At 46.6% G+C, this 144179-nt stretch overlaps 1 long non-coding RNA gene across 1 annotated transcript; it reads left to right on the top strand.

Moving 5' to 3' along the window:
• The first annotated feature begins 31951 nt into the window (after window positions 1–31951).
• LOC144153644 (uncharacterized) lies at window positions 31952–107958 on the top strand. Its single transcript, XR_013319345.1, has 5 exons — window positions 31952–32086; window positions 42435–42586; window positions 75838–75917; window positions 94833–94916; window positions 107767–107958. It is a non-coding gene; the product is annotated as an uncharacterized LOC144153644 (long non-coding RNA).
• The last annotated feature ends 36221 nt before the right edge of the window (window positions 107959–144179 follow it).

Genomic DNA, 144179 nt, shown 5'->3' with positions numbered 1-144179 from the left:
ATAAGTGGTGCAAGGACGGCTTCAAAAATGTGTCACGGGGTGGCATGCTCTATCGCTTGTTGCGACCAGTGATGAAAATTTGATGGTGCAAAGAGACGAAATACTGCCAAATTGAAAGAACAAGGAGGCGAGAACCGATAACGTTATTCTAGTACTTAATTAGTGTCCCAGACGCCTGTTGAAAGATGCCGAACTCTATCCAACGAGCCAGTCCAACATGTTTGAGCAAACGCTCGTGACGTCTAGACTCTTTGCTTCTCTTTGAGCGTATCCGCAAAGCCAACAGACACGCGTACATTGCACATATTTAAATGACTTAGTGTTCCGTGCTCTTATGTCTAACGATGACCCCACGCAGAAAACTTGACCGAGTCTCGAAGAAATACCACGCAGAAAACTCAGCCTATTCTTCTGGCATACGCACGCATACACTTTGCCGTACCCAGAATAAGGTATGTGGGGCCACCGCTTAGGTGTTTGTCTAGTGTTCGTGCCACCGGTGGAAAGCAGTCCAAATCTATTTTGGCCGCATGTCCTTGTCGCGATTAATGAAGGAGTACAAGAACAGCAACAATGTGGCTATCGAATGCGTTCTTTGTTGAAACTCAAGGAAAGTCGGCTGGCCAAGGAAAGCGTGCAAAGTGCAAAAGATTTTTCCTTCGGAATATACTGTTTAACGCAAAGGGGAATCGACATGGCGGGGGAGTGTTTCTCATAATATCAAGTACACTAAACAGCCAGCCACTTTTTTCAGACGATGATGCGGAGTCCGTATAGTGACGAGTTGTTTTTCTAAAGGAAAAACTTTAGTAATTGGTACATTTCACTGCCAACCAAAAAGTAGTGAAGCACCAATTGGCAAACTTGCTGACGTGCTATTAGGGATACCTGCTGCCAGCTGTCTTTGTGTCAGCTGTATTTGTGTCTGAGCTGAATACACCAAGGGCTATCCGACGCACATTGACTGCTCAGAAGAAGCTCCAGGGAGCATGACTGTAGAGAGGCATGCGCGACATGAAAAGAATGTTGAGCAGCTGAACGTTAGTGATCGGACATCGAAAGCAACACCTACTGCATTCACTTGCCCGGTTTAAACAGAACAGTGCCCGACCGTGAGAACTGCCGTGAAAAAATCAATCGGACATTTGAACAGAAATTGGGAAAAGGAAGCAAGCTTCTGGATTTGCGGCACATGTTGAAGTTCCCTGAAATATTCTGCCAGAATATATTGGTAAATGCCGCCGGCAAGGCAGAGGAAGAACAATCACGCCAAACGAGAAGAACTTCCCGACAGGTTTCTTTCGCAAAGCAACAAATTCAAGATGCAAGCGACAACACTGGATAGGGACTCGTTAGTTAAAGCGGAAAGACAGAGTCGCGAAGAGCGTGCAGGAAATGGAGAAAAAAAACCTTAAGAAACGACGAAGGAGAATTGCGTCTATAATTATAACTCTAACTATTTTAGCTATGCAGTGGCACCGCTCTTGTCTAGATAAGCTCAGCCATGCTCACCGACGCGAGCTCACTTTGGCGCACAGAAGTAAAAATTGCGCATGCCAGAATATTTCCAACATCGGGCATATGTCTCGACATTGTCCTTCGCCAGCAGTTTGTCGCAATTGTGGGAAAATGCATCCCGACACTACAGACTGTGGACCCACCATTTACTGCGTCGTTTGCGATGAGTTGGGCCACATTGCACTGAACCCCACCTGCCCTGGAAGAGTTCCTACGCCACCCAACAAACCCCCTGCCAAGGACCGCCCCAATGGCGTCTCTTGGGCGGATCTTGTGCAGCAAAAAGACATTTCGTTCCCCCCCCAAAAATACTCCTCAATTGAAAAACTCTGAGAGCAATATGGCCCATATCCTCGCTGAACTGAATGCCCTTCGTGCGGAAAACCAGCAACTCAAGGCTGAAATCATGGAACTTAAACGAGCCCAACAACCTAGACCCCCGCCCTCCCAACCACCCTCCTCCCAACCGCCCACTTCGACGCCCACTTCGACGCCCCCTTCATACACAAGGCGCACTAGAAGCCCTAGTACAAAACGAACTCCTACCTCCAAATCTAAAATGGACGCCCAACTCACCCAAGTACTACAAACTATACGTACTGACATCCATCAAGAACGAGTCGCCCGACAGGAAGATTGCAAAAACACGCATGCCTACATCGACACGCATGTGAATCAACTTCGCCAACTTATACAGCAAGTCATTACTCGCCTTCCGCCCATTGACCCATCCAAAGAGCCCCCGAGAAAGATCCCACCTCCGCGTCCGCAGATTGTCTCATGACTGCTCCAATAACTGCACTGCAATGGAACTGCCGCAGCTTCCAGCCCCAACGCACTACTTTACTGATGAAGATTAAACGAACCCAGCCTTCATTTATTCTCCTCCAAGAAACACATAAAACTCCAAGCATCCCCGGTTACGTTGCACACACAAACCCATCAATCACTCAACTAACACGCGGTCGCTGCAAAGTAAAATCAGCTATCACCCCAGGGTAGGCCGCCATTCTTGTACAGTCTCATATCGCGACCTCACCGATCGTCCTCCCTGAGTTCTCTTCCTGTAATCACGAAGTCGTTGCAGTTCTCACATGCCTTCCTACTGGCCGCAAAATTATTCTGGTTTCAGCCTACTATAAACCTATCGAGAGTAGCTCACGCTTCTCCGAGTTTCCCTGGATCCCGGCTCTCATCACCCATCACCCAAATATTCCAATACTAGTTGGTGGTGACTTCAACGCGCCTCACCCTCAATGGGGTTACAGCCGCACCTCTGCTCGAGGAAGCTCTCTCGCCGACACCATGGATATACACAATTTCATTCTTATCAATGAACCATTCCAAAAGACAAGAATTGGCCTTCATAAAGCTCAGGAAGACACAACACCGGACCTCACTTGGGCAACGCCCGGTCTCATCAAGGGCTGGTCCCCATACTCTACAACCTGGGGTAGCGATCACTTCCCTCTCCTTATAACGTTTCATGGAAAGAAAACGCGTACGAAGCAAACCCTATCACGACTTGACTGGGACATTTTCGGCGAACATATAGATAAAAAAGACCCTCCCACCTCATTCGATGATTTTACGAATCTCATTCGAACTGGTACCCAAGCAGCCACCGAAGAAATCGAGTGCTCTTCAGACACACCGGCCCTCGATGCCCACCTCACAAACCTCTGGAAAAAAGTACACTTTCTCACACAATTGTACCGAACTACCGGCAAACGCCATTCAATCCTTGTCCGCATCCGCCACCAGTATAAACTCATCACGTCATATCAACGTCACCTTTCCCATAACCACTGGAATAACCTCTGTGCAACGCTCGGTCATGGGAAAGGTCTTCGGGCTCTATGAAAGATCCACCAAAGTCTTGGCCCTAAGAAAAAACAGCGACTTCCCCTCTTTTCTACTCTCACTCTCACGAAAGACCCTGTCACCGTTGAGCATGATATTGTTATGGCTTTCTTCCCCCACGCCCAACTCAATCCCCCTCCCCCTCTTCCATACATAGCTATTTCCTCACCGCAGGATGACCTCGACCTTCCCTTCACCTTCAATGAACTTCACACGGCCATTCATCAAGGTAAACCCAAATCTGCCCCTGGACATGACGATGTAACTTGGAAACACCTCCGCAACTTGCCCAAGACTTCCCTTGTTGTCTTACTTGACCATGTTAACCGCTGCTGGCAAACTGGTGAAGTTCCTGAACCTCTTAAGTTAACTCTCATCTTCCCTATTCCTAAACCCAAGAAGCCTGGTACTGGCCCAACTGACCTCACAAACCTCCGCCCCATCTCGCTCACTCCTGTGTTCTGTAAACTCATAGAACGGCTCATAAATAACCGTATGACCCATTACCTGGAATATGTACGGCCATACTTTCATCCTGCGCAGACTGGCTTCCGCCCAAACCTGAGCACTCACGATAGCCTCTGGCTATTACGCCGAGTGATAAATCGCTCCCATCATAACCACTCTCCTCCCGACCTGATACTAGCAGTGGACATACGTAAGGCTTTTGATCGCGTCAGCCAATCCGCCATATTAGAAGAACTGGCACACGCCTACCCAAGCGCCCGGGCTCAAATCTGGATCCGCAACTTCCTGAACGCTCGTCCAATACGAATTCAAGGATCGCACCCAGGCTGGAGTCCTCGCACATACTACCTTGACCGCGGGGTACCTCAGGGATCCATACTTTCTCCGATCCTATTTAACCTCGCCATGGCGAGGGTAGCTCGAAATCTCGAGCGTGACTCTGCTGCCCGCTTCACAATATATGCTGATGACGTAACCATATGGGCTGAATCAGCCGACTTTTTATGCCCGGAAGACATGCAAACCGAACTTCAAGCCGCAGTAAATAGCCTTGAATGCTCCTTGGCCACTCTTGGTCTCGAATTGGCCCCTGAAAAAACCGAATTCTTACCCGTATTTGGCCACAAACCCCCTCCGCACTATAATCCTCTAACTCTTCTTCTCGCCGGTACCCCTATAACCGCTAGTTTCCAACCCATGCGATTACTCGGAATCCCAATCGGACACAAAAATAGCCCGTCAATATGGCTACAACAACTCAAACCTAAATGGAAAACAATTCAACATGCCATACGTCGCCTGTCGAACAAATTTGGTGGAGCAAGCCAGTGGGCGACCCAAACATTAGCACAAGCTGTCGCCATTGGTACTATAACTTACGCAGCCCAATCCTACGACCTTAACAAAACGCACATGAGAATACTTCAAAATCTGCACAGAGCCACCCTTCGCACCATCAGTGGACTACCCAAACATACTCGTCTTGAGAACCTGCAAGCTGCAGTTGCTCTTCCCCCTTTGGAAAATATCATTCAGGAGCAAGTACATCAATCCCTCCATAAACGCTCATTAACTCATCAAGGTGTCTCCATCATTGCCTGGGACAATCTGAAGCCGTTACAACCCAACGACATCCCACCGCCTTTGGCTCCCTGGAACCGCCCTTCTGTCAAGGACTCTACTGCCACCCATCCCGTCCCGCGTAACGCCCACCCCGTCCGCGCAGCCCGCATCAACGCCCTCCGGAACAGTAAACGCCCCCAAGAAATTGACATTTACACCGACGCAAGCATAGCTAATCCACTAGTTGGCATCGCATGGACATCACCTGATCTCCCCTCCATCCAAGGCAAACGAACCCTTAATATTCCATGTGCTACCATTCTGGAAGCGGAACTCCATGCCATCATTCAAGCCATCGACTTCCTCATGTTCGACTTTCACTCCTCCGTCCCTTCACAAATACGCATCCTGACGGACTCATTCGAAGCCCTAAAGACACTACAAAGTCCCACATCCACCAATCCCATTGCCAACAAAATCCTGCATCAGATCTCCATCCTAAAATCTAGCGGCATCCATCTTCGCATCGACTGGTCGCCTGGACACGAGGAGTCTTCACCGGGGAACCAGGCAGCTCACTCGGCTGCACGGGAGTGCATAACCTCCAGTCCTCCGCTGCTACCCGACTTGGCTCCTCCGCCTCCTGAGTCATTACCGCCAGCCATACAGATTCTACGGTACAAAAAAGACCGCCTCAAGACCCTCACTCCAACCGGCTTTTTATCTGCTCTACCCCCGCTCCCAAGATCAGCCGAAAGTTTTATGAACAAATATTTTGCAAATGCTAGCTTAACCCCAGAGACATTCCGTAAATGGTACACCCCATCCCTGCCGCCTCGATGTCCCTTCTGCGCCTCCCTCACACCCGCCAATCTCCAGCACCTAATTTGGCACTGCACAAAATTTACGCGTTACAGAAACTTCAAGCCTCCTCCAAATGCTTCCTCCTCATACATCGACCCTCAAACACTGGAACCCTCCACGCTGACTTTAATTGCGCACTACTCTCTAGAAAGCGGTCTAGCGCGAGCAGTTTAGAGCCGTGAGCCTGCTCTCCTCACCCCACGTGGCCTCTTCCGCCTTAAGGAGCCAACCAGCTTCAACTTGAACGGTTTATTTTCAAGATGTCCCAAGCCTCGAATATCCCACCGTCTACTCCCACTTCCCCCACTTGACCTAGCGTCTTCCTAATGTAATAAAGGCTATCTCCTCCTCCTCCTTTTTCCTGGGGCAAAACCGCTAATGGGTTCGGGCTGTGCGCGTGCCAGTCATCGTCGTCGTCATTCGCCGTCTCATTTAATCACGGTACTAAAACACCGGAGCACTCATTTACGCCTCGCGGAAGACCATAACGCTAACTGAAAGAACACACCGGGACACTCGTCTTCCAAAGCCTCCCGCTAGAACGGTTCGTGCTTCAAGCAAAGCTGTATCAACGATTACATCTCAGTGGGCAAAAACGCCAACGCGCCAAGAATACACTTTTACACTGCATGTTTCGCCTCTCCTTAGGTTTCACGTTAGTGGACATGTCCCGGGATTTCCTTGGCGTCCACTGTAGCACAGAATATGCCACATAGTGAGCTCAATGACGCCTTGTCCTGTTCTTCTTACGTCGCTAACCGTACAATATCCCACTTAGTATCGGATAGCTCTTCTAGTAGCACGGCTAAGCTTCCCTCACCAGACTGGGTACAAGTGTCAACGATGCCAGGGTTAAGTTCCGATGGAGGCCTGTCCGGACCCAGAGATTCGTAGCGCCTTCTGCTGTATCGCTATTGTGACCGCCGCAGTTTGCAGGTGCTCTACAGCTGCTGGGGACTGAGGGCTGATAGTTGAGTTTGTCGGTCATGGGAGATGGCGGACAACTACTACGCCAGGGTGGCCGGATCATTCACTGGAGGGAGTGCTGTTTGTGTCCCTGAGAACCTTGCTAGCCGACTTAAGAAGTAAACTGAGGGTGGCTAGTTGGTGAATGATGCTACTTAAAAAAACCATGCTAAAAACGATACGAAAGGACGAAAAGACAAAGGCTGCGGTTTACTGCCTACTCACTTTGGTTAGGTGAACAACAAGTAAATACTAGAATCGAAACAAAGTAACACCATAACAAAACAGCCGAAAAGGGGAAGTTTAATGTTCTGTTCTTAACCTTCCACTGGAGAGCATCGGGGTAATTGTTGTTCCATTTTTCCAATGTGCCTTGTTCATTCGGTGGTTAGTGCACGTACCTGCTGCTCTGTTTTATGTTGTGACAGCCATTTTGTTGATATTCACTCGTAACACGATGGTGACTATGGTCACTTTCCGTGTTTAGTGGGACCCCTAGGGCTTTTTTCTCAATAAGTAAAATGCGACTTTTCATGCAACAAACCTTCTTGATTGTTATTTATTTTTATTTATTTATTTATTCATACTGTAAGCCTAATTAAAGGCTCATACAGGAGTGGTACAGTGCAAAAATATGACACTTTAACAAATCTCTTCAAAGGTATTAGCGTACAAGGGCTAATAATGGCGATGCATGTTTATATTTCACAGGTTAACGCACTTTCATTGATATTCAGAGTTATACAATATTTCAACTTTAGCAACACACATGTCCACAGAACGCGCTTCAACAACTTCACTAGGTAGTTTATTCCATGTTTCTAGGGTTAGTGGAAAATAGGAAAATTTGAAAGTGTTACTACGAGGAATAAAAGGCATGATATTACAGCTATGGCTGGTTCTACGTGAATGATAAAAAGGAGGCCGGATATACGAGTCTTTGTCTATGTTTAGGTCGCCGTGATAAAGAAGATAAAGGAACTTTAAGGATCACACCTGTCTGCGGAATTTTAATGTTGGTAGGCAAGCTTGGTCGCGGAGTGCGGTTATGCGATCGTACCGTGAGTATTTCGAGTAAATAAAGCGGAGGGCCATATTTTGTATGTGTTCTATCTTATCAATGAGGTATGCCTGGTGAGGGTTACATACTACGCTCGCGTATTCAAGAATGGGACGTACTAGCGTTGAATACGCTGCTCGTTTTGCTTTAGGAGAGGCCGCTGATAGTTTTCGTCGCAAAAATCCTAGTTGTCTCAATGCTTTAGCGCACATATTGTTTATATGTATATTCCACTTTACGTTTTTAGCAATTGTTACACCTAGGTATTTCACACTGTCCTTCTGAGTTAAAATATGACCTGCTAAATCGTAATTAAAACATATAGGCTGTTTTTTCTGGGTTATAGTGATACTTGTTGTTTTGGTTGCGTTAATCTGCATCCCCCATTTGGCGCATCAGGCAGAAATGTTAGCAAGTGAAGTGTTTAGTTTCATTTGATCGCCAATGGTCCGCACAGCCGTATAGATTATGCAGTCGTCTGCGAATAACCGCAGTGTTACGTCCGGATCAATGCAGGTATGTATATCATTCACGTAGACCAGGAAAAGAATGGGCCCTAAAATGGATCGTTGGGGTACTTCTGAGTACACGTCAAGTTGGTCCGATATGATGTTATTAATTTCTACATATTGGATACGATTACGGAGGTAGGCTGATATCCATGAGATAACTTGTGAATGAATGCCTATTGCTTGAAGTTTACCGAGTAGTTTGCAGTGGGGGACGCGGTCGAAGGCCTTTGACAGGTCTATTAGGATTGCATCGGTTTGTTCATTGGAATTAATTGTCGACGAGAAGTCATTGTTGTTAAAACAATCAAGCCTCTGTCTTATTTCCATTACTACGCCAGCTAATTTTTTTTCCTTTCTCCCCGACATCATGTAGACGAGGAATAAAAAGAGGTAAAAGAAGTAGATGGCGATGAAGGGAAGCAAAGAGTTCATTAGCATCTGTTTATCGGCTGCTAGACACCTGCTTTTAAGGCCACCATTGAGCATTTGGGGTGAACTCTATATGTTTCACATGTATTATTTATTGCGGCAACAACTTTGTTACATTAAGTCATGATTATATATATATATATATATATATATATATATATATATATATATATATATATATATATATATATATATATATATATATATATATATATATATATATATATATATATATATATATATATATGTTGTAGCGTACAGCGAATGCGTGCTGTAGAGTTTTTTAATGAGGCACAAAAGACCAAACAGCGACAGCCAGGGGTCTAGCCTAACGCTCGAGAGCCGATGGACCGGGCCCAGCGCGCGCGATCCGAAGACGAAGATCCTGTTTCTTCTGCCTCGTCGTCGACCGTTGCGTGTGCCCTTTCTTATACAACACGTGACATTTACCTCCCCCCCCCCCCTTCAGGGAAAGCATCGTCCCGATGCTCGGGTGAAAGTGTGGTGAAACAGCGATCCAGTATGGGCGTGTCACGTTCTTGCGAAGTAAGGCTCCATGCGGACGATGTGGACCACTTCCGACCGGCGTTGGTGACGCCGGGATGGAACACCGTCTTCCGGAATGACTGCGTACGGGACGTCGCTCAGTTGTTTCAGAACTGTGTAGGGTCCAAAAGAGCGTTTCAGAAGTTTTTCGCTTAGCCCTCGACGTCGGATGGGGGTCCACACCCATACATACTCGCCAGGCTCGAAGGAAGCGTGCCTGTGACGAGCGTTGTAAAGAGAGGAAACCTGCACCTGCTGTTCTCTGATGCCATACCGAGCGAGCGGCCGCGCCTCTTCGGCGCGCTGTGCGATCGCTTGCGCAGTCTCGTCGGCATTTCCGTGGTCGTGTGGGAGCATGGCATCCAGCATCGTTGTTGCCTCGCGTCCGTAAAGGAGAGCGAATGGCGTCATGCGCGTAGTTTCTTGCCGGGCCGTGCTGTAGGCAAACGTCACGTATGCGAGAATTGCGTCCCAATTTTTGTGTTCCAAGTCGACGTAGATGCTTAGCATGTCTGCAATGGTTTTGTTCAAGCGTTCAGTCAGGCCGTTCATCTGTGGGTGGTAGGCCGTAGATTTTCGGTGTGAAGTACCGGTGAGATCCATGATGGCGCGTACCAACGCCGAGTTGAATACGGTTCCCCTGTCCGTGTTCAAAATTTCTGGTGCTCCATGGCACAGAACAATGTTGTCCATGTAGAATTGAGCCACGTCGAGCGCAGTGCAACACTGAAGAGCTTTTGTTTCGGCGTATCTGGTAAGGTAATCGGTCGCGACGATTATCCACTTATTTCCCGAAGAGGAGGTTGGGAAGGGGCCCAAAAAGTCTATGCCGATCTGTTGGAAAGGTGTTTTCGGTATTTGTACAGGTTGCAGTAAACCAGCTGGGCGTCCAGGCGGTGTTTTCCGTCGCTGACATTTGCGGCAGGAGCGAAGGTAGTGTTTCACTGTCGCAGGAAGCTTCGGCCAGTAGTAGTTCTGCTTGATTCGGGAAGTTGTACGCACATAACCAAGGTGACCCGCAGTCGGCTCGTCATGACAGGCCTGTAGTATGTCGCGGCGAAGACACGCAGGGACAACTAAAAGGTAGGCTCTGCCATTTGGACCAAAGTTGCGTTTGTAAAGGATGTTGTTCCGTAAACAAAAGAACTTTAGCCCGCGTGCGAAGAGCTTGGGCTTCCGTGTAGAGCGGCCTTCCAAAAAGTCCACAAGTGGTTCAGCTCGGTGTCTTGCCTCTGTTGTTTACACAACGTTGGGGCGTCGATTGCTCCCAGAAAAGCCGTGTCGTCTTCATCTTCAGGGCCGGGGCGCTCCACCGGGGCTGGGGACAGGCAGTCTGCATCAGAATGATGTTTTCCTGACTTATAGACTACCGTCAGGTCAAACTCCTGAAGTCGCAGGCTCCAGCGGGCTAGGCGACTAGTGGGGTTTTTTAAATTGGCCAACCAACCAAGTGAGTGGTGGTCGCTCACTACCTTGAAGGGGCGGCCGTAAACGTACGGGCGGAATTTCAAGACCACCCTTACAACAGCCAGACATTCCTTCTCAGTGGTCGAGTAGTTGGTCTCCGCGCGGGACAATGTCCTGCTTGCATAAGCAACAACTCTTTCAGCGCCGTCCTGCCATTGTCTAAGAACGGCGCCTAGACCTACGTTGCTGGCATCAGTATGAATGGTGGTCACAGAGTCTTCATCAAAATGGGCGAGTACAGGTGGCTCTTGCAAACGCCGGCGCAGGTCCTTGAAAGAATCGCGCTGCTCATTGTTTCATATGAAGGCGACGTCGTTACGGGTAAGGCAGGTTAGTGGAGCCGCGATGTGTGCGAAATTTTCTATGAAGCGCCGGTAATAAGAACACAGGCCTAGAAATCGCCGCAGTGCCCTTTTGTACTTGGGCATCGGGAAATGGGAGATAGCGGCTACCTTTTCAGGGTCGGGTGTGACGCCGGCGTTGCTGACAACGTGGCCGAGGAAACGGAGCTTTTCGTAACCAAAATGGCACTTTTCTGCTTTCAAGGTAACACCGGCGGCTCGTATGGCACGAAGGACTGAAGATAGTCGTTTCACGTGTTCTTCAAATGTTGACGAGAAAACGATAACATCATCCAGGTACACGAGGCATGTCTGCCACTTGAGGGCGGACAAGACAGTGTCCCTCATTCTCTGGAATGTTGCCGGCGCCGAACACAAACCAAAGGGCAGGACCTTAAACTCGAAAAGACCATCCGGTGTTATGAAGGCGGTTTTCTCGCGGTCACGCTCATCTACCTTGATCTGCCAATACCCGCTCTTTAAATCAATGGAGAAAAAGTAACGGGCGTGGCGAAGCCGGTCTAGAGAGTGCTCGATTCGGGGCAACGGATAGACGTCTTTTTTTGGTCACATGGCTTAGCTTCCTGTAATCTACGCAAAACCGTAAAGTGCCATCCTTCTTTTTAACCAAAATGACGGGCGACGCCCACGGACTTCGAGATGGTTGAATGACATCGTCTTGCAACATTTGTTCCACTTGGCTACGAATTGCTTCACGTTCTTTCGTAGACACACGATAAGGTTTTTTGGCGAAGAGGTCTTACTGCGTCATCGGTGATGATACGATGCTTCGTGAGTGGCGTCTGTCGGACCGCATATGTCGAAGAGAAGCAATCCATGAACTTCATGAGCAGTTCGCGGAGTTCTTGGTGCTGCGTGAACGGCAAGCTGGGGTTGACATAAATCGCGGGAACGGGACTGCTCTCGCCTGGCGGGGCGCCTTGTAAGGCGAAGCAGTCTTCGTCGCCGCCAGGAGTGTCCTCGAAAAAGGCGACTGCAGTATGTTTGGTGACGTGTTGACGCTCATTACTATTTGTCAGCAATAATTCCGCTTTGCCATCGACTAAGTGCACGACACCTCGGGCAACTGCAATGCCGCGACTGAATAATAGCGCATCGACACGTTCTGCGATGCCGCCTACAGTGCTTCGCACGTCGCAGTTGACAGAAACGAGCATGCAGGAGCGCGGCGGTATGTTGACGTCGTCGTCGATGACCCGCAACGATGAGCGTAATTCTTGGCTTTCCGGCAGGTGGGGGCTTGGCGATAAGGTGATTAGGCGCTCACCCACATCGATGACAGCGTTATAGGCTCTTAAAAAGTTCATTCCTAAAATGAGCTCCCGGCAGCAGTCTGCTAGGACCACGAAAGTACCGACGAAAGTAGCGTCTCCTATGCTGATCCTGCCAGTGCACTTCCCCACTGGCGTCATTAAGTGGCCCCCAGCAGTGCGAATTTGAATCTTAGGCCATGGCGTCTTACCTTTTTTCAACCGATCAGCGAGGGTAAGGCTATTGATCGAGTAATCCGCTCCGGTATCAACAAGGGAAACAACTAAATGTCCATCCAAAGATACGAAGAGATCGGCGCTTCCACCATCGGCGATAGTCACTCTCGTCGTTGCGTTTTCCTTCGGCGGCTTCGCATGATTTCGAAGGTCTTGCGGGGTTATGCTATCAGCAACCCTGCCTCCCAGAGTTGCGGCTTCTAGTTTCTCCGCCTAGGGCTTGGGGATCTTCCCCGCGGCATATCTGTAGCGTCGCGGCGGCTAAGTGGACCGTCGTTCCCTGGGGACGGTGATCGATATCGGCGGGACGGCGAGGGCGAGGCATTTCGGCGAGCAGCGAGGAAGTCTTCGATTGCAGCAGGTCTTTGCCCGAAGCGAGGCCGGGAAGCAGCGGGAGAAAATCCGGGAAGGCCAACCTCGCGGTACGGGCAACGGCGGTAAACATGGCCTACTTCGCCACAGTGGTAGCATAGGGGTCGGTTGTCACTGGTACGCCAGAGGTCAGTCTTCCGCACTTGTCCTCGGAATGAATTTCCCGACGGCTAGGGGCGTGTACCGGCGTCCGCTGCCTGGGGACAGACGTCGGCTTGAGGCATACAGCTGGGCGCTGGGGCGCTCGCAGGAGGCGGTTGGCGACGCACTGCCGACACATAGCCTGCTTGGAGCGGCTGTGCCTGTTGTTCCGGGGAAGCCTGATTTCTTGGCGCACGATGTAGACGACTGATGAAGACGCCGGCCCGGGCGGAACGAAATCGTGCAGCTGCAACTGCTCCCGAACGATAGACCGGACGAGCTGCCGCAGTGATCCACCGGTGGACGCAGCAGTCACCACAGTGCCAGTGGTGCTGGAGGATCTGCCGGCCCCACGGTCGTACTGTCGGCACCGCTCCTGCAGGGCTCCCTCGATGGCTGTCGCCTCTTTGATGAAATCCTTTACAGTAAGAGGAGGATTTCGCTCGAGGCCAGAGAACAGCTGCTCTTTTACACCGTGCATTAGGTGTCGCAGCTTTTTCGGCTCGCACATGTCGGGGTCGGCTCTCCGAAATAGGCGAGCCATGTCCTCCGCGAACATTGCGACCGTTTCGTTGGGCTTTTGAATTCGAGATTCCAGAAGTCGCTGGGCGAGCTCTCGGCGGTCTGTGCAGGAAAACGACTCCAGAAGCTCCCGCCGAAATTATCCCACGTCGACAATTCACCCCTCGCCTCTCGGTTTTCGTATCAGGTCCTGGCGCCGTCGTTCAGTGAGTAGTACACATGCCCAAGTTTTTGTTGAGGGTTCCACTGGTGGAACGACGCGACACGCTCAAACTGCTCCAGCCAGTTCTCGACGTCTTCGAACGCTTGACCACGGAAGACGGCAGGAGTGCGCGGCTGGGTAAGCGTTACCTGAGAGGAAATTGGTTGCGTCATTACTTGCGGTTGAAGCACTTGGCGTCTCGGCGCGTCGCTGGAAAGGAGGCCGTACTCAGGAGACAGTCCGAGTTGGCGGCGGCTAATCCGATGAACCGGGGTGTCAACAAAGCGTCGCCGTACCGGGCTGCCCGGAGGGGTCCTGGACATCAGGTGGTTGTACCCAGCCCCTCCACCAGTGTAGCGTACAGCGAATGCGTGCTCCGGGTGGTAGGGGTTTTTAATGAGGCAGAAAAGACCAAACAGCGACAGCCAGGGGTCTAACCTAAAGCTCGAGAGCCGAGGGACCGCGCCCAGCGCGCGCGATCCGAAGACGAAGATCCTGTTTCTTCTGCCTCGTCGTCGACTGTTGCGTGTGCCCTTTCTTATACAACACGTGACAATATATATATATATATATACATATGTCAAGAAAACATCGTAAAGCAAAGGGGAGGATGTGGTAGGTCATTCACCCAGGCAGCACTGGACTGTTCGGTCTAAAAGAAGCCGGTGTACTTAGGCCGGTGATGTTCTGTCCGGCCGTTTTCCGACAGCCATTTTCGGCCCGCGTACATATGTGGGCCTTTTGGTGGTATGCGGCCGTACTCCCATGGCTGTCCAACAGCCAGTGTCCGTCGACCAGTCGACCGGCTTACGTTCATACGGCCAGATTCCAGCCGTAGGACTCCGGCCATTCCAACGCCACCCGTGTACGACCGAAGTACAGCCACCGGAGGACAGCGAGATACGATCGTCGGACCCCAGCCGGACTAAAGCTGCCGGAAACACGGGCGTGCTACGGGCGTTGGAAATCAGCCACAGTACTTTAACTGTACTGAGGCCGGTCACTGCATGTCGCGCAAGCAGACGACTCAGTCCCGCTGCGCAGCAGCACAAACCCAGCATTTTGTGTCCAATGCAGCCACATCAAAGTGAGCTAGGGCGCAACCTCCAGCGTCCAGCCTTAAGCGCAGCCTTTCTTAATTACCAGCCTCAGGTGACAGCAAAATTCATTTATTAAACAGTGATCACAAATTATCAATCCTTTTTTGCTTGCCTCTGTTACTGTCGAACACAGAAAATATTCAGTTCTTTGTAGAGTTTGAATAGATGTATTTTCCTGGTCCTGATATCCTCTGTGGGTCGGCTTACCTGTAATAAAAGGGGAAAGAGGGGGGGGGGGAGAAGAAGGCTGTTGAATTTCACAAAGATGAAGTGCGCTTCTAGCCAATTTCATTTAGGACAATCTTCCGAGCACTTTCATGCTTTGACTAAATTAAAGATTTTTACAACAGTTGCTTGAGCAGTTTTGTTGTATATAAAACCGGCGCGAATGCCTTTACAAAGCGTTTTGGTACTCCACAAGAATTGAGGAGCATTGAATTTCCTTCTCACAAAAAGTATGTCCAGTATTCGCCCAGTTTTCTTGCAAATACATTTTCTACTCGAACAACTTTTCTGATGATCTTTCACATGGCTGATCCTAGGAGAGATCGAAGAAGTACTTTTATTTAAAATCGATTTTTCATGTTGTTTTATGAGTTGCGTGCACTTAATAGTCCAAAGGAACTTAATTTTCCTCTACAGTCATACTACGTTAAAAAAATGCTCTAGGTGTAGCGAATGACACCTTGCTTGAGGTGGCTGCAGTTGTATCCCTCTGTGTTCACGCAAGGAAAGGAGTAAGACTAGAGTTACATAATTTGTTTAAACCCAATAACATAGCACTGGTAGTATTCATACAGCAAACCTTTCATACTGCAACGAATAAAACAGTAAATATTTCACTGGTCAAGTTTGAATGGGTAAGGCTCTCAACCCTTCGCAGGCGAGCTTGCGGATCCGCAAGTTGGTTTATTTATTTATTTATTTATTTATTTATTTATTTATTACCTGATTTCCTTTGAATGCATTACAGCATGGAGATACATAAGAGTAAGCATGAAATATGAGACCAAATAACAAAAAAATTCCACAAAGCGCGGTAAAAGTCTTCATTATAAACAGTTGGAACAATCTTCCTTGAAAGATAACTAATCAATTGTATTGATCTAAGATAAAATGAATCGCGCAAGGCGTCACCTTAAAAGTAAAGTTAATAATTTGCTTTAAGATAGCTTTCCCACTTTGCGATATGTAGAGTGGGGCTTGGATATACTTCTCCCCTCCTATTTCAGTTTTCGAATGATAGATATTACGAAAAAATTTCTACCTGAGGTTTGGTCTCTGATCTTTCCCGTCTTAGCATTCAAGTTTGCTTTTCTTTCCCTTATGCTAAGTTCACAGTGCCAATTACCTAATACTAATCGCACTGCCCTATTCTGTATGTTTTTGTGCGTATCAACGTAGGGATCCAGAAAACACATACGTGTTTTCTTTAATGTAGGGATACAGAAAACACATACGTAGTCTAACATTGAGCGCACATGAGTAAAATACGGTTGTTCTTTTAAGGTAGATGGAGGTTCGGTGAAATTTTATCTCAGAAAGCCAAAAAGACGAGCAGCCGTAACTTCTGTGTTGTGAAAGTCCCTACTTTACCTCGAACCACTCGATAAATAAACTCCTAGTTATTTATATTACCCGGCTGTTCTTAAAGGAGTGCAATTTAGGGTATACGTATGCAATTGGAACGTAGGTCTTTTTGTAAAGGTGTCGTTAACACACTTCTGAATCAGCACACCAGTATGTTATTAAATTATAATGATGCAGCTGGTATTCAGAATCAGGTTCATTCGCTATAGTCCTGTAAACTACACATCATTCCCGAACATTTTGAACAAAGATTTGAGGCCAATAGTAGTAACTTTTTATACAGGGTGATCAAAGTTAGGTCGACATGTTGTTTAAAAAATAGGCACATAGATTTACGCGAAGACCTCCTCTACAGTATGGTTATGCGCCCAGGGGGACACATAATTAGGAGGTATTTATTGATATAGGTGGCTTACTTCAATAAAATTGTTTAATAAACTTTTTAGTGGCTGCCGTAACCAGACATGTTTGTATTGAAAAGTTAGGCGCCGTCGTGTTTCTACGCAGTTTCAATTGGCAGAATTCATCTACCGCATCCGTAGTCCGAGATATCAAACGGCGAAGTTTAATTGCCGTTGGCATGATTACGCATGCTAGAAGTCAAGACCGGCGCATAGCTCCTCCCTTTTGTGCTGTGTTTAGATAGTGGTTCTGAGTACTGCAGATTGCGATAACGCCAGCCAAAAATGAATGGGTGCCAGTTATCACTTTTTCTGTGCTTCCACCCCTTTGTCGAATTAAACACCGTACAGAGCAGGCACGTCACAGAAGGGAGGAGCTTCGCGCCGGTGCAGACTGTCTTGGATGCGTAATCATGCGAACGGCAATTAAACTTCGCCGTTTGATACCTCGGACTACAGATGCGCTAGAAGAATTCTGCCAATTGAAACTGCGTAGAAACATGATTGCGCCTAACTTTCCAATACAGACAGGCCTGGTTACTGCAGCCATTACAAGTTAATTAATCACTTCTAGTTAATTAAGCCACCTACAACAATAAAACATCCTAATTATGTGTCCCTCAGGGCGCATCACCTCACTGTAGAGGTGGTATTCGCGTAAATCTAAGCGCCTAGTTTTTATAAACCTGTCGACATAACATTGATCACCCTGTATAACAGAAACAAAATTGGGCCCGCAACTAATCCTTGGGGAATTCCTGAGGTCACGGGAACATATCCGGACGAACAATCATTGATAGCAACCGACTGCGGTCTTCGAGAGATATACTCCGCTATCCATGCAATAACCCACTCATTCAGTTTATAGCCCATAATGTACTAACAAAAAGCTGATATGGAACACCTCGAAATGCTTGTTTTCGCAGTACAAGAAAATAGAGTAAACCACTTTAAGCTTATCTATTGGTAGAGCGAAATCGTGCGTGAACTGAACAAGCTGCGTTGAGAATGAAAAACTCGACGAATTCCGTGCTTGCTAGGATGCTGGCGATCACGTTTAAACAAGTGAGTCATTTCCGAAGTGTAGCTAAGCTCACCTTCAAACACCGAAACGAAATTAACATCCAATCTTTGTCACTCGCAAGGCTCTGTTGTTATGGCAAATTTAAAATAACACATGTTTCTAAATAGACAATCATAAAATCCCACGAAGCATGGCAAGAAGTTGAGCCTACCAATGCACGAGCTTAGTGAGCACAGTCCGAAAAATCTTCGCACGGCCTTTTTGCCTTTCAGTCTGGGGAAGTTCACTATGGCTGATGTTTTCGCCGGGTCAGACAGGACTCCTGCGGCGTTGACGACGTGTCCCACAAACTTGAGTTCGTCGTAAGCGAAGCGGCACTTTTCCGGCTTCAGCATTAACCTCGACATGCGAATAGCCTCGAGTACAGACTCCAATTTTGCGAGGTCTTCTTCGAAATTTCGGGCGAATACCACAAGGTCGTGGAAGTATACGACACAGGTGTGCCACTTCAGGCCAGCGAACACAGTGTCATGACTCTTTGAAACGTTGCTGGCGCCGTGCACAGCCTAACGGCATCACCTTGAACTTGTATACACCATCCGAGGTTATAAATGCAGTCTTCTTTCGGTCTCTCTTGTCCACTTCAATTTGCCAGTAGCCAGTCTTCAGATCCATCGATGGCAGTGGTGGTCGAGGGCGTCGTCGATTCGTGGCAGGGGGTACACGTCCTTTTTGGTGATTTTGTTTAGCCGCCGGTAGTCAACGCAGAACCTTAAAGTGCCGTCTTTGTTCTTCACGACTATGACCGGCGCAGCCCACGGACTTTTCGATGGCTGTTTAATGTACAATGATAAAGAATGTATATCTTTGGTTTGCAACAATGCCGAGTTCACATGTGTTTGTGTAACGTATCCACGAAGCTGACTTTGGGTAAGTAGTAGAAAGTGGTATTCTTCTGTGACACTATATAAAATGTCGTGGCTCAAAACAAGGAGACATGTAAGGTGCTTGTACAAAAATATTCTTTAGTCATTTGCTGTTCAGGGCACATTTCTGCTGTTGACAGCACGGACATTCCTAAGAAATATTGACAAAGGTGGACGGTACTGAGGTGTAATTACCATTCTGTTTACTACAAACAGTATATTTCTAACCCCCCCCCCCCCTAGTTTTCACTCCGGTAAAGCTGATTTACTCGCTGCCGTCTGGGGCTCCTCCTCGCCAGCGTGACCGCTCTTTAACAACTATTGTCCCGTCGTTTCCACGGATGCCTTTTTGACACGTCGCATAGTCGTTTGATAACGGCGGTAGTGACAATATCCTTTGATTGCTAAGAATAAACAGATGCGCGGATATGCCTAAGAAGGTCTTACACCCGCAGCCGTCCCTGAACCTGTAGCCACAGCAGTTTCAGCTCAAATTCTACCTCGTCCAGCAGCTGCAACACTTTTCCGGTCGAAGAGCGACTTCCCCAGTTGGAATGCCGGCGTGAGCCCATAACTCCTCTTCAGTTGGGAAGGCCTTCCGATTGACATTTTCGCCGGTGTCTTTTTCGCCTGAGTATACACCACCACGGGATACAGTTTACGTTTTCACGGTTCGGGAGTGTCAGAAGGGAGCGCGCACGCACAGCTATCAAGCCGCTACCGATGGAATGCCGGTTGGGGTCGTGGGTGATGTAAATGTGTACGTCTCACGGCTCAATGGGACGTGTCCGCGGTCCTTGTTAATCGAGTGGTACGGGTCTGGGTTTATGTGTTACATAAACAGTTAGGATGCCTGCGAAGGGAAAGGGAAACGAACAGCCGCATGGCTGTACGCGAGAAAATAGCTCAAGGGCTTCCAGTGTTGAAATCGTTATGGAACGGACGCATTTCGTTCGCTTGGAAGAAGTACACCGGCAGTTCAAGAAGGGTCGGCCCGAAGGGAAGCGCGAATGGGCGCAAGAACAACGGAAAGCTGCTGCCACGCCATTACCGCTTTAAGGGCCAGCTCGCCAAGTAGCGGAGAATCCGTTCCGGATGAACACCAACTTGTCAGTTTAAAAAACACCGGTGGAATCCAATATCACATGTTCAAATTAAGGGCCTTCAGAAGGGTATTTTCCACCGCTTTTGTAACTTTTAAGCACGCGCACATTACCGGTTGCCGGTATAGGGGTGTATATGCGGTATATGCGGTTTTTAGTGGAAAATGGGGGAGCGGGAGGGGGCGTGCATGCGCAGCTATTGGTTTCACGCCCGTGGTAATGGATGATATGTCCGTTGTGCAGCCAGGACGTATAAACGCGGACGTCAAATGGCCCAACGATACTTTTATAGTGACCTCGGTGGCTGAGAGTATTGGGATGGTGTGTTGCGCTAACAGTAACATGTTTAAGACGCGGGAGCGACACAGACGGATGCATTTTAGTCCACGAGAAGGAAACTTGGGTCCGTCGAAGGTTCATTCAGCTAATTAGCTAGGCAGTGTGCTTCTTCAGAAATCACAAACAAGCGTGGTTTCTTTCGTGCACTCCTTGGAGTGCGTCCAGCTTCGCGGGTCATTCTTGCATGGTAGGAAACTTAATGGTTGGCAAAAACACAAAATTCCTTCTTGAAATTACTTTTTCTTTTCTGCGCCCCTCATGTTATTCTGGCGCCTTGGACACACGCAATCCAGCGGTGACAAATTCGCCCCTCACATGTTCTCCTTGCGCAGGGCTGCCCGGATGAAGTTAAAGCTGTGCCGATCGTAAGCTTCGCAATCGGCCGGCTGGATCCGCGCCATTGAACGCTCTGCGGCGTAGCGCAGCAGTGAGCGCGTGTGCTGTTGTTTGGTTTGTCCATGGGGAGTTGACAACATGGCGTCCCGCTGACAACCCAGAAAGCGCAACACTGAAGCCAAATATTGAAGCGTTTTCTCGAGCTGACGATCACTGAAGAGTCACCGCCTGAAAATGGAAACTCTCGGGCTATTTTATGCTTCGAAGTGTGAGCTTTTCGTTACACAAAGCGGAAGAGAAGATTTTTTTTTTTTGTTTAGTGTAACAATCACCGCTAGCGTCCCTGGTAGCGCGCAGAAGTACCCTCGCTGTGTGGTGTTGCGCTTTCTGGGTCGCCTGCCCGCCTGTGCTGTGCGTGACCGGTCATCGTCTAGGGTTCTTAGCTGCATCATTTGAGGACCAAACTAACGTGATCATGGAACAAAGCTCTGCAACTGTGAGTGCGCCGGACTGACAAAAAAAGCGGGGACCCCCACTTCGGCCTGTTAGCGCGCCACCATCCAAAAGAGCAACTGTCTCCGACGTAGACCGGGCCCGTATTGTAGATGCCGCTCGGCGAGGTGGAGATCTAAAGAAGATAGCCCAGGCCCTCGGAATTAACCTCAAGACTGCCAGATCGGTTGCGGCGACCGACCGAGAAACGCCAAAGAAGAAAGGTGGCTCTACCCCGAAGTTTGGAAGTGACGTTGTGGCGGTGGTAAGGACATTGTGAATAGAAACCCTACCTACACACTCAATCAAATTCAAGAAGCCGTACAAGAGGCCTTGACTGGGTTGAGAATTAGCACCAGCAGCATCGACCGACTTCTCGATGCACATAACTACACCATCAAAATGGTGACGCCGCAACCTATGGACTGCAACCGCATAGGCGTCAAGGAGGACCGGAAAAAATATCCCAGTGGCTGCGAACCGATGGGCAGCAAGTAAGACGGTATTACCTGGACGAGACGAACTACAACATATGGTGCTGTCGCAACTTTGGACGCGCGAGAAAGGGAGCCCCAGCAGTTCACACTACGACTGCAAGTAAAGGGGCAAGTCTGAACATTATGGGGTGCATGCCGGATCGTGGTGTCCTCCACTGGAACACGGCGGACAAAGTGCACTGGGTCGTGTTCAACGACTTTCTCTCCCAAGTCTCGACCCGTGTGTAGGATACGGAGGCAGACCGCGAGCCTGTCTTCGTGTTTGAGAACGCCCCAGCCCACAGCCGAGCTGAGCAGGCCACACTCGCCAGCTCCAGGCATTCTCTGAAGCGACTGCCCCCTTACAGCCCCTTTTTTAATCCAATCGAGGAAGTATTTTCTAGGTTCAAACTGGGCGTCAGATCACTTATCAGCGAGCAGCGGGACGCCATGTTGTCAACGCCCCATGGACAAACCAAACAACAGCACACGCGCTCACTGCTGCGCTACGCCGCAGAGCGTTCAATGGCGCGGATCCAGCCGGCCGATTGCGAAGCTTACGATCGGCACAGCTTTAACTTCATCCGGGCAGCCCTGCGCAAGGAGAACATGTGAGGGGCGAGTTTGTCACCGCTGGATTGCGTGTGTCCAAGGCGCCAGAATAACATGAGGGGCGCAGAAAAGAAAAAGTAATTTCAAGAAGGAATTTTGTGTTTTTGCCAACCATTAAGTTTCCTACCATGCAAGAATGACCCGCGAAGCTGGACGCACTCCAAGGAGTGCACGAAAGAAACCACGCTTGTTTGTGATTTCTGAAGAAGCACACTGCCTAGCTAATTAGCTGAATGAACCTTCGAAGGACCCAAGTTTCCGTCTCGTGGACTAAAATGCATCCGTCTGTGTCGCTCCCGCGTCTTAAACATGTTACTGTTAGCGCAACACACCATCCCAATACTCTCAGCCACCGAGGTCACTATAAAAGTATCGTTGGGCCATTTGACGTCCGCGTTTATACGTCCTGGCTGCACAACGGACATATCATCCATTACCACGGGCGTGAAACCAATAGCTGCGCATGCACGCCCCCTCCCGCTCCCCCATTTTCCACTAAAAACCGCATATACCGCATATACACCCCTATACCGGCAACCGGTAATGTGCGCGTGCTTAAAAGTTACAAAAGCGGTGGAAAATACCCTTCTGAAGGCCCTTAATTTGAACATGTGATATTGGATTCCACCGGTGTTTTTTAAACTGACAAGTTGGTGTTCATCCGGAACGGATTCTCCGCTACTTGGCGAGCTGGCCCTTAAAGCGGTAATGGCGTGGCAGCAGCTTTCCGTTGTTCTTGCGCCCATTCGCGCTTCCCTTCGGGCCGACCCTTCTTGAACTGCCGGTGTACTTCTTCCAAGCGAACGAAATGCGTCCGTTCCATAACGATTTCAACACTGGAAGCCCTTGAGCTATTTTCTCGCGTACAGCCATGCGGCTGTTCGTTTCCCTTTCCCTTCGCAGGCATCCTAACTGTTTATGTAACACATAAACCCAGACCCGTACCACTCGATTAACAAGGACCGCGGACACGTCCCATTGAGCCGTGAGACGTACACATTTACATCACCCACGACCCCAACCGGCATTCCATCGGTAGCGGCTTGATAGCTGTGCGTGCGCGCTCCCTTCTGACACTCCCGAACCGTGAAAACGTAAACTGTATCCCGTGGTGGTGTATACTCAGGCGAAAAAGACACCGGCGAAAATGTCAATCGGAAGGCCTTCCCAACTGAAGAGGAGTTATGGGCTCACGCCGGCATTCCAACTGGGGAAGTCGCTCTTCGACCGGAAAAGTGTTGCAGCTGCTGGACGAGGTAGAATTTGAGCTGAAACTGCTGTGGCTACAGGTTCAGGGACGGCTGCGGGTGTAAGACCTTCTTAGGCATATCCGCGCATCTGTTTATTCTTAGCAATCAAAGGATATTGTCACTACCGCCGTTATCAAACGACTATGCGACGTGTCAAAAAGGCATCCGTGGAAACGACGGGACAATAGTTGTTAAAGAGCGGTCACGCTGGCGAGGAGGAGCCCCAGACGGCAGCGTATAAATCAGCTTTACCGGAGTGAAAACTAGGGGGGGGGGTTAGAAATATACTGTTTGTAGTAAACAGAATGGTAATTACACCTCAGTACCGTCCACCTTTGTCAATATTTCTTAGGAATGTCCGTGCTGTCAACAGCAGAAATGTGCTCTGAACAGCAAATGACTAAAGAATACTTTTGTCCAAGCACCTTACATGTCTCCTTGTTTTGAGCCACGACATTTTATATAGTGTCACAGAAGAATACCACTTTCTACTACTTACCCAAAGTCAGCTTCGTGGATACGTTACACAAACACATGTGAACTCGGCATTGTTGCAAACCAAAGATATCCATTCTTTATCATTGTACATAGAGATAGCCAGACGTAGACAGAGGTACATAGCGGTGTTGCAGTTAAAGGCACATCATGTTTGGCAAGAAAACAGCAGAAATCCTACTCATCCCCACCAACCACCGGGAGGCTCCGGGCCAAGATCCCTTCCAGGAAAGCAGAGCCACTGCGGCGAAGCTCGTTCCTGCCGTCCTCCCCCTAACTCCAAAGTGCCATATCTCGATTCTGTTACATAAATCATTGGAGCAGCATCGGAGTTGCCGCTACTTTTTTACTTGAAATTTTATTGTAGCGAAAAGCTTATCGAAGTAATCTTAGTGCGAATGTCAACGGCTTTTATTCACGTATTACATTTACATGTGACCCGAGCAAACCGGAGCCGTACATTCGACATTAGTGCTTGCGTAAACCGTAATTCTCAACTCAATCCGTATTTTCTCAACATTTGACTGCGACCGCTCTGTAGGCCTACTCACAAAATACATATAAAGACACATACAGGAATAACCATTTCATAATTATAGAGAAGAACGCAGGTTTTTTTTTGCGAATAGCCTACGCGCGGCCAACGAATCTATTGGTGTATGTTCTCCTCCATTTTAGATTTATTTGCGCGTTTTCTTCAGACAGAAGAAAAGTAGCAGTCTTTGGTGAAACCCTTGGCGTGGTTTTATCGCAGGCTTTTCAAATGCTAGTGGTCTGCGTATAACTATTGCTACTTTGCAAAATAAGCAATCTTGACAACTCAACGAAGAATAACCTGATCTAATAGTTTACATTTGAAACAGGTTGAAACAGCGTCGCTTGCATACAGATGGCATCAATAAAAATATCACGCAGTAAACAAAATCTCTTCCAACCAATGGTCAACCATAGCAAAGGGGAAATGTGGTACATGATTTATTAGCTTCGCATAGATGCAACTTTCGTGCTCAAAGAAAGTAGAAAAATACATGCCAGCCGGGCGGTACACGAACCCAGGACCTACACAATATGCGCCTTGTGCGATGAATGCTACGCTACCGTCGGGGCGGTTCTCCCCTCCACTTTCTCGGGTATTTTTGCTAAGGTATTAGTTTCCTGTGATTGGGGGTGGTAGCCAGCGCCACACAAACTACTCGGGGTGAAAGGCCCCATCCTTGTAATCTCCGGGCCGCGGCTCGAGCGTCTACGACAGGTGAAAATTTGATGACCAGCGTTGAACCCTGTTAAGCTACCATGGTGTGTATATATGTATATATATATATATATATATATATATATATATATATATATATATATATATATAGCCTAGTAATCATGACGGAACTGTCATGAAGAGTACTACATTTGTGTGTTTTCAGCATTCGCGAAACCAGGCCCTTTTTTGTGCTTTCAAATTGATGTGCCTGAAATGACGCACTATAGCAAAACAGCTTTTATTCACAAATCACTTGAAGAAACGATTCAACAGCGTTATATTGGATATATACTGTGACAGTACGCGTGCCGTCATAAGACTCATGGTATGTCACATTACATATTTATGGTAATTAGGAACCATGTCATATCATCCGTAATCGGAACATTGCTGGCGCTAGGCGGGACAAGCACGTCGAATTACACACAACTGGAGCGCACACTACCAACTGATTTTTTAATCATAACAAACACAACTTATAAAGGAAAAATTCAGATGACGTGAAAGGTGAAGTTAATCAATCTCGCTGAAAATGAATACAATATTTGTCATGCGCATGCGCTTGCCTACGAACTGTCAAGTAGTGGCATCTCAGTTGCCGACAGTGCAATCGATGGCGAACTGATACAGTCTTTTTTTCGGATGGCGTAAGCTTCGCATATCTCGCGGGTGATCGTTTGTCCCGCCTAGCGCCAGATTGTCCCGCCTAGCGCCAACAATGTTCCGAGTAAGAAACCAACTAGCCCCATTTCAAGCTCTGGATAACATCCGTAATCACGTACACAACAAGAAAAAAACTTTTGACATCACGTAAGCAGCAATTGAACAGCATCCATTACATACCTATGCTGTGATTACCCGTGGTATAGAAAAACCTTACAACTTCCCATAAATAACTCATAATCCATAGGTTTGATGCGAGTCCTAGGGTAACATGTTCACAATAACAAACTTTTTCCGCACATCACGAAAACAAGCAATTCAACAGCGTTTATTTGACAACTATTATGGCAGTACTCGTGACGTATTACACCTCATAGTAAGTCACGTGACTAATTCATGATCCATTGCAGTCATGCGTCAGCATAATGAATCATATTCACTATGACAGGATTGTCGTACATAACTCGAATGCAAGTAATTAAGCAGCGTTTAATTGACACCCATGTTTCCAATACTCGCCGTGTATTAAACCGCATAGTAAGTCACGTGATCAACTCATGATTCGTAGGAGTAATGCACAATCAAAAGGGGTCATGTTCACTATGACAAGAAGTTTTTGGGCATCACGTAAACAAGCAATTCAACAGTGTTCTTTTCATACCCTTGATGCCAATGCTCGTGATGCAATTGACCTCATGGTGAGTCACGTGACTAAATCATGACGCATGGAAATCATGCGACATCTTTGGGAATAATGTTTGCAAAGTCAAATTTTTCTGCTCATGCTGCAAACACGCAAGTGAATGGCAATGTTTTTATATCTATGATGCTTTTATTTGTGAAAATAAACATCAAGGTAAGTCACGTGACTGATTAATCATCCGTAGAAGTCACGCGACATCATAAGAAGTCCAATTAACAATTTTTCAACACACCATAAGCCTTTTTCTCGCATATGTAACTTTCTTTTTACATTCGCGCGGGCATCACTTTGACTTTTAATCCAATTTATGACCATGACAAAATCTCATGCCTATAACCAGGAATCAATTTTTAATTTGTCCCACGCGACTCCCCTCATTGAGACCTTTAGTTTGATACCCCACAAGCCCTCGTGGCCTCACATTGACTTTTATGTAATCTATGACTCACGTGACCATCTCATGACTATAACAAGGAATCAATTTTTAAATTGCCCCACGCGATTCTCCTCATCGAGGCCTTTAATTCGAATTTGTCCCACGCGACTCTCCTCATCGAGACCTTTATTTTGATACCCCACAAGCCCTTGTGGCCTCACATTGACTTTTGTGTAATCTATGACTCACGTGACCATCTCATGATTATAACAAGGAATCAATTTTTAAATTGCCCCACGCGATTCTCTTCATCGAGGCCTTTAATTTGATACCTCACAAGCCTTAACGGCATCAAGTTGACTTCAAACCCAATCTATGACTTACGTGACTATCTCGTGACTATAACCAGGAAGCAATTTTTAATTTGTCCCACGTGACTCCCCTCATCGAGACCTTTATTTTGATACCCCAAAAGCCCCAGTGGAATCAAATTGACTTTTAACGTAATCTATGACTCACGTGACTATCTCATGAATATAACGAGGAAGCAATTTTGAATTTTTTCCTCGCGACTCCCCTCATCAAGACCTTTATTTTTATACCCCACAAGCCCTTGTGGCCTCACATTGACTTTTAATGTAATCTGGGACTCACGTGACCATCTCATGATTATAACAAGGAATCAATTTTTAAATAGTCCTACGCGATTCTCCTCATCGAGACCTTTAATTTGATACCTCACAAGCCTTAGTGGCATCAAGTTGACTTTTAACCCAATCTATGACAAACGTGATATCTCGTGTCTATAACCAGGAAACAATTTTTAATTTGTCGACCGTGGCTCCCCTCATAGAGACCTTTATTTTGATACCCCACAAGCCCCAGTGGAATGGAATTGACTTTTAATGTAATCTATGACTCACGTGACTATGTCATGACTTTAACCACACGGGATTTCGAATTTGTCCCACGCGACTCCCCTCATCGAGATCTTTAATTTGATACCTCACAAGCCTTAGCGGCATCAAGTTACCTTTTAACCCAATCTATGACTCACGTGACTATCTCGCGACTATAACCAGGAAGCAATTTTAAATTTTGCCACGCGATTCCCCTCATCAAGACCTTTATTTTGATACCTTTTTAAGCCCTGTGGCATCATACCGACTGTTAACGTTATCTACGACTCACGCGACTATCTCATGACTATAAGCAGGAAGCAATTTTGAATTTGTCCCACGCGACTCCCCTAATCAGGACCTTGATTTTGATACCCCCCAAGCCCTTGTGGCCTCCCATTGACGTTTAACGTAATCTATGACTCACGTGACCGTCTCATGGCCGTCTCATTAACAAGGAAGCAATTTTGAATTTGTCTCACGCGACTCCCCTCATCGAGACCTTTATTTTGATACCCCACAAGCCCTTGTGGCCTCACATTGACTTTTAACGTAATCTATGACTCACGTGATCATCTCGTGACTATAACAAGGAAGCAATTTTTAAATTGTCCCAAGCAATTCTCCTCATCAATACCTATAATATGATACCTCACAAGCCTTAGCGACATCAAGTTGACTTTTAACCCAATCTATCACTCACGTGGCTATCTCGTGACTATGAACAGAACGCGATTTTTCATTTGTCCCACGTGATTCCCCTCATCGAGACCTCTAATTTGATACCACATAAGCCCTAGTGGCGCAACTTTGACTTTTAAGCCATTTTGTGAATCACGGGACTATTATCATGACTGTAAGTAAAAAGAAATTTTTAAATTGTCCCACGTGATTCCCCTCATCGAGACATTTAATTTGGTACCTCACAAGCCCTAGTGACGTCACATTGACTTTTAACCCAATTTGTGAGTCACGTGACTATCTCATGACTAAAACCAGGAAGCAATATTTAGTTTGTGTTACATGATTCCGCTCATCGAGCCCTTTAATTTGATACCTTACAAGCCATAGTGACATATCTTTGGCTTTTAAGCCAATATATGACTCACGTGACTGACTCATGACTTTAATCAGGAAGCAATTTTTAACGTTTGCCAGAGATTTCTCTCATCGAGACCTTTAATTTGATACCTCACAAGCCCTAGTCCCATCACTTTGACTTTTAACCCAATCTAGGGCTTACGTGATTCTCTGATGACTGCAACCGGGAAGTTATTTTTTATTTGTCCCACGTGATACAACTTTTGGAGACCTTTAATTTGATACCTTACAAGCCCGTGTGGCATTTCACCCAATCTATGACTTACGTGACTGTCTCATGGTTATAAGCAGGAAGCAATTTTTAATTTCTCCCACGTGATTCCCCTTATCGAGACGTTTAATTTGGTACATCACAAGTCCTGGTTACATCAATTTGACTTTTGTCCAAATCACTGTCTAACAAATAATGAATTAGTACCTATATGAGGTAATTAATTACACAGAACGCGTGTCGCTCGTGCCTAATTTCTGAGAAAAAAAGTGAGTTTTGTATGACTAACATCGTCAGGGTAACGAGAGGTTGACCCTTTAAACAACATGGAAGCACGCGTTCTCCACACCCACACGCCAGGGCAATTCCCGACCATATTTGCGATTTTCTCCCGCGGGTGGCGCTGTTGAACGGCGCCAGCAGCGCCACCTGTCTGTCCCTGGTTCGTGCCCGTATTGGGTTTCGAGAGTTTCCCTAAAATTTCGATTAAGCGAGCAATTTAAATGCGATAATTCATACCCATGACACCATCCTCGTATTCAGTATAGTAATTAGTCGAGAGTGCTGGATAGTCACGTGACTGATTTATTGCGCAGTTCTTAGGTCGTCTCGTTCAACTGGTCACGTAACCTACTTCATGTAACTTTAATGAGAATGCACTGCGCCCGGGTTTGTAGTAGTTACCAACTAAATTACAAAGCGCTCTCATGTGTTGTGCACTGCGTGGGTCCTGGAATATATTGGTTGGCGCCTGGATTATGTTGGCTGGCGCCTGGATTATATTCACTGGCGCTGGGATTATATTCACTGGCGTTTGGATTATATTGAGCGTGAAATCCTGTAGAACACGTAAGCACTTCTGATGACGTTGTAAATTTATATTTATGTTATGACGTTGTAAAAGTTGGATTTTTATTTAATTTTGGAATAGATATGCGGGTATTTTGTGCGCCGCCAGTATTCACGACTGCTGCAAAATGTAAACGGCTACGATTACATCGATGCATACGGAACATGGGCGGAAGTTGTTTGAACAACAGTCGCTTGAAAGACAACATTTTACTTCTATTGCGCACTAATTACGTGTTGTCCCCAGTGACACGTGTGCAGTGTTGCGCACGTGTCCCCTCAACGTAATCAGCACCTTGCGTTATTTTTCTTTTTTGGCTAATATGACAGAGGTTTGGTCACTCGCCATTGTCAGACCTACATACGCGCTTTTACCGGGATGCGGCTGAGTTGCTGCCATAAGTTTAAATTGTGCAATTACCAGGCTGACATTTCCTCTGTAGCTCGGAAAATATATCTCTAGAACATGTGTTTGAGTTTTATGCCGAGAGATGTGTATTTTAATGAAATTTGGAGAGGCTAAAAAAACAGGTTTTTTACTGGTTTTTTTTCAGAAAAATATGGAAAGTTGTACGTAGCGATTCAACGCACACATAAAAATTTGACATACTTCTTAAGACGAAATCCTTAGAGGCCTCATTAAATTTGAAACGTTGCCGCAGTTGCTGGCGGCTACAAAAACGAAACCAACTAGCCACGGAGGTAAAAATCTGAGTAAAAATATACATAGAAATGTATTTGGGTTCGAATGGGATATGAACCGTGGTCGTCAAGAGCCATAGCCAAGCGTGGTAACTACAGCCCTAACCCAGTACGTGCCAGTATGGAACTAATGTTATCCGCATGCGTGCTGCCTGACAGGTGAAGGTCACGGCACCGCAAACATGATGCCTGGGTGAACACGTCTTGGAATATCACTGGCTCTCACCTTCAAATCAGGTAAGAGAAAGTGAAGACGTCTTCGAAAATAGCTGGCGTTCACCTTCAAATCAGGCAAGGGACTTAGGTGCCTAATAATTTTTTTGTTCACACTGAAAAGAGTATAATCGTTACAAGCTGCATCACAAAAAGCCAACCAGAGATTCCGCTCTCAAAGTCTGCGCGCGATTTCCCGTCAAGAAATTGATTTCAGAAAGCATTTTTCTCACGCAGATTGGTCGCATCACAACCAATTTCCCCGGAGAAGCTGGGTTTGTGTTTCTTTTCAGAATTATCCTAGATGAAAAAAAAAGAACCTGTTTTGTTCTTGACGCGTTTTTTCAACCACTCACATACATAGCTAATGCCAAAACCCTTTCGCTAGGTTCACTTTAAGTCACCTGGAATTATCGAGCCATGGTTGTTTAGGAGTTCCGAGTTCATGTCGAATTAAGTACGCCCGCCATTCGAATTCCACCACGAGGAAAGTTTACGCAATTTATCTTTCACCACCATGAGTTTTTATTTCAGCATCACCCTTGAGTAATGTGTGCCACTGCTATTATTTGTTCAAATCTTTTTTTTTTACATTTGTACCCGCCAGCTTTTTTGAGCGCTGCCCGTCGGTCATTTTCTCGCCCATCCTACGGCAGTGATGCCATGAAGATCGAATTTTTGACGAGCCTAGCTGACTATAGCTGTACATTAATTCTCGCATTTTGAACCTACCGCTCACAGGTGCATGTGTGGCCATCGGTTGGCCAATGGCATTTGGAAGGTTAGATTTCCTTCTAACGCTCGAAGTTGTACTTTAATGTGAACAATGACGTGTGCATACCTCTGAAGTTTCTAAGGGGTGTTTCTTTAGTAAAGAGCAAGACAAAGTTTAACATCTTTCAAGATCTTCAAACCATGTAAATTCTTGTGCTTTTTAAAAGAAAATTTACTTTTTTAAGGGCTTTTTACAAACTATAAATTTGGCGGTTTCTTTGGGAGATTCATTAGTGAGTGATCTGCAACTGATATTGTCTTGCTGGCAAACATGAACCGTTGTCACTTGTTCTACACAGCTGTTTTTATTGCCTCCATCTCACCAATCTCAGCAGCGGTGAATACTCTATACCAGGTAACAATGTACTTCTCGCAATCCGCATGCTGCAGTGTCCTGTACTCCAGTAAAAGGGGGTAACCCGTACAGGTATGGGAGTATTTTTCCATCAGTCCCCTCTCGGAGCGAGCCACTTTCTTCAAGTGATGTAAAGACTGATTCAGTACCACATTTGGTTTGTGTAGGCATTGACTGTAGTCGTGGCCACATTGGCATCAAACTTACGTGACTGCACTAGCGTGGTCATTGACTTTTCATTAACCGTTTTGGTGTGGCCATGTCAAGTTGGCGGATGGATCTAAAATATTGAGAGAAATATCAGCGCACGTATGACTTTACATTGCTTACGGGTCGCGAAAAAGGTGAAGTTCATCTAAGGATCAGTTACTGGGCGTATGGTAGCAGCGAAGAGTCGTACTTACACACGGAGGCACTTCTTTGCGCAAGACACAGCAAAAGTCTTCCCTCTGTTTGCGTAATCGGACTTGGAATGCGCGGCTTTTGCGTCAAGATTATGCCCGAAATTGCTCTTGTCTATCCAAAGACAGTTCAATGATTTGCGCTATTGCTCTGCTACCGAAAAAGCGAGATAAATACCTAAAAATGCCTAACATGTGTCGTAAAGCGTGCGAGGAAACACAATGAAACCATTATTGAACTGAAGCAATCTGACTTTCTGAGTTACACGCAGGAAAGAGTTAATGATTTACCTAAATATTCATCACCTAGAGACCGCGGTGTGTGCCAAAATGGTATTTTTAGAACGACCTTATCTACGGTAATCTGCAAATGGCAGGAGCAAACGAAGCTTATTTGAGCAATGTAGACCATTGATGGTATACTGTCGATTTGAAAAAGCCGTCAATGCTTTTTTTGTTACCTCGTCCGCTTAAGGTAGAAGCGCTTCCTTTTACAATTACGTGACAACTGCAGATATCTAGAAACCTAAATGTTTGATAACGTCGCTTCCGAATTTTTGGCGTAATTTGCTGAGCGACAGTTTATTCAGTATATAAAAAAGAATTAACCCCTTGGAATGTGTCAGGTGTCTAGGGACAAACTCGACAGTGACCATTTGTATTGTACTATTTCCGCCAGAACAAGGCATCAGCAACCCCATCGACGGCCTTTTCTTAGGCCAGGGCTAGAAAAGCGCGCAGTAGGGCTCAGCTGGAAGTTGTGTACACATAGTTTGTGAGGCCGAGGGAGGAGTCTTGTGCAGATAGGCGGGCCTGCAATCCAGTGTGGGTGGCAAGTAAAGAAGCGTGATGTGTAAGGTGCCACTCAAGGCGACCGACGCCATACCCCCGAGTAGTTTCCTTGCACACGAGATTAGCGAAATGGGTTACAGGTTTGGTAGTGCTTCGAGCTCACCAGGTATAGGAAGAAAAAATACTTTTTGTTGTTTCAAAGCTGCTGGGATGCGGCTGGTCCTCCGTACGGCATTGAAAAGCTAGAGCAGATCTTGAATACCTTTATCTGGAAAGTTTCGGATGAGTTGTATTGAATACCATCCTCTCTCGGAACGTAATCCTGAGTTAGACAACTCGGAGCATTGATCCGGACTCTCAACGTAAAGGAGTATCCAGAGGAAGTGTCGGAAATGTGTACATTGGAAGAGCGGGTCGTCGGTTATTCTAACTGGCAGGAAAGGAAATAAGGCGCAGATTGTTAGCCGGTTCTGTAAAAGAAGCCCCAATGTTGAGCTATATGCGAGCGGTGGGTTGAGAATAGCATGAGTTGTTAATGACGACCTCGAAGAGTTAAAAAACATACAAGCGTTAAGGTCATGAGAAGGAATATCCCAGTTGGAGCGAACAAGTTGATCAGCATGCGCTTGGGCCTTCGCGATTGACGTATTTATACGGAGACGCAATTGCGGATGGGGTTTTTGGCGGTGCCAACGCCGAAGAAGAAAGCACCGGGCATGCCATGGGTGCCCAAGGTAGGTGTATACGTAAAGCGCCTGAGTTTCGGGTAGACGTGTTTAGTTTCTCTCTGAAAAGATCCGGTATCTGTTGAAACCAAGAATTGATGTCCGCAGCGTCTAAAGGAGCACACGTTGACTGGTCTTTCGGCGTGCATGTCTGCTAATTTCGGAGGCCTATGCGCTCGGTGGCGTTAATGAGTAGATAATTTGTGATTTCTAAGACGGCATGGCTACTGCCAAGGAAATCATGTCTGTGTGACAATGTTGGAGGGCCTAGGCGTACTCAGAAAGTGAGGTCCATGGTCGTGTCTCGAGCAGCATTGTCACCAATTCGTGGGGGGACATCCCGATCTGGGAGAAGGAATATGAGGAAAAGGCCGCATTCCAGAAGTTTAAGAAGCGTTCAAAAATCGTTCTTCCTGCAATATTTCGTGAGCCCTAAAAGGTACTCAACCTGAGACATATTTCTTTATCCATGTGTGGGTTGAAATCCCTCTAGTGTATGGCGCTCTGTCACCTCGAGTGACATCTCACACATGACGCTCCTTTGCCTACCACGCGGGCTTGCTTTCGATCCCGTTTATAAACCCAAGGTACCTTCTTCCGCTTCAAAGAGCATGCGAACAGAAATTGCAGCTCAGCCTGAGTGCGCGGTATTTAAACCTGGACTTAGAAAAGACGTCCAATTGCGTTGCTTATGCCCCAATCCTCGGCACAATGGCATCAATGGGGTGTGGCTGGTGTATGTACAATTACGTCCCCTAATTCCTCCCCTTCGCCCTGCCACCTATTTGAGCCCCACCCTTTCTATCTTACATCGAAGACCCCTCAGGGTTCTGCTCTCTTTCACTCCTTTATCTCTGCGCTGTAAATCACTGCCCCGCGAAAAGTAAAGATCACCGGCCTCAAACACTCCATTTAGGTAGATGATGACATTGCACTTTCGTGAATTCCGGTGGGGCGGCTCATATTGAGGAAGCGTGAAAATGGCCTCCAACATTATTCCAGATCACGCGCTTTGCATCGGGCTTCAAGTAGAAGCACCTAAATCTGGCCTTGTGGTGTCTACCCGACGTGGCACGGAAGCGCATCCGAGCGCTCCATACTACAAGTAGATACAACAATATTTTGTGCTTCTCCCCTATCTCTAGTATACCTTCATTTTCACAACTTCAAATCCTCCACTAACACATCGTCCACCTGCTTAAGAGTAATTAGAGCCACCAGAAAGGACTTAAAAGCCTCATTTCCGCATTGTGGACTCTTTCGTGACATCTCTCATCGTATACACCATACCCTTCCTTCACCTCTCATTTTCCCGGACAAACTGCATTGAAGGAGCCTACCTTGCTCGCATTCGTTTGACACTAAGGGAACATGAATATGCGGCCACACAACGCGTCTTATGTTTGGACATCCACAATACTCTCGATGACTTGCTCACTTCTCACCTTCAAGAATTGCTCGAACGCATAAAGGTCCCTACTCAAAGTCGGACCCTCCAAACCTCTATAAAACTACACAACAGACATCCCACGCCCGATTCCTCCTGAAACGCCATCGTGGTGCTCTTGCCCCAACCTACATGTTCAACGCATACGTGTGATGAGAAGATAACGTGTGATGAGTAGGTAAGGGTAATTCTTCCAGGTAGAAGTGGAATATGGAATAGGAACTTCAGAATTCAGGAGAAGCCGACTTTCCGCACAGAAAAACAATACGGAGAAAGGCAGCACAGCGTGCAAGCAGAACATCTATGACTGGAACAAGAATTGGGTTCGTGGCTCGTAATGATGCCCTGCGCACATTTATTTCTCCTTAATTTCTACTAATGTTTCCTTAACACGCGTTTGTTCCCTAACCCACTCCGCTCTGTTCTTGCCCCTTAATGCTACACCTATCATCTTCACTCCATTGATCGCTCAGTCATCCTCAGTTTAAGTTTAATGCTTTTAGTGAGCATCCAACTTTCTGTCCCGTAGGTGAGCACTGCTAAGATTCACTGTCATGCACTTTCTTCTTCAGGGACAATGGTAGGCTGCCGTTCATTACCTGAGATGGCCTTCTAATTGCATTCCACCCTATTAGTATCATTCTAATTATCTTTGCCTCATGGTTGGGTTCCGGGGTCACAACTTGGAGTAAGTAGATATATTCGCTTACGACTTGAACTGCCTCGGCATCTACCTCAAATCCCTGTGCTGTCCCAAGGTTATTGATTATTACTTTAGTATTCTGGGTATTAATTTTCGGGCCCAAGGTTCTACTCTGTCAAGTGTGGTATGCATGCTTTGCAATTCGTCGCCCGAGTTACTTAGCAAGGTAACGTCTATAGTAAATCTCAGGTTACTGAGGTATTCTCCATTACCCTTACTCCCAGCTGTTCCCAATCCAATGTTCTGAATACTTCTTTTAAACATGCGCTGAATAACATTGGTGAGATTGTGTCTCCTTGTCTGACGCCCTTTCTTATAGGTATTTTATTGCTCTCCTTATGGAAGATGATGGTATCTGTAGAACCATTGTGAATATCCTGTAGTATTCTTACATTATGCTGGTGTACAACCTGGCTCCGTAAAGCCTGAATGAGTGCTGAGGTTTCGACTGATTCAAATGTTTTCTCATAATCTATGAAGGCAATCTTTAGGGGTTCAGTATTCTCCGTGAACTTCTCTATCAGCTGATTGATTGTGTGAATATGGTTCATTGTTGAATAGCCTTTACGAAGCCCTGCTTCTTCTTGAGGTTGACTGAAATCTAAGGTGGCAGAAATTCCGTTAGCGATTACCGTGGTAAGTACCTTGTAGACGACTGACAGTAAGCTGATTGGCCTGTAATTTCTCAAGTCCTTCATGTCGCCTTTCTTATAGAGTATTATGATTTTTGTTTTCTTTCAAGATTCCGGTACACTCGTGGTCATTAGGCATTGCATGTACAGGTTTTACAATTTTTCAAGTACAATTTCCTCGCCAGCCTTCAACAGGTCTGCTGTTATCTGGACGTCCCCAGGTGCTTTGCCCCCTTCCGTTTCTCTTAAAGCTTTCCTTACTTCTTCTGTTGTTACTTGTAAGATGTCTATCTCCTCTGAACTACATTCTCGGTCGGCATTATCCTGGATGTCCCGTCTATTGTACCGATATCTATACAACTCCCCAGTTACTATGACTACTTTATCTCTTTTTGCCCTAACGTTGCCATGCTTGCCTTTACGTTCATACGTCCAATTTTTCCCACGACTAAACGCCTCGTCCCTACTTTAAGGCTCCCCCAGGTCTTTACGGCATATTCCATCCTTTCATTATTATATTTCTGTATGTCAGCTGCTTTACTCTAATTGATTAACTTCGAAAGTTCCACTAGTTCTATTCTGTCAGCTGCGGTGGAGATTTGCATGGTTTGGCGTTTCCTAATTAGATCTTAGAGCAGGATTGGCCACCCTGGTGTAGTAACGGCCACAACCTCCCATGAATACGCCAACTAACCCTCGGACCTCAGTCCCCAGCGGCTGCGAAGCAACTGACCACGGCGGCGGTCAGACCTGTGACGCAGCAGAGGGTGCTAAGAATCCCTGGATCCGGACAGGCCGCCAATGGAATCTGAACCTGGCAACGTTTAACGCGCGAACCTTATCTAGCGAAGCGAGTCTCGAGGTGTTGTTCGAGGAACTAGAGGGCATTAAATGGGATGTAATAGGGCTTAGCGAGGTTAGGAGAGCAGGCGAAGCCTTTACGGTGCTGAAAAATGGACACGTCCTATGTTACCGTGGTCTAGAGAACAGAAGAGAACTGGGAGTGGGATTTCTAGTCAATAAAAGCATAGCTGGCAACATAGACGAATACTATAGCATTAACGAACGGGCCGCAGGTCTTGTAATTAGGCTCAATAAGAGGTTCAAGCTCAAGGTGGTACAGGGCTACGCGCCCACATCCAGCTACGACGACCAAGTAGTGGAACGCTTCTATGAAGATGTGGAATCGGCAATGGCTAAAGTAAAAACACAGTATACCGTAGTTATGGGGGACTTCAATGCTAAAGTAGGCAAGAATCAGGGTGGAGACAAGGCAGTTGGGAACTATGGTCTAGGTTGTAGAAATAGCAGGGGGGACCTACTAGTTGAGTTTGCAGAACGGAATAACCTCCGCATAATGAATACCTTCTTCTGTAAACGGGAGAGTCGGAAGTGGACCTGGAGGAGCCCGAATGGGGAGCACAAAAATGAAATAGACTTCATATTATGCGATAACCCTGGCGTCGTGCGGGATGTGGAAGTGCTAGGAAGGGTAAGGTGTAGTGACCACCGTATGGTAAGATCTCGAATTAGGCTAGATTTGAGGAGGGACCGCAACAAGCTAGTACGAAAGAAGCCGATAAACGAACTAACAGTAAGACGTAAAGTAGAAGAATTCAGGATCGCGCTGCAGAACCGATATTCCGCCCTTAACGAGGAAGCCGAGCTTACGACACAGGAAGCCAGCGACAACCTTACACGAATCATCACGGAGTGTGCAATAGAAGTCGGGGGCACTATGGCTAGAGAGGATACTGGTAAACTTTCACAGGAGACGAAAGATCTAATCAGGAAACGGCAAACCATGAGAATCTCTACCGCAGCTGACAGAATAGAACCAGCCGAGCTCTCGAAGTTAATCAATAAGCGTAAGACAGCTGACATACGGAAGTATAATATGGAGAGGATCGAATACGCTGCAAAGAACGGAGGTAGCCTGAAAGCAGCGAAGAGACGTCTTCGCGTGGGGAAAAATCAGATGTATGCACTTAAGGATAAGCAAGGCAATGTCATCACAAATAGAGATCAAATAGTCACAGTGGCCGAGGAGTTCTATAGGGATCTGTACAGTAGCCGGGACATACAGGATAATGCCGAACGAGACAGTAGCTCAGAGGAGATAGACATCCCACCAGTAACGACCGAAGAAGTAAGGAAGGCTTTGAAAGAAATGAAAGGGGGCAAAGCACCTGGTGAGGATCAGATAACAGCAGACCTCTTGAAGGATGGCGGAGAAATTGTACTTGAAAAACTGGCAAACCTGTATACGCAATGCCTAATGACCGCAATGGTACCGGAATCTTGGAAGTACGCGAACATCATCCTAATCCATAAGAAAGGCGACATGAAGGACTTGAAAAATTACAGGCCGATCAGCTTGCTGTCAGTCGTCTACAAGGTATTTACCAAGGTAATCGCTAACCGAATCTTTGCAACCTTAGATTTCAGTCAACCTAAAGAACAAGCAGGGTTCCGTAAAGGTTATTCAACAATGGACCATATTCACACGATCAATCAGGTGATAGAGAAGTGCGCTGAGTATACTGAACCCCTATATATAGCCTTCAAAAATTATGAGAAAGCATTTGACTCGGTCGAAACCCTAGCAGTCATTCAGGCATTACGGAACCAGGGGGTAGATGAGCATTATGTGAGAATATTAGAGGATATCTACTGTGGGTCTACAGCTACCATCATCCTCCATAGGGAGAGCAGTAAAATACCTATAAAGAAGGGTGTCAGACAAGGAGACACAATCTCTCCAATGTTATTCACAGCATGCTTACAAGAAGTATTCAGAACGTTGGATTGGGAACAGGTGGGAGTAAGGGTTAATGGAGAATACCTCAGTAACCTCAGATTTGCTGATGACGTTGCCTTGATAAGTAACTCGGGGGACGAATTGCAAAGCATGCTTTCCGCACTGGGCGAACAGAGTAGAACCGTGGGCCTGAAAATTAATATGCAGAAAACTAAAGTAATGATCAATAACCTCGGGACAGAACAGCAGTTTGAATTAGGTGGCGAGGCAGTGGAAGTGGTAAGCGAATATATCTACTTAGGCCAAGTTGTGATCCCAGATCCCAACCATGAGGCAGAGATAATTAGAAGGATCAGAATGGGGTGGGGTGCATATGGCAGACATTCTCAGATAATGAATAGCAGCCTACCATTGTCGCTGAAGAAGAAAGTGTATGACAGCTGCATCTTACCGGTACTCACCTACGGGGCAGAAACTTGGAGGCTTACTAAGAGGGTTCAACTTAAATTGAGAACGACTCAGCGGGCAATGGAGCGGAAAATGATAGGTGTAACATTAAGGGACAAAAAGAGAGCGGAGTGGGTCAGAGAGCAAACTGGTGTTAAAGACATACTAGTAGAAATTAAGAAGAAGAAATGGACGTGGGCAGGGCATGTAATGCGAAGGCAAGATAACCGCTGGTCATTAAGGGTAACAGAGTGGATCCCTAGAGAAGGCAAGCGTTGCAGGGGGCGGCAGAAAGTTAGATGGGCAGATGAGATCAAGAAGTTTGCGGGGATAAATTGGTCACAGTTGGCACAGGACCGAGGTAATTGGAGAATAATGGGAGAGGCCTTTGCCCTGCAGTGGGCGTAGATAGGATGGTGATGATGATGATGATGAATTAGATCTTTCGTCTCATGGGAACGTTTACGAGCATCCTGTCCGGCCATCGTACCCCCGACGTCTACTGCACACCCCGTGAGAATGCGTGTAAGACGGTCGCTGGCTTCCTGTATCATAAACTCTGCTTTCTCTGTAAGAGAGGAATATCGGTTCTGCAGCGTCATCCCGAGTTTTTCGACTTTACGTCTTACTGTTAGCTCATTGATTGGATTTTTACGTACTAGCTTGTTGCGGTCCCTTCTCAAATCTAGCCTAATTGTATATCTTACCATATGGTGATCACTACACCGTACCCTTTCGTGCACTTCCACATCCTGCACGACCCCAGGGTTATCGCATATTATGAAGTCTATTTTATTTTTATGCTCCCTATTCGGTCTCCCCTACATCCACTTCCGGATCTGCCGTTTGTAGAAGAAGGTGTTCATAACGCGTACAATATTCCGCTCTGCGAACTCGACTACAGCCTAGACCATAGTATCCAACTGCCTTGTCTCGATCCTGATTTTTGCCTAGTTTAGCATTGAAGTCTCCCATAACTACGGTATACTGTGTTTTTACTTTAGCCATTGCCGATTCCACATCTTCATAGAAGCATTCAACTTTCAGGTCATCGTAGCTGGATGTAGGCGCCTATTCCTGTCCCACCAAGAGTTTGGACATCTTATTAAGCCTAATTACAATACCGGCTACCCTTTCATCCTATAGTATGCGTGTATGTGTCCACCTATACTTTTACTGACTAGACATCCCACTCCCAGTTCTGTTTTATTCACTAGACCACGGTAACATAGGACCTGTCCATTTGTCAGCACTGTAAGGGCTTCACCCGTCCTCCTAACCTTACTGAGACCTATTAAATCCCATTTAATGTCCACTGATTCCTCGAACAAACCCCCTAGACTCGCTTCACTAGATAAAGTTCTCATGTTAAATGTTGCTGCTTCAGATTCCATTGGCGGCCTGTCGAGCTCCACGGATTCCTAGCTTCCTCTGATGCTTCACAGGCCTGACCTCAGCCGTGGTCAGCTGCTTTGCTGCCACATTGCAGACTGAAAGCCGTGGGCTAACTGGCGTATTCATGGGAGGTTTATACCGATTTAAATTAGTTTAGTAGGTTTAAAAATTTCCAGAAAGCTGAGGGAACTTTTATAATCATATTTATCAGAACCAATTGCTCTTTTCGCCTTTTGTAATATCTCCTAAAACACAACCGAATCGGTATTCGTCCCGTTAGTGGCAAGCAGAGCGCAATAGGTAGCGTTTGTCTAGCGTACAAATGTCTGTATGTGGTTTGTATATTTGTTTTCCCACCCTGCAAACTAATCCTTAGCGTATCTTTGCCGTACTACCGCTTAATTCCCTCGGGTGCGGGTTACCTGGGAGCTGCTGTCGAACAAGTTAATCAAGCCGTGGAAAGGCAGTGCGCAATGGACGCGAACGTTGTGTCAAAACAGGCCCAAAATAACCGTCTCTAAAGCATACGACAAAGCAGTATCGCCGACACATCCGCCGGTGAGCAGGCACTTAAGCGAGGGGAACGCTGGATAAAAGCACCGCGCCATCTACAGTCTGCTCCGTGAGGTTAACCCCCCTCCCTCATGGCCACCCCCTCAGCGTTGGGAGATCAGTGTCGCCCACGCCGCTAAAGAACCGTTGGCTGTAGAGGTAAAAAGCCTTGCTTTATAGTGTAAGTGGGTACAACGGAGTTAATAGCACGAGGTGTCCATAACTTACGGCTGGGGAAACGATCTAAAGGAACATGCAGGAGCGATGTACGAAGCAGAGGGGGGCAATGGTTTCCTCGCCGAAAATGCACTTTTTCGTTCTTCACTGTCGACACAAAGCAGCTATTGGTTTTCTGTAAGCGCTAAACCACCGTGAACCATTTTTTTCCACCACTTTTATTGGTTCTTTACGTGTTGCCAAGCATAATCTTTGACACAAATTAATTGGTACTTTCTTCTGTTCCTTTTGTAATATTTTCCGCACGCTCTTTTAGTTTCTGGATAGGAACGAGGTCATTTATGTGTACTTTCAAAGTGAAAGTGTCTACGGCAATACCTTTCCCCCTGAGTGCATTACCACTAAGAAACTGAAGCTGGAAGAAGATACGTACACGTTTTATCGATTTTCTCAAACAACCAAATCTGAGTAAGTAATTCTGCAGCCATACCTTCTCTGTTAAAAGCACATTTACGTTCGACACTAGGGTATGCACTATCAGAAGTAAATTGTACAAAAAACTATCAGAAATACCTTGTTTTACACTTTGCACGTCGATAAGTGTAATAAGCCTGAAAGGGGTCCTGAAATGCCTTCCGCCGATGCATGGATGTACATGTAACCAAATAAAGCAATGTATTAGCAATCTCCTCCTGCAAGAATTTTGTTAAAGCGATGAGTATTAGCTGAGAAATCGTAAATCAAAAACCGCGAATTATCGTCGCGCCGTATTTCCTCCTCCTTTCAACTGTTTCTTCGCTGTTGGCCTCCCCTCCCATGATGCTCCGCTCCTCAGCGGTGACGTACTTCCGCTATTGCGCTCCCACAGACTGCCGTCTGCTACGGGCCAGCTCTTTCGGCTTTTTCATCTCTGTAGACACCATGGAGACAGGCTGGAAAAGCGAACGAATAACCTGGCCGCATGTGTGCGGCCTGGCCTTGCCCTTTCGCGGTGTACGTAGCTGCAGGGCTGCAGTTGGTATCGGCGGCGAACTCGCAGCCGCGTGGGGAGAATCGTGCGCTCGTTCCCTTTGGTGCACCGCGCACTGTTTATCCAAAAAGCGCGGTCTCAGATGTGGCCCCGCTGGTGCCGGGTGTTATTTTGCGGTGTTTGTAATTCCTACTACCGGCGGCATGTGAAAAAAGACATTTTCAACCGACACAGAACCCGTGCACAAAACGCGCCGGATCGGATCGCTTTATCAGCGGCGATGAACGTGAAGGCGAAGAGCAAACCAACGCTGCACTCGATCAGCGAGAACCCGTGTTCTGACAAGCTGCACCCATGTGTTGCATTCAACACTGACGGGAAAGCGTTTGTTTGCACTTGTTTGGATAGTCGTAAAATGTCCAAACACTCCGGCACTCCGCTAGCAGATCAGCCGGCGAGACATTTCGGAAAACATTTGACAGATGGCGCCGTATGCATTAGTGTGTCGCTACGCAAAACTGATGAGACGCTCTACTAAAACTCCCATCGCGGTGTCACGTAGCGGGACGCAAAAATTTAGCGTTTAGCGTATGCAAAGGCCACAAACGCTGTACTAAAACTCTATTAGCAGCAAAATAGCGTGCGTATGTGAAACCGCTTGCGTTTACAAAGCTGCACGCCGAGCGCGTACGTTTCAAACCTAGTGACATCGTTTAAATACACAGGCAAGCACAGTGTAACGTAGTCAGATATCAACCGTATGCTCAGGCGACAAGCAAGAGCTTGTTTTATGTGGGGCGGAGATTGCGCATAAAGGCCCGTTCGCACTTGCGACGAAAGCGAGTGAGAGCGGCAGGAATTCCGTCGCTTTGTCGCGCGACGATCGTTTTTGTCGAATGGTCCAGACAAATTTTGGTTGCGCGACAGAATTCCCGTCGCTTTCGCTCGCTTTCGTCGCAAGCGGGAATGGAAAGTTCTGCCGCTGCCGTCTGCTACGCAGCTCGGAGGTAACCGCGCGATCTGCTCGGGCCGGATGAACGCGCACACACCCGCACGGCAGCGCCCCAAGCGGCAGACGGCCGCGTACATCGCTCCCGGCGCCCGCCTGGAGCCCGCCCTCGGCACACTAGCCAGTATATTTCAGGCACTATAATGGAGGAAAGATTTTTTGCTTCCGATGAACCTAGTTCTTTGCCCCTGTGTTTTTAAATACGTGAAGTGGTTAGCACGTCGTCCTCACGCAGCTCTGTATCGTCGTAGCATCGCTGATTGTCCGAACGAAGCTTGCAGCTAAGCCAATGCAGCGACCGAAGCTGTGTGTGTGTGTGTGCATCGCCTCCTGTGTGTTGTGGACGCGTTCGTTTCGCGATGAAATGCGACATTGTACTTCTGCGGGTGGATAGTGCTTCCCATGGTCTGGATTATCTTTCTCGAACGACGTACCACTCAACCTCGCATGGGGTATGTGCAGTGTGCCTGGCTAAAAGCCTTCTCGCTTGCGCGCCAGATTTGTGACTTGCTGCTCGTCCCCGCAAACCGGGTGTGAGGTGAGTGCCGTATTTACGACGGGCAGGAGGAGGCAACTCATCGTCTGTCAATCGCGGTTCAGACTTGCAACGCATGTTGTGACGTTGCGTTCGTTCGAAACGCATCTCTGGATTGTTTTGAAGTTGAATAAAATGTACGCGTCAAACCCGGGAATTCGGCTCAGGGCGTTCTCTGCGATTGCACCGAAGAAGTGCCACGGGACTTTCTTTATGGTACGTACTCACGTAAGATAAAATCCACGTCGTGTTATGGCCGTGTTGCATTCAATACAAACGGTTAAGCGTTTGTTTACACTTGTTTCGTTTGTCGTAAAATGTCAAAGCACTCCGGCACTCCGCTGGCAGATCAGCCGGCGAGCCGACGCTGAGCAGACGACTCATCTCTTTGCCGGAAGTGCGTGAAAAAGCCGCCCAATAGCAGGATGTCTAGCTCATGACGAACATCTGGGAATCGATGATGTAGACATGTGAAGATGGCGGCGTCCAAAAACACGAAGGAAAGGGTGAGAAAAAAGCGACAAACTTTGCAACAAAAGTGTGAGCTTTCCGCTGCGCGTAAAAGAGTAATACTTGGCACAGGTGACGTTGGCGACCCAATCTAGCGATTGCGCTAGTTCATTTAGTGTGCTCAAAATGCCTTTCAGGGCCCCTTGAATAAGGGATTGTAAAACAAAGTGAATGAACAATTTTGTGGGTAGATAACTTCCCTTATTATTTAAAACAAGCCGAAAGGGACGACACCTCTGAAGAATTTAATTTTATCTTAAGATACGAAAAAGACAAATATATTGGTGGAATTATCATAGGGTTATCTGCAAGGAAAAATGATGCAAAGACACGTTCTTATAGATACAGATGTGCGTGGTTTGACACGGCTTCAATGACGGCACGGACGCGTGAAATACATAATGAAAGAACGTACTCTCTTCATCTGGTTCTGGAAGTTTACAACACACGCTTCTTTTTATTTTGTATTGCTTACGTTATTACACGTAGTATAAACAAGATTAGAAATTTTGTTAGCCTCCAGCCGGCTTCAGACCCACCCCGCTATCCCACAGATTGGCCCCTCTAATAAATAAAGATGGATGTCTTAAAAGGATCCAAAGAAAATTTGAGAGACTGCCGCTGTGTTGCAGCAAAAGCGGGCGTTAGGTTGTTGAAACAGGCTAGGCGTCTTGTTTGCATCGTCTATGGAAATTACAGGCTCAGTCAAGAACGATCATTCGTTGAAGGTGATTACATGCCAGTTAGTAAATTTCTGGTGTGGGTAAGCAGATCATGGCTTAATTGAGCCGGGTGTTTAGGCAATACTATGAGGTCCCCAACCTAAAAGCGCTTCATTTTTGAAAGAAGGGTGCTTGGGAGAATACTTCCTTAATGGCAGCTACATAACTACGGTAACGTCTCCTTTCACCTTTGGTGCACTTCGCCATTAAGGGGGGATGGATATTTATGGTAGGCGTTCAACTATGTCTCCCGCTAACTTCGCTGCTTTTTGAGCTATCGACTTGACATTTTAGAGCATATTCATAATAGATGTCTACTAAGCACGCGCAAAATTTTATACAAAAAAATTATAATAATTTTCAAAATACCAATTATGAGTTTTTAAGATTTTTTCCTCGGCTAAAGGAACATTCTCAGAAATGCCGTTAGAGCGCGGCTAAAATATTTTATGTATGTGTTAAAGGCCTCTGTCTTTCCTCTGCACCAGAATAATAATGGTGGCCATAACTATTCATTTATGTATATATATATATATATATATATATATACATAGTATAAGTAAAGAGTCGGATACGTAGCGGCAACGGGACTTGCCTTCATCAGAGTAAAGATACATGATTTTGCTCAGCAAAATCATGTAACTTTACTCTGATGAAGGCAAGTCTCGTTGCCGCTACGTAAGTAAACATTGTTTGTTATTGTTCTTGCTGTGTATCCGACTCTTTACTTATACTGTTCCTGCGCGCTTTGGGAGTTTATCTCTCTCGAGATTTATATATATATATATATATATATATATATATATATATATATATATATATATATATATATATATATATATTTATTTATTTATTTATTTATTTATTTATTTATAAGGCAGACAATAAGGGTTGGCAGTCAAGAAAATCTTGAAAAGCAAAGGGGAGGTTGTGGTGGGTCATAGAAACATAGAATGAAAGTGGTGAAAAAATGCCCGCCGGGGGGGATCAGAACCCACGACCTCCAGAATACCGGTCTGGCACTGGCTACCACCCCGAAGTGCAGGAAACAAAACATACCTCAGCATATATACCCGAGAATGTGGTGGGAAACTGCCCCGCTGGTAGCGTAGTGGTTATCGCCCAGACCGGTATTCTAGAGGTCGCGGGTTCGGATCCTACTCGGCGGGCATTTTTTCACACTTTCTTTCTGACTCAAAAAATTATTCATCTGTTTCTAAGACCCACCACAACCTCCCATTTGCTTTCCGAGGTTTTCTTCACTGCCAACCTTTATTTTCTCGCTTCTTTCACCGAGCCCCTTATTTCCTATTTGATGATTATATATATATATATATATATATATATATATATATATATATATATATATATATATATATACAGGGTGTTTCAGCGAACACTTTCAAAAATTCATAAAAATAGGCTCTTCGAGAAAAAAAGAAAACCTCTTCAGAAGGAGATTGCTAGCTGCGGCGGACGCCAGATAGTATCAAGGGTGTGCACATTAGTTAGGTGGGTAATTAAACTCTACTAATGAACTTCTTAATTAGTGCAGTTTGGTGGTTGTTGTCAATGGTGATTTTGTGGCTCCAGAGAAGGCGATTTCATATCAGTTTTTAAAACAACGAAAAAGTCGGTGTTTAAAGCCCTGTAGCGTGAGGAAACCTGCCGTTGTTTTCCGCTCAAAAACGAAACTCGGCGCTGAAGGAGCGCTAAAAGTCTTGAGCGAACGCAACGTCGGCTAGTGACGTGTTTCAATGAATGTGGCGGCGAATCCGAAATGTAAGTGCAATTTTCCCTAGCTAGGAAGCCTCAGCAAGCAGCCACAGCCGCGAAAGCCCTCCTCGCACAGCAAACAAACCTTTCCTTTGTCTGATGCGCTTTCTAACACGCAGCGATTATAAACGAACAGCAAATAAACCTAACGAAAAAAAAAGGAACGGATGGTGACGTTTCACATCTTGCACGTCTGGTAGCCGCGTCAGATGTGGTTGAGACAATAAAAAAAGAAAAGCAAAACTGTCGCCAACGCCCACTAGGACTCCCGAAACGGGCGACCGTGTTGTGGGCAATGGCTAGCCTCTTTCTTGCGCCTACCAACGAAACAAAAGATAACGCTAGCCGTGGTAGAAGGTGAGCGTTGATCATTGAAAAAATACAAGAGGCGATGGAGTTGATATCAGCTGATTCCCTAGCGTGGGGAATCACCAGAGCCTTTTTGAATTGGGCGACACAGTCACTGCAACACGTCATCAGCGGATGTTGCGTTTGCACTAGACTTCTGGCGCTCCATGTGCGCTGCGTTTCGGTTTTATGGGGGAAAAAACTTGATTTTTGCGGGCTGCAGGGCTCTACAGAGTGCATTTTTCTTTGCTTTAAAAACTGGTCCGTTATCGTCGTCTCCGTGGCTACAAACTCACCACTGGCAATAACCGCCAAACTTCGCTAATTAAAAAGTTCATTACAGAGTTTTAGTTAATTAACTATGCAATTCGCATGTTTCTCATAACTGCTGACGTCCGCCGAACCTGATAGCTTGTTCCTTAAGAGAATTCCTATTTTTCTTGAAAAGCCTACCTTCAGGAATTTTTGAAAGTGTTCACTGAAACACCCTGTATATGTAACGCAGGAGACATGGCGTCCGTCGAACCCACACGTTTATTACCAACTTCGTCTTCCTCGTCCCCACCACTATCACACCGCACCTTCTCTTGGTGGCTAAGTGGCTAATCTCCCACTCCGGCCAACTGCCCTGTACCATCCATCTGCGGAACGTCACACACACACACACACACACACACACACACACACACACACACACACACACACACACACACACACACACACACACACACACACACATATATATATATATATATATATATATATATATATATATATATATATATATATATATATATATATATATATATATATATATATATATATATATATATAAATACAAGAATTTGCAGTCAAGAAAACATCGGCAAGCAAAGGGGAGGGTGTGGTAGGTCATTGAAATAGATAAAGAATTTGAAAGAAAGAAAGAAAGTGGAGAAAAAATGCCCGCCAGGTGGGATCCGAACCCACGACCTCCAGAATACCGGTCTCGTGCGATCACCACTACGCTACCGGCGGGGCGTTTTTCCGCTCCACTTTCTTGGGTATTTATGTTTCGGTATTTTTCTTTCCCGTGCTTGCGGGTGGTAGCCAGCGCCACTCGGACTCCTCGGGGTGAAGGAGACCTTCGTTTTACCCCCAGGCCGTCACTCGAGTGTCTACGACATGTCCAGAATGATCGACCGGCATTGAACCCTCTTAAGCTTCTTATGGCAGCAAGACTGCCAGAACAGAGGCCCTGGCTATGCTTGTAGCTAATCAGAATAGGAAATGAGGTGCTGGTTGAAAATAACACAGAAATAGGAATTGGCAGTCAAGAAAACCTCGGAAAGCAAAGGGGAGGGTGTGGTAGGTCATTCAAATAGATAAAGAATTTGGAAAGAAAGAAAGAAGGTATAGAAAAAATGCCCGCCATGTGGGATCCGAACCGAGTGGCACTTAGGAACCAAATCCGAGTGGCGCTGGCTACCACCCCCAAGCACGGGAAACAAAAATACCTAAACATAAATACCCCAGAAAATGGAGGGGAAAATCACCCCGCCGGTAGCGTAGTGCTTATCGCACCAGACCGGTATTCTGGCGGTCGTGGGTTGGGATCCCACCTGGCGGGCATTTTTTCTCCACTTTCTTTCGTTGTTTCCAAATTCTTTACTTATATATATATATATATATATATATATATATATATAAATCTAGATAAAGATAAACTCACAAAGCGCGCAGAAATAGTATAAGTAAAGAGTCGGATACACAGCAAGAACAATAACAAACAATGTTTACTTACGTAGCGGCAACGGGACTTGCCTTCATCAGAGTAAAGTTACATTTGGTACACAAGTTACCAAAATCATGTACCTTTACTCTGATGAAGGCAAGTCCCGTTGCCGCTACGTAAGTAAACATTGTTTGTTATTGTTCTTGCTGTGTATCCGACTCTTTACTTCTTATACTATATATATATATATATATATATATATATATATATATATATATATATAGTAAAAAATGGGTATAGCTTCTAACAAAACTGTTTATTGGTCGACGTTTCGATCGGATGCCGATCTTTCTCAAGACAACATTTCGTATTTCTGTGCACGTATTTATAAGCTCGTCGTCCAACGACGCCGAAAAAAGAGAGAGAGGGGATTTGCGGAGAAAGGTAGCAACAAACACGCTCTCGGCGAGGTGAGGTGAAGGTTTGCAAAAAAGAGAGATAAAAAAAAGGAAAAGAAAGAAAACGCAAAACAAAAACAAACCTAAACATGCAGAAAAGAGAGAGGAGTACACAACTCTTTCAAAAACACTGTCCTCCATCGTTCGTCAGCGTGTAGAACGAGTGACAGGCAGCGCCCGCTTCAGAGGGGGGCCGCTCTGCTTAAGAAACGAAAGCGCAAATCAGTAACAGGGACGCTCTCACACCATCACTGGGAGGCACAAAATTCTAATGGTCACTGACCTTACGGGAAGAGTTTACAGGAAGCGGTCGCAGCCGCACACATATCTCAGTGACGCCAACCCTACAAAACAAACAGGCAGGCTCGTTAAGGGTGTAGGTACGATCTCCGCACTGTGGCTCAAAGCATGCACGATTCCACTTACCTACAGGACGGCCGAGCGCCATTCATCATTCTTAGCTCTATTCTTCTGCCCTGCCGGGCAGCCGACAGGGTCGTCCCTGACCATGAACCAGGGAGAAGGAGCTTAACTAATCCTCTAACCGCACGCGGGAGTCGCGCGGGTCCTTTGTTGGAGTAAACGGCGGCGGGCGCCTCGATGTTTTTTGTGGCATATGCCGCCTGTGCGGACACCCCAGGAACGGAATAAATAAAATAAGAATAGCTTGATTACTTGTTTAAACAAAACAGAGGCACCGATTTAGGAGAATTTGTTCCCGCACCGAGGACTTCGAGGCAAACGCAGAAAACTTGCGCAATGTACTCGCGAAGCAACAATACCCACCACCCATAGTCAACGACACTATTTGCAAAGCGGTCAACCTTGATCGCCAAGAGTTGCTGCACCATGAAAAGGAACTAAACCAGAAGGGGAGAGGCAACCTAGTTTCGACGTTCGGGGGCAACTCCCCAAACATTAACAAAATCTTGAAAAAGCACTTCAACATTCTACAACAGAGTGAACGACTTTCGAAAATCTTCCCCACCCCTCCTCGGGTCGTATGCAGGCGCCCCAAAAATATTAAAGGTTACCTTGTACACGCCAAAACTGAGAGGGCACCCAAGGGTTGGTGTCGACCATGCGGGAAGGCACGGTGCCGCGTATGTAAACACATGCAGACAACCACGGTGGCAGAAAGCACCAACTCAAATTTCAAGCACCTAATTCACGCGACACTCGATTGCGACTCTTCTAATGTGGTGTACCTTCTGGAGTGCGGTGTTTGTGGCATCCAATACATTGGCCAGACGGACACGGCATTCCGCATGCGCTTCAACAACCATCGCGCACATGTTCGTTCACTCCCGGATCTACCCTTATCACGACATATTAACTCCGAAAACCATCCGTTCGACTCCATCAGGGTCACACTTTTACAGAGTGGATTTTCTACTACAAGAGAACGCGAACAACGTGAATCTTACATTATTTACGAATTAAATACCGTAAAGGCAGGAATGATTGTTAGCCCGGGCATTATGTCGTCTATAGATGCTGTTGATAATCTGGCTGCAGAATAATCCCCTATCTAAATTGTAAGTCTCTGTTTTGTTTAAACAAAAAATCAAGCTATTCTTATTTTACTTATTCCCTTCCTGGGGTGTCCGCACAGGCGGCATATGCCACAAACAACATCGAGGCGCCCGCCGCCGTTTACTCCAACAAAGGACCCGCGCGACTCCCGCGTGCGGTTAGAGGATTAGTTAAGCTCCTTCTCCCTGGTTCATGGTCAGGGACGACCCTGTCGGCTGCCCGGGCAGGGCAGAAGAATAGAGCTAAGAATGATGAATGGCGCTCGCCCGTCCTGCCGGTAGGCGGAATCGTGCATGCTTTGAGCCACAGGCCGGAGATCGTACCTGCACTCTTAACGAGCCTGCCTGTTTGTTTTTTAGGGTTGGCGTCACTGAGAAATGTGTGCGGCTGCGACCACTTCCTGTCAACTCTTCCCGTAAGGTCAGTGACCATTAGAATTCTGTGCCTCCAAGGGACGGTGTGAGAGCGTCCCTGTTACTGCTTTGCGCTTTCGTTTCTTAAGCATAGCCGCCCCCCTCTGAAGCGGGCGCTACCTGTCACTCGTTCTACAAGCTGACGAACGATGGAAGACAGCGTTTTGAAAGAGTTGTGTACTCCTCTCTCTTTTCAGCATTTTTAGGTTTGTTTTTGTTTTGCGTTTTCTTTCTTTTGCTCTTTTTTTTTCTCTCTCTTTTTTGCAAACCTTCACCTCACCTCGCCGAGAGTGTGTTTGTTGCTTCCTTGCTCCCCAAATCCCCCCTCTCTCTTTTTTCGGCGTCGTTGGACGACGAGCTTATAAATACGTGCACAGAAATACGAAATGTTGTCTTGAGAAAGATCGGCATCCGATCGAAACGTCGACCAATAAACAGTTTTGTTAGAAGCTATACCATTTTTTACTATTTGCTACGGCAACCAAGGACAGCCCTTCTCGACATCTATATATATATATATATATATATATATATATATATGTATAGAGCACAAATAACTTTGATGGAGTTTGGAGAGAAAACAGTGTCAATAAAAAAAGATTTTTTTGAGAACATGCTCATTCTGCTTTAGAATGTGTATGCAGCATTGATAAGGAACTCACGCAAGAATGGTTTGGGAAACTGAAATAGTTGAAGAGAACATGTTCTTTTTCTTGCAAAAATGGTGTTTTGAGCAGTCGCGCTTCAACGTTTTAGTTTCATTTTTTCAAATTTTACCTTCTTTCGCGGATTCCGAGAAAAGCTAGGCAATGCTGCTAGCACAGTGAATTTCATGATTAAATGATCGCTTTAATATGTCGAAAAAGAAACCAATTGCATGCGCGTCAACAAAAGGATAGGCGACCGACCTGGCATAAACAAACGTTTCGCAATGCATGCGCAATGTTATTGCAACTAAGGCTGCACCGTGCTGCTTACAGTTAACTACAGAAAACTTCAATTAACTATGCGCTATATTTGTGAGTAATTATAAAAAAAGCTATCACACGTTTTTAAAGAAAAAGTAACAATGTAAATACCACTGAGCGTCACTCAAAAGTTTCAGTGACTTGAAAGGGGCACGTGCGGCATGTTTGGCGCTATTTTTAAGTTACTTTTGGTGCTCATCTGAGGATGCCACTTCATGAGGTCGTTCTCGAAGTGTGTTCGAATATTTTGACACCATAATGAAAAAACTCAAATATCTGGTTGGTTTTGCTATCCATGTCCCTTTAGGTTCTTAATGACTGTACAAAATGTGGTGAAGAATTCTCACTTTATATGTCAAACGTAGTGGACGTATGCTTGGCAAGCTCCTTAACGGCATCAGATTCGAGTTTCAGCTGCAGAAAATAGAATAGTCTCAATATAAGCGAGACGATATCATCGCGTGGTGCCGCAAATACTCGCAAAATCGCCAAAATATGCGCAAGTAGGTATGGCTTTATGCAATGTAGGTAGGGCTTTATAGCGAGTTTCGTAAATAGTAGGTGCGCGACAGCGTGACATCAAGGAATAATAACGCGCAGCCTGCGATGATTGCGCCTTGCCACTGCGCGATAAACAAATCCCCTTAGCGAGGTTGATTTGTTACAGAGTGAAATGACGAAAAGTTGGCGCTTCAGCGCTTTCGCACCCGTGAAGAATAAAATGAGCAGTGGGTATTGTTATAAAAAGTTATTGTAACAGGTAGGCATCCTTTGTCTCTTATTCAAGAAAATAAATCACAGGAACATTGTGGGTGACTTTAAAGTTTATTCATCATTTTCATCCCATGTTTTCTTCTCGCATTGATTTGGCAGGAAGGACAGTGGAAAAGGGGGGGGTCTTCATAAAATTTTGTAGTGCTATTCGCTTCGCCCTGAATTATTGCCCACCCAAGCATACGAAAATAAAAGACACAATGCTGAAGGTTGTAGATACGCAGTGGCGAGCCACCGTATTGCACGCGAACCGTCCAGTAAAACATATTACCTTAGTAATATACGTAGAGAGTCGGCAGAATTTACGGGACACTAAGTTTACTTACGCATCAGTCGACCATACAGCGAGCGATAAAAAAGCAGAGAATGAAATAGTGAACAGAGCGAATGGACATAGTGCTATAGCGAAGACGGTCGTGTTTTCACGTAGGCATATAGATGCGGAGAGTTCGTGCTGTACTCGTGACGGTCCCCACTACTAGTAAGCGTCGCAAAATAGTCTCCAGCCAGTCCAAAAGGCAAGAAAATTAGTGCCCTTCCGCTCTGTGAACAAGGATGACCTGCGAAGCTGGACGCAGTCCACGGAGTGTATAGAAGAAAAGACGTTTGTTTGTTATTTCTGATTGAGCATACTTACTCGAAAATGAGATTAATAAAACTTTGAAGGTTTATTCTAGCGGATAAACATGGAGCGTGGCTAGGTACACCCAGTATCAAAATAACCCGGGACACGCCGGCACGTGGCAAAATGCATCGCAGACGCATCTGACGTTGCACGTCTGGTGTCGAGACATCCATGCGTGCGTTGGAGCCCAACCATGCTTTCTACCCGGCCTTTTCTTCTATTTCAAGCAGTAAAGCTGATTCCATTCCGCGTTTGGCCATAGGGGTCACTTTCTTTGCCAACATGCTTCCCTCGCACACATTTCAGTGCGAACGCCGAGGGTGCAGGGTGCGTTGCTCACTTTACCATGCTCTGCCCCGTTCTAACAGACAGCAGGTCTCGCCCGTCTCGGTGGCGAACTTGTGCCACATATATCCCATCGTGTCTTTGTATTTTTTGCCTAAAACATGCTGTGGGCTGGTAACTAAAAATGACCACATCAAAACGGAAAGAAATTGAATTGAGAAATAGATTAGTTGAATAAAGTGTGATAAGGAGTCACCTTCCGCATGTAGTGTAGCAAGTATTAACGAAAAAGATACGGCAGATATAGGCGTGGTCGTAGGTTTGACAAAAAAGAATAAAAACAGTAACGTGTTAGAATACACACAGACACAGACCAAAGGTTCACATTTAGAAAGTGAAATAAGCGCTATCGCCGTTAGAAGTACGATATCAAAATATCGTTGCAATGCGTCCTTTATCAGAGCAGGGCAGGTGGACGCAGCAAAGCAGGCTTCACCCTCGCCGCTCGTCGCCGAACCGCGTGCCAGAGAGATGTATTGAGCACAAAAAGTTACCTTCAGCGCCAAGCGCTAAAGGCTAAGAGCGTGGCCGCTTGAAGCGAAGGAAAAGACAGGGTAGTATACTTGGGTTGAACGCGCATGCGCATGGGTATCTCGACAACAGAAGTGCAACGTCAGATGGCACGGAAATGCATTTTGCCACGCGCTCGCGTGGCCGGCTTATTTTTCTGCCGGGTGTACATCTCTCGCACGAGAGTGCGGGTGCAGCAAGCTACTGCGTAAAACAAAGATGAGCAACAACGGGGGGCAAGTGTGATCCGCCGTGCTGGTGGAGCGCCGTCAACGTGGCAAAGGTGAACACAGCTCCGTTACTTCGAAATGAGAAGTCCATTTCTATGTACTCTCGATGAGCAGGCATCTTATGAACAGCCACCCCGTGAGCAGGAACGAGAACGAAGGAAAATACCACAACCATGCAACCTACAACAGAAAAGTATTTAATAAATCATAAGTACCATACGGGGAAACACCAGCCGCACGTTACAGCTTCGCAGGTTAACCATCTGTATGAATTGGGTGGGTGCTTTTTTTTTCGTATGAAGCTTACTATGCCAGGAATCCGGTGCATGTTGATTTTGCGCTTTAAAAGGCTCCCGATGGCAACTCCAAGATCAAAGAGGTCTTTTTGGAGGCTGAGGCGTTCCCTAGGATGAGAGGTTCGTCGGCGTGCGTCTCCATTTCCCTGCATGCGTGCCTTTTTGAGGCTGCGGCTGAACGAGTGCTCCCCGGTGTAGAATCCCTATCTCTGCTAGCTAGCACGCGGCAGAACACTGGGAAGGCACCATTCAATAATTTCAATAGAACGTTCACATAAATATCGAATTTATTCTGAGTTTAAGCTAACATCGTAAATGACGCGTGTCAAGTTCCGTCACCAGTTCACGAGGCGAAAGCTCCAGAAAGGACATTCGAACAAGCCAAAGGACGTGAAGAACGGAAAGTTGAGCTAGTTGGTATGAGTTCATCTTGGTGGAAACAAATGCGCTCAAAAAGCAGGGACGAAGCAAGCGCCGTGGTGTCTACGCCTTCATTCGTCCATGTTTTTTGAGCGCTTTTGTTTCCACCAAGACGAAGGGCGTGACACTGGTGCCTTTTTAACGTCGTCTGGGTTTCAGGAATTTGCGTGTAAGCATTTTTAGATACACAACTGAGAAAATGGTGCCGCTGTGTAAGCCTTGGGCAAACTCTTGTATGTGATGAACGGTGTACTTCTCGGGGATGGCGCTGCCCTTGAGGGTGCAATAACCCCCACAACGTCGGCGGCCCTAGGTCTTCTATGGCACCAGATAGAGCGCATATGCGTAAGTTCCCTCCCTGCGGCGGGCGAATCTTTTGCTGAGCATGGCTTCAAAATCAGCATGGGCAATGCGATGGTGGCCCTGATCTACGGGACAGCCTGGGACAGAGCAGACGGGCCAATAATGGTACGTATGTAGTGAACGGCTGCTTAGCGCACCGCTCGAAGGAGCCCGCTAGGCCAAGTTAGTTCAGAAAGTTCTGCCAGAAGGTTTTGCTACGGGGACTAGTTTTTAGTTCCCGACACCTTAACAATAATTTGTTGTGTGGTCGTAGGGTATAAAAAATCTCTTCAGCTTTCTTATACCTTCCAGAATATGCTAAGACGACGACGAAGGCAGAGCCAGGCATATTGCGTGCGATTGTTTGGTGACAAAATATCGCCCGCTGTCTTTTTTAAGCGCTGCTCGAAGCAAAACCCCCAATTGTCGATCTGGCTTTCCAAAGTGAGAATAATTTGTTAGATATGCGGCTAACAAGCGGTCACATGAACCATTTTGGCTCAGTATCATCAGCCTTCTTCTAGAAAGGTATTTAAAAAACCAGTCTCTGTCTTACCGAAACGAGCTTCTTACGCTCCTTTATCTGGTAGTATCTGCTTTGGACGCAGTATAGAATTGTTTCGGACACTCACCTCTAATTGGTTACAGGGTTCACACCGAATGTCGTGCACATTTTTGAATAAAATGTTTTACACGTTTCATGCGGCGCAGCTACACCTGAGCTGCGAGGTGCCTCGTAATGGGACGCTTCGAATAAATTTCTTCTGTCTGTTATTCTCTAACATGCGCCGAAATTTTGATATGCGGGCGTTTTCTTTCTTTCTCAACAAGGAAAGGCCGCTCCTGCAGAAAACCAGAAGAGAAAGGCCCGGGACGTACGGAGGGATGTTGAGAAAGAGTGATGATGAGAAGATGTTGAGACAGCAGACGCCGCGTAGCAACTGCTTTCGATTAGTTCGACAATACAGAGGGAGAAGGAGGAATGACGACAAAAGAGGAAGGACGGCCCTTGTCTCCTTCTCTATCTCATATCATGGAATTTTGCCGAAAACCAGACAACAGAGGGCTTGAACGTGTTGAGGGAACCATAAATGTTTATCACTTTACCACGATGATAAAGTGAGCATGCGTGGGACTGAGGGGACTTCTGCCACAATGCCTTCCCCGCCCACAGTGTGAGTAAACTAGTTGTCAGATCACTGTAGTTGGTTTCAGTGGGGTCACTTTGTAATTTTACCCAGTTCCGTTCGGTGACAGCTTATTCTTCCAGCGATATTTGTAGCGCGATGACGCTTCTAGTGAACAGACTTCTGTACGGGTAAAGCCTTGTAAAAAACAACCGCAGCTTGTTTGACAAAAGTAGGCTTCAGATGAGGATCCACAGTTTTCTTCCGAATCACTTGTAGCCATCTATAAAAATATCCCCAGCGTCCTGCCTCAAGTCACGTTTAGGCATCGATCACCAGTGGCTCGGGAATGACCGTGACTCTATCGACGGGAATTTTTTCAGCATGATTGCAGAAATGTCCGAAATTTCGCCGATGTATTTCTTATCACTTTACCTCGGGAGAGAAAAGTACCCGTATATAAAATACTGTATCATTTAGGAAAAACTAGAAAGCGCTTTCAATGACTAATCTAAACTGAGTGCACGGGGAGTAGAAAACGGCCACACATCTCTGGCAAAAGCCCGGCTTCCGGCCTTCGCCCTTCCCTTGCTTAGTCCTCTCGCGCTGACATTAGCGGGATTGACCACATTACCACTGTAATTACAGGGTCTGTGCTGCTCCAATGGTCCTGCTTAAGATGACACCGTGGCAATATGGTTTCAATATCTTGGTCCCCCTTGGTTCCTGAGAGGTTAAATTGTGCGTAGTGCGCAGAAGTATGAAGCAATGCGAAAAAGCTCCTGTCATTTCCGGAGGAGATCACGTGTTGCTCAATAGCGGCCGCTTTCCCTCTTCGTTGCATCAGCCCAGATTCCAAACCAGTCGCACTTTTTTGCGTACGTGCGCTAGTGCCGCATTCAGTGAGAAATAGATAATGTGGGGCGTAAGTGAAATGGCGGTGCGTGTTCGGAATGCTGCTACAAATCGCCTGTGTGTGCGCGGGCGTGTGTGTGTATGTGTTTGCGTGCTTGCGTGTATCTGCGTGCGTTTGTGCGTGTGCGAGTGTGTGTGTCAACGCGGCGCGCGGGCATCGACAGCGGAGAGCGCTACAATACGCCATTATGTTTTCCCGCATAGGCCTCGTGCGCTAGAGTTTTGGATGGTTTTGGTGCCATGCAGCGCCCCTAGTGGCCGACGTTTCTGGGTTGTACTAGAGCCGACGGCCCTCGCCGCCCTCCATGCGTTTCCAATTGTGGCGCGTTTAAATGACTGCATACTGTAAAAAATAGCCCTTAAAGTAGTTGTAGAGGCTAAACAAAATAATATCCGCTGAAAGAAACCGATTTATCGGCTTCCTTTTCAGTGAGCTGTCGGGGCCGTCGAGGCGTGGGACAGTATCGCCAGGTCGGGTGGTCTAACTTCCTATCGACGATTACCGTTCTTTCTTTTTGTGTGCGGTCGACAAAGGAAAGTTCACGAGTAGCATAAACACGGAGCGCTGCTTACCCTGTAGCCTGAGGTAATTGCGAAAGGTTGCTTCAGCGGGAGCATGCAAGCAAACCCAAGAATTGCGCAACCGACTCAGCTGCCACTGCTGGCGCCTGGCATTGCCATAAAACGAGTGGAATTTTTTTTGTATTTTCGCAGACTAAATGATCCTTGCGCAACAACGTTTTACGCCGCGCGATTTACGAACGGCAGGGTACATGTATACTAGCGAATAGGTGAGGCATTGCGTCAAATAAACAAATTAGGTGCTTTTAATGACGCAAAACAATCACCAAATTGGACGCCCGCTGCCTGCGGAAATGTGTATTTCTATATTTGCATAGCATAACATAACACAGCCGCATACACGGCGCGCGGCCCAAATATTTACATGCGATCATCACTCACTTTGTTGGTTATCTTCGCTACCAATCTGAACGCCGACACGCCAGTTTTGTTCTCAAATGGAGTTAGGCAGTGAGACAAGAACAAAAAATTGATCGCTTCCAGTTGAATTGTCCCCCATCTTCACACTTCGCCAGATTATTGCCAAATATTATTGGCGATTCACAGAATTTTTTCGCTTTGCATTCAAAGCCCCCCTCGCTCTCCCTCCCGATTGGCCTTCCAGACCTCCGCTGTGTTGGCTGCATGCAACTCGGCCCTACACTTCAAAACTTTGCTGACTCTCATTCTAGCATATTAAGTGTGAACTGGGAATATATGATGCAAGAGCGTAATTACGTAAAATGAGCGCAAAAAACTCCCAAGCATTTCCCCGAGGGTGAACATGGTTAAGTGCGAACGCACGGGGTGATGCTATGAGGGGGAGTAAAGTTAAAATCCGTTGGCATTCGCCCGTGAGCGCGCGCGAGCCGACCCACGGAGGTCTGGCAGTTTATCGCTGCATATATAGGGGGGTACGCCGCGCCGAGCGCGCCGAGCCAGGTGGCTGAGAGAGGAGGCGAGCGCAAGGGGAGAGAGACAGCGGCGCACGGCAGCTGCAGCCGAGCGAGGGGGAGAGGAGAGAGTGTGACGTCACGGTGGAGAGAGAGGCGCGCGGCAGCTGCTGGGGTGAGGAGGCGCGCTGTGACGTCATACCATGACGTCACGGCGCGAGGAGCGGTGCGGGGAGCGGCGCGCACCCGCGCAGCCACGGCGAGGAGGCGGAGCGAGCGCGGTCACGTGGTGAAGTGACGTCACCGCGCCGTTGCTACCGACGCTCCTCTCCGCTCTACGCCGTTGCTAGGGAGAGGAGGACTGCGGACGCCGCCGCCGCCGCCGCCGCCGCCGCCGGCGGTGGAAGGTTTGGGGTCGCTTATAAAGTGCATTCGCACTTAAAAAGGAAAGTGAGCAGCCTCCTGGTTCGCCCAACCACTTTGTTTTACGGCCACTAATTCCGGAATGGCAAAACAGATATCACGCTTCTTACGCTCGGTGAATTTTGTCACTGAGACACGCAACAAAACAGCAAGCTAACGCTGCACCATGTATTCGTAACGGTTAATGAAAGCGGAACGCATAGTTCGCAGGTACGCAATGAGCGGCGCACCGCAGCAGGCGAGCTAGAGGTCCGCCGGACTCGCTGGCTTTTAAAGCACCATCATCGCCGATTGCATCACCCTTCTTTTTTGATCGGCTGTTGAAAATTCGTTGTCACCTAGAGTAGTAAGTAGTTTAAACTAGAAGTTTCACTTCAAATTTCACTTCATACGAACATCGATCGGTGAACCAGCGAGTGGCCCCGTCACCGTTGCAGCACTATCGTCGGCGCTGTAACGTATTTAGCGCTGCAAATCTTTTCCCCATAATGCCACGTTGATCGCCAGAAGAGATCGGACTCATCGGGGATGGGCTGGTTACCATGTCGCAAAATAATCTGGAGCATCAAGCTCATTTTGCTTCTTTCAACACGGGATCCTATTGGACCCGCGCAGCTTTGTACTTCCCGGAAGTACTGCCCGGTAGCCTAGAGTTCCTATATATCGCGTAGCGCAAGAATTGCGCGTCTGAATGCCACATGCCGCGCGTTCCAGTTCGCCAGGAACGCCCGCTTTAAGTGGTGCGCGTAAGACCCCGTATTCAGTCAGTTTTGCTCAACTGAGCATCGCTGGTTACAGAAGCGGAGGAAGCGGCGGCCGCTCAGCTGATAAGGAGCCGACCAGCCGACTATCATGCGCCAGTTTTTTGTGCGCGCCACTCCTGATCACTCCTCCTCGCTACTGCCGCTGGCGCGGCGGCCCGGCTGCAGCTCCTACATGCTAGACGGGTGGCTTTCCTGCACGACTAGAACTCAAGATGGCGGATGGACGCGCAACTCTGCTTCCCTAGGGGAGCTATATTGGCGGCACGGTGTAAGAAAATATTCTTACACCGTGATTGGCGGTAAGATGTTTGAGTGGCGCCCCCTGGCTCTGACGTCGGCTTAGGGACTCGCTCCGCTGTCGTCTGCTACACTCCGCTTGCGAGGGGCAGCAGCGCCTGCGCTACAAATCGCCCGCTTTGATGCGTTAGTGCATCAAAAAGCGTATTTCTAGCAATTGAGGTATTTTTACCAGCCTCTGAAACGTGAATAATTTCAAGCTGTATCTCCCACAAGTTTCCAACACACGAGGAAAGAGAGAATAACTTTCTTCAATGTGATGGTCAGACGATCGTGTGTAACGTCTTGTCTTTTCTAGCTTATACGCGAGGTTCAGCGCTCAGAGCTCCTCGATAAGTATTCAAAATGCGTAGGCTTCCGTACAGTATTTTTGGGATGCTCTTATGAAGACTGAACAGTCTAATGCTACGTGCCAAGCAGAGGGCCCCTACACGCGCATTGCATTGCAGGAAATAAAGCGGCTGTCTATTTCTTTCGTTGTTGACTTGTATCAGGTGGATGTTTTTCTTTTTGCTTTTTACTGTGCCAAACGAATTAATTTTTCCGCACCGTCACAAGCGTTTATTAGTAGGTTTTGTGATGCTGGGGAGGATCACAAAGATCGTGTGGATATTTTCTTCAGGCTGTACGGCATACATTCCCTTCTTCACAAATTCGCTTTCGGTATGGCTGCGTGCAAGAAGATGCATATTCTCTGCATGCGTTCTTTATTCACATGCAAATAGAATGAGAAGGTTTGTGCTACGCCACCGAGATCGCGCTCCAGGCAACGTACGTTCTCCAGAGTACTCGAAGGCGACTCTTGTGCTCCGAATTTGTACCTCGTAACCATCGTTATCATAACGAGCTTACTCTCAACCCAAACAATTATGATATGATTACGGTGTTAAAGGCGTGATATACTAGCTAACCAACGCAATAAATAGTATACGTGCATTTATTACAAGAATAGAAACTGATGAATATTTCCAAAAATCTCTTTATTGCTTGTCACACCTTCCAGGCATAAGAAATAAATCCTAGTCTACTCGGGATGGCGTTCTATGAATCGAAGAAAATTTCTCTTACACTCTTGTCCTGGACTGAGGACCCAGCCAATCAATCACTTCGATTTTACAGCTAAATTAGGTTTCCCCTCCTCCAGCACCTCCTCTTGAGCGCAGTTTTCCTATGACACATATCTGAATATTGGGGATATAGGGCTGTGAAAAATGTACTGAATTTCCCTCCAGGTCTGAACAAACATGGTGTTACTGTATCGTTACCGTAGACGTTACTCGTTTTGCTGAATAAACCTCCATACTGGTTAGAAGCCTAGTGTAAAAACCACACAGTGGGTTATCTGTAAGTCAACCTACAGGTTTTGCGGCCCATAGTGCATGTCGGCATACTTTCATGCTATTACAACGTAAAGTGATGAGATATAATACTTTCGATCGTTCGGCGAGGTTGCAAAAACTGATTTTTTTTTCATATGACTTCCGGGAATCGTATAGCCTCCTGCCAAATCCGACAGCCCCGAAGGCCTGGTATTTGTTTTGGTGTTGAATTTTCGCTATGGTCGGTTATTAGCAGCTGGCGGATCCCTCTGTTCTAAAGATTTCTGAACACTAAAGCTGACGCTTACTCCGACTCTTCGCGCTCAGCACACGGCCGGCTTTGCAAAAACTGGGGCGGCGCCGGCAATGTTTCTTCCGGAGCGGTATCAAAAACTGTTCTTTAAATAGCGCCTTCAGCTGGTGCATGTGATTTAAAGTGTTTTATTATAATAAAAAGTTACGCACACGCAAAATCTGGTGCGAACAAGCATCATACGTCAACCGAGCGCAAAGAAACAGCAGGGAGAGCAAGCCCGAGTGAAGCGGACGACAAATGCGAGAGTCCCTCAGCTGACGTCACGGAGACGCGCTTCGCAGCGCCGCCCGTGGTCGCGCTCACCGCCAATACATGGAGGAAGAAAATGTTAGGAGGGAGCATGACGTCAGGAGGCCCATCTTCGGCAAGCCAACCTCCTCTGAAGCCGCTTTCTCCTCTCCTCAAGCTCCTCCCGCGCAATGCATTATGGAAAATCCACCACGCTCAGCCCCGCGGTAGCATTTATTGGCTCCGGCTGGCTGTTGGCGGAGGTGGAGGCGAGCGCCGTCGCCGAAGGCGCCGTACAAGATTGTTCGCCAGCGTTGCGCTCCAAACTTCGTATCGTGGAAGTACTGCCGCTGTCACTGTTCAAAGCAAGGCGAGACTTTGATCGCATTCTTACGAAGCCCCCTCACGAGCTGCAAGCCTAATTTCACTTTTGACGTTGGATCGCTCGAACGCGCCGCCGTAAACATTCACAAGCATGGAGCAACCTACAGCTGCGCGGTGTTTGCCAGGTGTGCTGTGACGATTGCGTTTGGAATTCTGCTGAGTTATTGCGCGTAACGAGTGTCGTGTCGGCGGGGAGGTGGTGAGAGTAGCTTTGGTTTCGCTCGCGCGCGCTTTTGCATACGTTCGCCTTTTCGGTGCTCCGGCGTGGTGGTACGTTTTTATCTACTTCGGTGCACTGGAAAACAAAGGGTTCAGAACCCTTATGTTGGGTGTGACCACCTCGCGTCGCAAGCAGTACGCCGGCTGTTTGTCGGCTGAGGACCACTCGATCGGTGCGATACGTATATGAGAGAAAAACAAAACGAATGCTAGATTACGCCTGGGAGGGACCTTGCTGAATTGTGAACTGACTGCGCCTTGGCAATAAATGGTTGATTACCTAGAATGCCTGATCTTTTCAACTTTTCCTGAGCGGCAAAGTTGAAAAGATCCTCTCCACTTCTGCACGCGGCGGCGACACACAACTCTCCGACTGCGGCGTGAACTTCGACGGGTCCGAAAGCTCAGTAAACAACGATGTTTTCTGCCTCTGCCGTCCGACCACTTTGCCCGCACGATCAGGCCGATGCACGTTTCGGGTTGCAGGCAGAGCTGCGCGCAACGCCTCGTCGCCGAAACTCGAATACGCGGATGGCCCGGCAACCAAACGGATAGACGCACGCATGCAGCGTCGGCGAAGGGCCACATGAGGCGCAAAGAACTATCGCTTGCCTGTCACGTTAGAGTGGAACTCCCATCAGTTTTTCGTTTTTTATTTTTTACGATTGTCACGTGACGCTCCCCCCTTTCCTCCATTCCCCTAAACTTTTCTTTCCTCCGTGGCTATATACAGGAACTCTACGGCATAGAGTTAATACTACTGACTACGGTAGCCGCTTGCGCAGCGCCCCCTGGGCAGCGCAGGAGGCATATAGCCTATGAAATGGAAAAAAAAAAAAAAAACTTGCGGCGCTCGTACAGCTTCGAGAATTCCGAGCGGCATGAATGGCGGCGGGGGCTGACTAATCACGTCTCTGGCTCTGCAAGGGTGCTTTTGTTTGTGTGTTTTTACTTTGGTGCCATGTGCAGCAAGCACAGCGCTTGTTGGCCGTTGGGAGTGCTGATTATAAATAGGCGCTTTCTACGAGCGTCGGCAGTGCGTTCCGGGCTCTGTTGCGGAAGGTTACTCTGCCATTCAAGTTGTCCTGTTGTAAGCCCGACAGTGTGCTACTATCTATACCATTGCTGTTCTCCACTCGTCATTCACTAAGCAAGTTGGGCTCTTGCCTCTTTATTGTTAGGAAAGAAGGCAGTTCCTCTGAAAGCCGCTCGTCCACCATGCTACCTCGAATTGACGAAAGTTTCCTCCTAGATGCTTTCGACAATGTATCATGCGCTGAATTTGTTCGCAGCGATCGAATTACATCATATACGCTGTCAATTCGCTGCGCTCACTGAAGTACCGTTATGTCCGTACCCCTGGGTGGCTAATAAAATGAGCGGCTGAATGGCAAGCGCGGCGGAGTTTTATGTACCGGGCGTGTTCGTACTTCTGGCGCCCAGTGTAAAGATTATCGTATCGGCGACCACGTGGTGTGATCCTAGCCTTTGCTGCTAAGGATCTTCCGCTAGAAAGCACTGGTAGGAAATGGCAGGGCGACGCAATTTTATGGCCATGCCGTCCCATACTGGCGTATGCAATAAAGAGCTGAAAATACCGAGACACCTGCCAAAAATTAGGGCTCAAAAGGGGGGTGCAAATGAGTTCGCTTATAACATGTGGTATTGATAGATTCCTAATGGTGGTGACTCCTAATTATTTATGTGTGCTATAGGGGTTGTTCGTTGTGGTGAGTGCATATTATCTTGCGAACTTGTTTTGGTTCCTTTATATGGTGCACTCCATATTTGCTTATTTTCTTATTTCCGCGTATGCTGCTAGCTAGCAAGTACGAAAAGAGCAAGTTGGCGGGGCGACAGAAACGGAGCTCGTCGTTCTGCAATCGTATTTCAGAATCTCTGCCAGTAATCTTTGAGCCGAAACATAAATAAAATTCCAGTGTCTTTGCCGTTTCTCTTCCCTTTCTGCAAAGTATTTTAACAGGCCAACCCTACGATTCCCTACTTATATGTATACAGTCGACTCTGCATATTTTGAAGTCGGTTAACTAAAATTTCAGGTTAATTGGAAGTGATGTGCTGGTACCGGAAATTTAATTTTTCATTGTGAAGGAATTGCTCGATAATGTGAAGCTGGCACACATAGTATGGGTTCAGTTGAAGTCATTTCGAATAACCAGCATCAAGAACACCTGAAAATTGCTGCCATTTGTTTATTTCTCGCAATTATTTACAGTGGGTTTGATATATTGAAAGGGTAATTTGATAAAGTTAACGCATTGCTAATATTCCGTAGCATATATTTTCTCTATACAAGAATATCAAGAACGTGGTGTTCAGTGTGTGCATACACATCTCTGCAAAGCCACTTGAACGATAAGGGGAATCACTGGTCACCGTCAAGGACGAGCTATACCACCCGGAGCCGAAATATAAAGCGCAGTACGCGCGATGTCCCCCGAGCGGTTTGACGAAATGATGACTCGGCATAAGCGATAAAGCAACAACGGCACGCAGAGCAACGCCCGGTCTGTGTGTGCTTCACGGTCGGTGCCGCCAACGGCACTTGTTTTGTCACAAGAAACTTCTCTAGCAGCGGCAGTCAAGAGATATGAACCAAGACGAAGTGGTTATGCTTGAATGGACGTGGATACACAGATGCATGCTATACAGCTCGCTCAATACAGGTGTAACTTTGACAAAGTGTATTATTGGGTGAGTTGGTAGTTCATTTTAAAAATATTTTTGGATATTTTCGCGCTGTAGCTATTTTTTAAAGGCGTAACTTCGGAAGCCCTCGGCACAGGTGACTGCCGTGAAGTCCAAAAAAAATTGCATTCTTGCTCGAACACAGCGTCAGAGACAGTACAAGCTGAGTAATTATAGCACCTCAGCTGGTGACGAAAGTAGACATGTCGATGCGTCCTACGTCGTTGCCGCGCTTTTTCCTAACGGTTATACGTCGCGGCCAAACGTTGTGCCATGTCTCTTGCTATTATTGAGTGGGCACAGTTCCCGCCCCCCTTGACGTGCTGATAAATGCTCCGTGACACAACGGCAGGCGCCGGTTATATGCCCCTTGCGTTCTACAGAGGCCAATGCAAGTCAACCGCTGAACTACCCGAAGATCTGCGCCAACTTGTCACCTGGGAGTGAAGTGCTTCCCAATCTTCGAGAAGCGCTTATGATATCAAAGCACTATTGCGCCGCACCGTCCTTTAAAACTGAAACGCCGCAGCAAGCTCAAAACAAAACCAGCAAGTTCTGCAGCTTGAGGGAAGTGGCGTAATTGAGAGCAAAACTGCACAAACCACCAACATGGCATATCGGAATCCAACGAGCAAGCCGGAAAACGTGTCGGTGGTGGAAGCAAGGAGACAGAATAACGCCAGCTAAAATCACTTGGAACATCGAGTAATGGCTCGCTATACAACCTACTTCTGAGCTATGTCTCGAGTTAGGTTCTGTTGTTGTCAGATATGCGGACTGTCACCTTCACAAGACAACTTTAGACTATGATGTCGTCCATGTGATACAAAATACAGGAATGCTTTTTGAGACAATAAAAAATCGTCTCCCGCTTCCCTGGTTCCTGGAGAGCGCAAAGGTATTGAGAGTATAGTGGCTCAGATGAGCAGTCACTATAGGTGAGCGACATCTTTCGGAAGAACCTTTTTTGGTATTAGCCAACTTAACTACGAGGTGACCCCGCTTGTGATTCCGAAACATCACGACGACGCACGCTGCCGGACGTCGTCCACGTGGTTTGCCCGAAACCTTACTACGCATGATGACGAACTTTTTGATGTTGTTTGTCCGGAATGTCTTCAATTTTAGCATGAGGTCGATACCCTCTTACACGGGGAGGGGAGGGGTGGCCAGTAATGCCACGAACCATGTTTTAGGTTTGTTTATGTTTTTTGTTTGTTGACCGGCTGCGCCGGGCTATGTTATCTGTGTTGTGGGTGGGTTAAGTGAAGCGCATGGTCTATTCTTTACGTCGCACGTGTTATCACCTATGATACAGAGAGTTTCGCGAACTAACGTCACCAGCCTAGAATAATCTTCTAAGATATACAGTGTTCTGGATTTAATTCGACTGTTCGAGACGCCGTCCCGCCGAGGTATAAATGCCCACAGAGCAGACGCCGCGGCATTCGACTCCTCAGCGCTCGCCTGGACACGGCCCTTTGTGGACTGCTGCTTCGCCGCCTGTGTATTCTTTGAGTTGTTAGCGGAGCACAAGTTCGCTCCAATTAAACTGTTTTCTTTGAAAGCAAGTGCGTCGTCCTTGGCTTCGTGTAAATATTGATGTACCTTCGACCGCACTCATTCAGACCGACAACTGCACGTTCTGAGTGTTGCGTGCTTCCCATTTCATTACGGGGACCAAATGTCTTCCCAGCACAACCGTTGCTCGTTGCCCTGCTCGCATATCAGAACTGTAAAGAAGATTTTATTTCCAGTTCGCATACGTTTTTGCCGACTACCGGGAGTCGTGCCTAAAGCAGCGCTCAGGCAGCGATCGGGAATTCGGTGGTAATCCGTCATGAGCCAAGAACCGGAAAAACGGCTGCCTACCTGCGTTCTGTTCCCCGCAGACTCTTCGACGTATATTGTTACGGGTGTTTTAAATGGGTGTTTGAGTGCCTTGCTGCATTGTCGTCACACAATATGTGCGCCCGCTTCGTAGTTGCGCAGTGGTTGGTAGAACGTGGTACCCCAACAGGACGCTTGCGTCCGGGGAGAGACAATTGAGAGCTGGGTCGTAGGAGGGGAATGAGCCCGCAAACTTGACCAAAAGATGTTGCGAGGCTGAAAGAAGGGGGGACACAATGTATTCACAGCATTTACAGTAAAAAAAAAACGTCGGAATCCGACATAATCCTAGTCTTCCTTCAAGAGCGCGAAAACGTCCCTTGTGTTCGTCATCGCCACTCAGAAACACTGACGGGTAAAAATACCATAGCTTGTCATGCCGTTTGGAATTCGTTGAGGCATACTTATTGTGTTGAATGTCCGCGGCTGATGCGTATATCCCTTTGCAGACGCAATTTAGTTGTTGCTGGCCACATTCTTCATCACACCTAATAATCATGACGCTCAAATTACTTCTGCAGGACTCTCCACATATCTGTAACAAACATTTTTCAGTTGAAGGCCACCACGTCTTCACTAGGGCAACCGTCATTTTCCTACAACCAAAGATAGGCTTGGTGCACGCGACATGTTTTGCACCGGCATACCTCGCGAGATCACTCCGACTGCCAGACCGGAATTTGTCAAATTGTGCATTCATCACATTTCATTAAAGCATATTTCACATCCAAACATTTGATAAAGCATTTATTAATGTGTAAGTCGCACTCATGGCTTCTCTTGTTCAGTTTTAGGTACTGCTTAGGCCACATAAATTATCCCGGGTCGCGTCGGTCAATCTACATCACGCCATGGCCCACCATCGAGGCCGCTGGTGAAGAGATGGAAAATGTGGGGACGCAGCCTACTCGACCTCTTTAATGACCACTATTTACATAATGTAAATAGATCGCTTCACCCTATCGCATCGTTCGTCTCATCTTTGTTCTGCCGCCATGCACGCAACGTTTTGTTGAAGTGTGCGTGTCGATCATCTTCATCCTGGCCACCGCTTCGTGCCGTCTAGGCCTGGACGCGATCGTCGCTGGTACGTGGGCCATGTCGGGTAGCCCCAGCCTCGCCGCGAACACATATCGACCACGTCCCCCGTCACGTGCCCCTAGCCCTTGAGACGCCGATGAAGACCTGCCGAGACCAGCCGTGAGGAGAAGAACCGAGGATGTGACCCCAGACCTCTCGTCTAACGTGGCTCTGACAACCATGACGCTTCATCGCCGCTGAAGACGTCCGTGGGCCAGGCATCACCAAGCACGGCATCGTCATCCGTGGTGGAAAGTGGTTCCTCAGTGTATATTTTCATTGCATCTTCCGTTCGCATCGCAATTGTCACCTCGCCCCGCCTTCAACCGGGACGGTCGCCCTGGACCGGGGGGTAATGTCACGGGACGCTGCGGTGAATCCCCACGGCGCCATGGCCCACCATCGATGACAGAGGTGAGGACGAGAAAAACATGTGAGGCGCAGCCTGCGCGAGCTCTCTAATGGCCGCTATGTGCATAATGTAACTAGTCCGCTTCACCACATCGCATCGTTCGTCTCATCTTTGTTCTGCCGCCACGCAGCAGTATCATGAATACCGGTTTTCTTTACGACAATTCATTTACGGTTGGTGGAAGATTTCCTTAATATAAATAAGCCTGGCTTTATTTTTTACGTGTCGCAATTTACACCCTATCATTCATTGATAGATATGAGCAAAATTATAGTAGCACCCAAGTATCAGTTCAATTCTGAAACACTCTGCAACGGAACAATATCAAATTCTCCTCCTCTTCTGTACGAACCTGCCACGTGGAAAGATAACTTGCACGCGCCAATTTGAGATACTGGTAGCCTTAAAAGAATACCGTAGGCCGAGATTAAAACCCTTTTTGACCGAATAAAGGTCGTGCAACTGTTTTAACGATAAAAAAAATCCTTGGATTGCCTAACATAGAGTTACGTTGTAAATACCTTCACTTGTGTCTTTTTCAAAGTATTTATTACTCAAATGAGACCCTCAGGAATGAGCTAATCTGCCCGACTTCATACATATCAGCGCGCACAGATCATTGTTTCAATGTAGAATTTGCCCCCTGTTCCAACAATGTTCATTTTGATTAGTTTTTACCACGAACAACAAATGACTGGAAATATTTCCCCGCCTCTATCGCTGCTATCACCGACGCCACTAACTTCAAAAACCTTGTTTACGAATTTATTTGTAATATTTGTAATATATATTCATTTATTTGTAACTGCCGGCTATTCGAGCCCCTTGGGAAGATGATTTGGTTCGTGTGCCAAAGCCTCTATCTCGCCTGCGTGGCGGAAACCATAACCACCATGAACGCGTCGCTGTTGCTGCACGCGCAGACCTCCGAGCCGGCCCCATCTTTACAACAGCAGTCCTAAACGAAACAACATTGCGCGCTTCACTTTCCTGTATTGATGGCCAACTGCGCATTTCCCGCACAATTCAATTTCTTCGCCCTCCAAGCCCATGTCAGACCCGTCTTGCGGCAGTTCTTCTCGCTGCAGAGCACATTGAGGCAACTTACGGCGCCGGTGACAACCACCAGTTTATAATATTTATGGACAGCTCCCAAGCCCTCGATCGACTTGGCCAAACCCCATACGTCGGAACCACCTGCGACCTCATCAAGACCATTTGTCGCAGACTGCGGGACACAAGCAATATAGTCGTTCGGGTAGACTGTGTCCCGGGACACGCAGGCGGAATCGGCAGCGAGACCGCTTACGCGTGTCGCTAGCGAGCACTTTGAACTCCGCTCCAACCCGGCGTTGCCCGTCCCATTTGCACAATACGACCCCGACCCCTCAGAAGCAAAGGCGGCAGCACGGCACGCGTCCAAACAGTCATTGCGGAATTTGGTTCCACTAGTACCCGCCCCCCTGCCCGTTGGATTGCCCCGTGGCGTACAAGTACTTCTGCACAAGGCACGGGCTGGTGCCGCGCTAACCGATGATGTGTTAGCCAAGTGGCGTGCGTATGTGCAAAAACGTCACCAGCATGCCGTCGAGGTTGCGCAATCTGTGACCACAGTTGCCTGCACCTCTTGCTCCACAGGAGCCACGCCCACTGTACACCACATGTTGTGGGACTGTCCCGGCCTTCAAACGCTCCGTTTACAGTATCTTCAGCCCGGCGTCCAGCGGCTTGTGGAATGGACAACCCCGCTGCAACCCGCCACTGCAAGGCAGACGCTGCTTTCTCTGTTGGAGTTCGCGCGCTCCTCAGGCGTGGACCGCCGAATGTAACATTTAAACTTTGCCCCCCCCCCCACCTTCCTTTCTTCCCCATGCTAACCGACGCGTCTACCTTCTTTAATAAAGTGTTGTTATGTTATTTGTAATATTCACCGCTCCTCTCTGTTTTGCCTCCGGGCGTCATGAGTATAATAATAAATATAGCGAGCCTCACGGAAGCCGGCTTTCCTTGAGTACACAAGTGCTTTTCTGAGAATGCATATTCGCAACAGCAACAGGATACCTACATAAAAATGAATGTCCTAGGTCCTTTCAATACATTCCTCTGTAAGATCTAATCTATCCTTGAGGAATGATATTCACTAAAGAATAATAACGTATCCTTCCCTACTTTATATCTCTGCGTTGCTTTAAGACATTTTCTGAAGGGCAATACAACGAACCTGATATTACAGCATTAAAGGCCTAGCGCGTTTCCATAATAGTATTTTTGTTCCTTATTTAACTTTTTCACATCAAGTGTTATAGGAGTACAGATGGCTTTGCCTTTTGAGTCAGCAGAAATTGATTAGGAATATAAAAACCCGATTAAAAAGAGTCCTCTGTGCTAGTACAAAGCCGACCATTGCAAGCCACCGGTAAATGATTTAGCCTTTCTCTGTGAACTCCGCAAAAATTATCGGGCCGTCTTTAACGCTCAATGTATCAGTTTCGCCGCATTTCTTCTCGCAAGTAATAGGGCTCCAACCTTCATACTTATAGAAATGTCGTCCGAATAATTCATTTGTTTACAGCAGTGGAGCGGACCCTTGAGAGGCCTGGTGCAAAACTCTCCATGTAAATGCATGGATCATAATGAAGGTCACAATGAAGGTCCTTGGATCTTTATATTGTTAGGAGGTGGTAGGACGAAGGGAAAAAGATTGATGCGAGAAGATTAGATCAAATTGTAATGTCCGTCCGTCAAGCGCGACCGTCTTGGAAGAGTCGTGACGCAGTGATGAATGTGGTGATAATTAGCAATGCGGCAACAATAAAGAGTGAAGTGTGTGATGCCACAGAATAGACAATGGCAATGCTGATCCTTGGATCCACAGCCACGTCTTCAAGGCAGGGACAAATTGCCAAAAGTGCTGGCAGCTCTGTCGGACGACATAGCAGGATACATGGTGTCTTGGGCACATCTCGGCGCGGCTTTCCCTGGCTGGTCTTGAGGGGCGTCTGAGGGGCTAGTAAAACGAGGCGGGGGACATGATCTTGTTGTGGTCCCAGTGAGGACGCGGCCGCCCGACACGGACAAGTTGGCCTTGACGATGGTGTTTACGTCGGCACTGTACGTAGCTGTGGTGAGGATGGGAAGGACTCCGCAACCTTCCATCAAAGCTCTTGTGTGGCGGCATGGATAAAAATGATAGGTACCAGAGTAGATTAAGTTTATATTATTGCATGGGTGTCAGCCATCTTAGCACAAGCACAGCTGTTGCGAACAATGGGCTTTGTCTTTTTCGGAGATTGCGGACCATGACGCCCTGTACGAAAGTAGACATCCTTGTCTTCAGGTCGCGCTTGTATGCCATTTTCAGTGCCCCTTAAAAATGCTTTCAAATTCAAGCGCTTATGTAGAGCAGTGAATGCGATGTTAAAGGGGCCCGGTATATAGCGTTTTGGCTTCATTCATTATGACTATCTATGGCGGTATTGGTATTGCCCCCGCACTTTTTCCCCCATTCCTATGTCGACCGTTTTGTTCACCCTGTCTAACAAAGATTTGTAATGTTAATTGCCCCATATTGAGCCTCCACACATCGGTACCAACCTCCTAAACTGGCGTGAAGCAGAATATATCTCTCGAGCAATACATGTGGGAGCAGTAGTGAAGCCGAATTCACAAGGGCTGAATGTATAGCTGTGTGGATTAAGTACTTATTCGATAATGGCCACCTGCAATTTTTTGAAGTTTCTTGGATTTGATACATGACGTTCCTTGCATAATCAAGTAGGGAACTGCTGAACTTTTTAAAATTCTTGTGGCACCTCCGACTGGCCGAGAGCCGTATGGATTGTCCCGTGTGTACAGCATTCTTCTTCTTCTATTTGAGCTCTCCTTGAAAGACCTTGTGACGCGTTGGTTTACTAGCAAAAAAAAATTATGTGTTTTCTTTCGATGACCTGGTTTTATCTTTCTTTTTCGCTGGAAAGATGACGGGTGTTTTTGTTTTCATTGTTTAAGGAACAAAAAAGAGGTCAGTGGTACAATCGGTGAGCATGTATGGTAGGAACGCTCTAGGTCGAGGCTATGTTGGGTTTTCCTACTACCCATATGATACATTGTTTCATTTGTTCAGGCACATATGCTGTTTTTTACAGCCAAGCTGTTCAGCAAATAGTTTTTTTTTCTGTCTGCAGAGGAAAATACCAAGAAATTGCCCTGCGCTCGTGTTTGCTTGCCTCGCGACGAACGCCCAGCGCCCCTTGAGCAGGTTTGTGAAGCCAAGCATTCCCACGTGAGCAGATTGGTCCCAATTTGACAAAAAAAAAATCCAGCGTTCGCCGCAATCGTGACAGTACTTGCTCGGAACGAAAAAGGCGCGTGAGCGTACGCCCCTCTAAGGCGATTTCTAATGATTATATCTTCCAAAAAATGAAACAAGCTGGCACTTTTCACAAAAAATATGCAGTTAATGTCGTTGCAGCCTCTCAGAAGAAGCAAATCGGCTACAATCAGGGATGTAAACCTTCGTGACGTCCGTGAACGTTGTCTACAGCTTCGCTACTTTCAAGTGTGACACGTTAGTGTTCGCTTGCTTTATTTTTTTGTGTGTGGAAGGGGTGAATCCAACGTGGGAATGCTGTTAAAGTGTCTTACGATGACTTAAAATTTTCCCTCTTTTGGGTCCCCTGTAGCAGTGCAATCGGCGACAGAATTTTTCACAGATATCCATATCTCTGATGCAAAATTTGTATTTACTGTTGCAGCAAATTACAAGAAATGCACTGTCGAAAAGAAAACAATAGTCTCAGTATAAACGTTTTCCTTTATATAACTGATTCGCTCGACTAGTTATTATTTATTTATTATAATACATCCAACTTCTCTTCGGTTCATTAACGAGCCATTTTCCCTTGAAATGCAACGAATCATAGTGTTTACACTAGAAAAGTTATTATCGAACACGCATACACTAAAAATTTTTCTTTCTGCGTCGGTGAGAGAAACAGGGATAATTTGTTAATCTTGTGAAACCTCTGCTGTACTCATTAAACAGCGGCGTTCCCACTGGGGTGGGAGAGCTGTTGTGTAACATAGGCCTACAGCCCTTAGAAAAAGCAACGGATTGCGTGCAACGCGCCTACATCGCAACTCTACCTTTTAGCAATGGCGACTTATTGAGGGTTCTAGCCGCAAGCCACGAGGACACAATGTGTCCAAAACTGTGTGGCAGAATGTGTCTCAGTGAGCGTTGAAAATTCATTGGAGCTTTGCGTGCTCACTGGTTTTCTCAAGCGGCGTTGTAGGGTTTAAGTTGCCATTTACGGAATAATTTTGTTGTAGTGGCAAAAACGCAATAATGTTGCATATCCTTCTGTGTATCCCTCAATACGTTTAGATAATCTGCGAAAAAAGAATGCCGTTTTCCTGCATGAAATTGACATCTTCGTCCTCTTTATACTGACATATTTGTTTACTAGGTCTATTAGAAAAATAATAATATTTTCGTCATGAGCAACGCCGTTTTTGTTCATCGTATGGGCCATTTAGATGTCCAGATAATCCGTCACTAACAATTTTCCTGCATTTAATTCCTACCCTCGTCTACTCATTACTGGCATATTTCGTTAATTACGTATACTTCAAGAATACGTTTATTTTGCTCATTAGCGATACCTTTTCTCGTTCTCTAGTGGCATCCAACGGCGACTATTTAGTGGAACCTTAAGAAACGAGAGTAACAACTATACCCTGACCATCACCCATCCGCCAGGTAGGAAACTCAATTTTTATGTATTTATAATGGCAGTGTACCTTATATGCACAGAAAACCATGCAAGCCAAATTCTACTTCGCTCAGTTCTAACGACTGACTAGGAGATATAACAATTTTTGAATCTGGAAAGTAGCCTTCAATACTTTTTCTTGAATACCTTGTGGCGTCTTCGGACCATGTTTGCGCTATTGGCGGCGGGAGTGGATTGGTGCCCCAAGAAGCACGGCTGGGCAATTGCTAACCATTGTTAAGTAGCGCGGAAAAGACCGCACAATAAGTAGAGACCACACAGGACTACCGCTGCACATCAACTGAATTTTTTACTACACACATAAGATATACAGGAAGGGCGCATGCGTGAACATGGCCAAAGCACCAAGAAAAAATTACGACAAAGTCAAGTAGTGCATTTTCAGGTGTGGAGTACCTTAGGACCGCACATTGTCCGTCCGCGTCGGTGGGCATAGTATTTACAATCCCAAAAAAATCCCAAAGGCATAGGCAGGATTCGAGCCTGTGCCTGGTAGAAAAGACAGAGTTAGTGTCAGTCGTCTTACCCATTGGGCTACGACCATGGGTGAATCAAACGGCTTACTCCCTCGCCTGTAACTGTGCGGAGTACCTTAGGACCTCCCAATGTCGGTCTGCGTTTATCCGTACGCACACCACCATCAAGCGAAAATCAAGTGAAATTCGATTTGAGCAATGAGTTGCAGTTTCATTTAGGGAATAATCAAGGTGCAACTCACGGCTCAAATCAAATGACTGTGGGGGGCAAATCGTATGTCACTCGGGGCGCAACTTGGATGTCAATTCCAGTCCCCGTATTCCGCACACTCTCCATCATTCACGGAGTGGAGATGCTGCCAATTTTTTTTACGCACGTGGGAAGTTCCCCATCAGATAATTAATTTCTTTTTTTGGCAAACTAATAGATGCCGTGCTTCCACAGTTATCACTTTCTTTCATGTGCACCGCGCATCAAACAATGCACGGCTCGCTTGGCCCTTAAAAGAGCGCAATATCAGTGTGTTCCCGAAACGTGGAACACAGTGTGGAACGCACAGAAAGCGGCGGCCATGATAAGCTAAATGAGCCCCCGCAGCGAGCGCTTGAACAGCTGTACGGCGGTGCTGTGGGAGCCTGTCTTAATTGCACCTACCAGTATGCCCAATATAGCATTTTCAACAAGATAGAGGCACTTTGTATACAAAACCTTGTTTGCCGCCAACAAACCGCATGGCATGCCTCCTAGCCTGTGGGATACCGTCTAAGACGTTATTTTTTGTCTTTACATTATGCGAATTTTGTTCCATCGTGGTGTTAACGGCGCATACCGTGCACCAACAACTCCGTACTCTAATTGAATAATTAAAATCCTGCTTTTCTATACATCTTAAAGTACGTACGAACCCCCTGACGCAATGCACAAATTGTACTGCTTCTGCGGTACAAGTGGAAGGTACATCACATGTTTCTAACATGCATAACTTAATTGCATGTGTCCTATCAAGTGTTTCCAACGGACGTACAGACAAAAAAAAAAAGATGTATCGCAGCAATTAAGAGAGATGAGGGACAACATTTTACTGTCTGCAAGGAAATGGAAGTTCGTTCGGAAAAGTTCGTGGAGACAAGAGCAGTGTATTTATGTATGCTTGCGTACTTTCCGCAAATGGTTTGATACTTACCACAGTCGCAACATCAGCACTCAGCAAAGAACGGGCCCCTCACAGTCCGTTTATAGGGGCCATCCGCCACTACGACGGGGCAAGAACGCATCGAATCAACACAATTATACCCGACGACTAAAGTAGTAGTCCGCAGAAAGGCTATTCGTCTACGAAAGGAATCCTGTATTCGTTTGCTGCAATTTTTCATCCCAGACGACGGTATTGTACACGCTGAAATTGTAGGATCTCGTAGGGTCTGTCAGTCGACTACTTCGCCGAATAAAAGTCCAGAGTATGCTGCTCTTCAAACAGAAAGGGAGCAGCAAGAGTATTTTTCAATCCAGTTATGGGAAGGACAACTTTACCAGACGCGCATGCCATTATTACGCCGCGGCGGACATTAGCTGCACAGCGTTTACTGCCTTTTCGCTGTTGTTGCTTCCTTTATGATGGCGGTGCACAGTCTTGCCGGAATGGCTTACTGCTCCACCGCCAGCTCTCGGGCCAGTTTTCAAAGGGTCTATCAGTCAATAAACCAATCAATGAATCAATCAATCGGGTTAGACGCAGTGGAACTTGAGGCGGCAATGGCGGTGGCTGCACGTACTGCGGCACCGCCTTTCTGTTTTTGTGACATGCGACTGTAGGTGCCCACCGAAGCTAATTTAGTTGCCGCTATTGCACCTCCGAGCAAACGACGCGGGTGCGTCCTAGAGAAAGTGCCACTGCAGATAACGGCCCTAGCGCCTATATCCACCGGTTGCGCTAACTGTGAAAGAGAGATTGGTGGTGGCGAAGGGTATCCAACTTATTCAAGAGGCGTCGGCAGTGGCGAAAAGAATTCAAAGAACTGTGGTAAGAAAGGCGGTTTGAGCAGAATGAGAACTCGGTGAATTGGCGTATACAGCTAGCTCGAATATTCGCACTTATAAATGCTGGTTGATGAACCCATATGTGCAATTGAGAGGATCACTTGCAGCGTAGGTTGTGAGCACGCCACCAATTTAATTCATAGTTTGCCTATGACTGTTTAAAACGACTAGTCAAAGAAATATTGCGTGTCAGGGCCAACCATAAAACGAGTGTTTTTCCTAACCCATAGAACCCGCACATCCGACTAAAGTATACGTGATCACCTCCTGTATGCAGCTATATTTTATTCCCATTGGTCAAAAATGTTTGTTACGGAATTGGCATATACAGCTAGCTCGAATATTCGCACTTATAAAAGCTGGTTGGCGAACCCATATGTGCAATTGAGAGGATCACTTGCAGCGTAGGTTATGAGCACGCCACCAATTTAATTGACAGTTTGCCTATGACTGTTTAAAACGACTAGTCAAAGAAATATTGCGTGTCAGGTCCAACCATAAAACGAGTGTTTTTCCTAACCCGTAGATCCCGCACATCTGACTAAAGTATACGTGATCACATCCTGTATGCAGCGATATTTTATTCCCATTGGTCAAAAATGTTTGTTATGGAGTAAAATATTTGCGTATAGAGAAATCTTTAGTCGTGGTGGTGGTAGAACATTTAGGCTGTCCATTCATATATCGCCATATTAAGTGCCTGTGTTTGAAAGAGATTGTCGACACGACAGTTTGCAACAGTTTCGCTAATAAAAACCTCAGGAATATACCTTTGTTCTTATTGTGGTTTCTTAGATATTGTGGTTTCTTAGGACAGAACATTGTTTCTTGATAGTTTTGGAGGCGTAAAGTGCGTGTGCTGCGTCGATCTGTAGAAGATTTTCTGTGCAGGTTCTTGACCAGGAAGAGTACAATGTTAACAGATGTAGAAGAACAGCGCCTTGCAATGGAAGGACAAGCTTTAGTCACTGCTCAGGGTAATATTACCTGAATTCGTAACGTCTCCTGTCCGATCCTCCTAGCCAGCCAGCCCACTAAGGGGGTCCGTAATAAGTCTTAGAAGCAGAGTATGCGTGGAGAGACTCATCTGCGTTTCTACGAAGAGCTCTTTCATAGTCTCTACCGGAAAAGTAGCCTTTTTTCGGTAGAGGGCAAGGTCTTTAGAGGGAAAGGCAATTTGGAAGAATATTGTGGCAAAAACGCACAATGTGAACATAAATTCCGTGTAATGCCGCATAAATCATGAATAACTGCCACCGTTCTATGAAAAATATAGACCGCGTAAGTAGCCAGCTTTTAAGAAAGCCCCTGGAGAAGGTCAAGAATAACACTAGGTTCCATGAATAGGTTTGTAAACAGAGGCGAGTTTCGCAGGGTTGTGTCTGTGCGAAAGGTTGTGATCGTAGTTGTGGTTAAGTTAAAGCTGAATTTACTACGCCTTGTTTCGCCTCGCAAAAACAGTGACATCGATATCGTCTGCCCGGAGGCTGGGCGCGCTCAAATGTTCGGACATAGAGTCACCTCAGAGGCGTGCGATCCTTCGCCTGACAGCATACTAAAAGGTGGCTAGCCGCGGAGTTAAGGGGAGTCGTATCAGTGGTCTTGCCTTTACATGAGAAAAGAATTGCTGAATGTGGAACAAGTTCACCCTTGAACACATGAGTAGGACGGCGTAGCTCACTCATCGCATTTGGTTCATTCTGAAGTGCTTCCGCTTGCAGCGTGACTTTATGCGAGCAAGGCCATTGATGGTGTGCGCTTTCACATGTTGATCTCCTACAGCAGATTGGTGGCTGCCACCACCATATTTGTAAAATTCGCTTGCTACACGATCAGTATTTGCTTTACGCACCGAAACAACACAAAAATTATTAATTCAGGCCGACACAGTTTTGCGTAATATGGCGCATTAGGTGGAGGGCCTGCGGTTTCCTGCCGAGCAGATAGGACGCAGCCAAATGCAGACTCTGCTTGTGAATGGGTAATCCTGAAATCGGAAAGTGGTCAACATTGTGGACGGCGTTTCAGAATAATGTAACTTAAAGGGAAGCTGAAACGCTTTCCAAAAAATTGAGTTAGAGGCACGTTTATATATTTTCTTGCGCGCTGACTTCGAATATCACATTGAATTTTATTGTACATGAGTCCAACCGGCATTTATCTTGCGAAACGAGTGGTCCCGTTTCAAAGAGGCGCGCTCTTCGTCTTTGACGCCTCTGATTGGTTGCGCCCGTCATGACGTCAAAGGAGGACACCCTTCGTCCGCGCGGGTTGTCGGAAAAACGATCCCATGGCAGCGGCGCTTGCCTTTTGGGCAATTTAGCTTGCAGTTTATTGTTCGCACATGTCTTGAAGTTTATTTTCCGACTTCCCGAGCTGTTGGTTCAAGTATCTTCGAAGATGAATTTGATTTACACGACCGAGAACCACAAAGCAGTGACTGGGGCGTCGGCTAGGGGGTTCCGTCAGAATATTTCTGAACTGGGCAACCAGCATAGGGGGTTTCTATTTCTTATGCTAATATTAGGTACTGACTGAAGTGCTTGTTACTATAAGCGAAACCATTTGTTCCCAAGATAAAGCGGGGTTTTATAAGCAATGTACCAGAGAAAAGCACGTACGGGCACTGCGCGAAAATATAGCGTTCATGCGTTGTAAACATGTATGCGAGACATACGTTACCGTTACACGCATAAACCATCAAGCGGACTCTGCTTCCGAATTTCCTTTGTTCGTTGTCGCCCACCCCACCCCCCTTACGCATCCCTATACACACACACCCACATGCACGTGCGCGCGCGCGCCATTTGGGCATCGGCGCTAAGGCGCTCCGCGATCCGTAGCTGCACTTCTATAGGTGGCGTCTTACTGCTTGACTTGCATTTATCCTGAAAACATTGTAGCAGACTACTGCCTCCGCAGCATTATCGGCTCTATTAGGGCTTGATTTTCGTGTGTGCGTTGCCTTTTTTGTATTATATTACGGCCACCTCGTTATAATTAACAGACCAGTCGGACAAGGCAGTTACGTTGCAGTTACATTACTTTAGGTAAGAATCAGCAAACGTTTGTGATAATATATCGTTGGCCTGTTATAGCATTTCTAAATTTAAGCACGGTCTTTGTCCGCGCTAGTCGGATAAAGACCGTATATTTACTCTTCGCTCCTACTTCTTTTAGTCTTATCGTTATATATATCAACGACTATCGCTGGAGCACACATGAGCTTCAGCAGCAACAAGTTCTTGCCAGGTTATAATATGCAGACACACGGAATCTTGGGCAAAGAATTAGGCCGCCGTAGTCACTCACAAATTATGGTACGGTGGTGGTTCGGGGCGATGTTTTTTCATTCCAGACAAATATTACCTTTCCGTGGCATGTATACTTGCAAAATAAGTAATGTGGTGGTCTTGGTTCTTTTACTTTGTAGGAATACTGTTTACCTATTAGCCAGGAGAGAATTTCTATCATGATTAGCACCTTGTTTTAGTTTCGCCAAAAGTTAGGTTTTTGAACACTGTTCTAAGCCCATCAGGGAAAGAAAACCGATGCGCTTAACGAAACAGGTATTTCCTGAACAAATTTCCCTTTGTTTCTAGAACTGAACGAAACATTCCGGCCGAACGTACAGCAGTATTCACCATCCTTCCTAAATCTGATTTGATTGATTGTAGGGTTTAACGCGCCGACGCAACGCAGGCGATGAGGCGCGCCGTAGTGGAGGGCTCCGGATTAATTTTGACCACCTGGGGATCTTTAACGTGCGCCGAAATCTCGTACACACGGGCGTTTTTGCTTTTCACCTCCATCAGAAAAGCGCCGCCGCGGCCGGGAATCGAACCCGCGGCCTCGTGCTCAGCAGCGCAACGCCTTAGCCACTGAGGCACCGTGGCGGGTCCTCCTTCCTAAATCTACCATTTAATGTGAACATTCATGTCCATCGCATCAAAGAAACAAAGGAAAAACGCATTGGAGCGTTCTACAAAATATCTGACGTAGTATAGTATATTCTCTGTCATCAAGATTATCCTGCTTAGGAATACAACTTGGTAACGCATGCATCGTTTGGCGTTTGTGCATACTTTGTGAACACGAAAATTGTACAAATGAGTGATATCAACAACAACAAGTATTCTTCCTGTGGCGAGCATCTACAGGAAAAACGGCAAAAAGAGCATGGCAGAGGCGGCCGATCCGGCAGGAAGTCCAGGTATGACGTTTTCCGGCCAGTTTTCGCCTCCGCTCTTCGGTCTTCCGGCATCGCGCGCCGAGATGGGGGCGGGGCATCGGGCCACTTTTGTTTGCTCATTGCGCCGCTTCTATTGCATGTATTGCGAAAATGTTTCGTACACGGGAACTATTCAATGTGTGCTTGCTCCTAGTGAACTTTTCTTTTAATTCTAAAACCGCTTCACCTGTTCTCTAAAGGCGCACATTCAAAGCGGGTGGTATCCGCAAGCGTTGGCTAAAGGGAATGTTGCATTTTTTGGGAATGGGGAGACTAGCATATTACGCCCCTTTAGATATACACCTCCAGGTTGCCCTGCGATTTTTGTGGCACATTCGGGTGCATTGTACACACAGCAATGTTTTCATCGTGCATGATGAAACAAAAATGTTGGATAATTTCAAAGAGATGGCTGACAAAAATGAAATTTCAATAAAAGGAACGTCAACGCGGAATATGGCGGCGGCCCTCTTACTGGTCGCAAGTTGTCGGCGACCGTTGAAGGTGATGGCAAAATGATTTTTGATTATTTAAGCAAAAGTACAGACTGTGGTCCGAAGAAATGACCATTTTACAACATGTAAAACCAGACATGGACGAATTTTATCCTATATACTGCCTCTGTACTTTACGTAAAGCTGCAGATTGGCCTAGTTGGTAATTCATAGTGAACAAATGTAGCGCAGCAGAAACACAAGGGACGGAAAGAATACACACGGAAGAGCGCTCACGTCCAACTGATTCTTTAATCACAAGACGGCAAATATATTTGCTTAGCCTTAGCAGAAACAAAAAAGGCGTAGGAAACAAAAAAACCAAAATAAAAAACAACAAAAAATAATGACAAAGAAAGATCGAATACACCCAACGCGCGCCAAACATCTTCACAATCCCAGTGGCCTGTCGCGTATAGCATCACATTGCAGAAAATGTAATTCCTGGTCAGATAACGCAACCGACGGTTTGCTAACACAGTCATTTTTTTTATCGCGCCTTCTGAGCTGCCTCACTCATTAAGCGCGCTTGCTTGTCCTTGATTATCTCAACAACTGTGGTGCTAGAGAACTGCGCAGTGCAATCCGTACACGTACTGACATGCTGTGCCAAAAAACCTTCCTTGCCATTGCGCACCTTACTGGCATGCTCGAGTAGACACTCATTGAGACATCTGCCAGTCTGTCCCACGTAGCTCGCGCCGCACGCCAAAGGAATTGAATAAACTACATTTTGAACACAGTCTACGAACTGTGTGCTGAGTTTGGGACAACTTATCGGGAGCGCTGAAAAGAACTTTCACATTAACACGTTGTCCTATTTTCTTTAGGCGATGGGACACGGAGTGCATATACGGAATCACAGCCACTCTCTCACGTGTTCCCGCTGTAGCTTGACCTTGTGTGCCGCGGTCAGTACCTCTAGTTTTCTGTTTCCTACGCATTGTCTCAGCTACGGAGACAAGCAATGGGCGAGGGTACCCCGCTTCGCCTAGGCGCTAAGACTGAGCCAAGAGACTGGCTGACAAGGCATGGCGGCAAGACCTCTGCAACGCGTTCGAAAAACATGTCTGCACAATCGCTCTCTTCACAAGTTTGCTGTGAGCTGATGTGAACGGCAGAATTGGCTTCTGCGCTCGAGGCTCATAACACCAGCACGTGTGGTTCTCAAGGAAGCGAATCCTCAGGTCTAGAAACCGAATGCTGTCCACGTCCGGCATCTCGTGAGTTACAACAAGCGGCTTGAGGTATTGTCTGAAAGTTTCTAGTACCTGCGCAACCTGAAGGTGGAATGTTTGCGGATCACAGCGCAGAAAAATAAGGTAATCATGCACGTAGCGGAAGGTCTTTACGACGGAAAATTCACTCAGCCGTTCCTGCACCGTCCTGTCCACCTTCGCCAACAGCAAGTCGCTCAAAAAAGGTGCTATGGATGACCCGATAGAGACGCCTTGTTTTTGAATGTACACTTTCTCATTCCATTTTTGTTGTTTTGTTTTTGTTTTCTACGTCTTTTTTGTTTCTGCTAAGGCTAAGCATATATATTTGCCGTCTTGTGATTAAAGAATCAGTTGGAAGTGAGCGCTCGTCCGTGTGTATTCTTTCCGTCCCTTATGTTTCTGCTGCGCTACATTTGTTCCCTGTACTTTACGAGCAGAATTCTTGCACAGCTCGTGTGGCCTCTAATGAAATCGTGTATGACACGTGCAACAGATCACTCAAATTGCCACGAGTAGTCCGAAATCGACAAATACCGAACGCCGCTACTAAATTATATGTGCCAGGGAGACATAAAGTCGTAATCATTTCAAGCCAGTGTAAGCTGGGAAGCATACACTTAGAAGAGCGTGTACGAAGGCAAGCTTCCCCGTAGTGCGTTATTTATACGAACGAGTGAATTCAAAGAAGACAGCGGGAAGATCGCCGCTTCTGGGCTTGGGATAACCGCCTCGGGGTAACATATGGGTGTGATGAGGTCCAGGAAGGAAACAGGCGCTGAAAAGAAAACAGTGGAAGGAGACGGGGCCAATCACTCGCTAATGGGTATGCGCCTCCAGAGAAGAGGAAGAGGAGGAGGAACGCGACCGGGCTCTTGGGCGGACCAGCGTTCGGGGTGCGCCTGGATCAGCTGCGAATACACCCATCGACGGCGCCCGTGCGACCGCGCCAGGACATCGCCAGGTACCTCCTGGTTGCCAACCGGATCCGTTACTGCACCAGGCAACAGCGCCGGGATCCCTCTCCTGCATTCTTCGCTGCGCCTGGTCTCTTCTCCTTCCGTTCCGGTCAGCGTGGAACCATCGAGCCACTCGCGACCGTGTCATAACGGACTGCATCAGTGAGACTGTTGTGTTTTTCTTCACGCATGTGCTTTCTCTCACGAATCGCCACCGAACTGCGACAGGAAGAACTTAGTTGCGCTTTCCTTTCCCTTTGCATTTCATTCCTTTATTTTTCAATTTTGTTCTTGTTTTTCCATCGCCTTCTGCATACCCCCGTGTGTCCGCTCTCTGCAATATATTGCATCTACCCGCTTCACCTTCATGTTGTGGCCTCTGTCGTCATTGACTCCGTGTGCTCGTCTCGTGGTTCCCACCACCGAACCCTGAGTTCATCACAATTGGCGTCCGCGACAGGACCTCTTCAATAACATCTCGAAGAGGTCACGAGGCTTGTCCAAGAGGCGTGGTGACAGAGGACCGACATGGAGGTGGAAAAGTTAGTGGCCAGCGGAAAGGAGCTGGGACTCCGCGATGCCGAGCTGCGGGAATGGGTTAAGTCGGAACAGGCTCGGTTGCGCGATGAGAGGGCGGCAGAACGGGAAACTCTGAAGGCCGCAGCAGAGTTGGAACGCGCTAAGCAGGAGAGCCTGAGACTCAGCTTAAGGCTACAGGAAGGCGCGCAAAACAGCCCACAAGCTGAGGGCTCCGTGGTAGCCCAACCTAACCACATGCCTGTCATGTCGACGAGCCCGCATAAGTTTATCCCCCCATTTGATGCGCGCAGAGACGACCTGGACGCATACCTCCTAAGGTTCGAGAGGGTCGCTGCAGCTCAAAAATGGCCTGAGGATAAATGGGCCGTTGGATTGAGCACATGCCTCACCGGAGACGCGCTCTGTGTCATCGGGAGGATGACGCCAGAAGATTCTCTCGACTACCAAAAAGTCAAGCTGGCGCTCCTTCAGCGGTTTCGTTTTACCCCTCAAGGGTACAATGACAAATTCCGCCAGGCTAAAGCTGAAGACGGCGAAACAGGAACTCAGTTCGCTACGCGACTCTCCGGTTATTTTGACCGATGGCTCGAAACATCTGGTGTTCCCAAGACGTTCGAAGCGTTACGCGACAAAATGATCGCGGAGCAATTTTGCAAGTGTTCCTCGTCCCAGCTGGCCATTTTCATGAAGGAAAGGGACTGCAAGTCGACCAAAGAAATGGCTGAAGCTTGCGATCGCTTCCTTGAAGCACAAGCTCTCCCAAACTTGGGAAAGACCAGGGACGAAATAAAAGAGTCGCAAGCAGACCTGCCTTCCAAGAGAGCTCCCACCTGCTTTTTATGTGGAAAGACTGGGCACAGCGCGCCTAACTGCAGAGTTGCAGGCCACAACATCCGCTGTGAAAATTGCGGAAAACAAGGCCATCACGCAGACCGCTGTCGCTCTAAGTCTCCTGATAGGGAGCAGGTGTCGGCTTGCGCTATTGAGAAGTGTCCTCACGACAACACGCAATGGCACCACGGTAATATAGGCACATTGGCACCAACACTTGCCCAGCGTAAAAAGCAACGCCAGCTCCAAACGAGCAGTGCTGCAAGGCGTATGCCTGTTGTAACCGGTGAGATCTACGGACAACAAGTTTCCGTTCTGAGAGACACCGGAAGCAACGCCGTCATCGTGCGACGAGACCTCGTCCCTGATAGTTGCCTTACAGGCCGCGCATCAACCGTCCGTTTTGTGGACAATACCACAAGGAGACCTGAAGAGGCTTTTATCCACGTGGAAACACCTTACTTCACTGCAAAAGTCCTGGCCAAATGCATGGCTAATCCCTTGTACGACATCACACTTGGAAACGTACCAGGCGTTAGGGACCCGAACAGACCTAACCCCGCATGGAAGCCAAAGCAACCAAGACATACAGCGACTCCAGCGGTGCTCAGTGGAGAAGCACATCCTTCTTCAGCCGACGAGAACACCAGCCACGTCCCTCAGAAAGTACAGCATAACCGGCCGGCAAGTCCCATCATGTTCGCCGGTGTTACAACAAAAGAGATGCGCCAACAGCAGCAGCTGGACAAGACGCTAGACAACTGCATGAAGATGGCATCGGCAGAGTCCTCTTCGGATAAAGAGAACCCGTGCAAGTTTGTTTGGCAGAAGGGGCTGTTGTACCGTCGGTACTCGTTGCCGTCTGGCCGCCCCATACAGCAACTTGTAATTCCGCATCATTTTAGAGACGCGGTAATGAAGAAGGCCCATGAAGGAGTACCAGGTCATCATAGATTCCTAAAAACAAGTAAAAGAAGTCTCCGCGATTTTTATTGGCCAAATATTTACGCCGACGTCCGAAGATTTCTTAGGACCTGTCAGCCGTGCAAGACGGCAAATCTCAAAAGTGAAGTGGGCGTCACTCCTTTGAGAAAGATGCCGACTGTTGGCCTGTGCGTAACGGAAAGTTTGTTTTCAAGCAAAACGACAAGCCCATAGTGCACATACCGGCCACGATCAGCATAAGCATCTGTTCGGAGGTCAAAGTTTTCAACCTTGTTTTGGCGTCTCTGCAGTGAGGTGTCGTGGTCTCCAGACGATGCTTACTGCCAATTCGCAAAATCTGTTGACTGTGCAAACATGTTTTGTTTTCTTTCCCTGCTCCACTTTTCGCCCACCGGTGTCTTCTGAAAGTGTGTGTGTGGCTTCACCCCAAAACACTTTCCAAAGCCGGGGGTAATGTGATGAGGTCCAGGAAGGAAACAGGCGCAGAAAAGAAAACAGTGGAAGGAGACGGGGCCAATCACTCGCTAATGGGTATGCGCCTCCAGAGAAGAGGAAGAGGAGGAGGAACGCGACCGGGCTCTTGGGCGGACCAGCGTTCGGGGTGCGCCTGGATCAGCTGCGAATACACCCATCGACGGCGCCCGTGCGACCGCGCCAGGACATCGCCAGGTACCTCCTGGTTGCCACCCGGATCCGTTACTGCACCAGGTAACAGCGCCGGGATCCCTCTCCTGCATTCTTCGCTGCGCCTGGTCTCTTCTCCTTCCGTTCCGGTCAGCGTGGAACCATCGAGCCACTCGCGACCGTGTCATAACGGACTGCATCAGTGAGACTGTTGTGTTTTTCTTCACGCATGTGCTTTCTCTCACGAATCGCCACCGAACTGCGACAGGAAGAACTTAGTTGCGCTTTCCTTTCCCTTTGCATTTCATTCCTTTATTTTTCAATTTTGTTCTTGTTTTTCCATCGCCTTCTGCATACCCCCGTGTGTCCGCTCTCTGCAATATATTGCATCTACCCGCTTCACCTTCATGTTGTGGCCTCTGTCGTCATTGACTCCGCGTGCTCGTCTCGTGGTTCCCACCACCGAACCCTGAGTTCATCACAATGGGATTCAGACGTGGGACGAGTATAATGCTGCTATAATTAAGACCTAGGAGCGACAACGGAAGCAATCGCCTGCGTGACATAACTGACGTAAACGAGTGGCCTCTGGGCTTCAGAATAGGACGGAAGCAGTTAGTATTGCGTGGTCAATAGCTTTTTTTGTTAGAAACAGTTTCCCCCTTCATCGAGCGACAAAACAGAGAAAGGAAGAACACGCGGTTGTAGGGGTGCTACGTGCCCCCCCCCCTTCTTTTCTTGTGATGATGCTAATAGGACGTGAAGGCCCTGCGGAACTTACCACCGTTCTGCGCCGACGTTACCGTCAGTGGCCATATCGACCGTTCATGGCATATTTTTTTGCTTCTTGTATGCGTTGTAAAATAGTGTGCAGCAAGTGTGTAGCAACGAAAGAGGAAGAAATCGGAAGGTCGATGACATAGTGGAATTACTGGTTGGGAACGGAAGTAGAACTAGGCAGCCCATTTCCGTGGGTCAAGCCAGCGAGAGTGACCACTGAGACGGTGATAACGCGAAGCACGATGGCACAGCCCACTAAAAGCCTTCGAAAAACTCCTTATAACGAACTTCGAAAGCTGTAGCAGTGCGTGTGCCTCGGACTGATCCTTAATTTTGCGAGAAAAAGGACCAGGTCTTTGCACAGTTTTGTAAATACACCAATAAATCCTGAACTACCATTTTAGACAGGCTTATTAAGAAGCTGTAGAACAGAGTAGGACAAGCGAGCGCAGAAGAAGGTGTACCGTGCAATTTGTTGACCATAGCAAGTTTATGTGAAAGTTTTCTGCAACCTGGCGGGCACGAACTGGTTCTTGAGCTGCACTAGACGGAATTCGGGTTGGGTATTACGACGTGTTCGGACGGCGAGGCCAGAAATTGTGTGCGAAAAATGAGCCAAGTCCCGTGTGACACTACATACAAAAAGGATAAAGGTCGTATAATGGAGCACGATGGTACACGGAAATGTAGGAAAGACTTACGCGAGGTCTCGGTCGATGTGTTTCGCACAGACCAACATGCACATCTATGTCAACTTGCGGTTCAAGCGTTTTGTGATACCTTTAGTTAGTGGTGATGCTCTGTAGAAACGTATGTTTGCTGCTGTCGAAACGCAGAAAATCGTTGATAACTATGACCAAATGAACGTGGTTCGTAAGCATAGCACAGGACCGCTTCTGTTCGGGACACCGTATTGAAGAGAAGAGGGCCGAATGAATAGCGCACATGGTTTAAACGGCTCAGTTTCATCATGCACCGCATCGTATAGCCGGTCATTGCAGCGACTTCTTGGTTCCCATAATGAGCGTGAAAAAGTTCCAAGTAATTCTAGGCCCGCCGTCAAGAATACGTTATGGGAAATAACGATGTGCTGATGTTCAATTGAAGAAAGCGTAGGGGCCTTTTCCAACGCTGACAAAGGTGAGGCAAGGTACTGTAGGTGTGTGCTGATCGCCTGAGCCCAGGCCAAAAGCAGTGGCGTGGCGATCGATCGTAACTTCGGGTTAACCAGAGATGAGAGGCTGTGAGTACATGTATGTGGTATATAATATTCAAACGAAGGACACTGGGAACAAGGAGAAGGTCAGAAGAAACGGTAATTAGAACGACATAAAGTCTATGACGGTTGAATCGAGTACACCGCATAGGGGTATGCGTGAGGCAGATCTAAGACGTTGAAGGATGAACAACTCAAAGTGTCATAGCCCTTCGTCACGAGTGGGGAGCAAGTCGGGTATTGAGGAGAAGCCGGGGCTCCGTCTTGTGGTGTTGTAGCATTAGGTGGCTTTACAGGGTAACTTAAAAGTTGCTTTAAGAGGTGGCTTTACAAGGCCGGTGTTTCTGTTCAATCGGCCCAACTTGTAAGCAACAGAAACTACACATTATTGTTAACGTAATTGTGCAATTTCACAAAGCATGATGTCATGAAGCCCTGTCTTACCTTTTAATGTGAAAATCCAGTAAGGAATACGCATATCACTTTAACATATCAGGCGAACAAGTGAGGTCAATTTTTTCCAAAGTCTCGGACATGGTCGAGAACCCCACCCTACGCGAGTAATAAAGTTATTACGCTCGCACATGGACACCAAACGGGTAGCATATACAAACACAGGGTTCTACCCTACTGTCGATGTGTCAACAGCACGGTAACACCGCACCCACATGCATCGATACAACCTTCGTCAGATGAGGAAGCATGCGATAGATAAAAAATTGTGAAGGTGAGGATGGCAGTTTGAAGACCGAATGCTTTGACTTGTTGCAGAAGGGTATCTTGTTGGCCAAATTATTGCTCAGCTACGGATGGGACAACAAGACGACAGCTGATGAAAACTAAAAAAATACACAGAACAAGTGCTTGCCCCGTCTGTCATGTTTTTCTTAAACCTTCGTGCAGCGCTTGTCTCATGTATCTCTTCAGTCTCTGTCAACCTTCACCCTGTTATGTGTTCTATGGATGCTTTGGCTTGGTCTGAAAATACGTAAATGTGACATTGTTTTTCAAAAGTGGGGTTTGTGGACAGGCAACAAGGGGAATACTTAATAAAACGGCTGCCCTGCATACATAGTCCAGTAAATAATACTATTGCTTTAGTAAGGCTATATTATCGGTAAGTACAATTCTGATGTTTAGCTTTACCACCAGCGTGCCGTTGACCATCAGGCCAATAGCGAATTTCTCGACATAATGATGTCCAGCACGCGATTTGACTGATAATGTCGCTCCACGCTGTGCCGCAACGCAATGAAAACATGTTTTCGATTGCAGAGCATCAAATTGCGCATGACGTTTTTGAGATAAGTTTGAGGCACGTGGCTGTCATTGTTGGAGTTGGCTTAGTCTGCCACATGAACAGGTCCCTCGAGTGCATTACAGCCAAGCTTAATCAGGGTGTTGTTGCTTAAGAAGTTTAGAGGGTGGTTATGCATCAGTAAGTTAGGAAAGAAGGTGATCCAGCACAGCCACGGAAGGGTTTCATGGTTGAATGCAGCAGTAGTGCAAGAGTGGTACCTGTCCGTGTGGTTGATACCGGTTTATAATATGCGCGAATTGCTGCAATGGTTTACAAAGCCGGTGGGTAGCTTTCTTAGTGGTGAAGAAAATAGTGGTACCCTTCCCACTTTCGTATTTTTACAACTACGTGAACGGTAGCTTCACGTTGTTTTTCCCATTTTTCGGCTGCTCGTCCGGTTTTATAGCGTAGCATTCTTTGCCGCCCCTATTCCAAGACTGTCTAACACCCTGCATTTACACAAATAGGAATATTCGGGGGAAGTAAGATAGTTAATCATTATTACAGCATAAATGGAGATATATGTCGAACAGAGTTAACAAAACCATAAAATGGGAAGGTAAAAAAATTGAAAGTTTACAAAAGTCGACTGACGAAACCAACAATATGCATCTCCCGGCCGCGGCGGCCACTTTTCTGATGGAGGCGAAAAGCAAAAATGCCCGTGTGTACGAGATTTCGGTGCACGTTAAAGATCCCCAGGTGGTCAAAATTAATCCGGAGCCCTCCACTACGGCGCGCCTCATCGCCTGCGTTGCGTGGCCGTGTTAAACCCCACAATCAATCGATCAATCAACAATATGCATCTTGCGCATCTTCCCCAAAACAAGAATAAAGAGAAAAAGCGGCAAAGCAACGCTTGAAGTACGAAAAAGAAATTCACCAATCCTTATAAAAAAATTTGAGACAAGCGCGCAGGCTAAAAGTACACCGAACCATTTCTGAAACTGCGTCACAACGATCGTCAATCCTTCAAGAACCAAAGGGCAAGCGGGGAACGAACCAATATGATGTTTTTTGCGCATAAGTAAATCTATTCACGAACGATCTAAATGTATACCGATTACGTGCTTTATGACATAGACATATAATATTGTATTCCTTCTTCATGGTGGATGCGTGTATTGTCTTATCTATAACGGCTACTTTTTCACGGTTTAATGGAACCGCTTTCACACAGTGGAAACCCGGTGTCACGCACGTGCCCATTGTCCAGAGATATTACGAGAGCTTTCCGGTCAACTGGTCAATGGAGAAATGCATTAGTTTTTAGACGTTACGCCATCGGTCCCACTAACAAAGCTGTCTCTTTAAAAACAGCGAAAATGAGCAACCCGTGTAACACTCTGGATTCCCACAAGCATGCATCACTGGCTTATAAAACAAGTTTATTCGTACAGTATCGTTACTTGAAAAAAATGATGAAAAAAAATTTTAAGAACCAAATATTGCAAAAATAGAAAATACAACTTTCTAATGGCAAACTGACAGAATCAAAATGTGCATCGTACACACCTCCTCCAGAAAAACGAAGATTATTAAAGAAAACGCTGGTAAAGTCTATACGAAATAAAAATAAAAACGAAAATCAGCACACTGTTCACGCCTTGAATTTGACAAAAGGTTGCAGGACTGGCTAAAATATTAAGTTTAATTATGATAGCAGTGTAAATTGAGAAAATTAGTCGAATAGAAATTGGAACAACCGAAAAATAAAAAAATGAAAAGGCGAACGTTACAAAAAAAACAGACAAAACCAGTAGTTTGTATCTTGCCATATCGTGGAAAAACTGGTGATTACACAAAAAAGAGCGCAAAAGAACATATCAAATAAAAGTAACAATTGCGAAAATCGACCAATTCTGCCATTCCCGCAACATCTGCGGTAAAATACATAATATAGGATGTAAAAGCACCAAATCACGAAAGGGCGCGGGCACGTGACCATCCTGGCAGGGCAGGATGGCCATCGCGTGTCATGGAGGGACAAGGTGCATGGTGTGGCAGAGGTCCGCAGCTGCAATTGATGCCCACCAGTGGGGTGTCCCAACGTAGTTCCTCAGGACCTCAATAAAAGTTTTTGTGTGGGTCTATTGGCGAAAAGATACAAAAAAGCTTCAAACCACGTAATATCCCAAGGTCCTTGGCAACCTCAAGCAAATCTCCCTGTAAAGAACTAATTCAACTAAGCGGCATACGAATGCTACGCAATATTAGACAATTCCTTGAACCACTGATGATTTCTTGCCACATCCTTGTGCTAGATGAACTGTAGACAATGGGCTGTCTGTTGTCTTAACTGATGTTATCGCGTAGTTTTCAAAGCTCAAGTGCTTTGGTTTGAGGTCAAGCACTGGAGCGGCGAAGCGAAGTAGCTACCACCTTCCCCAAGCGGTCAAACAGCATACGTCGCTTTTAAACTTGCACACACATCTCACACCAGCTGTCAGAGTGAGCACACGAGGTGTTAACGTGCGTGGGCGTTAGCTAGGGACACGAAAGGCTGCCTTCTCTTCTCTTCACAAACTTTCTGCGTTGGCTAGGGATGTACATTGGTTCTTCCCGGTGGGGATCAATCAAGTCCCTTTTTAATTCTCGTTGGCTTGATTCGCAAATACCTTGCTGCAAATGCAAGAGCTTGCGCTACAAGGCTGAAAGTTTATGCTATATGGTGACAAGCTCACAGCGCCGAGCTCTTAGAATTTAGTGAAAGGCAGAAAGATGTGGTTGATCAAAAAGTTTTGTAAAGATCAAAAATTTGTTCTGGACACAAGTCGTCGGTGCGCATAAATTACGAGACGTATCACAAAGGCACCTCACAGTGACAATCGGCGCTGTTATTACGTTTAATTGACTCGTTTATTAAGGTTTTTAACGCGTGGCAACTACACTGGTTATGAAGTGCTCTGGAGTAATTTAAACTCATGCGGATCGTTAACGTGTCCCAAAATCTGGTAGATTTGGACATTTTGCTTATCGCCTCTATCATACAAGCAGCTGTGGTGGCTGGGAATGGTACCCGCGCCTATGGGCCCAGCAGCACAACGCCTCATCCAGTGAGGCAACGCAGCGAGTGTTTGTAATTGCGGTAAAAACATGCGCCATAAAACATTTCGTCAATCTTAGTATAAAAAAGGTCATTGCGGTAGTCAGATGTAAACAAGAACAAAAAAACATTGTCCCTCAAATGCTTTGCTTTGTTGGTGAAACTATAACTCTTTTCCCTTCAGTGGCGGATGGAGTCAAATACACACTGAAGCACTGGGAGATAGGAGAAAACTGCGCAATTTTTTCTGTACAAACAACCATTTCAGGTAAAAGTAAAACAAACACTTCTTTGTTTTCCTTCTTCATAGTACACATGCTGTATTCTTAAATATTTTTATAAAAATATTCATAAATAGTATTTCTTTAAATTATGATAGTATGTGACTTAGACAGGCAATGTGTAGTGCCTTGTATATAAGACTATGTGGATTAGATTTATGCTCGATTTATGTCGGGCATCCGCACGCGGTAGGCCATTAAGGGCGGGTGTACAACAAGCCTTGGTAAACGTGAAAAATGAACAACCGATCGGTTAATACCTCTCCCATATTAAAATTTGCGGAGCGGCCTGCCTCACAGCCAAGATTAACTTTAAAACAATTAGCTACTCGCACACAGTTTTTCGCTCAGTAAAATTCGCATGTGACACCTGAGTTCACCGGAGGCCGTGTTATCACATTTCGATGTATTTATTTTTCCGACATTCGCTTTCAAGTATGTGAAAAATAAGCTAACATTTTAAGTGAAAGCTTGAAGGAATCATCAAAGTGATGCTCTTTAATGGTGTTATTGTTATCCCTTAGCAATGCTGTCGTGTATAAACACACGCGGATTCCAAAAGTATGTACCTTTGTAAAAAATCATTACCGCTTTATAAATAATCGCATAGCCAGGTCGAAGGCTGCTCTAAACAGCCCCTTAGGGTTCGAAGCCAGAATTTTTCGGGTGTAACAAAACAGACAAATAATCTCCGGAGACCTAAAGGGCGCAGAGCACCGCACTTCAGTGCAGAAGGAGGTTGCAAGCCGCGGGCAGATTATACAAAAGTATATAACATCTATGATAGTTTTATTTGAGGCACCATGCTTTGGGCTGGAAACGTTATCGGTGAAACTTTGATGAATATCTCGCATACAGTACGCTTAGAAACATATAGGGAAACACTTGATGAGTACATAAGATTTGCCCAAAGCCGCTGTTCAGAAATATATTTAGATTGATGTAGCAGTATACTCAACGCTTTCTGCTCCGACTGAGTTTGTAATATTTTTACAAATCTTCCAGCAAATCTACCGCAAATTTCAGAAAGGTACCTTAAACGCGATCTTACAACAACACCGTTTACGTGATGTCAGAGCCTCAACTCTGCAGGCATTTTATCATCCCAGACAGCACATAAGATATAAAACCAAGTATATAGCCTTTAATTACAGAAATTTTAAAATCGCTTTCAAACTTTCCGCGGCACTGTCACCTTCGCAAGCTGTGTCGGGCAAACTATGGGTGGCGCGACACGGCCAATTTATAAAACAGAGCTGAAATAGGTCAGCATGGGATATCTGCTGACAGTCCCGTAAGAATGCTAGTGATGCCACTACTGAGAAGCCGCAGAGCCTATCTCAAAACCGCTACAATACCAGAAATCTTTCACCTTTTGGGCTGCATTGTAAAAAAATGATGCGGGCGCTGATGGTTAGCCAGGTATCGTACAGAATGCCACACGTGAAACCGACTCGCACTGATTAAGGGAGCATATCACTGCAGCATGCATGGCAACTTTCTACCTCCAACTTTTTATTGTCAGTACAAGGGTCTCTACATTGTGTCATAGAGTAGCTTTGAAGAAATAATGCAGATTTTCTTCTTGCAAAAAACGAACGTCTGAGAAAAAGCAATATTCGGACCAATCACACTACGAAATACAGGCTCCAATTCACAGAAACAAAACATTTTGACACCAGAATGCAGTTGTCACCAATCCAGCGCCGTTCTATAAACCCCTCCCCCTAAAAAACATATACCCGAACTCCAGCAAGTACACACGATAAGCCAGTATGGAATTCCTTCCAGGAAAGCTCTAAACTTATGAAAACGCAGTATAAGCCGGAACCGGGACGTTCCAAAGTACGACGGCAATCATTTGAGTAATATTCTACCGCTCAATTAAAATCGCTGCGAAATCATTGGCTTCATACACGCAGGAAGGGCAAAAAGTCTGACCCATCCTTGCGGCGGTACGCCTAGCGGAACTATCGAATATATGCTTATTCATCATTACAGCCGCCCGAAAAGTCATGATTGTTTCGGCCGCAGGCCGAACACCTAAACGTTTGAGGAGGTTCTTCTTCTCGCAATGATAAAACATATCAGATTACAACCGGATTCAAGAGGCTGGAAAAAGGCGGGGGAGCTTGCCGAGGCATGCGGAAACTCGTCTACCTTGCTCCGTGTTTACCCCTATTATCACAGTCCCCTCCCTAGAAAAAAATTGTATCCTCATTCCGTGCACACAAGAACACCACCCTTCCCGGTGCCACGTGGGGATTTCAATTACAAAAAATGGCAAATCCTGTGCAGGATATAAACCGACATATATACCCACAGATCTAGATGTACAAAGATGAACTATAGATAAAGGATATCTAGATAGCCGATTTGCCCAACAGCTTTGCTGTTAGAAGTTGTCTCTCTGAAAGTGTTTCTTCAGAGCCGAAACGTCGATGTCCTCTGCAACTTCTTTGAGGGTGTTGGAGGTGCTAGAAATATAGTTATCTTCACTCAGCTATCCATGAACAGCTGGAAAGGGGCGGTCAGCGCAAGCGCTTCATTGTGTTGAACTTAAAATTAGGAGGGAATAGTTACAGCCATTGTATGAATTTCGGGAAAGGTGGGTCGGCACTCTTGACACTGCTTTGGCTATCCGGTGTTGGGTCTATATTCCACCTCTGACGACGCAAGATAAGTTGAGGCACGTATTTGTTAATCTCCTTAAGGGAAATAGGGAATTATGAGAATATCCTCGGTAAATGAAAACTGGCCTTGTGACCAAGGGTTGTCAGCTTTAAGAGGTCATATTCAAGCTATAACAATAGTGCATTACGCTAAATTTCTGCCACAACTGGTCTTGAATGCCCCGAAGTCGGTATACCTGCAGCTTATTACAGTGTCCTAAGAGCGCTCCGTTCAGCCTCATCTTTTAAGCAGGGGGGGGGGGGTGATCTGCATGCCTTTTCCTGGCTGTAGGGCAACGCAGAGCTGTTACGAACCTAGCTTTTGTGGCCACGAAACCTGGTGGTGGGTTCTAGGCCGGTAGTTACACTGGGAGGCAGAAGCGGTGTTTCGGCCTTTCACGTCACGATACCACGCAAGCACTCATGTACGTGGCTATGAAAGGGAGATAAAATGAACCATAAAATCTTGCGTCGAAAGCAGTGGCCATGCGTCAAAAGCCAGTTCGTAAAATGCGAGCGTTGTCGTCCTACAGGATAACAAAACAGTCAAACTGCCATACTGTCGCCGAATATCCCGGGTAAACGAATTTCCTCTTGTGGGCATCGCCTACCCAGGATATTTACGTATTTACATGATGAGAGGAGCGATTACCCAGCGGCCATAATGCATCCTGTGCTGGCTGCCCCGACTACAGCTTCGTCGTCGTCGATCTACGGGGCCATACGGCATGCCTAACTTCCCCCTTCTTCGTCATCTCGTGAAATTTCTCCCACGTGAAACGCGGCCATCTCGGTACAGTCCAAGTAAATATTTAGGTGCGGTGGCAATGCGAATTAGAGATTAAAGGAGTGTAAAAGTTGTGCCCCCAATTCGGTGAGCATCGTCCCCAGGACAGCGATAACCACCGATGCAGCTTAGCAGAGTAGAAAGCCTATCAGTGAGGTAGACAGCTGAGCAATGTATCGGCATCGTCATCTTGCAGGGTCGCGGCTGGTCACGTGGGAAGGCATCGGCTGCTCGTAGGCTGGGGAAACGACGGTGGGGATGACCACGTTCATGACTCGCCGGAGCTCAGGCTGGCCGATGTGATCGAAGAGGCACCCTTGTTGCCTTAAGGTCCAACGCAAGGGGAGATCCAAAGAGTCGGAAGATCCAATCAGTCGCGTAATCAGCGAGTTGAAACATCCGCCAAGACAGAGGACACAATCGAGCCTTAATTATCATAGAGATAAAAAGCACCTTAAGGTCCAACGCAAGGGGAGATCCAAAGAGTCGGAAGATCCAATCAGTCGCGTAATCAGCGAGTTGAAACATCCGCCAAGAGAGAGGACACAATCGAGCCTGAATTATCATAGAGATAAAAAGCACACGGAGACAAAAGGTTTAACAGTAACAGAGATCTAGTGTACTCACTTGGATTAAGCGGATAGTGATGGGTATAAAGCGGATAGGATAAAGCGGATAGTGATAGTAGTGATGATAGTGGCTCAAAATTTACCGCACAAAATATAAATGAGCCTTTTGACAATTTTGTTAGTTTTTGCATACAGCACTCGTTTAAGCGTCAGTGTAACCTGTTGCAACGAGGGGTTGTGCAGCAATGTTATCGTCAATTTGAGCAGTATCGTTTGTTACCAAAACGGACAATTAGGTTTAGTTTTCAGTGCTATAACTCGTCAGGGCCCCATCTTTTCGGTTTCTCAGACACAGTTTTGTCGTATCAATTAATACACGGAAGAATGGCGTCCATAAACTACACCATTTAAAGCCCGTTGGCTAGGAATACAAATTTCTTGCACTTGTCATTTTTTTTGCAAACAACGCGTTAGGTAGACAACCGAGTTAACCGCCGCACCACCACAAGGTGCTTCAAGATATGCTTCACCGGAATAGGTTTGACGGGAATAAGCTTGCAGACAAAAGCAGGTCGACAAATATCATAAGAAATTATTGAATATCTGGAGCATCAGCATCAAGCGCAGTCACTCTATCGCTCTGTCGTTTCAAGTAAAGCTGCTCAGCATGGTGCAGTTGTAGTCTGTTGTATGTGCGGAAGGTGCAAAGTGGTCTTGGGATATCAAATGTTTACACAGGGGTAAAATTGAGTCCAAACTTGGAATTTCCGAGTAAACGACATAAGGCTTTGGCGACAGTGGTAGGGAGGGGGTAGAGAATTGGCTCCTTTATGGCGCCTAATTGATATTCTATCCGCCTTACAGACGAAACAGATGAACGTTTGTGCTCACGTACAGTATCATTCTCATAATCGAATTTTTACTTGAAGGAAAAAGCTGCTTTTGGTGCCAAAAAGCAAGCCAAAACTTTTTACTCCGTAGCGCTGTACCTTATTTATGCACTGATCTGCCATAGGATACAGAAAAAAATGGTTTAAAGAGAAATTGTTACACGAATACATTCGTTATATCAAAGTTTGCAAAGGCAACAATGCCGTTGCACTATTCTGACCCTCAGGCCGAAGGGTCACGCCAATCCCACACTTCTTGAGTTTTGCAGAATCATTGAACTGCTTGGTGAAAGTGGAGCCCATGAAGAGTCCAATGACCGTTATGTACGCCACAAAGAATAAAGGGTGGGAATTTCACCAACACTCCACTAAGCCGTATTCAACCACTCTCTTCAATTTGGGTTTGGGTTTGCATACTGTAGTCGGGCTTAAACAAACTTGATTTCGTCGTTTATCCTGGTGCTAACTCATTGTTTTAAATATAAAGACAAAGTAGAAGCCACCAGCGACGCCGACGATGGCTGCAATATCTCTGGGAGTTACGCCAAATGGCGCGAGCTCATTCCGCGATGTTATGAATGATGACCAAGATTCGCAAGTTGATTGGTACGCAACTGCGTTTGTGAAATCGTTTTTTATGAAAAACTTTCGTGTATTGGCAACAAGTATAACTTTCGGAATTTATCATTTGTTATTTAAGATTTAGGCAGTGGTTCGAATTAGTTCGGTTTCGGTTCCGCCGTGCAACACGCCCTTGGCCTATGAATTTGAAGGGACGAGGACACTGCCACTCCCAAGCAGTGACTCCGTCCTAACAGAGACGACAATAAAGTTTTTATTCATCATCATCATGCGTGATCTTGCACTAGCCGCACTTAGCGAATTGCAATGACCCGCTATTCCCATGTTGATGACTGCAGAAATAGACCGGATAAACCTTCTAGCCCGAATTGTAGCGAGGCAGTATCGTGCCAAATAATTGAGCTATGCTTTTGTGGCTTCGTTGCAGTGAAGGTGTAAGCTGCATATGCCTGTACGACTGGTAGGCTTGTAGACAATCTAAACCCAATTAAAAGCGAAGGTAGTCGATGCAATAAAGGAAACGAAATCAACTGAAGATTCTATGATTAACCCTAAAACTTTGGTGCCAAAAGCAATTGTCGCAGGGTGAAATAGCAGACCGGTGATACGGCCTGAAGGAATGCAGTAGCTGCTCATTGGATGTTTGCGGGGATTAGGGGTAGGCGTAACACAGAAACAGTATTCACGGAACGCCAATCTTAGCAGATCGCAGTACTGCAATCCAAGAAATCAATAGAAATGGTCGACATAACGGGGGGGGGGGGGACGTGACACATACATTTGTTGTTTGTATAAGCCTCGTGGCATGTTCTCGTTCCCCAATCCGATGAAGCGCAACACGGGTGGCGTAGCACTCCGTGGGTTTAAAATAGCACTCCATGGGAATTGTTTTCAGATTGGACGACGGGGCGTTTAGTGTAAAGACGCCTTTTACTACGCGGTGCATACTACGGGGAAAAGACGTGTAGGTGATCTGCTAAGTTGCGGGAGAAACATCCCGCGGCTCACTATCTCACTTAAACTGCAGCACTAAGTTCAGCCACCGATTCCAACTCGGGTCGACTCTCTCACAGCATGCAACGATACTTGCGAGCTAGAGGCAGTTCCAGGAGGTATGTCGGGCCCATCTCTGTAGTCAACAACATGGGAATAGTGGGTAATTACGATTCACGGACTATGGATGATGCGGGATCGCAGGTAACGTCGGAAGCCATGCACGGGTTGCACGGCAGAGCCGAAACCGACCCTTGTTTGAATAACTCCCCGAAAATAAACAAGAATCCCTACATTCTGACACTTGCATTTGTTGCCAATAGCACGACGCCTTTTTCCTGAAGGAAAGCTAGCATTTAAAAATACTCAAAGCGTATGCATGAATTTGAAATGTTAAACATCGTCAAATTGCATTGCAAGACATGCTCGCCTCACAGCAAACGTCGAGGGAAATGGGAAGGACCATGCAAAAAGAGCATCAGCTCGTAAATAATTACCCTTTTAAATACAATCACATAAACGTACCTAGAGTAGTCTAGACATGGTTTTTAGACTACATGTATTAATCTGCGCAAGTAATCTCACAAAGTTAAAAATAACTCTAGTGTTAACTTAAAGCGATACTAAAATCAAAATGTCAAACTTATATTTCTGTTCGAATTGCATAGGCCCGCTCATATAAACACTTTTCATCGCTTATCTGGCTGATAATTCAATATTTATTTTATAAAACCCGAAAGAAAAAATACCATCTGGCATTAGCCGCAGCAGCGGCCAATCACTCCACCACTGACGCTGATTTGTCTTGCGATGCGATTTCCCGATGTCTAAGATGCTAAATTATTTGCACACACTCGTCTAAGAGTGTAACTTTTTGGCAAAAGTTTACTACTATTGGCAACATGCATATGCATTCGAATGTAGTTGTGGTTTAGCTTTGCGGAGTTGTTCAAATCTGTTTTGGTTTTGTTTCTGTGCAAAAACAGGCTTCCTGTCCCACATTATCGTTTTTTGCGGGTAGCAATGTTATGTTGTCGGCTTTGGAATAGGCCAGGGAAGGCTAAACGCTTGGTTAGATAGGTAACATTCGCTACCCGAGCCGTACGCAGTAGCTGCACGCCCTCCATGCCCCAAAGACGCTCCAATGTGAGGCGGTTCACACGCAATGCCGGAGCTTGCCCGACTCGTCTTTATGTCGTAAGAGGCGCTTTTGAACCAGTCCGACAGTCGCTGGATTCGGCACGGTGCCTGCAAGCTGTTGGTGCTTTGTCAATGCCACGCCAAAAAAAACACGCCATTGCGTCAGTGTCTGCCTGCACACAGTCTTCCAACTCGCTGTTATTGCAACAAATAATGCAGCGTAAATTGGTGAATGCAGCGCAAAAACATTATCTATGCAAAAAATTTAATCATCATCATCATCATCATCATCACAGCCTATCTACGCCCACTGCAGGGCAAAGGCCTCTCCCATTATTCTCCAATTGCCTCAGTCCTGTGCCAACTGTGACCAATTTATTCCCGCAAACTTTTTGATCTCATCTGCCCATCTAACTTTCTGCCGCCCCCTGCAACGCTTGCCTTCTCTAGGGATCCACTCTGTTACCCTTATTGACCAGCGGTTATCTTGCCTTCACATTACATGCCCTGCCCACGTCCATTTCTTCTTCTTAATTTCTACTAATATTTCTTTAACACCAGTTTGCTCCCTGACCCACTCCGCTCTCTTCTTGTCCCTTAATGTTACACCTATCATTTTCCGCTGCATTGCCCGCTGAGTCGTTCTCAATTTAAGTTGAACCCTCTTAGTGAGCCTTCAAGTTTCTGCCCCGTAGGTGAGTACCGGTAAGATGCAGCTGTCGTACACTTTCTTCTTCAGCGACAATGGTAGGCTGCTATTCATTATCTGAGAATGTCTTCCATATGCCCCCACCCCATTCTGATCCTTCTGATTATCTCTGCCTCATGGTTGGGATCTGGGGTCAGAACTTGGCCTAAGTAGATATATTCGCTTACCTTTTCCACTTCCTCGCCACCTATCTCAAACCGCTGTGCTGTCCCGAGGTTATTGATCATTACTTTGGTTTTCTGCATATTAATTTTCAGGCCCACGGTTCTACTATGTTCGCCCAGTGCGGAAAGCATGCTTTGCAATTCGTCCCCCGAGTTACTTAGCAAGGCAACGTCATCAGCGAATCTGAGGTTACTGAGGTATTCTCCATTAACCCTTACTCCCACCTGTTCCCAATCCAACCTTCTGAATGCTTCTTGTAAACATGCTGTGAATAGCATTGGAGAGATTGTGTCTCCTTGTCTGACACCCTTCCTTATAGGTATTTTACTGCTCTCCCTATGGAGGATGATGGTAGAACGCTTATGCAGCGATGGCGTAGAGGTAGAACACCCGTCTCGCGTGTAGAAGGACCGTGGTTCGAATCCCGGTGCCGGACAATTCCCACCGGATTAACAAAAATTAAATACAAGCAAATAAATTTATCTGGAGAACCGAACCTGCTTACTACGATACACTACATCTAGGGCATCAGACCACACGTTCATACTACAATGGTTTTATTTACTGCTTGAAAAGTTTACAATTATTATAGAATACAAAAGTTTGAAGTTCTTCAAGAAGAAACACATCACAGTAGCTGTAACTATCCTCCGTAAAATCTCCGGCAAGCGGGCACGCGCAGCAAAAAGGTACAGCCACTTTGGTGGGTCTGCTTAGGCCGCGTAAATGACCTGCATGAAGGCAGCCTGCTCTGAAAATGGACTTCATTAGCGAGGGGGGAGTTCCACATGCCGGTTAGTTATGCTGAACGTCCACAAGATATACAAACCCATCAAAACAAATATATCATAGGGAACTCTATTGGTATATTGAAAACTCAAGAACCAGATTGTATGAGAAGTAATGTCCATGTCGCTTTTTACAGTTTGTTGCAAAAATTCCAGAAGAACACCGCATTTCAGGGCAAAACAAAGTAATTTCAGGTTGATGACACAAGCAGAAACTATCCGACCAGGAATCATTCGCGAGTCAGCGCCGTGTACGTGTTTTTCCTTCTCTGTCTTTGTCTTTTATGCGCTCTTTTCAGCATGAACATTCGCTAACTTGCCCAGTTAGCCGCCCTCATACAAGAAATAGACATTCATTTTTTTGCTAATCCATGTTTCCACTGAGAGTGTTGATATATGCCACTTAAAAACCTTTTTACGTCCCCCTTATCTCGACAAATACGCTATCACCAGCGACGGCCTTCCTTTGGCAAGAAACGAGATCGGAATGTGTCGTCAGGGCTGCTAACCGCTGCGATTGTTCTTCATGCGGAAAACTTCCCTCCCGTACAATGGTTTTACTCCTTTACAATAAATGTATTGGGTGACATTATTTACTTATTACCTATATTAACTTCGCTTACACTTCCCCTTGCTTTACTTTGCCTTTCATTTTTTACTAGCGTACCCGTCGCACGGGAATATGCAGCTAATGGCTCCAGTGAAGCGAAGTCAGCCAAGTGTCCTGAGGCTGTATAGGTAGTGCATGTGTGATAGAAAAGAGCTACATTGACTTCCCCGACTTCACCAAGCTTTATACAGCCCACAAACTAACAAAATAAAGCCACATTCTCCCGGGCTCAAAAGTGGTCGTGGCTTAGTTTTATTTGAGGGAACGAATTCCGACTACTCGCTGGCATCCGGCCGACGGACTGTCGGAGGGTCGGTGAGCCGCGCAGTAGACGCAGTCAAGCTTAGCCTGAAAGAGTAAGTGCCATAAGAAACGTAGTAAATATCGGCAAGGAGGATGCGGAGATGGGAAGAGCCCTTTTGAATTCATTTTTCTAATAAAAAACATGCAGCCCTCCGTCTGGGTCTATCTAGCTTATTAGTTAGCTCCATCGTGAGGGTGGCGTTTTTGTCGGCTTTTGCACTACAGGCACGCTCCCGAACTCTATTCTTGACGGATTGCGGAGCGCAGATCTTTGCACGAAGTGATGTGTGCGCAGCTCACCCATGGTGAGGTATATGAAGCTGCCTTGCTTCTTTTAATCGCACATGCCGACCGGCCTTCACTTGGAGTTTTGCCCCGGGAAGGCGTCCGCCTCCTCTATGAAGTCTCCAACCTGGATCCGGAGAGGTGCTTAGAGTTGCTCCTTCCCTCTCTATCGCTGCGACTCACTGATAAGCGAGAGTGGCGGAAGTGCGAAGTATTACCACAGATTCCAGGGGAGAAAGAGTGGTTCTGTCAGGCGGACTGCTGCTGTTTGCGCTGAGGCTCTTTACAATTCGCTGGTGGCAGGTTCCGTTTATTGCAAGACTTGTCCGCCGTGTGGTGAGTGCGCCCGAACAGCATCCACATTGCGTGGCACTCATACCGATCCGTTGGTAAAGCGAGTCCCCATTTTCCGCACCTGGGCGTCCGAGGCGATAGGGGCACACGTCTTCTCTGTGACCAGTCTCGTTGCATTTGTGGCAATACGGTACCGTTCTTGTAGATGTAGCACCGGAAGTGGATACCACAGTAGTAGACATCATAGGACAGGAGTTTGACCCAGTTTTAAGTGCGAATGCACTTTATAAGTGACCCTGAATTCCGGTGACCGCCGTCCGTCCCCGTAGCAACAGCTGCAGGTGCGCGCGCTGCTCGTCTTCCTTGGCAGCGGGGGAGATGGGCGCGCGCTGCCTGGCCGCTGACATGGCACATACCCACGTGGGGGATTGGCCAGGAATCTCCTCGTCTTCCTTGGCAACGGGGGGAGATGGGCGCGCGCTGCCTGGCCGCTGACATGGCACATACCCACGTGGGGGATTGGCCAGGAATCGGGCGTGAGAAGGGCTAATGCACCCGCTTAAAGGAGTACTGACACGAAATTTCAAAGCTGAGATCCGCTCTAGCAATCAAGTACAACGACAACACAAATAGGTGTCTGTGCATGGCACATACCCTCGTGGGGGATTGGCCAGGAATCGGGCGTGAGAAGGGCTAATGCACCCGCTTAAAGGAGTACTGACACGAAATTTCAAAGCTGAGATCCGCTCTAGCAATCAAGTACAACGACATCACAAATAGGTGTCTGTGAATAAATGCATCTTTCTTTCTTTGTAGTTGTGTGTGTGTGTGATCTCTCTTTCGCGAACATTACCGAACCGCGCAAATTCAACTCCTGCATTCGCACTTTCACATTCTTCCCCTCGGGGAAATGCGGGGAAATTTTTTGATCACCAGTGTGTCCGTTTTTCCAAGTGTTCTGCATGTTACAACTTCATTAGCTGTATCCTCGATGCGCTTTAGGACTGTGTCGGGAGTTGTATCAAGGTCCATGATATAAATGAGCTCTTTGGACGAGTTGTCAGGAGATGGAGCATGTGACACAACCTCGTAGGAGTTCGCATCAATTGTTAAGGAGCAGTTGGCGCCTCTGTGTATAAATTCCGCCATTTCAGTGGCTAATGAGAAATCCCTTCAGGCTTCTGTAAGTGCGTAACTGCTGCCGAGACATGCTGGAAGCCCAGAAGGGTGTGGCTCCTGTATCGTCACTGTTAATTTCTCTCCATGCAGCAAACCAGTTACGTTTTGCTCTCGGCTTTGTCGCGAACGCCCAGGCAGCATTTCTGATAACTGCTCGTACCTCCCGCTGCTTCTACATGACGGCGGCGACATAGCTCTATGCTGAGATGCCGTCGCCGATGTAACAACTTCCACTACAAGAAAGTATTGGGAAGGGGAAAGGTTTCGGGGTGTTGGTTCATAGGCACACAGAAAACAAGCGCTGGAAAAAACCGCGCTTGTTTTCTGTGAGAAAATATTGGGGCTGTAAATTCCCGTTTCTGTGCTCTCACTTATGTTATACACCTTATTCTTTATTATTACGTAGTTTTCTGCAAACATGCGTTTTATTTGCGGTGATATCGAGAAGTTTTAATGCGGAACGGTTTGTAGCAACTATGTTCTACAAGGCATGTTAATGTACCAGGTCATTTGTTTCAGAAATGAACCTAATATTACCTACACAATCTTTCAGTGTACATACTTCGGAGTCCACATAATACAGTAAAAGAAACAATCTGTCCTAATTTTCATATAACATTTCGGAAAGTATTATACGGCACGCGTTTTCCACAATGATGCTAAAAAGGAGCCGGCACAACCTAGAGTAAAAGTTATTGAAGATGTCAGTAAGTCTAAAAAAGAAAACCAACTTGTTGCGTTATACGTAGGACTTTTATCATATTAGATATTCGGCCTATTTCAGAAATTGATTAAGAATTGCTGCAAAAATTCTCTATACCTCTTTTTTAGCTTTGCTTATATACGTGCCCAACTTTTGTTCACTTAACAGACAAACCTGTGTGTGAAATGCACGTAGGGAAGGACATGGTTCGACAAGAATTGACCAAATGCAAACGCCGTTACTTCGGAGAATGTTCCACTGAGGTACGCCAGGTATTCGACGAGAAATGTCTGAAGAAGGAGCATAACAGCACTTAAATTGCAAATCAATAACTGTTGTATAATGCTTCTTTTTAAGCATGTAAGCAAAAATAAAATAATAAAAATAAAAGTGTGTTTTCATGGCAGTTCCCTTATTACAAGAGCGAAAATTGAGGCACTGGTGCAGCAAGTGTTTGTTATAGTATTCTACAGTTCGGGAGCAGAACTTCGACAAAATCTATGACAATTATTCTTTTTCAGCAGCAAAGTTTGATGAAAAGGTGCGCTCTCGGTTCTTGCGGAATTGTGTTCAAGTTTTAGAAATTTAAAGATGGTTTTCGGCCGAGCAGAGAATCCAGCAGTGATCTCTGTTTTTATTCTTTAATGTCAAGAATGGTTCAGAAACCAGAAGTGCTGAAAAGAAAATATTGAACATTTGGTGTAAGAAACGAAGGTTTTAAATAAACTTCCCCGAGACGAGCATTAATTGAGCGCCAACAGAAGCCGCTGGTTTGACTGCTTCAGCCTGCCTCCTCCCACTAAAACAGGAGGGTTTCGTTTTAACCTCCTACATTAGATATTGTCCAAGAATAAAATCAGTGGTGGTTTAATGAATGTAAAATTCGTCCTATTTTTTCCAATGAGCGAGTGCAGAAAACTCCCAAATTCCAAACAAGCGAATTTGACAATTAAAAACACGCATGTACCCGCACCAGCGTGTCACCTGGCTGGGTAATATACCAACGAGTATAACATATAATGAGGTATTTAAAATTAGCTCCGAGTTAAATTATACAAAAATAAAAATATCTACTTCGAGTTACTGTAAGGTTTTTACCAGAGGTTATGAAAAATGGCTGGCACTTGTATTTTATCGTAACTTTATAACCTTCAAAAAAAAGTGCACGACGTTGCTGACCTCAGAGCATTAGCAACCCCCAGGAAGTTTCATCTCAATAGGTGTCATGGATACTCTCCGGCACTTCGATTTTATGAAACGTATCCCAAAAATAATTTTACCGCTATCCTGATCTTGACCGCGGTGACTTTTTTTTACAGATGGTAGCGAAAAGCGAAAACGCCTCTTTGTTGATTTTATGCGCACGTCAAACATCCCCAGGTGGTCATAGTTAACCCGTAGACGTTCACTAAGGTGCTCCTCATGTCCTAAAGATCGCTTTAGCGCGTTATATTCCCGAAATTTGAGTTCTGGACGAAACTTGTATACATTTAGTGGCCTCCAACGACTACTTGCCAATGGAAATATTCATATCAATATCCACCATTGACACCTGTCCGTCGCCGCTCTACAACAAATAATATGGACTCATACGGGAATAGTGGTATAACAAAAAACTGCGCGTTCCCATAATTTTGGTGCGCTGTATTGCAAAGGGAGCAAAGTTAAACTGGCCAAAACAAGAAAACGAGTAATATTTTCGTGAAAATAACTTTGACGTAATCAAAAGTTTGAATCTTATACATCTCTCACAAGAGCCGAAGATCAAACACAAAAATTAGGAAAAGAACAATCAAAACAGAAATAAAAAATGGCGAGTATGAGCAAACCGTATAACGCCCTGCATTCACACAAAAATGCGTATTTGGCGGAAGTATCCCTTAAATGCCAACTGCGCCTAAAGCTTCAATTTATTGAAACTTTTATTTTCGTACAAACTGCAAAGAAGGACTAAAAGCTACAAATTAAAACTGCAAACTTTGCGTATCCACACAACGAATGACCGCCAAAAATCGGCGATTTTGAAACTGAACAGAGAAGACCGGGGTCATTATAGCCAGGCTGAGGTGACGTTGCTGCGGCCGTCATGTTGCTACCGGCGGCCGGCGCGCAACGGCTTGCCCTCGCAGCAGCAGCGGGAGAATCACGCCCAGCTCAGCTAGACGGCTTCTTTTGTCTGAGCGGACAAACAAGAACTTAGCCAGCTCCAATGTCAATTCCGCTTCATGGCTGTTGGCGGGATCCACCGGCAGGTGCAGCGCCGCCTACGACGAAGCTATTTTAACGTTTCAAACTACTTACAACCCCTTTAAAGAGGATACCAGCCATTCCTCAGCTGGTTGGCAGCGCGTACTGTCTGTTCAAGATCAATTTGCCCAAAGTGAAGTAAGAGTGCAGTTGGCCTTTCTTCGTTATAATAGCGTAAGTAAAGGTAATTGTCAAACAAGAATAATCCAAACCCAATAAACAATAGAAATAGAAAAAAATTAGAAAGTATTTCAATATCTTCAGAAATATTCATCGGATACACCTCCCTCAAACAAAGAACAAACGAATAAATTCTAGAAATGAACATTCAAAATGCCAATAAAAATGGCGAGAATGAGCAAAACGTGTAACGCCCTGCATTTCCGGAAAAAATGCAGATTTTGTGCAAGTAACACGTTTAATTTTAAAGAAGCGTGCATTCAGATGTTGGGTCGATCAGAATTCTAAAAAAACAATTAGGAAAAATAAACGCAGAAATTCAAAGAATTTTACTCTATTTCCACCAGTCTTACGCCGCTTGTTTTGAGTGCGAGTTCTTTACAGCGGAATTAGGTGGTTTTTCTGAATTCTGTCGTACCAATTGTCTCCATATACGATGCCATACAGATTAAAGGTGTTACTGTTGCCGAATATGCATGGTTGTGATATAAAGGATGTCACCCGGTTCATCACTCTGGCTATTTATCTTCTATTTTTCTTATTTCTTAGTTTTTCAGTGTTCTGTTCCACCAGTGTTTTCTATTTACGCTATTATAACGGTTATAGGTGTTACTCCCACCAAATATTCATTTTTGTGGAAAAAGCAGGGCCTTGCGTAGTTCGCCATATTAGTATTATTTTTCTCCATTATTTATTTTTTGGTTTCTGAAAATTCTGTTTGGCCCATGTGTTTCCCCTTACGCTTTTGCAACGATAAGAAGGAAAACCCGCCAACTCTGCATTTTTTCTGGAAATGCCGGGCGTGACGCCTTCCTGGCTTGGGGGTACTTGGCAAAAAATGGAACGCTTTAAAGGGACACTGAAGTTATTTGTAAACAGTGTGAGATTACTAACGCATATTGTAGTCTGGAATTCATAGGCCATGTTTCGGCAACTCTGAGTGCGCTTAAGCGAATTTATTTAGTAGAAAAATCGTTCTCTGCATCTTCGCCAGTTTTTGTGGCGTTTTTGTGTGACGTAAGGAGGAAATGACTTGGCTTGGCTGCTCTACTGCACAGCTCGCGGACCTTCCGACAGAGTCAGTCGGCCCAGCGTTTATTCCGACGACCGCCGAAGACCCGTCGCAATTCGTCCGCTCAGTTGAAACTAAGCCACGACACGTTTGTGAATGGAAGAATGTGCCTTTCTTTACATAGTTTTTACACTGCATCAAGGTCCATGTCCAGGTCGCTCCCCACAAGCGCTGCACGAGCGCACATGCGACTCTTTGCTGACTGGTACGCTAGTAGGAAATGTAAGACCATTTGAAGGCGGGATTACAGTAAGCGAAGTCAATATAGGTACTAAGGAAATCAAATCAACTGAAACTTTTACCGACAGCCAGAGTCCATTCAAAACCAGCAGCGTGCGTCTGTTTTTTACGTATACACCCGTCCTGGATATGGCAAAGAAGATTATAGTGTCCAATTCAAGCAGCAATATTTCAATTTACCATTCGGACTCTCACAGAGACATGTTTTACCTTGTTGCATACAATAATTTTCCCTTAATTGACCTTTTTACAGACGGGGTTGAAGTTCAATATCAGTAAAACGTGTAGTAATTACAGTCTATTGGCTGAATAATGCCAAACGACGGATGACTAAGAGCCATTGACGCTGCAAATCAATATGAAAATTTAGACTGGAATAAACATGCGGCCGAACCGAAATATAGGAAGCTTTTCCGCGTTCTTTGCGAAGCTGTTCAAGGGAATCATCTCTAATAATCTTTATCGCATTTGTGGAAACAAATTTATCGCCTTTATCCGTGATTTTGTATATCAACGAAAACAGTTTTAGGGCCCCATAAGCCAGTAAACAAAAAACAAATTCCCGCGCCTTCCCGCGAGGGGAACACGAGTAAATGCAGAGCATTGGGGCCTCAGTACTGGTTGAAGGCAGTATTGCTTCCATCGCTTCTTCCGTGATGCTGGAGTAGCAGACACGAGTAAACGTGGGGGCGAGCGTCAACCAAGGAAGGAAGGAGCAGCGCAGTGATTGAAGCACGAGCGACCGCTAGACGCTTTATATTTGCAGCGCGCGCAGTAGAGGGAGAGCAGTACGGGGGGGAGAGCGCGCATGCGCAAGCAGCGCGCGCCCTTCCACGCCCCACCGCGCTGCTATCACGCACCTGTTACGCCGAGACCGCGACGGAGCGAACGGGCTGACTACGACGCATGCGCGCGCCAGCTGCTGTTGAGAGAGAGGAGGGGAGGAGGAGAGGCGCACCTGCTGCGGACGCGGAGCTGTTGACACCGTCCGACGCAGGAAGAGGCGAGCCTAAGAAATGCTATGCATTTAAAACAGAGCTGGTAATGCCGGTATACGTCATTCATTATTCAGGCAACCGATCACCATTTCTGGCAATTAAACATTTTCTGTTTGCAAAGAAAGTCCTCTTTTTATGTTGTGCTAAATTCTATCACAAGGTGAGCGTAAATACAAAAATGAGCTTCGTCGTGCTCCTCTTAATCGATTGACAAGCTTTGGATCCAGCCTATGCCCTACGTTTTTTTAGCGCCAATGACGTAGTTTTGTCTTGACCGACGCATCGTCTTCTTTGTAGCCTCCAGCTGTGCTAAAACGCAAAAAGGGTGATGTCTGCCGCAATTGGCATCCTTGAAGAGCAATTCACCATAAAACTAGCAGTTTCGGTCTCGTTCTGTATGCGCTATAGAAACTTTATGTGGTAGCACGAATTGACACCGCCATGAATGAAAGGGTGATAGAGGTATTCTGGAACAATGTCGCGAGGTGTCCGACTTCAGAAGTATACAAAACTCCAACCGTTGCATAAACGTCATCACTACGGCAACTTGGGTCGCTTTGTCATCATCTTTCTGGAGCTTTTTATCACAAATCATCATCTACATCATCATCGTCGTCGACGTCACCAGCCTATCTACGGCTCACTGCAGGGCAAATGCCTCTCCCACTATTCTCCAATTACCCGATCCAGTGCTAACTGCGACCAATTTGTGTCCGCTAAATTATTCATCTCATTGGCCCATCTAACTTTCTGGCGCCCCGTGCCGCGCTTGCCTTCTTTGCGGATACACTCTGTTGCGCTTAATGACCAAGGGTATCTTGCCTTCGCATTACATGCCCTAACCACGTCATTTCTTATTCTCAATGTCTAATAATATGTCCTTAATACGTGCTTGTTCCCTGAACCACTCCGCTCTCATCTTGTCCCTTAATGTTACACCTATCATATCCTGTTCCATTGCTCGTTGAGTCGTTCTCAATTTAAGTTGAACCCTTTTAGTGAGCCTCCAAGTTTCTGCCCTGTAGGTGAGTACCGGTAAGATGCAGCTGTCCTGCACGTTTTTTCTTCAGGGACAATGGTAGGCTGCCATTCATTATCTGAAAATGCCTGTCGAATGCACTTCACCCTATTCTTATCTTTCTAATTATCTCTCCCTCATGTTTGAAATGCGGGGTCACAACTTGGCCTAAGTAGATATATTGGCTTACCGCTTCCACTGCCTCGCCACCAGTCTCAATCTGATGTGCTGTCCCGAAGTTACTGATCATTACTTTAGTTTTCTGCATATAATTTTGAGGCCCACGGTTCCACTCTGTTTGTCCAGTGCGGTAAGCATGCTTTGCAATTCGTCCCCGAGTTACTTACTAAGGGAACGTCAACATGAAATCTGAGGTTACATAGGTATTCTCCATTAGCCCTTACTTCCACCTGTTCCCAATCCAGTGTTCTAAATACTTATTGTCAACATGGTTGGAATAACATTAGATAGATTGTGTCTCCTTGCCTGACGCCCTTCCTTATAGGTATTTTACTGCTATCCTTATGAAGGATAATGGTAGCTGTGGACCTATTGTAGATATCCTATTGTATTCTTACATATAGCTCATCTACACCCTGTTATCGTAATGCCTGAATTACTGCTAAGGTTTCAACCGAGTCAAATGTTTTCTTAGAATCTATGAAGGCAATCTTTAGGGGTTCAATATTCTCCACGAACTTCTCTATCACTTGATTGATTTGGTTAATATGGTCCATTTCTGAATAGCCTTTACGGAACCATGTTTGTTGTTAAGGTTGACTGAAATCTAAGGTGGCAGAAATTCTGTTAGCGATTACCTTGGTAACTACATTGTAGACGACTGACGGTAAGCTGACCGGCTTGAATTTTTCAAGGCCTTCATGTCGCCTTTCTTATGGATTAGGATGATGTTCGCGTTCTTGCAAGATTCTGGTGCACTCGCGGTGATTAGGCATTGTACAGGTACATTGTACAGGTTTTCCAGTTTTACTAGTACGATTTTCCCGCCATCCTTTAACAGGGCTTCTCTTATCTGATCTTCCCCACGTGATTTGCCCCCTTTCATTTCTTTCAAAGCGTTCGATACTTCTGTCGTTATTGGTGGGATGTCTATCTCCTCTGAACTACATTCTCGTTCGGCAGTTCGGCATTGTCCCGCATGTCGTGACTACTGTACACATCTCTATAGAACTCCACGACTACTATGAATATTTTATCCCTATTTGTGATGACATTTCCTTGCTTGTCTTTAAGTGCAAACATCTGATTTTTTCCCACGCCTATACGCCTCTTCACTGCTTTCAGGCTGCCTCCATTCTTTACAGCATATTCGATCCTCTCCATATTATACTTCCACATGTCAGCTGTCTTACGCTTATTGATTAACTTCAAAAGATCCGCTAGTTCTATTCTGGTAGCTGGGGTGGAGATTGTCACGGTTTTCCGTTTCCTAATTAGATCTTTCGTCTCCTGGGAAAGTTTACCACATCCTGTCTAGCCATTGTGCCCCCGACTTCTACTGCACAACTCGTGATAATGCGTGTAAGATTGTTGCTGGCTTGCTGTGACGTGAACGCTGCTTTCTCAGTAAGAGCGAAATATCGGTTGTGCAGCCGGTCCTGAATTCTTCAACTTTACGTGTTACTGTTAGCTCACTAATCGGCGTCTTTCGTACTAGCTTGTCACCATCCCTCCTCAAATCTACCCTAATTAGAGATCTTACCATACGGTGGTCACTACACCCTACCCTTTCGAGCCCTTCCACATCCGGCACGACACCAGGGTTATCGCATATATGAAGCCTATTTCAGCTTTATGCTCCCCATTTGGTCTCCTCCACGTCCACTTCCGGCTGTCGCGCTTTCAGAAGAAGGTGTCCATGATGCGTAGATTATTACGTTCTGCAAAATTGACTAGTAGGTCCCCCCTGTTATTTCTACAGCCCAGACCATAGTTCCCAACTGCCTACTCTTCTGCCTGATTCTTGCCTACTTAAGCATTGAGGTCTTCCATTCCTATGGTATACTCTGTTTTTACTTTCACCATTGACGATTCCACGTCTTCATAGAAGCGTTCAACTATAGTTGGTGACAGCTTAACTCTGCAGCGGCTTTTCAAGATCAAAGAGATTTTGTGTTCATCCGCAACCAATGGCGTCTCGCCGTTTATGTGACGCCTGCGACGCACGTTTGAAAGGAGAACTACTTCCAATATGGCCGCGCTCGCTTCCCCACCGCTGCTGCGCTGTCGAGCGACAACGAGGTTGCCGAGAACCAACAGCTCTGAAGGCTATTTGTGTTACGAATGTGCTGTATGTAGTGCATCAAGAAGCCGCTTATCGTCATCCGTCCCTTGTGTGTCTTGCCGCGTCGTGGTTTGTACGTACGTGAGGAAATCATAGCGGCACTGGTGGGCTGTTTTACGTAGTCGGAACGTCGTCAACGAACTCGATCTGAGAACCGCAAAGCGTCGAAGCTGCATCTGTTGCTGGTGTGATTGTGGAAATTGTGTCGGTGTAACGCAATCTTTGTGAAGAAATAATGCGATTTGCTTTCGTCTACGGCAGTAGCGGTGACAAGTTGCGAGCGTTTTCGTTTGCTGCTGTGAGCGTAGGCTGCGCCCGATGTTGAGCGCAGGTACGTGGTGTCTGTCCGGCCCGACGCGGATCGTGCAAACGTGTGCGGCATGTTTTTTGGCCAGATACGGCCGCTCGTACAGCCGAACACGTTATTAAGACGATTGCCAAATCTTACAATTTAAGGTATTTTTCCTTGCCGATTCGCGCAGTGCTTTAGCCTGCCCGGGTACGAACGGAGCAGCGGTGTGGCGTTTTTTTCCCCCTGGCGTAAACAGGTATGAGTAAACCATTATTGCAGAGACTCGCGAAGAAGTAAACGTTCGTGCACAATTATCCGAGACTGGGTTGGGTAGCTTTAAGAAAATCGGTATGAACCTGCCTTCCTGCGAGAGACGGGTGCCTATGGCGTTCTGTTTGTGCCAATGGGCACATTATCGAACATACAAAAGTATGAACGAGTGCGAGTATTGTTGAGGTAATCAAATGTGGTTGCGTTTCGTTTCTTGACTGTCATTGGTTGGTCGTAATCATCAGTAGCATTTACGAAACGTATAAGAGGGCTAAATAAACATCGAAACTGCATGATTGGTGGATTTAGAACCATGTCGTCGAAGGAAGACGGAAATGTGTGGCCCCGCAACATGACCACGTAGTTTTTTATACATTGCCAAAAATACACACGTGCGCAGCTTTTTATTATGCCTGCTAAGCTTATGGTGCGTATGTTCCCATCGCTACACTAAGGGGCATCAGAGAAACTGACCATGCATGTACTGAGGCTGCGTATTTCGTGTGCAGTGTGGAATTTCTCACAAGTTTCGTGAGCTGAATGTTTTGAAATAGCTGAATGCGTTTAGTAGGAATGAACCAATAGTTTATCTTCCCTTTATTTTCATGCAGTTTGTGTGATGAGCTTTATGAGTTATAAAAATTTGTCTATTGCAGCTGTGTTTCATAGTGATGGCTGTAGTTTAACGATTGCATTGTGGTGCTTCTGCAGTTTAAGTTTCAACAAGGGGGTTACAGTGTATTGGCAGACATTCAGATTTCCAGTGTCTCTGTCATGATAGACTGTTGTTATACAGAGTGGAGGACATGTTTTAGCGTCTTATCATGGAGCATACTTTAATTTAGATTCAACACCGCTTCCCACTTTTAGATGTTTTTATTGTTCTAGCAACTGTGAGAGCTTCAAACAGTGACTGAAGGTGGTTCAGGTTGAAGAGCTGCAGTAATAATTGCTAACACTTGTGTATCAGGTAGAAATGAGGTATGTCACCCCTTCAGAATGCTATGTTCATACTTTTTAAGCATGCACTGTTGATTCTGCTTATACAGCTGCAAGAATAATAGAAAGCAGTGATGCGGCACATCAAAATGGTTCAACTTCATGCCTCCAGAGTGTCAAGTCGCTGCTTTCTGTGCGCACTGTTGCTTCCAGCTGGTTCAGACGCAGTACAAATTGGAAAAACTTACTCAGCAGGTCGCAATGAATTAACGTCACTTCTTCAATATGATATGTAACTCCTTTGCAAGGTTGAACTGTTGCTTCTGACTAGAAAGCTATGGTAAGAAGTGAAAACTCTAATAAAATACGTTGGAATGTGTTTATGCTAGGCCTTCAAGCTGTTATGTCGCTGCTTTTTATGCACACATTGTAGCTTCTAGCAATGAAGTTGCGGTGAGAGTTGAAGACACTTACATAGTAAGTTAGAATAAATTCATGCCACACTTTCAGACTATGAGGTCGCTGCTTCTCTCGCACACACTTTGTAGTTTCTGGCCATGAAGTTGTGGTGAGAGTTGAAGATGCTTATGTAGTACGGTAGAATGAATTCATGCCACACCTTCACGCTGTGAAGTCACTGCTTTTCACGTACACACTTGCTTTTGGCTTTAAAGCTGCATTAGGCATTGAAACACTGGTGCGGCAAATCAAAATGGATCCAATGCCAGGCTTTCAGGGTGCCACTTTGCTGCTGCTGGCTGGAAAGTGTGGTAAGAATAGAAAATGCTTGTGCAGTAGCCCATGACACCTTGACAAGGGGCAGTGAGAATTAAATATTTCTTCGCCCTGTTCCAGTTTGGTGCTTTGATTGGTTGCAGAAGTGGATAAAATGGAAATGCTTGCATGGAGATGTCGGCACATTTTTAAATAATTCACTTAGATCTCACGTTCATCCTCATGTCATTGGGCCTGTTGAGTGTGGTTGTCTAAATTGGTGCAGTAAGAATTGAGTGCACCTGTATAGCTGTTCGTGCAAGTTTCGTATGGGGCAGTCAGCGTTCGACGTCACTGTTTGGTGTACATAGGGGAAGATTATTGGCTTCGGGAAGATTATCAGAAATTAAAATGCTTCCACAAAAGCTTGACATGACATGGCTGCAAACAACTACATGTTGAACCGAATATTTTCTTTATGTATGCTATTTCAAAAGCCTCATCAACAATAAAAATATCTTCACGGTAGGCTGCTGCACATCAGTGTAAAACCAATGAAAGTTGAATGTAGCACAACTTGGAAACGAACTTCGGACGGATGCATATGTAGGTCATTATTCGTTTTTTTTCATAAAAGCTCGCAACAGTAATTTTTTTAGGCGGCTGCTAGTGCTTAAGGGTGTTTTTCTATCAATTTTCACCGTCAGTTGGGGTTCTCTGCGTTATCATTCCACTGTAAACTGCGCGGTGGTGATATGACACTAAAGAAACGCCGGCAGCTCTTTTATTACATCGCCGGGAAACACCTCGGAAATGGTCACCTGGAGTGAAAGCATGACACTGTATACTGTCAATCTAACCAACTGACGTAGAACGTCTTGCCACTCGCGTGTCACGTGAAGTAGAAACGCTTAGCCTTGTAACGTTTCACATCCCGCAGTTCTCTGCTCGCGCCATACGGTGTTGTCGTCTCGTTTAAGCGGAATGAAATAACGCTTGTTTCTTCGCACCTACAGCTGATTTCGCAAGGCAGGACAGCTTATGCGGCATCGCGACCTCCACGGTTGCGTGCGTCGCCACGATAGGTGTTTGCAGGGCGTCACTACGTTCGAAACAGTCGCATAGAACAATGCGTGGCGCGTTGATATCGCGGCCGATTTCTGAAGGACACCGATGAATTTTCGCCGCTGGTTTCCTTTTCACCCTGGGCTTACGCAGTCCGTGCACTGCATCCAGGCATTGCGGCGACGAACCGCCCCTTTCTTCCACCCTGCGTTTACGACGCTTGCTTTAGCGGTGATCATGGCTGTGGAAGATATTGTACCGACTACATTTCTTGACAATGATTGCACACGCGAAGTGAAGAAATAGTCGAACTGCGACGAGCCCGACAAAATATAACGACTACCATTATGTTGATTATGTTTCTCCAAGCAGACGACGGCTAAGCGACGTGCAGCGGTCAAAATTCGAACTATTCAGACCCAAAAAATTGTGTGCGCGCTGTTTATATGTTTATTTCTGTTGTCTAACAGTAAAAAAATCACAGATAGCTTTGATTTAAGCATAAAATACACCCGGAATAGTTTCTATCAAGAATAACGTTTGTTTTAGTGAGTAATGTTTTTTCTCCTGGGCCAGTTTTCAATGAGGATGACTTTTTCTTTTTCCTGTGAAAATCATTCATTCTTCGGAATGAAACATATATAAACGACATCATAATCAGATGGTTATACTGTCAGCCCGCTCATATTAGTAATCATGGGTATAAACAGCTGCAACACAACGAACTATTTTTTCTAACCGCGGAGAGTCAGCTAGCGGCCAAACAACGCTTGTGGGCGGAGCTACACTCTTACCCTGTCATCAACTATAGCTTGTCGTCGTTGCTGTATGTGGGGGCGTAACCCTGTAACACCTTGAGTTCTTACCTCTCATGGAGGCTAATTAAAAGACCTGCTACCCTCTCGCTTATGCTATAGTATTCTTCTATGTTGCCAGCTGTACTTTTATTGACAAGAAATCCCTCTCCCAGTTCGCTTCTGTCTACGAGACGACGGTAACATAGGACGTGTCCATTTTTTAGCACCTCTAAGGTTTCACTTGTACTCTTAACCTCACTAAGCCCTATGAGATCCCAAACTAATGCCCTCTAATTTCTCGAACAACAACTCTAGGCTCACTATGAGAGATAAACTTCTCGTGTTAAACGTTGCCAGGTTCACATTCTATCTAATGGCGGCCTATCCGGCTTCAGGGATTCTTAGCCCTCTTCTGCGCCACAGGTCTGACCGCCGCCGTGGTCAGTTGCTTTGCGGCTACTGGATACTCATGACCGTGGGTTAATTGGCGTATTTATGGGAGGTTGTGGCCATTACTACACCAGGGTGGCCAGTCCTGCTCTAGCGAGGGAGTGCGTTAAAGGCAATAGTCCACCGAGGTGAGGCCGCACCCCAAGCCTGATTCTGCAATTCCATCAACACGCGGACTTTTTTTTTAATCCGGTGGGAATGGTCAGGCCCTGGGATTCAAACCACGGTGCTTCGGCACGCAAGGCCGTATCACAAATATTGATACATAAATTCTTGATGCTGGCACGGTGTCATACGGCATTAGTGATCCCTGCCCCATCTTCAAGCTGTATCGCAACCTGCGAGTATGTCAAGGTCGGAACCGGTATTGATAAGTTGTATCCGATGAAGCTGTATAGCGTTTCAAGAATGCGGTTTACCTTCGGTGACAAGACGTTTGCGCTTGATAAAGGTTTAATGCCGCATATACAGCGTTCATTAACACATGTTTGCTGATATTCTCGTCACACTTTCTCTTTAAGATCCTGAAGCTATAAAAATGATAAAAGCCCGTAGATTCCACGCTCGAACTTGAATGTCCCAAGAAAACAGAACCGCCTTCATCCCTCTTTCATTAAATGACGTTCACCTAAAGGATTAAATGAATATAAGATTGAGAGGGATAAGCTGAATTATCAACTGACACGCACAAAAAACAGTAATACCAAGAACTCTTTTATACCTTTTGTAAACGCTCTTGTGAAACCCGTCGCCTATATTTCTCGGGTAGAGCACCAAAGCCTAAGGTCTGCCGGGTGCCTTCTTTCATCGACGTTCGACGGCCCGGCGTGTCCACCATGATGCCGCGGGGAACTGTCCTTGATTGATTGGAGGATTTAACACGCCGACGCAACGCAGGCGATGAGGCGCGCCATAGTGGAGGGCTCCCGATTAATTTTGACCACCTGGGGATCTTTAACGTGCGCCAAAATCTCGTACACACGGGCGTTTTTGCTTTTCTCCTCCATCAGAAAAGTGGCCGCCGCGGCCGGGAATCGAACCCTGGACCTCGTACTCTACTCAGCAGAGCAACGCCTTAGCCAGACGAACTATCGTGCCTTTGGACAATATCTTTTTCAGCGGCCTTGCGGCGTCTTTGGTGTATGTGTGTGTGTGTGTGTGTGTGTGTATGTGTGTGTGTGTGCGTGTTTGCATGCGTGTGTGCATGTACGTGTGAGTGTGCTTGTGCGCGTGTGCGTGTGCGTGTGTGCGTTTGCGTGTGCCTGTGTATGTGTGTGCGTGTGTGTGCGTGCGTTCGTGCGTGTGTGCGCGTGTGTTTGTGTGTGTGTTTGTTTGTGTGTGTGCCAGTGAACGAAGAGTACACTGAAAAATTGGAGCTGCCGGGCGCCACATTTAGAGGGCGGAGCTTTGAGAGAATCGTAGGGCCTGTCCGGTATTTAAATGTTTTTTGAGATGGCGTTGAAAGCAATCGATCAACGTTGGTTCGCAGCAAATTCATTTAGGTACTTATAATTTAAAAGCGTGGCCACGCAGTAGTTAAGGGAGACTAGAAGGCTAACGATGAAACACGGAAAGAACAGCGGAGAATACAAAGCAGCCAAGGTAACCAAAAAAAAGGCAAGGCCAATAGAAACGAATAAATGCAGAGAAAAACCGGAAGCTAAAACGTTGTTAGAGATGTACAGGGCTGAGAAACTCCATATCAGAAAGTAAAATTTCTACGATGATTACCAGCGCATTGCCTTGCTTTTTGAGGCTAGAGAAGGTTGCTTGCGAACTAAGAGCTTTGTGGGGAGGTATTCACAAAATCATGAGGTGTGCGTGGTTTGCGTGAAGGAAACAGAAACTATGCGGCACATACTGTTAGAATGTGAGGGTATCCATCCAATTTTTCAAGAGGGAAATATTGGGCTTCCAGAAGCCCTAGGAGTTAAGGGTAGCACAGAGGAAGTTAGCTTCAAGGCTATCGATGCGACGGAAAGAAGATTAGAATGCTGGTGGACGAAAAGTAGAGAGGGGATTATTGCCTAGAACAGTTACCACCTGCAACAGGAAAAAAAGTATTCTGTGGCTAATACGTTTTTCTGCCTGCCATAAGCAGCACCTAGTATTAAACAAAGATTATAAAACATAGGTATATTAGTCCTTATTCGTAAGCATCATTCCGCTACAAAGGGAAAACCAATAGCAATCATGAATTGTCATCACCATCAATAGACGTAGCTGGGTTATCTACTGTTAGGTAGGGAAGTGCAAATTTCAACTCCATTCTAATCGGCTCTGCAAAGGGAGGTTTGCACAAGCCATTCTTTTGTAACGTCAGCGGCTACAACTGGATGCTCTGATAATTGGAAGCATACTCCGCGCATTCGCGCCGGCTTCGCTCGAAGTATATCCGATGCTCTGGTGTTCGTACTTAAGCAGCTGGAAAACTTAGAGCCAGCGTTATCAGGCCTTTTGGAATAGAGCTGTAGTAACTACCGGGCCAAAACTCCCCCTGTCAAGTGAGGAAACCCGTGGGACATAAAGAAAGAACGGAAGACGCGCTTAACTTGGCACACAGATAACACAGCCAAGAACTTCAGGCCGGTAAGACACAACACACACACAAACCAACCTAATTCATGGTTCGCGGCACTCTGAGTACCTCCGCATTTGTGGTGGCTAGGCAGGCAGCTGCCTTGCACCGCCTCAAGTTAAAGCTGCGTTCTTCCATCCTCAATTTTAGATGCAGAGCATCTTATAGCGGCGGCCTGTCACTCGTCGTCGGTGCGCGCCGTCCGTCCGCACCCGCCAGCTGTGCGATAACGCGCGCTCGTACCCTCCTCTCCCCTCCTCCTCTCCACGCCGTCTGTGCGCTGTCGCGCTCCTCCCTCCGCGGCTCCACCCCCACCAGCTGTGATAAGCGCGCATGCGCGCGCCCTCTCTCATCCTCCTCTCCACTCCAGCTAGCGCGCGCTCGCACCTACTCTCCCCTCCTCCTCTAAGCGTCGTCTTCGGGTTGGCGCGCTTCTCCCTCCGGGTGCGCGCTCTCTCTTAGGCGCACTCTTAGTCTCATACATTCAAAGTACTCAAGCAATGTGTGATGATGATGGTAACCATTCGCAATTTATTACGGAATAACAACGTAACAATACCCAACAACGTAATACCGTAATTAACAACGCAATTAACGCCGGTATAGCAACAAAGATGCTCTGCATCCTCACGATCCCCCTCGGGGAGGTGCGGGTAATTTTTTTTCCTTGTTTTGGAGGTTTTAGTTATTCTCCCCCTATTTTGCCGGTTTCTCGGTTTTCTCTTCCTGTTTCGTGTTGAAGCGAGGTGTTTTTTGGCCACACCCCTTCTTGTGCTAAGATAAAACCACCATTTCGCTTTGCTTTTCACGGTTATTGCATTCGGCACAGGGCCAGTCAAGTCCATTGCAGAGTTCTTTGAGAACATTGCATTGGGATTTTTGTTTACGTTAATCTGCCTGTGTTGTTCCGGTTGTTAATGCGTAGCATTCATTGCCGAGTACCCCCACAAGGAGGACCGTGTAATGCTGTATATTTCAACAAAGATGCCGACATAGCGAAAGTTCCGCTTGTAATCATTGTAATAGCGTAAATGAATGTAATTGGTTGAACTAAATATTGAAGGAATAAATAGCAACAACGAAAAAAAATTACGGCAAATGGCCAACTGTGTGACCCCTTGCATTCCACAATAATGCGTATTTCGTGAAAGTTTCACCTTGAATCGTTATAACAACATAAGTGCAGATAGCTGGTCGAGTAAAATTTTGAAAAAACAAGAAAAATAAAAAAAATTACGAGAAATGGCTAACCGTGTAACGCCCTCCATTTACACAATATTACGGATTTCGCGGACGTTCCACGTGTAGTTGGTATAATTGCCTAAATGGAGGTAAATGTTTAAACAAAATTTTAAAGCGGTGAAATAAAAACAAAAAAATCACGGAAATTGGCTATCCGTCTTAGACCCTGAATTTCGACGATAGTGCAGATTTCAGAGAAGTTCCACCAGGAATCGATATAATTGCGGAAATGGAGATAATTGGTTGAATGAAAAGATCAAAAAACAAAAAAATATATATAAAATACACAAAAAGGCGAACCGTGTGACGCCCGGCACTTCCATAATATTGCAGATATTACTCAGAACCGAATAACGCCTTGGATTTTCGCAATAATGCAAATTGCGCAGAAGTTCCATCTGTAATCGTTATAATAGCTTAAACGAAGACAAACGTTGAATGAAATTTAAAAAAAAAACTAAAAATAGGAAAACTATAATAAATTACGAAAAATAGTGAGCCGTCCACTGCCCTGCATTCCCACAGTAATTGCAGATTTCGGGCTAGTTTTACCTGCAATCGTTATAATACCGGAATTGAAGGTAATTGGTGCAAAAAAGTTTTGAAAAAATAAAACTTAAAAAAAAAAGCTACGTAAGACGGCGAACCGTGCGCATTTACGCAATAATGCAGATTTCGCGAAAGTTGTGCGTGTAATCGGGGTAATAACGTATATGGAGGTCCAACAAAATTTTGAAGTGAAACAAAAAAAAACAAAAAAAAAGGAAAATCGGAATAATGCATATTTAGCGGAAGTTTCGCGTGTAGTATTTATAGTAGCGAATATGGATGTAATTGGACCAACAGGACTTTCAAAAACTAACAAAAAAACATAAATGTATGAGAAATGGCGAACCATGGAACAATCTTTATTTTAAAAAATGCAGATTTGGCCAAAGAAACACCTGTCATCGTAATAGTAGCGCAAATGGAGATAATTTGCCAGACAGGATTTAGAAAAAAAACTACGAAATTGGCTCTAAAGAACTCACAGTCAGTATGAGCGGAATACGAACGCTTAACATTAGTAGCCATTTCTGTAAATTTATGCACATTATTTTTAACCAATGGCATTTCCTATTTCTGGTGTGTGGTGAACGTCTGACAAGTATCTGGTTGTGCTAAACTGGTTGCACACCTGTCGGTATTTCTGCATAACAGAAATGCACTGCTGTAAGCACTGTGTTTCGCCAAAGGTCATCAAGGCTGTCTCTGAGCTGCCTGGTGTGTGGGCGTGAAGGATCTACGTGTTGAGAGTGTGGTTGCTTAATCCCTTTATGTGGTGTGTTCAGTGTGCTCCCTGGTGTGACTCATTTCACTTTGTACTCCTAAAAGGCAACGTGACAACTTCGTATGAGACGCTTGCTACCAAGGAAGCGATTGCTCACGGTGCGCTGGCGTTTGCTACATCATATCTGACTATTTTAAAGGTATTTTATATAAGGTAACGACAAACCAGAGAGTGTTTCCGGTGTTCCTGATGCTCGCATGGTTTATGCTGGCTTTTATTATTTTGAATCTGGTGTAGTTTATTACCGGTTTGCTATCGCGGTGTCATTACAGTGTCAGTATCTTCTTTCGGAAGGGGCAGGAGCCGTCGACTCGGATAACGCTGTTTTCCTGCTTTTTAAAGCGGAGTGCCATTTTCCAGGCATTGAAGTCTTTACGTTCATTTTTTTTTCATTTTTTTGCCTTCACTCTTTTCTTTTACTCATTGTTTCTCTCTAAGAACAGGGCAGTGGTGCAAACACCGGGGCTTATGACTACGTAACGGTTTGAAGTGTTACGATACCAGCACCCGCAGTACATTTATGCGAGTGAGTACATTTAGGGTATCGGCACCAGATGGCGTTGCAGGTATGGCGTGATGTTAGCTCTAAATCCCTCTGCTTGGCCCTCAGTTTATATTACTTCTTTTTGCGCCAGGTACCTTTCCAAGCAACGCCATACTCATTGCAAAGAGTGTAGGTCCAGACGCGCGTACCAATGGATGGCCCTATCCCTCACATATTAAGCTACGTCTACTCTTAGCCAACTCTTAAAAGTTAACTCTTAGGCGTTTCTGAGAATGGTTCCTGTCTTGAGCCGGGGCGAATGTAGCAAAATTAACTGCTGCGCGAAGCAGCTTCAGTGTGCCCAATATTCTTTCCCAAGACAACATTCCCAATATTTAACGCCCGTTCGTTAGAAAAAACCAAGTTTTGGAATGAAGTTGACGTTTTGAAACGCAGTTTTGTTGGCGTTCTTCTGTATCACCCTCGTCACCAGAGGGAGGTACAGAGCGGACTCTTAGATAGCGTATTTCTATTTGCCGGGTCTTCGAGACTTTTGCTTCGAATGATGTAATAATGGTTTAGTTCGGTAGCTGAAAACAGCCTTTTGTGCTGATCTAATAATCAAATTCCTAGAGTTTATTTTCTAGGCTGTTCGAGGAAGCGGAGGTGTGCCACAGAGACAAACGCCCTGTTCAATCGAGTGCCCATGCGAAGACATGAGAATAACGTCATAGAAATTCTGAGGCAAGTTTTTTGAGAGTGAAGGCAGCAAGGTATCAGGTAGGCTGATAGAGACGTTGGTAAAATAGCAAAAAAAATATTGCAGCGCTCGCTATTTTTCCGGATGTAAGGACTATTAGCCTGTTCGTTTTGAGTGGCACCAAAAAGTGTCAGCGATAACCTCCAGTTCCTGGCGCCGTCAAGGGCGACTACCTGCCCCGGGAATGTCCCCGAAACAAAGCATCACAACCGCATCACCTCTAAGCAGTGGCTAGGCCTAACCTCCTCTTTGGTCGGTAGTTGCCGTTCCGCGCAAGGCCTTCTTGGGTGCTGCAAGCAGGCGCTACTCCAAACCAGCTGCTTAAGCAAATGAACCCGGTGTCTCAAGTGGTGTCCAACGTTGCCCTTCCAACATTGACACCCCTGACGCTCCAGGGCTACGACAGCTGCCCCATGGATGCTAGCAGCGACACTCCTGTGCCGCAAGAGCCCAGTAATGTCACTGGCGAGTCTGCTGAACCCCCCGACAAACGCCTTTGCACCGAGTCTTCAAACTTGGTGCCGCGTCAGTTTACGACGATAATGCCTCGATGGACCTTCCAGCAGGCAACCGCATTCACTCTGACGGTAGGGTGCCCTGCCGCCTGAATCCCGCTGGCCTCCCATCAAGTACAAAAGATGCTCAACCAGCTTCCTTCAAGGAGCCATCAAACCGAAGCAAAATTTCAACCTTCGCCAAATCACAACGAAAGCTCTCCTACAGACACTATCAGCATTTCTGCATCCTCAAAGTCACAATGGCTACATTTTCCACCAAGATGCCAACTCAATTTCTGTGTGGGTAGCGTCATTAGAGGCAGTTCACAAGCTTTAGTCTCACTCATATACCCGTCTTTCCCGGGGTTCACCTGCCGGTACAAGCTTACCTCCTCGGTGGAACTCATATCCGCCGTTATGTTGTCTCGGGCGTCGATGCCGGTGAGCCCTCCGACGTGCTCCGGGACATAATCCGATGCGAGACGCACCAAGTGCTCATAGTCCGGTATCTTGGCAGTCGTCGTACATGCCTCGTGCCTGTTCTTGGTCCTCCGGAACTACCGGTTCCATTCATATACAATGGATGCATCCTTCGACCCCAGCCTTACAAGACGAGACCAGTATTTTGTTATCAATGCTTGCAACAGGGTCCCAAGCGCACCTCTTGCCGAAATCCACCGCCTGCTCAAAGCTGGGCCCCTCCGAACACGACTGCTCAAAATAAAAATGCCCCTAAATTTCGTTGTGGACTGTGCAAGTGTGATAATCCCAATATCACAGACAGGAAGTGCCCGACGAAGCTTAACGCCAAGCCACGTATGCGTGTGAAGAGTACCCGAGGTCCCATTTTGATCAACGGCTCCCGCTTATAAACCGGTACGAACTCCTAGCTTTCAATGACGACGACGCTATTGCAGATCACGTACCAGAACCGGTCTCTGCGATACCACCTATTAATTCGGTTTCATACAGCCAGGTGGTGCGGCTGCGTCGACATCCTCAGCGATCCCGTCTTCAAGAGGCAGACCAGAATTCCCCGGCCCTAGAAGAAGTAGATCTTCGCCACCAGGCATTAAAAACGGCGCTTCCAAATTTTACCGCTCGTCGTGCCCAGTTGCCGGCACAGAGTCGCTTAAAGCGTGCTGCTGAAAAAGAGAGCTCATGTGAAACTATACCTCCTCTGTCAACATCTCCCTTGCCTCCACCTCCTCCGGCATCATTACAAAAAGCAGCCTCGATCTCGTCAGATCCGACGCTCCCTCCATTCTTAACTACGTGGTGCAGCAGCTGCACATATTAACCACGGCTCTTGAAGCATGCCTCCGCTAAATTATGCAGCTGCCGTACCTGCAACTACACGCAAGGACAGTATACTACAATAGAACTGTCGGGGTCTGCCCCAAAAAGTTGGTGAACTTAAGGAACGCCTTCGCCTAGGCACACTTCGTGCATGGGCGCTACTGCTTCAGGAAGCGAGTGGCCTACCCCGCATCCCCTTTTTTACCGGCTATGCGTCGCCAACGATCATTGACCACCTTAACGCCCCATTACGCCACGGGGTAAAGCGGTGGTATATGTCCTCACACGCCTTCCCCAGCAAGCCATTGACCTTCAAAGTTGGTGCTCGCCGTGGCAAGAAACTGTCGCGGTGAAAGTTCAACTAAGTTACTGTGCAGTAATCCTCGTATCCTGCTATGTGCGTCCTCGCAGTGGTCATGCCCCGCGTGTTCAGTTTAGGTGGATTTAGCATATACGAGCCCAACATCCCGGTTTTCCCATCCTCATCGGCGGTGACTTTAATGCTCTGTAGCCAGCCTGGGGCTATGACATGGCGAGTGCTTGAGGATCAGATCTTCTCAAGATCATGGAGCATGCTCGCTTTACTATACTTATTAACACGACCCAGTCAATTCGCCGCTTCACGTCTACTCGTATGCCTACACGTTCCCCAGACCTAGCTTGGTGGCTTGGTCTATTGGCCGTTACTTGGACGCGGGGGCCAGACTGCTGGGGTAGTTACCATCATACCATTTACCTCGATATTTCATCTTGAACCTCTAGTCGCCTACGGCGTAAATGCCATATTATCACGTGGGACGAGTTTTGGAACTCGATTAGGCAGATATCAGCATTCAAAGAAGACCCTTTATCATTCATACAAGGGCTCTTGAAGACTCTACAACTGTAAACTGGGTTAAAGAGAGCCGCCCTAACTCTGATTTGCGCCTCCTTCAGCGGTGGGCGCAGCGCCTCCAGACAGAAGTGTTCGCTTGTCGCAATCCCAATTCTCCGACTTGCCAAATTTGCCTTAAACAGCTCACAGCCGTGGCTCGTCGCCATGAACGCCGGCTGTCTCGCCAGCGTTGGCGTGACATGTGCGCTGCGTTAGGGCCTCAGTCTGGACTACGCTCCATATGACGCATTTTTCTTTATTTGGAGCGATCACCACGATCTCCAGATTCTCCTGCGTCAGCACTCCTCACGTTTAATGAGAGTTCGTTGCAATTTTCAGATACGCTGGCCCAAACTTATACCCCGATTTGTATTTGAACCCAGCCATCATGCCCCCTCCGTTCACACTTCCATCCGGTGCTGGTACGCCGCCATCGGAAGCAGCAACTGAGGGTATACTCTCATTTACAATTGCGGAAGTAACCGCGGCCATTGACACGGCTTCACTCCGCAAAGCTTCCGGCCCTGACGGAGCAATATTTGAATCTTTCAAGAACCTTGACGATTCTTCTTTAGACGGACTGCTAGAGGCGCACAACCGGGTTTGGTCCACGTGTACAATCCGCCCGGCCTGGCTTCAAGGGGATGTTATCACTATCCCGAAACCCCGAAAACCGAGTACAGACATCCGCTAACTCCTACCAATAGCGCTTACGGCGACGATTTGGAAGCTGTTGGACAAGATGATTGCCACACGCCTTCAGTGGTGGTTAGACGTGCATCATCTATACCACCCATGCCAAACGTGATTGTGTCCCCACGTTGGTGCACAGGATGGTCTGGGCCACCTCTCCGAGATGATCCTTATTGGCGGCCGATCCTACCATGTTCGCTCTGTGCTGGGCATGGACGTTCAGAAAGCATACGATCACCTTGGCCCCGCCGCCGTCATTGCGGTACTTCATCTCCTTCACCTGCCATCCCGCCTATGTGATTTCATTTCCTTCTACCTATGAAACCGGACATTCTCCATACGCCTCAACGGATCTCCCTTAGCTTCCTTCCAGCCCCGCTGTGGTGTACCTCAGGGATCTGTCCTGGCCTCCTTGCTTTTTAACATGGCCATGATACCTTTTCCCTGCCGACTTGGTGCTGTTCTACACATATCACGATATGGTCTGTTCACCAGGACCTCCACGTCCAAAGTGTCCGCCTGCAACAATCTCTGATGAAACCAATTCTTGGTGCAGGTATCTTGGCTTCACACTCTCTCCTAACAAAACAGCCCTTCTCACCATGGCCAACGCATGGGGCCATCGGCGCCTGGCAACCTCCCCTATCCGCATTTCGGTTCAAGGCACGCCTATACCAACAGCATCTACCCTACGGGTGTTGGGCTTGGATATTACGGCCACCGGTTCTGCAAAACCTTGGATTCGTTCTGCAAAGCATCGAGCTTCACAATCGCTGCATCTGTTCCGTCGCATGTCTAAAAAATCTGGCGGTGCGGCCTCCACGATGGCCCGCATGCTTGTCCGAGCCATTCTTCAGCCTCGCATAGTTTATCAAGCGCAATTACACTTTCGTTCAAAGTCAGACTGGGCACTACTGGAATCAATAAACAATTCGGCTCTGCGAGCTATAACTGGTCTTCCAGCCCTCAGCCCCGTCCCTATTCTGCAACAGGAAGTGCAGCTCAACACGTTTGATGCGCTAGTGCATCAGCGTCGACAATCCCGCCTTCAAAAACAAGCCCTTGACCCTGCTTCCGACGCTTTTGCAGCGTACATAACCGGTTCACCGCCCCAGCACTATCAAACACCAATATACGGCCCCCATGGAAGTTCCAACAATTAACGGATACACGACCTGTTGCGTGTATTCATCCCCGGACAGTTGGTGCTCCGATTCCGCCTTCTATGGACATTGCTAGCCCTTCCTCTACGTTGATGTTTGTCGACGCTAGTGCTTCCGATACCGCTCTTATGATACCGGTTCATACCGCTCTACTTTTCAGTACTGTGGCTCCCGATCCAGTGACCTGCACTTACATAACAACGAAGAAGTGGCCATCAACGCAGGTAGAACTTGTTGCAGCGCGGTATGCTCTGCTACACACATCGTTGATAATCAACCACGCTTCACCACAGTGTACAATTTACACTGATTCGTCGGCAGCTGTACAAGAGCTTCGTAAAACTCTCACGTTCAACGAACTTCTGCTGGAAATCTAGGATATAGTGGACACTTGTGCGCGTGTCATGGCGCCAACAAAACAGCCACCACGCAATTTAGGCTCACATGCCGGAACACACCCCGTGCGTGTGCAATATCCAGCTCCTCTTGCGCCTTCCTCAAACGGTGTTCGCCTAGCCAGTGAAAAAGAACGTCTACGGCACACCGCGCGCACTCTCATAGGCCCGCGCAGTACGGATCTCCCTGGTGAATTGTCTCGCCAAGATGAGGTCCTGCTCAGACATCTTCGCCCGGGAGTCGCCCTACGCCCGCTGTGACGAGGTCCCGGCAACCTCAATACCATGCCCCGTTCAACTCCACCTGCTCCTTTTGCCCCGCTCCAGTTGAACAAGCTACAGCAGAGCACCTGGTGTGGAGTTGCCCTGCTCTGCGAAGACTACGCGCTGTGCACATCGCCAGCTGCGGCCCGCACCCCGGACGTCCGCCAGATTTCATGGCGTGGACACAAGGACCACATCATGGCCCCCTGCTCCGTTTCCTTCGCGAAGCCGGGGTGTATCTGTACATTTAATTTTCTTATATCATAAATAGCAAACTTCCGCCACACAAAAAGTGTCGAATATCAGACGCAGTTAATAGACGAGAACTAAGTTGCTGTGCGTTTGTGTTTCAAAGGCAGTGCTGCTCACTTGCTCACCACTTGCTCACTTGATCTCCAAAAAACCCGCCGCGGTGGCTCAGTGGCTAAGGCGTTGCGCTGCTGAGCACGAGGTCGCGGGTTCGATTCCCGGCCGCGGCGGCCGCTTTTCTGATGGAGGCGAAAAGCAAAAACGCCCGTGTGTACGAGATTTCGGCGCACGTTAAAGATCCCCAGGTGGTCAAAATTAATCCGGAGCCATCCACTACGGCGCGCCTCATCGCCTGCGTTGCGTCGGCGCGTTAAACCCTACAATCAATCAATCAATCAATCAATCAATCAATCAATCAATGATCTCCAAAAACCGACTTATCTGAGCGAGGTATCCGCTGCGGGACCATTTGTTGGAGAAATGGCTGGTTCTGGTTCATGTCTCAGATATTCCATCGATGCAAGTACTTCTGGCTGTCCACTGCCTTCAATTTGCTGACGGCCTTTCAAAGACCTGCAGATTGTGCGTTTTATTCGTAAGCGACTGCAGCACCGGCGATCGGTCTATGGCTGTCTCAACAATAAAGGTCCGTTGCTTTGCACTAGTCTGAGGACAGTGGTCTCATCACCTGCTCAGGCAATTGGTGTAGCATCTAGCCTATATTATTATTCTTTTTTTTGTTTGATAGCTTCTATTCGCATACACCACTCATTATTTAGCATATGATGAAAACAAGCTACAGATATGTTCTTTGCTGTAGGTGAAACGCTTGATCCTGCTGAGAGGGCATTTACTTGTCAGAACATTCATCTGCCTTATGCATCTGATACCGCGGGCGGAGCACTCTTCCAGAATTCACACTCCCAAAAGTTTACTTGGGATAGCGGGGTATCAGCTTAGACATGCTTATGACATATAGTGGCGTAAGACTCTTTTGCCTAAATCACTGTCTTTTTAAGCGGAAGATGTTTATGAATATTTGGGGATGCCTCAGTTTAAGAGCATAAAAACGCGGGAGTGATCGATACTTCGTGTCGCTCCGGTGTTGTGCTGTTCACTGACGTGTCTAAGGGCATGCTGAAGATTTCGACGACTGTTTCGATTTTGCGTTTTTTTTGTAATAACATTAAATCTAAACACGGTATCAACAACAATGCGGGCTCGGCGTCCCGTCCGAGCTCGTGTAAATGGCGTTGTTGGAAAGGAGTGCGGCAACCTACCCATCTAGTGTTTTCAAAAGCTTCCATTGATATTAAAAAATAAAGAGTAAGGTGTATTCGGTCACATTTTGGTCACAACCTATTGGCCTGATATACAAGACTCTCTTTTCGTAAAAGGGTTTCGAGAGACGTTTTATGGCAAATAATAAATGGTCTGGAAAGACAAACTACAAGTTTGGTTCGGTAGAAAGAATACTTTGTCCCGATAACATTGACATCAATTTTATGAATAGCCTCAAGAAACATTGGAGATAATGAAGAAAACTTGTGAAGCCGTGCAAATCGCTAAGCAGTATGAGAAAGACTTCTGTGATGTCGCAGAATCTTGTTTGTTTGATTGGAGGCTACCGAGCTAACTCATCGCTAAGACACATGACTGGACGATTGTAGTTTGAATACTTTGAACATTTGAATACTAGCTTACACTTAGAACACTGAAAATTGTTATTAGTGCTTGACCATACGACGTGCCTTCTACTCATAACACATCAGGTAAATGCAAAATTTGGACTTTTCGGGTATATTTCGCCTTTTTCGTTACCAAGTGTTTTTCGGGACTACAATGGAGCGGAGTTAGGTAACATAGCCTAGGTATTTCAAATGAATAAAGTTGTATTTGTTTCTGATGCCCCCTAAAACATTGAAGCTTGTTCGTTTTGTGCCTCGATTTTTCGTCACTAAGTTTAAGTTCACACCGTGATTTTATTGCTAGTTCCCTTGGCACTTTTCTGTCACTGCAGAAATCACGTTCAGTGTTAGAAAATATTTAATTGAGTATAAAGGGACAATGTTCCTCAAATTAGGCCGCCTTATTAAATTTAAGGCGACGAGCAGCCTTTCCGTAATTAGTTTGGGTCAGTGTGCTAAGCCTTTAGTGGTGACCCTTTTATTATTTTGTGTTCCCATTTACTCCACGCCGAGTCCTTGCGTATAATACTAAATATGCTACATACGTGCCTTTCTGTGGCTTTTTAAAGTCAGAAGTGACAAAGAAAGACATCAAATAAATAAATAGTTAAGCTTGCTGCATGCTTCATATTTGTAGAAGCTGGGAGAGCATTAGATTGCTCTTTGGTGTGCGGGACCCTTGGTGTACAAATAGATAGGTTGGGATGCTGTGAGGAGGTAGGAAAACCCCCTCCGCAAGTTCTTGAGTAGGGTGTGTTCCGTGGCGACTGGGGGTATCCACAGTCACCAGTTAATCAGACGAGGGCGCTTAGAGAGGTTATAAAGAAAACATGTATTACAGAACAAAGCACGATGCAGAGAGACTACCAGAGAGCTAACAAAATCCCAAAAGGAATAACTAGTCTACAAATGCGACATCAAGAAATCCAAAACGCAAACTAATGTACAGAAAAGCCTATAAATCTAAACACCAGAAAACAGCAACAGAAAAGTTCATAAACAGTTCACCGTGACGTGGCGTAGTACTCGGGCGTCGGGGTGTCTCGTTGCGTTGCGCTGAGGCCGCGTCGGGAAGTCTCGCGTGCTGGGCCGTTGACGATGCAGCTCCGTCGCAGCTCTTCCACGAACGGTAGTTGCGGCAACGGTCGTGGCCAGAGCCTGGTCGCCACCAGGCGCCACGTCACCGAAGGCCGCGGGCAGTCGGCAGCCGGTAGACGCCGGTAGACAAAGATCTCCAGGCCGTGGTCGTTCAGGACCGGGGCACGACGCGGCGCGTGTGCCTGCCACGGGCCAGGACACTGGAGAATAGGACGCTGGTCAGGGGAGGCCTGGGCGTCAGGTAGATCCCTCCGAGCTTGGGTCCCCGAGACCCGATGAGCTCTCGATCTGCGCCTGGACGCCGCTCTCCTCGAACCATCCTCTCGGAACTCCTCCACTGGAATGGCCGTCATTTCTCGTTCCCGTCTGGCCTCGTCACCACTCAGTTGTGGCCGACTCTCGTAGGCCACTCGCGTTCACCGTCATCGGCTCGTGTAGCCTGCCACTTCTTCTTTTTCGGACCTGACAAAACGAGGACAATCCATTCACGGGCATGTGTCCGCGACGTCGTCGTCGTCGTCGTCCCCGCCGACTGAACTCTTCACCTTACATGTGTTCCCCCTTTAGAAAGTTTTTTCTTCCGTGAAAAAACTGCACAAGGAGGTGAAGAATCACTGCTGGGTGGTCGGATGGGGTAGAAGTAGTTGGCATCACGGTGAACACCATCCCGCACACGGTGAACGCAATCACCCACATTCAGTGACTGTCACGCGCACTCGCGCACTACAAGTCTCCCGTGAGTCACCACAACACTTCACGATTCGCAGTGTCATGCCACCATGGAATACTATTTCTCTATAGTACAACAACCACTCCTACACTTTACACATCAGTGCACTGGAGACACATTTTTTACAAATATTTGGTCCGACCACTCTATTTCCATTCTACAACAAGCAATACATTATTAACACAATCTTAATGTCTGAAGCAACCCGTTTCAAGCCAAGTCGATAACCTGTTTTCAACCCGCTTTATTGATCTGAGGCTTCATCTTTACTTTTTTGCGCCTCTTCCACTCCGCACCCTTGGAGAGGCTATGAGTTTGGTTTTTAGAACTAGCTGTGCTCACATCGGTAACGCGCTCAAGATAAGAATCGCGGCTCAAAGGCTCCGCCACAAACCAGCGGCTTCCAGGTTTATCCGCTTCTTTTCCCTTGCGAGCGATCTTTCGGGCCAGTTTGTGAGCTCGCCACCAGAGGGACGTACCGTGTACTTTGCAACTTGCGCTATTTGGCTTGCTGCGCTTAACCTGGACCTTGATTTTTATTGCTCGCGTTTTGACTTTCTTCCGATCCAGTTTCAAGAATCTCTTTTTTTCCTTACGCATGCCCGTTACTCTACGTTTCACTTTAGGACTATCCTCATCAACACGAACGCTCTTCGATTTTGTTGCTTTGCTCAGTTTTGCGTGCAAAGGACCGGTTGAAGCCGTTTTCTTGGGGCATTGCGTTCGGCCTTTCATGCGTTTTCGCATGTTTTTGCTGCAGCCTACTAGCCCCTGCACGAACACCCTGTCCTTTTTTTGAGTGTCTTGGCCGCCGTCGAATACCTTTGTGTGGGGGTGCGTTTCCAGCTGGTTGTCCAAGTCGGTGTACGGCTGCGCATGGCTGCTCTCACATGGCGCATTCCACTCATCTCCACGCGGTTCGTCTGCAACCATGCCATGTTTGAGTAGGGGATCAGCTCGCGCTTCGCACGTGCCTTTCACTTCAGCGTTCAGCGGCTTACAATCTTTGTCGTCTTCTTTTCTGGTGCACGCAGGCTCATCGCACTCTGCGACCTTTATAACGTCTCCCCCACGCGCCTCGGGTTCGATGCTCTCTTTTTTCCATGTTTTCTCGAGGCTACGTTCTGCCGGTGCCATACAGAGAGATATCGCCTTCTTGCCGTTAGCGGGTTTAGGGCAAGACTTGGTGGTATGACCCACTCGGCGGCAATCCGAACAGCACGGTTGCTTTGGCCTCGACCGACAATCTGAGGCTTGGTGACATAGCTTGTCAGACAGAAAGCACCGAGGGGTTCTGGCTGGGTTCGTCATATTCCTCGCCTCCTTTGACGACCCATCGTCCTGCGTTTGCTTAAAGCGCAGCAGGTTGATTTGATGCTGGGCCTCGAGGAAGTGATCGGCGGCCTGCGTCATTTCCGAGAGTTTCGTGCGGTCTCTTTCCCGCAGGAAAACTGCTAACGCGCTGTGGCAGTTGGTCAGGAATTGCTCCGCGACAATTAACTCTCGTACTCCGTCATAGGTTTTAGGAGTGCCTGCCATCTCCACCCAGCGGTCGAAGAAAGTCTCTAGTCTCGTCGCATATTGCTTCGCCGTCTCACTGTCTTGCGGCTTGCTCTGCCGGAACTTTTCTCTGTAGCCTTCAGCCGTGAAACGGAAACGTTGCAGTAGCGCCAGTTTAGTCTTGTCATAATCGACGGACTCGTGAGGATACAGCCGTCCGAAGACCTTCAAAGCTTCTCAAGCTAGACACAGACTGAGCGCTGTGGCCCATTTCTCTTTCGGCCAACGCTTCCCGTTCGCCACTTGCTCAAAACGCTTCAGATAAGCGTCCAAATCAAAACGAGCTTCATTGAAGACGGGAATGAAGGTGTGTGGATTGACAATAAAGACGGGGCTTTCCGCAGAATGCGCGTCACCAGCAGTCACCCCAGAGCCTCTACTCTCCCCAATTTCTGCCAACCTGAGTCTTAGCTGCAGGTTCTTTTCTTCCTGCTCGAGCCGCACTCGTGCAGCCTCGCGCTCCTGACGGCTAGCCTCTCGCTCTGCCGCCCTCTCATCACGCGCTTTCGCTAGAGCATCGTCAACCCACGCACGCAACTCCGCCTCACGCAACCCAAGACGCTCCCCGGTGGCAACTAACTCCTGCAGGTTCATCGTACACCGATGCAGGGATAATTGTCGCACCGTAACCTCTCAATGTGCAAACGCCCTCGTCCTGTCGCGGACGCCAATTTTGTGAGGAGGTAGGAAAACCCCCTCCGCAGGTTCTTGAGTAGGGTGTGTTCCGTGGCGACTGGGGCTATCCACAGTCACCAGTTAATCAGACGAGGGCGCTTTGAGAGGTTATAAAGAAAACATGTCGTTATCTTACCCGAAAGAAAATATACCCGAAAGAAAACATAACGGCAGACCTCTTGAAGGATGGCGGAGAAATTGTACTTGAAAAACTGGCAAACCTGTATACGCAAAGCCTAATGACCGCAATGGTACCGGAATCTTGGAAGAACGCTAACATCATCCTAATCCATAAGAAAGGCGACATGAAAGACGTAAAAAATTACAGGCCGATCAGCTTACTGTCAGTCGTCTACAAGGTATTTACCAAGGTAATCGCTAACCGAATCTCTGCAACCTTAGATTTCAGTCAACCTAAAGAACAAGCAGGGTTCCGTAAAGGTTATTCAACAATGGACCGTATTCACACGATCAATCAGGTGATAGAGAAGTGCGCTGAGTATACTGAACCCCTATATATAGCCTTCATAGATTATGAGAAAGCATTTGACTCGGTTGAAACCCTAGCAGTCATTCAGGCATTACGGAACCAGGGGGTAGATGAGCATTATGTAAGAATAATAGAGGATATCTATAATGGGTCTACAGCTAACATCATCCTCCATAGGGAGAGCAGTAAAATACCTATAAGGAAGGGTGTCAGACAAGGAGACACGATCTCTCCAATGTTATTCACAGCATGCTTACAAGAAGTATTCAGAACGTTGGATTGGGAACAGGTGGGAGTATGGGTTAATGGATAATACCTCAGTAACCTCAGATTTGCTGATGACGTTGCCTTGCTAAGTAACTCGGGGGACGAATTGCAAAGCATGCTTTCCGCACTGGGCGAACAGAGTAGAACCGTGGGTCTGAAAATTAATATGCAGAAAACTAAAGTAATGATCAATAACCTCGGAACAGCACAGCAGTTTCAGATAGATGGCGAGGCAGTGGAAGTGGTAAGCGAATATATATACTTAGGCCAAGTTGTGACCCCAGATCCCAACCATGAGGCGGAGATAATTAGAAGGATCAGAATGGGGTGGGGTGCATATGGCAGACATTCTCAGATAATGAATAGCAGCCTACCATTGTCGCTGAAGAAGAAAGTGTATGATAGCTCCATCTTACCGGTACTCACCTACGAACAGAAACTTGGAGGCTCACTAAGAGGGTTCAACTTAAATTGAGAACGACTCAGCGGGCAATGGAGCGGAAAATGATAGGTGTAACATTAAGGGACAAGAAGAGAGCGGAGTGGGTCAGGGAGCAAACTGGTGTTAAAGACATAATAGTAGAAATTAAGAAGAAGAAATGGACGTGGGCAGGGCATGTAAGGCGAAGGGAAGATAACCGCTGGTCATTAAGGGTAACAAAGTGGATCCCTAGAGAACGCAAGCGCTGCAGCGGGCGGCAGACAGTTAGATGGGCACATGAGATTAAGAAGTTTGCGGGGATAAATTGGTCACCGTTGGCACAGGACCGAGGTAATTGGAGAATAATGGGAGAGGCCTTTGCCCTGCAGTGGGTGTAGATAGGCTGGTGATGATGAAAGAAAACATGTATTACAGAACAAAGCACGATGCAGAGAGACTACCAGAGAGCTAACAAAAACCCAAAAGGAATAACTAGTCTACAAATGCGACATCAAGAAATCCAAAACGCTAAATAATGTACAGAAAAGCCTATAAATCTAAACACCAGAAAAGAGCAACAGAAAAGTTCATAAACAGTTCACCGTGACGTGGCGTAGTACTCGGGCGTCGGGGTGTCTCGTTGCGTTGCGCTGAGGGCCGCGTCGGGAAGTCTCGCGTGCTGGGCCGTTGACGATGCAGCTCCGTCGCAGCTCTTCCACGAACGGTAGTTGCGGGAATGGTCGTGGCCAGAGCCTGGTCACCACCAGGCGCCACGTCACCGAAGGCCGCGGGCAGTCGGCAGCCGGTAGCCGCCGGTAGACAAAGATCTCCAGCCCGTGGTCGTTCAGGACCGGGGCACGACGCAGCGCGTGTGCCTGCCACGGGCCAGGACACTGGGGAATTGGACACCGGTCAGGGGAGGCCTTGGCGTCAGGTAGATCCCTCCGAGCTTGGGTCCCCGAGATCCGATGAGCTCTCGATCTGCGCCTGGACGCCGCTCTCCTCGAACCATCCTCTCGGAACTCCTCCACTAGAATGGCCGTCCTTCCTCGTTCCCGTCTGGCCTCGTCACCGCTCAGTTGTGGCCGACTCTCATAGGCCACTCGCGTTCACCGTCATCGGCTCGTGTAGCCTGCCACTTCTTCTTTTTCGGACCTGACAAAACGAGGACAATCCATTCATGGGCATGTGTCCGCGACGTCGTCGTCGTCGTCGTCCCCGCCGACTGAACTCTTCACCTTACAGATGCTTTCGTACCCATTCCAAATAACACTGCATTCCCAATCTGCGAAATAATAGTAGGTGCAGCGCCCAAAAACGTTTTGCGCAGAAATGACATACCGAGGAAATAAACTCAGAAGACGACGTATCTCAACTGTAAGGCTGAAACCTTCCTAATAGAACCATTTATGTACTCTGCAATCAAGAATGTCTGCATTTATTTTAACAGACCATCCCGCATTTACCTATATTCACGCGTCATGCGTTCACACATTCATGACATGGAATGCATTGTTCCTTGATCAAGGGGTATTGTTTTTTCATTTCCCTCGCCTGAATTAAGGTGTATGCGGTTCCAGAAAACGTTTGCTTCAATTTATAAATTTTCCTTCAATGTTTTTAGCAAAAGACCAGCAATTTCTTACTGCATCAGTTTCCATTAGGTCAATTCATCCCATTATGTTTGAAATAATGATAGTTTGATATCATTTCAGCCGGATTAGCCTACCAACACGCTCATAGTTGTACGATCCTTGTAGCACGACGTAAAAAAGAAAATAACGCGGGGTTTGTTAAGATAGGCTTGGTTTGTTAAATATGTTTTCTATGCTAGAACTAGCTTTTGTTGTTGTTGTTTATTGAACTTCTGACAATAAAATTGCCAAGGTGCTGAGGGAAAAGGCGATTGAGGCATCGCAGTCACCCCAGGTGCAGCAGCTGCCGCCAAAGACGACTGCAATACTCGCCTGACTAGGCCCCTAGCACCTGACAGCACAAGCGACAGCAGAAGCAGCTATACATGCCAAAATACATACAACAAGCATGCATACTTCCGGTGTAACAACAGCAACATATGCCAAAATAAAGCATACTAAGAAGACATAACTGATGAGAATTACACGCTTTTCTTGCGTAACAAAATGTAACAGAAATAAATTTACCGTGGCCATTCTTCGTTTTTGCGCAGAAAAGGTATATAGCGTAAAAAAATCACAAAGTCAACAGATCTACAAGAAAAATCTTACACATCATGGAGAAAATACATTTTGGTTTTCCGTTTAAAAGCGTATACCGAGGAAGTGTGCTCAACCGTGTCAAATAGTACAGGGGATTGTTCAAAAGATTAGGAATTTGCCAGTTAAGTGTTTGAGTGCCATAATTAGTTCTAGTTCGTGCTTTTATAAAGTTTTTATGCCGGAAATTTTATGCCACTTCAGTGTTAGTGAAATTAAAAAAAAAAGCTGTGGGTTAGTATTGAACTCTAGAAAAATTGTTTCAGCCAGTCGTTGATTATACAATGACTGAACATTAAGTATGCAATCTTGTTGAAAGTATGTATATGTATAGGTATAGTTTGAGAGATTATGAATGAACCGCAGACCCTTCTTTTGCATGCGATGCAAGCCAACCATGTGTGATTTTAACGCAACTCCCCATATAAGTATGCAATAATGTACCCGTGCGTGCACATAGGCAAAATAAAGTTGCTGTTTTATTTTCATAAGCAAAAGGGGTCTAAATTTCCTTAACATGTCAATGTGTTGCGCAATGTTACATTTTATAGAAATTATATGACATCCACAACGGAGATGTTCATGAAATACTACACCTTGAAACTTATGGTCAGAGACTTGTTGCAAAGGCTTAGATTTTGTCTTGTCTTTTAAAATACTACAAGCGTTTAAAGAAGGCTTGTCTTTTAAAAGTACTACGGTAAAAGCAGCGACAAGGTCTTGACCCTTCACTGTAGTTGGTACTATAAAAAGCTCCAAGTAAACGATAAATTTGCTGCAGCAATTTATTATAACGTTGGTATAAGGCAAGTGATAACGAAGCATACCTTGGCGCCACTGCTTATGTTCTTGTATGCAACAAGGTCACTCATGAGGCAAATAAGTCATTTGTATATGTCAACTTACGCTTTAACAACGTGCTACAAAACACCCTGGAGGATGTGGAACAGGGTGCCAATCTTGGAGTACATTCCTGTAATCAGGCAAGTGTTTACGGCGGTGACATCGCATTCAAAGCTAGTATTCGTTGCTGGCTTAACTTGGAACAAAATAGTCGCCATGCTGGTGTCAATGGCTTGTCCTAACGGTCACAACGAGATACGCTCAGCTAATGTTACACGTCGCTGTATTGTGGTTGCAGCCGCCATAAATAAGGAAACAATGTAGTTCGTCACCTAAGCTTATTCCTGTGGTGTCAGAAAGCGTTAACATCACTCGTAGGTTTTGTGGGAGCACAGCTTTGGGTGCTGATGTTGACGTCGCTTCACTTGGCGGGAGGGCCATGAACCTTTCACGGTTACTGTGAGACTAAATCGACAATCGTCTTAGTCACTATAGAAAACTAAAGAATTGTTATGTTGTCTTAGCCAGTTGGGAGTGCTCAATTTGCCGCAGCTTTTTTAATGAGGATTTATTTTGCCACAGGGCATATATACGGGGGTATGTCTTGATGACGGAAGGTGATTAGATGAACATACAAATTTTCGCTGCGCGATGAAGTCAAGTGCACGATGATGGCGCCCATGTATCCACGGGGCGTATCTGGAGGCGTAGTCCACGCGGATGCCCGTCGCTGCAAGGTGCTACAGTCTCGTCGGCCTAAGGACGAGGCAGGACCACAGCAAGTGGTGGAGGTCGGCGATAACGTCGCTGTGGTGGCAAACTGGGCAACGAGGGTTTGTAAAGGAATCTCGGTATTGAAGCCATTGGCGGGTCAGTACGGGAGTTAAGGCCACCCCCACCAGAATCCTCCTAAGCGCAACCTCCTCTGCACAGGTAAGACCCGGTGCGAGGGCGGCAGCACACGGTGGAAAGAGAGCAGGTATGCGGCGACGGAGGTATCCTTTTCTCGTCACCAGAAGAGTATCATCATGCAGCTCTAACGAAGAACTCGGAGACGGAAGAGATGCTCCCCGTCGGGCTGCTACGTCTGCCTCGCAGTGGTCTGTGATTAGGTCACGTGGCGCCCATTCAATCAGAATCTTGTGAGCCATTCTTCCCGCAAGCTGGTGAATACCCTAAGCCAGCACAGGGCTAGGACTAACTAACCGTAGCGGGTGGACTGCTTGAAGAAAATAGCTGTGAACTTTGATCCGCGCAGCGGGCTGCACGCTCTGTAATGGCTACAAGTTCCCCACAGAATGGTGAAGGAGATTCAGGGCCCTTAAATTCGGACGCCTCGCTATGGGATGGATGACTAATGTAATGAATGACTGTGGCAATCTGAGTATCGTGTATACTAGTGTCGGTACATAATATGATGGAGCCGACTGGAAGGTTGCTATCCATATCGGCGATGTGTTGTTTGAGGGCAGTTGACAAAATGTCGGAATCTGGGCGGCTAACCTCAGTTGGTTTGTTTCCACTCAATTGCGCCAACTGCGACGGTGGAAGTACTCGCTGCAGTAGGGCTGGTAGCTTATGAAAGACTGTATAAACTATTAATGCTCACGCAGAATCACACAGTGCAGCCTTCAATTTCCGAGCTTCGCGACGTTGATTAACAAGGTCATCCAACTTGTTATGTTGGGCTTGTTCATCGAGAGCAACTATATCGGCGTTGCGTGGGAGCCTAGCAATTGCTCGCAGAGCCTCTCTGCTAATTGCTTCCAGTCGATCCCACTGTGTTGCCTCCAAATACTGGAGCTGAGCAGAGTACACCAAGCGCGGTTGTAAAACTACTCTCACTGTTTGTCTTACCACGTGTGAGCAAACTGCACCAGCTTTGGGAGCAACACGTCGTACAAGTGACAACGCTTGAGCAGCTTTGTGTTGAGCCTGAGCAAGCCAAGCTGTCAGCGTTCCTTACTGGTGTATCAACCATCCCAGGACTTTGATTGTTAGGCTCTCTTGCAGTGTTTCCCCGGCCAGTTGAAGGCGGATGGGAGAAGCAGCTAGCTTTCGGTGGGTCCAGTGGTTGGCAACGGATGTGTATGTTCTTTAACTCGTTGAAAGCTGAAGGGCCACCGAAGAGGCAAATGTTGCGGTGATATACAGGGCTGA

This window comes from Haemaphysalis longicornis, unplaced genomic scaffold, assembly GCF_048455015.1.
Source record: "Haemaphysalis longicornis isolate Haplotype H1 unplaced genomic scaffold, Haemaphysalis longicornis Haplotype H1 scaffold_9, whole genome shotgun sequence".
In the NCBI taxonomy this organism is placed as follows: domain Eukaryota; kingdom Metazoa; phylum Arthropoda; class Arachnida; order Ixodida; family Ixodidae; genus Haemaphysalis; species Haemaphysalis longicornis.
The sequence above is the reverse complement of the archived record's forward strand: the minus strand, read 5'-3'. Positions and strand labels throughout refer to the sequence as shown.